This window comes from Thamnophis elegans, chromosome 5, assembly GCF_009769535.1.
Source record: "Thamnophis elegans isolate rThaEle1 chromosome 5, rThaEle1.pri, whole genome shotgun sequence".
Taxonomy (NCBI): Eukaryota; Metazoa; Chordata; class Lepidosauria; order Squamata; family Colubridae; genus Thamnophis; species Thamnophis elegans.
The window spans coordinates 40772715-40874344 of NC_045545.1; the positions used below are offsets into that span (position 1 = coordinate 40772715).

Consider the following 101630-nt stretch of genomic DNA (forward strand, 5'->3'; position numbering starts at 1 on the left):
TGGCTGCCATGCAAGAGTCACACCATCCCTTTCCCTCCCTACACCTATGCAGACACACAGGGATACCCTTTGTGAGACTTTGCCCTCCAGGGGTCTCCTCTGCAGAACATAGGAAGTTTTGTGCTGAGGCAGACCACTGATCCACTGAACTTAACATTGCCTGTCCTGGCTGGCAGCAGCTTCCAGAATTTCAGACAGAAGTCAGATGCCGTGGATTTCTATTTTGGACTGAAGTATAACCATTTTCACACAATTGCTCTTCCCTTGGCTTCGCTCTTCTGTTTTTTTCACAGCATCTTTCCAAAGGGGGATAAATCCTCTTCGCTGCTTCTCTTGGAAAACGTTTCTGGCTCAGTTTCTAGCGCTATCATTAAGTAAAAACTGGCTTGCAGTCCTTAGATTTGGACTTCATTCCTTATCCCCCCCCCCCCATGTTTTTTTTCTTGATTCAGAATTCTTCTGATCTTCTCAGCCCAAAGGTTTGACTTCTGGATAACACCTTTCTAGCAGAGCTGCTAACCTCCTCCGTGTTCTCCTGCTGCTTACCTTTCTGCTCTTCTGCCCTTCTCGTTTTTATCGTTGCTGACTGGAAAAAAATATGTTTTCATTTTGTCTAACCAATTAATGGTGTGGGATCCACTTCTTGATCATAAAGGCTTGATTCTTACTGATGTTTAGACTCCAGCCAGTGTCATTTGGGATCTTTAGGCTTGTATTCATTTCTTATTCGTTTGACTTATTGTTAAAATAGCCCTCAGGCAGCATATATGGTGCTTCCTATTACCTCTTTCCTCCATAACAGCAACCCTGTCAGGTGGGTTGGCTAAATAAGAGTGACTACTCCAAAGCCTTGTGGATGAGCCTCTGGGACTGATGGTGGACCAAACACAGTCTTCCTGTTCCCAAACCAACAAATAAAGAAATTGGGCCCTGACTAAGCTGGTGTTGACCCCCTCAGCTATTCCAAGGATTCAGTTCTTTGTCAGAGTTTGTGGAGAACGAATTCCAAATACTATAACTCAGGCAGGGCATATAATATACCGTATTTTTCAGAGTATAAGACAAAACTTTTTCCCTCAAAAAAGAGGATGAAAATATGGGTGCGTCTTATACACTGAATACTGCATTTTTGGCCTACTGAAACCCTTCCCCCTTTGCAAAAATGGAGGTGCAGAGGGTTTGGGAGGCTTGCAAAGTGCTCCTGAGGGCTGGGGAGGGCCGTTTTTGCCCCCCCCCAGTCCCCAGGAGCACTCTACAAGCCTCCCAAAGACTCTGCATGCCCCGCTTTTTTTGCAAAAAACAGCCCATTTTTTGCTCATTTTTGGCTCCTCACCAGCCCCCAGGAGCACTCTACCAGACTACCAAACTCTGCATGCCCTCCATATTTTTTTTTGCAAAAAACGAGGCATGCAGAGGGTTTGAAGAGGGTTACCTCTTCAAAATCATGGTGCATCTTATACTCCGGTGCGTCTTACAATCTGAAAAATACAGTACATGGCCACATTTTATGCTCAGGGCTTGCCCCAGCTCGTAATTGTTAGGGGGTAAATCTTATTTAGAATGTATTAGTATGTTTGTACCCTTGGTCTATGGTAGGAATGCCTGTCAGTCCTGACTACTGTAACTTGGATCCAATATATGAAGCAGCATTTGGAGGTGAGCTAGTCAAAAATGAAAATCCTCATCCAGAAGCCAATGTAAAAAATTGTTCAGCCATGATTAGCTGCATTTAGTGTTTTGATATAGAACATAGAATAATAGAGTTGGAAGGGACGTCAGAGATCTAGTTCAACCCCCTGCTTGAGCAGGAGAACCTCACAAATGGTTGTCCAGTCTCTTTACTGTTTATATCAGTGCTTTAAAGCTAATTTGTGTTCTTTATTTGCCAGTTACACATGTGCAACAAAACATTTCTCTGAAATGTTCCTATTAGAAAGATTGCTGCAGGGTTCTTACCAGAAACAATATATTGTACGATAAACTTTATGTTTACTCTTAGTGGTGTGCTATATTAGTTTAATAGCAGTTTATCTAATATATGGAGTTGGTATGGGCTAATTAATGGGAAATATATATTTAATCATGATGCTGCAAATCAATGGTAGCAATCAAGAAGGCATACTTCTAGATGCTTGATTTGGCTGAAGAGCAGCAGATGAGGGCTACCTTGGATAGAAGTGTACAGTCAGCTGACAGTGCTAAACCAGGGGCTAAATAAATTACACAGACATTCTAGGAGAGGAGGCAAAGTTGATGCTTCTGATGAAAAATATTTAAATGATGTCTGATTAATTTTGGTGAAAATGTCACTGATAAAGTTATGTTCAAAAAATAAACTTAAGGCACATTCACCAAACACATATCTTCAGAGCTGACATCCATTTCTGGCAGCAGGAAGAGCCTAGGAATATTGATGCCTGCTGTTACCCCTGTGAGGTAGTACAAGAAGCACAACCAGGAGTAGTAACTTTAGCTTTATTGTTAAGCTACATAAACAGAATCTTGGAGGACTGAAAATATTCCTCCCCTCCTTTCCTTTTACTCTGACAAATAAGGGAGGGTCACTTTTGAAACTTTTCCCATCCCCCTTTTGTGAAAGAAGACATCTTTTGTGTGTCCTGTCTTTAGCTCTCCTTCCTCCTTCCCAAGATCATACAATTATACCTGCTTTGCCTGGATACCACTTTAGAAAATTTCAGCAAGCGCTCTGAGTTAACCAACATTTACGGTAAATGGACTGTAGTGCCTCCAAGAGAGAGTATGCCCCGGTTTCTTTCAACCATGGACTGTTGAATAAGGTGCAACTGTCATGATAAATCAGAGTTAGGTGACTCTAGACCCACCCTGGTGTTTGCATCAGGCTACCAGATCCCAGTGGAAAAATTTCAGACAACCCAAAGATATTGCTCTGCAACAAGCAATGATTGTCTGGAAGATCACAGACCAAGGCTATGAAACAAGTTCTGAGTGGACTTACATTTGGCTCTCCTCTTCTTCTTTGGTGCTGGATTCAGTATTACTCTGTCTTGCCCCACAGTGTGCCCCACACACACAACACATAACACACCTTTTACTGACTTGAATATCAATTCTCTTTCCTACCCCAGCCTGGACTCTGATGTGTCACAGACGCTTAATCCAGTCTGTAAACAAGGTTGGCCAGCACCTCATTAAACCTTCACAAGGTCTCTCTTCTAAAGTTTGTCTGCCTTGCTTTCCTTTTACCCCCTTGTTAAGTTTCAACTGGCAGGCAGTCCCCTTACAAAGTTGGGTGTCTTTCATACAACAAGGCATCAGATCCCATACAAATTACTTTGGAGTTAAAGCAACAAAAAAACCAGGAACATGTTGCTTGGTAGGAGACAAGGCCTGGCTAGTCCTCAAGACAAATATGTGGAAAACTTGCTCATCTGTAAGTTTGCTGTGTGCCTGGGGAGGGGGCATTGCAAGAGCAGTTCTGTTTTCTTTCGCTCAACTGTTGTCAAGGCCTTCAACTGTTGTTTTAGCAGCCTGAGGCTTTAGAGCCCAAGAAAAACTGAAGCATTGGACAAAATCTAGGCTGTTTTTAAAAGAGGCAAAGTAAGCCAAAAGATAGAGTTTTAAGTATGCTATGACAGCAAACATAATCTATATTATTATTATTATTTTTTGTAAATGTGTTTTTATTTTGCATTTTCATTTTCGTACAGTCACATATATACTGTGCAGAACCGGGGCCATATAACATTAAACAATAAACACAGCCATTCCTCTTGTCAATAATACCCCCCAAAATAGAAACCCAATGTACCTCTTCGACCCTCCATACACCCTTTCTTTCGCCCCCCTCCAACTTTCCATCTTCCCTCCATCATTCCCCTCTACCCTACTTCCCCTCCCCCTCTACCACTCCTCTCTCCCGATACACTCCCTCCCTTCCTTCTCACAATCTATATTATGTCAACAATTAGCGTACAGGAAGGTAATTTTGAGAAAAGTGTTGTCATCCGCCCATTCTTAAAATGGCCAGCCACCTGGCCCTGTTATTGCTTCTACTCTTTATCTCTTTTGCACTTCTGACTTGGCAGCAAGGAGTACTCTTAAACAAGAGTATTGTGGTGTGTTATCTGAACCTGTTCAGTTCAGATTATTTAAACAAGCCATGACTTAGCATGGTGTATGTCCCAGGCTATAATTTGGGAGGTTGACTAACCAAGGTCACTCTGGTATAACCATATGCTACAGAGAGTTGCCAGATAGAACTTTGCTTCCTGCATGTATTGAAATCTTCTCTTGAATCAGAAAATGATGCTCTACAGTAAACAGAGAACTAAAGAGCCTCTTGATGCAGGTAAAGAACAAGAGTGCAAAAGTTGGCTTGTAACTCAACATTAAGAAAACTAAGATCATAGCATCCGGCCCTCTCAATTCCTGGCAAATAGATGGGGGGGGGGGGAAATGGAGGTAGTGACATATTTTATTTTCCTGGACTCCAGGATCACCACAGATTGGGGCTGCAGCCAAGAAATTAAAAGACACTTGCTCCTGAGAAGAAAAGCTATGGCAAATCTAGACAGCATACTAAGAAGCAGAGACATCACCCTGCCAACGAAAGTGTGTATAGTCAAGGCTATGGTTTTCCCAGTTGCAATGTATGGCTGTGAAAGTTGGACCATGAGAAAGGCTGAGCACCAAAGAATGGAGGCCTTTGAACTATGGTGCTGGAGAAGACTCCAACACTTGGACTGCAAGATGATCAAACCGGTCGGTCCTAGAGGAGATCAACCCTGACTGCTCTTTAGAAGGTCAGATCGTGAAGATGAGGTGACTGGATAGAGTCACCGAAGCAGTAGGCGTGAGCTTAAATGGACTCCAGAGGATGGTAGAGGACAGAAAGGCCTGGAGGAACATTGTCCATGGGGTCGCGATGAGTCGGACACGACTTCACAACTGACAACAACAAATGTTATTTCTTAGGTTAATAGAGAAAAATAGGAATCTTGCGTAGTCCCCACTTTCTCCTGGAATGGGTGTGTGTAATTGGGGGCTTCCACTGACATATGTATTACTGCCATCTGTGTTGGAGACAGCCATTTCCTTCATGCTTCAGGTATATGTATGTACACAAAACAGATTATTCTAACTTGTATGCACAAATGTCTGTGCTGGGAATCTATGTGGGTGAGTTCATTGCTAAAATGGATCTCTCCCTCCCTATTTCCTCCAGGCAAGCCCCAGTTCAATGTCCGGTTGCAAAGAACTGCTCCCTTATTGTTTGTCTCATGCAGATTTTGGGGGTGTGAGGAGGAAGGACGAGATGAGATGTGAAGAGAAGGGACAAGATAAAAAGCTTTGCTCTTGCCTGATCAAGCAGAGGCCACCCAAGTTTCATGGTGTTTGCTTGGATGTTTGACCTCTGCACCTTCACAGGGCACTTTCCTACATTTGCTTCTGTGTTTCTAAATTGCAAACAATTTCCTCCCTTATAAACAGAGCTGGGTGTGAAAAGAACTGCTGGGGTATGTGTCCCTCCTGGATTTGCCTGTCTTTCTGTCTGTCTGCCATTTAAGCAACTGGAACACTTCAGCCTGTTTGGTGAAGCTGGAGCTTTTATTTTGTGTCGCAGCTGATAATTAAATAGTTACTGGGCTTATAAAAGGTATTGCTGCAATTCTTACAGGTGCATGATGTGAGAATTATTTCTGCATATGTCTCAGGGAATGCAAGAAAAAGAACAAATATTTGATGTGCTGAGTAAAAGGGCATTCAGACAAACTTGTTGCCGTTGCTTTCCTTAGAATTAAAATATTTTTCAAATCTTCAGAGAGATGCTGAGCGAGACTGAACTTTATGCGAAATCCAGATGGAATCTGTCAATCTTGTTTGGGGAAAGAGCATCAACAGCTTTTCTTAATCTGAGATAAATTTCAGCTGTGTTGAGATTGCTACTTTTATCATTCCCAACCCCTTGGGAATTGTTGGGAATTTTGAGAACTACAAACCCTATACAACTGCAAGTGCTAGGTGGGGGAACTGTAATAAACATTATTTAATTAAATATTAAGTTTTAAAAAACCTGACACTATCCAATATGACCAATTTCAGTTTCTATGAACTACCCAATGTCCAAGTTACTGGGATGATTCTGAAGACCAATTTTATCTTTTAAAAATTTTGTGATCTTTCCATATAGTGTATATACATTTCCCATGCCTTTAATTGTGCTTTCTTACAAATGTGAAATGAAAATAATTAATGGGGCTATTGGACCTTCTAGTCTCCTCTAGTTTCTGCCTAGTCCAGTGATGACTAACCTTTTTCCCATCGCGTGCCAAATGCGGAGGGAGCGCAGGGGGTATGTGCGTGATCCGCGCCTGCATGCATGCGCAAACCCCATCTCCCCCCCACACTTTTGGCCCACAACTGACCCATTTTTTGTCCTCCCCAGGCTCCAGAGGCTTTCTAGGAGCCTGGGGAGGGAGAAAACAGTCTCCCCTGCCCCTCTGGAGGGCAAAAAACGGCCCTACGGGCAACTTGGTAGTCCGTTCCTGAACTTCCAGTTTGTGTGTTGGGTTGTTTTTCGCCCTCTGGAGGCTTCAGGGAAGCTTACAGAGGGCAAAAAATGGCTGAAAAAGAAGGCCAAAGTCAGCTGGCTAGCCTGCACATGCATGCTGTAGCTGATAGGGCAACGCCTTGTGCGCCCTAACAAATGATTCTGTGTGCCACAGGTGGCACGCATGCATAGGTTTGCCATCACGGGCCTCGTCTGTACAATTGGGCAGAGTTGGTGTGCTCCAAATCCTCTCCGTTAAACACTATCATCTGACAGGACCCAGGAAAAATACCTTCGATCACAGCACCAACTTCTGGAACACTCCCCCGCAAAAGATATATCTGGTCCCCACTCTGCCTGGATTTTAAACCATGGGTTAAAGTGAGTTCTGTCTTTTGTGTGTTAATGATTCAAATGGTTGTTTTTCTTCTGGATTTTTAAGTGTATTTTAGCATTAATTATAATGTGTGCTGCTCAGACTCATCATAAAGTTGGGCAATCTTATAAATTTAATGAAGCAAATAAATCACAGGTCTGCGACTAAAAAGCTGTTTGATTATTTTCATCTAATTTCCATGTATTTTGGTGTGCTGAAAACAAATAAAATATTGAAAAAACTCCTAGATGTCATGATTTGCCACAACATGCAAAATTGTCTTCAAATTTATCAATTTTTTAAAATTTTTGGTATTTTTTTATATTATGGGGTTTTAACCAAATTTAAAGTCCAAATTACTATTAATTAATTCACATAAGTGCATTTAAGATATAAAATGCCAAAAAAAAAAACCCTTAAAGGATTTGTCCGAGTTATGTAAAAAAATATAGCACTGTAAATCTGATGGTCAGCAATATATACATAAGCTAAGCAAGTTTTAAGTCTGTGCTTCTAATGGTAGAAGAGGTTAATCTTTCCTGAAGAATCCAGTGGGAGGGAGACACAGGGCAGATAGTAGCATCTCTGGTCAGTGCAGGGGGCGTGGCCAGCACTGTGACGTCTCGTGTACAGACATAGAGCTGCTCTCTCTTGCATGCCACACTTGTGCACGAATCATCATCAGGTTCTTGGTTCTAGGCTGTTCATACTTTTTCATCGCAATTCATGTTAGCTCGTCATTCTTCAACCGTAAAGTTATGGCTCTGCGAAAGTGTATTAATTCACCAGACAGTTTCTGTTTCATCTGTGGTGAATATACAGTGTTGAAGCAACAGCAGAATATTACAGAATTTGTGAAAAAAGTATACTTTGCATACTTTGGACTAAAAATCAAGATAAAGTTTGGGCGCCTCATAAAGTGTGCAAATGGTGTGTTGAGGACCTCCCAAACTGGTTCAAGCGTAAGAAAAAATCTTTCCGTTATGGGATTCCTATGGTATGGTGAGAGCAAAAGAACCATAGTGATGACTGTTACTTTTGTTCATGCGATGTGAAAGGGTTTAATTCCAAATGGAAGCATTCCATTTCATACCCCAATCTTCACTCAGCAATTTGTCCCATCCCCCATGGCACAGATATACCAGTACCCAAGCCCCCTGCTACCTTGGAAGAGATACCTAGCTCCGATGAATGTGAAGTCATACCTGAACCAGATGACGACTCAAGTTCTGACTTTGAAGATGATACAAGACCAAAATTGTTTTCTCAGGGGGAGATGAATGATTTGGTAAGAGACTTGAATCTTCCCAAAGATGCCACTGAGTTACTCGGATCAAGGCTGAAAATCAGGCATTTATTGTTGCTAGGAGTGTCATCTTCATGGTTCAGACATCGTGAAAAGGAGTTTGTTCCTTACTTCGCCCAGGAAGACAAGTTGGTTTATTGCATCAATGTCAAAGGTCTGATGGGTCAATTTAAAATCCAATATGATTCAGAGCAATGGCATCTTTTCATAGATTCTTCAAAAAGAAGTCTCAAAGCAGTTTTACTCCACAACGGTTTTTACACTTCCATACCTATAGGTCATTCCGTACACTTGAAGGAAACCTACGAGAACTTGGAATTGATTCTTTGTAAACTTAAATATGAAGACCATGGTTGGCAAGTGTGTGGGAACTTGAAGGTCTTGTGCATGCTGCTTGGGCAACAAGCTGGGTATACCAAATACCCTTGCTTTCTGTGTCTATGGGACAGTCGAGACCGACAAAATCACTGGACCAAGAAGAGTTGGCAGCTGAGGGTGCTAACAGTCGGTGAAAAAAATGTCATCCGAGAAACTTTGGTACCTTCACATAAAGTTCTTCTACCACCTCTCCACATAAAATTGGGATTGATGAAGCAATTCGTAAAATCACTTCCAAGAGATGGAGAATGCTTCAAATACTTGGTCACCAAGTTTCCATGCCTGTCGGAGGCAAAATTGAAGGAAGGTGTGATCGTCTGACCAGACATTAGAAGGCTTATAGTTGATCAAGAGTTTGTCAATACCATGACAGATCCTCAAAAAGAAGGATGGATTGCATTTAAAGAAGTCGTACTTAAATTTTTAGGCAATAACAAAGATCCTCACTACAAAAAAATAATCGGAAGAATGCTGAAAGCATTTCAAGCTTTAGCTTGCCTGATGAGTTTGAAAGTGCATTTCCTCCAGTCCTACCTTGACTACTTTCCTGAAAATTTGGGAGCTGTGAGTGAGGAACAAGGTGAACAATTCCACCAAGACATTAAAGAGATGGAAAGGAGATACCAGGGAAAATGGAGCATTACAATGATGGCAGGCTACTGTTGGATGCTTCAGAGAGACATTCCAGATGCTACTCACAAGCGTAAATGCACCAAGAGGAGCCTCACAAGGAGGAAGAATTGGGTTTAGTGTGTGTAAGTGAGCTCATTTCAGTTCAAAAAAGGATTTTCATGAAAATATTGTAATAAAACTTTAATTTTATAAGTCTATTTCCATTTATTTTGAGGTATTGCCTTATTTAACATAGTTACCTGAATTGTCAGGAAATGTGATGTCCTATGACAAAATGGAGGTCATTTTCGGATTCAGCGCACCAAAAAAATAAAGATTACGTGGAATAACCAAAACAGCTCTCGAAAAAAATTTTTGCAGACCTATGGGGTGCCCTTTGTGTGTCTAAGAAATCATCAGGTATACAGATTCATACCATTTTCCTTTTAAGATATTATTGCTATTCTTGTATATCAGAGGTTAAAGAAAATCAACTAACTGATCCCAAGACGAATTGCAGTGCAGAACTGCAAAGTTTCTAATTCATTAATGTTCAATAATAGCAAAGTAAAATATTCTTTCCTAAATTAGATTGCTGAAATGAAGAAAATTTAAGATGATCTCTAAAACAATGTTTTTGAAGGAAAGGAGAACCATCTCAATTATGATACCAAAAACTGATTTTTGATTGAGTGAGCTCTGTGCATAAGCTCTTCCTTAAACAACTGATTTCCTATCTGCATAGAGTTACCATTTTGGATAGACCTCCAGATAGTTGATTCGGAACAAAATATATCCTGGAAGCTCAACGTATCTGTTTCTTTGCATTCATTTTTTAAAAAATCTTTCATCAGCTTTCTTGTTTTTTGGACACAGAAGCAAAAGCAATCCCTTGAGTTCTGATAGTATATTTCAGACTTAGTAGTATGAATAATCGCCTGTTACAGGACAAAATAAATTCCACAAGAATGTATGTGTTTACTTTGTGCATAGGCATGTCATGCTTTAGGCATTTCATAACATGCATAACCTCCAGAATTTTGCTTAGCATTTAGGCAAATTGGAACTGAAGCAGATTTTCATGTTGACCAAATTGAACTTACAAAGGACATTGAGATTAGATTCCTCAAAAGAACAAGAATCACTAGACGACATTAACTGACTACATGAATATTTTCACCCCATAGGATATTATGAATATTCCTGATTTCCAATAGATCCAACTGCCTCCAATATTTGATAGAACTAATGTGGATCCTTTGATCAGGGATATCTGCTTGCAATCCCCAATTAGGTTTCCTTAGTTGTGAATCTTGCAATGGCAGTGTAAATTGGAAACAAATGGTTCAGCATGAAGAGTTGCAAAGAGAGAATGTGTCAGAAGTGCACTTTCTCCTTCTCCCATTCCCCCCCCCCTCTTCTATTACTGTCAGTACAGCAAAAATGACTAAGGAGCTTCCCTGTTCTGTTCTTCTCTGCTCCCTGCATCTTCAACCAGCCTCCCCTTCCCAGCCCCCCCCCAAAATAAAAGCGCCTGAAGAAGACAAAAGACCCTGTTTTGGCCATGCCACCTGCTATCCCCTATCTTACAATACCGCCTTAAAAAAACGGGACAAACAAAAGGCCTTAAAATCTTAAAGGAGACCATTCATTAGGGTGACAAAAGGGAAAAGAAATACATTATCATAATTAATCCTGCGGCTGGCGGTGGGTGGCGAGGCCCTCTGTCTCCAAAGGTGGCAGTGATGGTTGTGACATCAGGTCCAGTCTAAAACACTGGGTAGGCAGTTGGTGTGTGAGAGACAAACTGTAAGAGTTGAGTGCAGAATTGTCTTCTCTTTGCCTGCTCCCCACCCCATGTTACCCCACTGATACGCACTGGTTCTTGTGCAAATTAGCTCACCAACATGCATAGGTTCTGTTCCCCAGTCCATCCTCCTCCCTCTCCTGTGCGTGGCTATGAATGCTATTAGATCTAGGCTGTAAAAAACAAGATGACTATTAGATGGCAGGAAAGAGTGTTTTAGACAATCTCTTTGCTGCATTTCATGGTTGTCCAGTGTTTTGCAGTTCAAATCTACTTAGCCCCATGCAAGCTCCATTGTAACCCTTGAGCCAATGAAAATTAGATATTAGAAATGGTGAAAATAAATTAGATAAGTCTCTGTATTAGTCTCATATAGAAACTCAAGTCAACTGCAACGCTGTACTAGCCAAACTTGTTAGATTTGTCTGAGCCTTTATTTTTCTCTTCACACTGAAGCATGTAGCAGAGTTTCTGATTCTATAAAGTAAAGAGAGTGCATTCCCTCCTAAGATCTATTCATCTTTTAATTGCTATATTTTTGTAAATATTACATTGGATGATATACACATCCTTTTTAGAAACAGATGCTTGTTTCTCTCTTTGGATAAGACAAAAATGGTTCCACCACAAAATCGCGGAGGACAAAATCGCACTCGACGAAAGCGCGCATTTGACGTCATCACAGCGCGATGAAAACATCGCGCTGTGATCGAAAAATGTAAAAATAAAGCTAAAACCTTACCCTAACCCCCCCAAACCTAACCCTTAACCTAACCCTAAATCTAACCCTAAACCTAACCGTTAACGTAACGCTAAACCTAACGCTAACCCTTAACCTAACGCTAAACCTAACGCTAACGCTCTAAACCTGACCCTAACCCTTAACCTAACCCTAACCCTAACCCTAACCCTTACCTTTATGTGAATCGGCTTGCTTTAATTTTAATTTTATTTCAATTTTTAATTTTTTTCGTCGCGCTGTGATGACGTCACATGCGCGCTTTCGTCGAGCGCGATTTTGTCCTCCGCGCTTTTGACAGGTCACGGACAAAAATAGCTTATGCTGGCTTATGTTGCTATTGTGTTTCATTGCAGCTTTTACAATTGTTGACTATATACTCCTATAGCGTAAGAGCATATTTATTTGTTTGTTTGTTTGTTTATTTATTTATTTATTTGCAGGATATACAGGATATGACCTATCTCTGTGATGGTAAATCTATGCCATGTGTGTCAGAGGTGGTACACAGGGCCCTTTTTGTGGGCATGCATGTGGCAGCCAGCTGCTCTTCCGTGTTCCATCATGCGCATGCATGCACCATTGCATGTGTGCAATAGAACCTGGAAGAGCAGCTGGCTGCCATGCGCATGCACACCAGCCAGCTGCTCCCTTCTGGGTTCCGGCAGTCTGGTGCATGCACTCCAGTTTTGGCACTCGGTGCCGAAAAGGTTAACCATCACTGTCCTATCTCATATAATGACACTGGGTAGCTCAGTATACTTGTATACAAGTAGCAATGCACAATCCACTAGTGTTTACTCAGAAAGAAATAATATCAATATCAAAGATACCCCATTCTATAACCCTGCTGCTTTTCAGTCAATAACATTTTGCTGTAGGTAGAAGACTGCAAATGCGCATAGACACAGCACATTAACATACCTGCAGGTTCAAAGCTGGGATGTTTTCAAAAGTAAATGTATTTTTATTTTAATATTAAGGAGTAAATGAGTCATACTTCTGAACTGCATGTTGATTAATCAGCTGATTATTTATCAAAATAACAAAACTCCATACAGGTGAAATACTGGGAAAAAATGTAAAAACTTGAGAAAAGTGCTATCTATTGAGCTTAAAAAGAACAGGTAGTCTGAAAGATGGAATGCAGATTTTGAATAAGCATTCTAGGTTAGGCACCATGCTAGAAGCCAGGGGACTGTGAGTTCTAGTCTCTCCTTAGATGAAAGCCAACTGGCTGATCTTGGGCCAGGCACTCATCCTCAGCACATCCCACCTCACAGTATTGTTGCTGTGGGGAAAATAGGAGGAGGAAGGAGCATTAAATATGTTCACGACCTTGAAATATTTATAAAAATAATAAAGGTGGGATTAAAAAAAATTAAGGCACCTCCAGGGGAACTGAGAATGATTCTTGTCCGAAACCCTCAAAGGATACGGCCAGTCAGTAGAAAGAACAGTTGGTCATCCTTCTAATTGCTGGATTTAACAATTTGGGTACACACAAGATAATCCTGTACAGTAGATGAGGCCATGATTTTCTTGTATTATTCTGGAGGGATTAAATCTGCATTATGTTTTCTTTTATAGTTTTTCTATCTTCCCTGCCTTAAAATGAAATAATGACACCACACTTCAGTAATTGTGATTGGAAGAGGCTCTGGAGCATGCAGAAATTGGATTTGGGGGTGCACAATGCCCCAGAACTGAAGACCATCTACCCTAGAGGTAAACAATTCCAGCAGGCTAAATAAACCAGTGATTTCAATTAGTGCAAACTTATTTTGTTTTTAATTTTGAGTATCAGAAGCCCAAATATGGATGGGTGGAGGCAAATGGCATCACCTGCATCTTGACATTATCGCATAAAGAACAAATTATATCATTTGTATTTAATTACATATTTTGTATCATCATATATGTACTATCACCATGGCTACTACTGGTTGCTTATGAGCCCACTCAATTTGGTCAAACCGCAGACTGTTTAATACACAAAATCCATTCTGTTGAAAGTGCTTAGGGCAAGCTTGTTTGATGTCTAATTACCTAATGAACATCAGAGATGATGTTGAAATTCAGTATCTGCCTGCATGCAGTCATCTATAGTAGACTTTAAAAAAAGAGTTTTAATATCCATTTCTTTTTACCGTAACAAGGGTAGATGAAGCTGAAAGATAAAGAGTTTGTTATTCAAGGAGAAAGCACCATTCTGCTACAACTCCATTGTTATCAATCACAGGATAAACTCACTTTCTAATGTATTGTTCTTTTTTTATAAGTAAAGATTTTAAAATACGCATATAAACTTATAAAAGGAGTATTAGTAACAGGCAATCAGATAACTCTCAGCATTAATCAACTACAGCTACGTATATGATTTCTTAAGACTGTCAACATTATCAATGTTTTGTCACAGGTATCAATAGCTACTTAATAAAGCAGTATAATTTATTCTGAATACTATATAAGGGTATAAAAGAGATGTTCTTGGGCAGTTTCTTCTTATTGTTGTCCACTAGGGGGGTTCTCCTTTCTTTCTTCTTTAAAGTTGTGGCTCCATCTCAATGACCAAGTGAGTTATTGAAGATGCTGAGCTGAGCTCTCTGAAACAATTATATGAATTGGCCAAAAAAGAAGTAAAAATTCACATTTGCTCTATATGGATGATTAAAATTATTTGGAAAAACAAATGTGAGACAAAATTTAAATCATTACAAATTAAAGATGAAAACTCTTTAATTTCACAACTTCATAGTTTCAATTGGGAAACTGTCACCATCCTAGACCAAACCAAGTTCAAGACTACTAGGGAATTTATAGAAGCCTGGCATTCTGACAAATTAGTCATCAATAGCACAAACAATATCTATATACAAAGCAAAAGAGACAAGAAGCCAAAAAGGGAACAAAAAGACCAAAACAGCTACCCACCAGCAATCAGCACCCAGATGACCATAGATTAACTCCAAGATTAAATTCAAACCAACAATCAAATAAATAATACACCAATCAAGGAATTGCCAAACAAACCAACAGTAAACAATCCAACCAAAGAACCTCTAAGACCACTGCTTACCAATACTAAGAGGACAAGCCACTAGAATATAAATGGAAAGCAAGCCCCATTCCTTACTAGTACCTACCTAGTTTGGTATAAAACATCTGCAAGAGAAAACAACCAAGCCCAGGGAGCACCAAAGATCTCTCATTTCAACCCTGAACTACAAATATTCTCCTTTATTTAACCATAGATAGGTTTTAGCAAAATTCAAATAAAATGACAGCAATCCATATCAGTTCAACATATCTCCTCTATTAGTAACAACACTATTAGTCAGAATGTGCTTTTGTTATCTACCTTGCAGCTAACACCAACAATATAATTTGTATCATTACATATTTGTCTTCATCAGACGACAAAAATATATTTTGTCTTCTAAACTACACTGATTCAGTTGGATTAACAAGGGCGTAATGAATCTAGCTCTAGGTTCCTTCTAAAGTTTGCAATGTAATAAGTAATAGGTCAAATCTTCTAAGAGCATAAATGACAAGTAGTTGGAAAACTGTTGTATCTTCCATCCAAATGGTTGGTGCTTTGTTTGAAAGTGAAGTTCTATGTAGATTTGTCTCAGGGAATGGGATGTAAATAGTATGGCATTCCTTGTCCTTCTTTAAGAAATGGATACTAGTTAGCTAATTTAAGCTTATATACCTACTGTCTACCTTGTTTAAAATCTTTAAGAAAACAAGTATTCCCTCAGTAGTTTATGATAATTTACATCACTTAGAAGTTCATGATCTAGCAAGAATTGGGAAAGTAGTTTTAGACACAAATTTATCCATATGGTACTGTTAAATTTTTTCATGGAAGCAGTGTTTTGCCAAATAAGTTTCAGGTATGAGAACCAGTCTCTTGTAATATAAGTATTGTTTTTGTTACCTTTATATTTATTGATGAAAAGGTCACTTATAATATCAACATGGCTGCTAGTATACATGGGATAAGACTAAGACTGGTCTTACAAATTTATTCTGGACCACTTCTAATCTTCTAATTCAGCAAGAGGGGGGGGAGGGAGGGAGGGAGGGAGAGAGAGAGAGAGAAAGAGAATGGGAAGATGTGTTTACTATCACCTCAACACCCATAAAGGAAATTTGCTGTGCTGGAGGACTGAGAGAAAACTAAATTTGGTCTGTGAAATCTGCTTCCCCAGAAGAGAAACCAAAGCTAAAATGTAAATGATGAGAGAAAAGAATCCTGCCCATAAATTAGACTTTATGTGCTGTTTGTGGAGAGAAACACAGCCTTTTCTGTACAAATCCAGAGTAATGAATGTTGCAGTATTAGTACTGAAACCTTTCTTTGAATAAACTGGTCTTCAAGTGTAGAATAATCATCAGCAAATTGTAATCCCAGTCTGGGATATGCCCTAAATGGGGAAAACTGGTTTTAAAAAAACCTAGATAGTTTCTTCAGGTGTGACCTCTTTTAGTTGAACACCTATGCTGAATGGACAGTATAGTAGATGGAAATGAAAGTTTATTTCTGCAAAAATATTGTTTGTGGGGCCCATAATCTTCTTTTAGAAGGTGACAAAAACAGTGAGTCTGTGGCACCTTAAAGACCAACAAACATACTACAGCATAAGCAATCCATTTTACAGGTGATGAAGTATTATCCCGAGAAACAAAGATATTGAATTGGAGATTTTCTTTTGGACTTTTACCAAAAAAAGTTTCAAATAGCCAATAAATAGGAGTGAGAAACTATAGCTTTCCAGATGTTCCTGGATTATAACTTTTGATAGACAGACCCAGCCAGTGAGGTATCCTGGGAATTGTAGTTCAACATGTTTGGAAGGCCTCAAATTCTGCACCTGAATAGCTGATAGTACTTCAAGGTGGGGAAAACCTAGGGCCCTTATACTGTTCCTAGGAGCAGATCAAGCTGGTAGTTGAGCACCGAGGAAGTTTAAATCAGCATGGAGTGGGGGTTGTCACTGCAGCTGCTGCAGCACACTCAAACAGACAGAGTGTGTGGGATGTTAGGCAGAGAACTTGTTCTCATTAGCTGGACTCTTTTAACTACGTCAGTATCCCTTTGCCTAATAGGAAAAGGTCGGACACAATAATTTACTAATAGAGACCAGTACAGTCTGGAATCTTAAAATCACATTAGTTCTGCTGACTTTCTAATGCCTTAGAACCCTCTTTCCCAAGCCAATGTTCTTCAAATGTATCGGACTAAACATCTCAATAATCCCAGTTACTGCAAAGTTGAAAGAGAATGACAGGAACTGGAGTCTAGGTACCTGGAAGGCATTATATTGGGAAAAGCTGTTTCAGTGCTTGATTGTAGTAAAACAGTGTTCTCAATCTTAGCAATTTATAGATATGTGGACTTCATCTTCCAGGGGTTTCCCAGTCAGCTGGGAAATCCTGGGAGTTGAAGTCCACATGTCTTAAAGTTGCTAAGGCTGAACAATTACTATGTAATAGAGAAAATAATGGGCTGGGCAATGTATCTGGATTGGGACCCTTTTGCCCTCTAACTTTTCCCCCTCTCTACAGGCCTAAGCAGATGAGAGCTGCTGGAAATTACAATTCATCAATATTTGGCAGGCTGTGAATTCATCACTGATGATCTATATGAAAAGTGGATTATTGTATTAGAAAAAAACCATTTGTTTTTCTCTCCAGTCTCTTTTTACCCAGCTTCAGCACATTATGCAACTTATTGAGGCAAAAGCTACTTGAAAGGAAGCATAAAGGAGACAATTAGCCCAGGATTAAACTAGATGACCTATTAAATTATTTTTTTCCCAGAAAATGAAAAAAAAAACCTTTTGCTATTAATGGTTACGACATAAACTGTTATTGTGGGAAACTAACAAACAAAAAATACTTAGCTTGTTATACTGAGATATTGTCAATCATACAAGGCAGACCAGACCAGGAAATCAACTCTACAAGTAGGCTATAACTACTTTTATTGATTATAGTAACAGACTCTTCCAAGAGTGATTGTGCTATGCTGCCTCCTCCTTTTGAATGAGTTAGGAAGGTTGAACCACTTTCAAATGTTATCTCATGTTCAGGACTCTTTGTGCCAAGTAATGGTTACTACATATCTCCATTCAGGTAACCTTCCTTACTCTCTACAGATGTAAAGACAGTGAACATTGTTCCCATTCCAAATTTGTTCAGGAAATGGATTTTACTGTAATAAACTGAATTGAATTAATGGATTGATTTTACAGAATTCTGTGTGATTGCTTGTGAAGAACTTTCCTTCTCTCATTTGATCTGTTCACAAAATATTCCACTATACCATTTTCCCACGATCTTCCATATCTGTCCTATTGCCTAATAAGAAAGTGGTGGTGATTCTATCATGATGGATGACCAAACAGAGCTTTCTTTTCCATTAAAGGAAGTTGCTGAAATGTATCTAAATACAAGTCTGTTCTGTTTGGGTTGTCCAAACTGAGCTTTACGTCAAAGAATCATGTGAATATGCTTCAGACTGCTTCACATCTCTTTGAACAAACTAGACCCACCATTTGTGGTCACATAATGGTCTTTTCTGCATGGTGGCCCATTTTCATTCAGCTCAGGGTCTGTAGCTATATAAATGAATCTCTATTAGATACTTGCACAGTTCTTCCTGCTTCCTCACAGAAATATAAACATAATAACTGTCTTGTAGACTGAAAGAAAATGTCCCCTTTAAAGGCCCATTACTTGTTAACTGACTACAGTAGGGAAAGGAGAGATGATGCTTGTTGCAATCTAAACAGCATTGGTAAGTAATCATGCGGCTTATTCATGTGGTTTGTTGTGTGTAAAATGTACATCCTGCTTTTCCTTTAGGAGCTTAAGGCAGTGCACACAGCGCTGTCTCCTTTAGTTTTTCCTTTCCACCACGGGTGTCAAATGTGGTGTCACATTGCGATGTTTTGTGACGTTTTCCCCATTTGTGGAGCGGGGCAGGTCTGGGCCTGGCCTGCGCCTGACACATCCGGCCCACAGGCCGCCAGTTTGACACACCTGCATTTACCCTGTAATATAGGAGGTTCCACAGAGACGATGATGATGATGATAACAATAACAACAACAACAACAATTGGTATTTGTGATGCATTTTTGAATGTTCAGTTGACTGAGTTTCATGTTTAATGAATAAAGTATATAATAACAGCCTTTATTGTCATTGTACATCATGTACACAACGAAATTCGTTTAGTACTGGTGCAATCCATGAGAAAAAATACAAGACAGTACAGAGACTAGTTTATCCAAAATCATCAATAAGTCTCAAGTATGTGAGTGAACTTGAACCCACCCAGGTATCCTGTATTTTAACCCTATACCACACCCCAGGAGAGAATTTTATTCTGTAATTGTCCTGTCTGGGGGAGGGAGGCAGTCCAGAGTATACCATCTTCTACTTGCATCCCTTTTCCAGCAAAAAATAGGTAATGTCTTTTTATCAGTAGTTTAAGACTGTTCATATAGACGTTTCCCCCACCTGGATTTTTTGTTTTACTCACTTGCTTCTGAATTAGCAGGAAGTCTTCTTTTGGTCTTTTATTCTACATCTGATTCATTCATATCCTGTCTTAATATTGGGAAATTATTTTTCTGTAAGTTTCAGTTACTCTTTGTTTGTTTTAGATAGGTTAGCTTGTGGGAGGGTGACAGGGTCACTGCATTAGGCAGCTTGCATTTTGTCAAACTGCTTTGATTTTATAGGAAAATTGTCTGAATGGGGAAGTAAAGGATGACATAAGGCTCCTCCCTGTTTCTTTTTTGACCTGGTTGTGTTTTATCAGTGATGAGAAGGAAGCAGGAGGGCTTCCCTCCTGCTAGAGCCAGTCAAGCAAATAGCCCCATGACTGAAAGAGGAGGAGGAGGAGCAGGGAGAGCTGGTACGCCAAGGCCTCCAAGCAAGTCTTCTCTCTTCAGATGTGCTGAAGAATGTTGCCCCATTCCCATCTTAAAAGAATAAGTCACCTGCCAGTTCAGTCAGTTTTCCTACATGGAATTGGAACAGAATGGGAGGCAGAATTTGGGTATCCCCAGGGCTACTTCTGAATATGGTTTTATGTTGTCTGCCCGTTATGTGGTTTTGCTTGAAGAGCAATATATCTACAACTATAAGCAGGTCTCCTGCTTATCTAGAGGCATCAGTCTAGACCAGGGGTCAGCAAACCACGGCTCTAGAGCTGCATGTGGCTCTTTCATCCCTCTGCTGCGGCTCCCTGTCACTCAAAATATGTATCACAATTGCCAATGTGCAACACCCGCCAGCATGTGATTTATTGAGCTTTTCAACCCCGGTAGGCCAACCATGGATAAATCCAAGAAAAGAAAAGTTTCAGAAGAAAACAGAATGTTTAATTCAACTACATATAGTAGTTTTGTGGCCGCTCAGGAAATAGTCAGGCATGGAAAGGGTTTTGTGGCTCCCAGTGTTTTCTTTTCTGTGAGAAACAGGTCCAAATGGCTCTTTGAATGTATAAGATTGCTGACCCCTGACCTAGACAATTTGAAGCCTGGCTTTTCTCTCCTCTGACTACCATCAGATTTTATTTCCATTTTGTAGATTTCACTTCCATTGGAGGATTGGTCAAAATTAGTGGTCAGAAATCCTTGGCCTGTGAAGACGGGATATTTCTTCACATTTCCAGAACGGAGTCATTTTCCTTACTCAATACACCAGAAACTTGGTCATTGGCATACCGTTTGATTTTGGAAAGATCAACATTTGCAGGAAAGAGACAAAAGTAATAAGATAGTTGTTGAATGCATTTGGTTAATGTGTCTGTATTTTCCCTTTAAAAAATTAGGGATAACGATCTCATACATGCAGAATGACTTTAGGTTCTAAGGGACAGATGAGGGACTCAACTTCCTTTGGAAATTTCATATCCATCCCTGTTGCCTCACTACTTCTCTGGGCCCATAGGATTTAGAGAAAAGAGTTTTCTCTGTAGGGAAATAACAGTACTCTATACATGATTAAATCTTTCCTTTTGCTTATGATACTGCATAACTCCTGATGTAAGCACAGGACATTTTGCGCTGTATTTTGTCACTTAAATCATTCCTTCCAGTCACCACTCTATTCTTTCTCTTGTATGTCCTGTTGGCATTAATTCCAATTTGGATCCACCTATTACTTTTCCTGAAATCCATCAATCAAGTTCCCCTTTCCTAAAACTAAAAGTTTTATTCCTTTATTTTTTTTTCTTTCCTGCTCCAGAGTTCCTCGCCTCCCCCCTCCCCCCCCCGCAAGTTTGCAGCTGTCTCGATGTATCCAAACGTCCGCTTGCAATTACAAATAAAGGAGCTCGTTTGGATTGGGGTGGGGTGGGGGGAGCCGGGAAGGGACAACGGGCAGTATTTGAAAATCTGTGGAGCAGAATTCCTGTGTGGAAGGCAAGGTTCCCTCCCTCCTCCCTCCCTCCCCCTGCCCTCATTGATTTGAGGCGGGGAGGAGGGAGGCGGGGGAGGCGCTGCCTGGGTGGTCTCTTCTCTCTCCACTTTGGTGAGCTGTTGCTTAGCAGCTAATAATAGGAGATGTTTGCGGAGTAATTTGCCTCTTCCTCGGCCAATGGGAACTGGAGCACTTTCCCATCAAACCAAACCTTCCTCCCCCCTTTCCTCTTTTCAGGATCTCGAAGGAGGCTGTTTGTTCCAAATGTTGGTGGGACGGGTTCCGAGGCGCACAGCACCGCCGGGCACCCGAGCGACTCTCCTCTCGCTCCCGGAGGCTGTGTGAGTGCTTTGCTCCCCCGTCTCCCGCCGCGCGTTGAAGGGCCACGCTGGGCGGCGCCGAGGGCGTCTGGGGTGCGCCCGCATGGCCCCGGATTCGCCCCCATAATGTTCGCATGGGATCCCCGCAGAAGCCATTCTGAAGCCTCGGACCCCGCACTTTTCTCTCGTGGATTACCGCTCTTGGGAAGCCGCCGGAGCTCCCTCGCTTCTCGTCCTCGTTCGACCCCGAACCATGGCTTCGGGTCAGCCTGTCCCCGGGAGCTGGGGCTTCTTTGGAGAGCTCCCGTCGTCTTACGCGGCCGCTGCCAACTCCGATCTCCTTCGGAGACCCAGCTATTGCCACGCAGCCTTTGCCCTCAAGCAAATCTCCAAGGTAAGGAAGCGGGACGGCGGCGCTTTTCCCACGGATGGGGAGGAGACGAGTGGGTAAAACTTTGGGGGTTCCTTCTCTTTAGGAGCAGTTTTGCAAAGGGGTGAAGGCGAAAGCAGCCCTCTTGGACGCGGGCGTGGGGGCTGCGTGATGGTAGATCCTCGAGGAGTCCCCCGGCTTGTTTTGGGGTGGGAGATGAAAGGAGGGGGCCGGTTATCCAGAGACAGTCTGCTCTGGGGTCTCAGAAACTTGTTTATGGGAAGAGAGGAGACGAAGCAGAGTCTTCCTAGGGGGGGGGGACTGTTCCTAAATGGGGAGCCAGGAAAGGCCTACTCCCGAAAATATGCCTGAGAGGATGGGAAGGGGATAGGAACAGGAGGACCCGCCGCTTGAGTGTGAGGAGGAGAAGGAGGATGGATTTTGCCTAGTCATGTGGAAAGAGAAGTCTATCGTGGTCAGACCTTCAGAATGAAACCACGGGGAGGACCAAGGGAGCTAACTGAGAGAAGACACATTGGAAGAGGCTGAGGGAATGAGGTAAGACAAAAAGATGCAGCTGATAAATGGGGAGAAAAAGCTTACACCTCTTTTTCTCCCCTCTTTCCCTGGAAAGTATCTGGGAGTTAAGTTGACCAGATTCTTGACATTCTAGCTGCAATGAGGCTACAGACACCAAACAAGGAGCTTCAGTTAAGAGCTGTGTTCAGGAGAAAGAGAAGGTGAGATTCCTTCTCTAAGCCATTATCTGGGTGAGACAACCCCACCAAGTCTTAACTGTAAACTTTACAGTGACTTCTCTCTCTCTCTCTCTCTCTCTTTTTTTTTTGCATAGTAGCTACCCAAAGTATAAGTGTAGATGGACCCGTATCTAGAAGCATCAGTCACTAGTGCAGCAGCCTTTCTAAAACTTTGCATCCTTCAGGTGTGTTAGACTATAAAGCCATCACTTTCAACCAACACAACCTTAAATACAGTGTGTGAAGGTTATGGAGTACAGTCCAACGCATCTGGAACTGCACAAGGCAAAGGAAGGCTGAACAAACTCAAACTCATATCTTCAAACTAGAAGGGAAGAATCAGTTACTAGCAAATAGATTCAATTGAGGCCCTAGCAGATGACTATAGGGAAACACCTATGGCCCCAAATCTGTGAGTAAGATTTCACAGGAATGCTTTACTTAAAGCTAGTAAATCTTCCTGAACCCCAGTGCTAGCTAATCCTCAAACAGGATGTTCCATGTAAGGAAATCATTTTGGCTAACTTTCAGTTTTTCTCCCCAGGGTAAAGCTGTTGGCCAGAAAGCCCCACTGTGGCTGCGGGCCCAGTTCCAGGCTCTGTTGTTTACGCTGGGCTGCTGGATCCAGCATCATTGTGGCAAAGTGCTTTTTGTGGGGCTGCTGGTCTTTGGGGCACTGGCAGTAGGGCTGCGAGTAGCCTCCATCGAAACTGACATTGAACAGCTCTGGGTAGAAGGTAAGTTTCTTCCTGGTTGATGTGACTGCTAGGAGGACTACATGTAGCATGGAGTGTGTTAGGGGTGAGATAAAAGTTGTCTAACACATTGGAAGAAAATTTAGTTTTGCTACCAGACAGCTCATATATATTTGAGCACAAAAATGAAAAGGAATTGTGTCCTGGTGTAATATGTATGTAAACTAGTAAAAACATTGCATCAATATTTTTTACTTTTATATAGAACAAAATAATTTTAGGACATTTCTTTGCATTACAACAGATAAACATTGATAGCAGATGTTGTAAAAGTATGGAATACAGGCTTTCTGTGTTTTATGGCAGTTATGTAGGCAACTTCAAAGTAAAAAAATAAATATGGGTTTTACTTCACTATTGTTTGTTTTGTCACTTAAGACTGTTCCAGAGATTGTGTGGATAAAAGGTATCCAGAAGGTATCTGTTTTGAAGGTTTTAGTAACGAGATGCAACATATTAGGAACAGTTTCTGAAGTTTTGGGAAACCACAGATTTTGATGTTTACTTGTTTACTTATTTATTTATTACATTTTACTTTCTCTTTGAGAAACTTCCAAGTTGCTAGTCTGGCATATGAAGTATTATGCAGAGGCACACCTATATAGTTTAAGCAAAAGAGTTTTAGTTACCCATCAGGCCATTTTCTGATAAGAATGAAATTGTGGTTATTCTCTAGATTGACCTTGTGCCTAGGCCAGGAAATTTCTCTTTAATCTCAGGTTTGTTCAGAAACATTTAAATTAATCTGTTTTGTTTTTTTAAAAAAAACCTATGACTTAAAGCCACAAGTTTTAGGAAGCATATCTTACCCACAATCCATAAATTTATTAACTTTTTTTTTTTTAAAGAGACAGTTTGACTCCTGTGCCAGATTTGTTCATAGGATAGTATGTTTGTGTATAAACTTTTCATTGCTGTTCTGCATTTGTGTTCCTGTGCACATTGTCTCATTGTAAGTGTGTGCAATCCAGATTTCTGTCAGTGAAAATGCATTCTTCCACATATATGTATAGAGGATTGTGTGTTGTTGGTATGATTTATTTGGTTAGGGATTTTCTTTCTTTCACTGTGATATGTATTTGTGTTGGGGGGACACTAAAGGAGAATCATTGTACACATGTTGTGCACTGACAATAAAGGTTGAATTGAATGGAATTGAAATTCAAGTATAATTAGACCGATTGTCTCCCCTCATGGTTTTTCTTGCCACCAATTCCTGATGGGTTCATTACATTATTGATATTCAAACACTGAATTATCTTTTGAGGGTGATACTGAAGGAGTGAATAATTGCAGCCTGCAACCAAGGTGTCAGTTGCATTTTGGTTTGGATCCCACTCTCTGGCAACTGAAAATGAATTCAGGTTAAATGCAGTCAGCCCAAAACAATGGCATCATCCAGGAATACATCTTAATTTGATTTAAAAAATGATGTTTTAGGAAGTCCAGCATGCTAACTCTTTTAAAATTGCTGCTATTTCATCCTGTTCTTTCCCTTCCATCCACTCCCTTGCAATCTTCTCCCTTCCAACTCCAGGTTGTGCTGAATTTTCACACCCTGGGACTTATTTATTTATTTATACTTTTTTTTGCAAGCAGCCTGGGAGCTTTCCAAGAGCAGATGTTTCTCTGTGATGACTGTCAGCGATCTTTGGCGTTCCACACCTCCTCCCCCTGCACAACCCAAACTCCATGTGTGGTCCTAAACTACTCTTGGATTTTGTTCAACAATAAAGGCAACTTTACTCTTCCACCCTCCCACTCCCTTTTAAATAAAACCACTCTCACATGAATGCCAGTAAAGTTTACCCACCTGTTTCACACTCTGAAAGGGGATTGGAAAGAAAAGAAAATATCTCAACCTTAGCCTTTTCCCCTCCCCTATTTCTTGCCTCTGTGTGATAGTCTCATGGCAAAAGGAGATCCATCAAAAATCTGCAGCTGTTTAAACATTTAAAGATGGGAAATACCCTTTTTTAGTAATCAACACATCTTAGTCCAAATCAAGAACCTCCCCTGAGAACCTAACCTACAGAATTAGGTTTGTTCTTACTGTTTGGCCATTGACAGTTTGCTCAGTTTTTATGATAGGATTCTTCTTTGGTGCTTGTCCCAATGTTGAGTTGCTGCTTGCAGGATCTAGGGCTCAGCTTTGAGTGCTGCTAAGAAGAGAACCTATGCACAGTCTTAAAAGAAATTCTCACTGATGCCATTTTGAATAGATACTTCTCAACACCATAGGTGTTGACAAATGTCAACAAATGATTGTGCTTGTACTTCAGTGAAATGCAATGTTTATCAGTTGACTAGCATTTGCCACCCACTGTTTTGAGGTATATTGTTGTGAATAGCTATGTGCTAGGAAATTTGGATACAAAAAGTTGGCATACGGATGGAAGTAAGAGAAGATTTCACCTATATATCTCCTTTCCTGCTGTTCCTCCATCTTCTATTCTATAAATATGGTTATAAATCCTTTTGGTAGTTAAAACACAGTTTTTTCCCCTTGGAAATAAGTACTCATGTGAAAGTGCTGCATTGAATTCTGCATTCTTTTCTGTAGTTATTGTGGGTCTCTTAGCATAAGTTGGTTATCAACATACTGATTTCTAAATTTTCCAATGTTACCTCCAAGCTGATTATTTATAGTGCTGTGCACAGAATACAAAGCAGTATTTGGGTTCATGACTGAATTTGACATATGCTTCATCCTTTGTCATCATTGGTTTGGTTTGAGAAAAGCCCTAAATAGGCATATCTTGGACAGTGAGAGGAAAACTTTTTCTGCATTTCAGAGATTGGCAAGGCTGAAACCAAAAATAGATAGACCAGAGTTGAAAGTGGGTGTGTTCCTCTTTCCCCCCCTTTTTTTTTTTTGCAACTCTCTTTTCCCAATTTCTTGTCTTATCCGCCTCTTCTTTCCTCATATAGATGTAATTCTTAAGGGAAGAATAAATAATTCATGCCAGACATCAGAACTAGTTGCTGTCTGGTGGTGATCGTGTTTTCTTTTCTGATTTTGGGTTTTTCCCTCAGTCTTTTTCTCTTCCCTAAACCTCCAGATTGAACTCTGGGCTCATCCACATATTGAAAGTAGCCTGTGGATCTCACAGCACAGATTGTTAGCCCTGATCTAGGGAGAGGCTTCTTTTATCCTACTGTAGTATAATTCTTTTTGCCGGTTCATATCAATGGCAACTTCTCAGAATTTATTTCATCAGTACGTACAGGTAGTTCTCGACTTATGATACAATTGCACTCAAAATTTCTGTTGCTAAGTGAGACCTTTGCTAAGTGAGGTTTGCCCCATTTTACAATCTTTCTTGCCACAGTTATGAAGTGAATCACTGCAGTTGTTCAATTAGTAAAACAGTTGTTAAGTGAATCTTCCTTCCCCATTGACTTTGCTTGTCTTAAGGTTATAAAAGGTAACCCCAGGACACGACAACTATTATGAGTCAGCTGCCAAATGTCTGAATTTTGATCATGTGACCATGGGGATGCTACAGTGGTCATAAGTGTGAAAAATGGTCATAAGTCACCATTTCCAGTGCTATTTGAATGGTCACTAAGTGAATTGTTGTAGGTTGAGGATTACCTGTATATTACAATGGATATGGGAATCATCCTTCAAATGTAACTTCTGCCCAAAACATTGGTTCTGAAAGCACAAAATGTTCAGTCCATCGCATGGGGTGTCAAACTGGCAGCCTACGGGCTGGATGTGTCACGTGCAGGCCACGCTCACCCCAGCTCCACAAATGAGAAAAACGTCATGGGACAGCAATATGACGCAGCAAGTTTGACACCCGTGGTCTATAGTGTCTATGAGAATGATGGCAGAGACTAAATAAAGAACTATAAAGAATATAGCTCTTGTAGCAATCAACATCACATCTGATGTTCTTCTAGTCATCAAAATAATCATGGCTGTCTCCTGTTTTTGCATACTGTTCCTCTTTAGATTCCTTCCACCTAATTATTCAATATGCAATGTTGTTATAAATTACCCTTCCTTAGTGTGTTACTATTCAGAGTGCAACTCCTGTCATTCTTAACCATGATTCCTAACACACAAGAAGAATAACAGATTGGAAAAGATTTGGTGTAGATACAAGTGTAGATAAGACCTGCCATCTCCACCTTTTGGTTTGTATAGTGTAGATATGATTTTCCTAACCTAAAAGCACTAAGGCCCTCATCTTGAGGGCATTATTTCTTTATTTCAGAACTGAATGATATGAAGGGATAACAATTGATTGGGAATGGTAGCAGGAAAACATCTATTTAAAACATTTCTGCAAGCCATGTCTTTTGGTCTGTAAGAATGTTTGAGACAAAGCAACTACCAAATTAAATTAATGTTCTTGAACTATGAATGGTTTAAAAGATTTTGAGGTTGTTAAATTTTTTGTGGTTTATTCTGGAAAAAGATCAAACCATTATTTGTTTTTAATAAAATAACTTTTTCTAGTGCTGATATCTTAAATGACTCAAAGGCAGAAGGCATTAATGATATCCTGGGTGGACTTTTTCCATGGAGCTAAGGATACACCAAGTTCATACTTCTTTTAGGTGGACATTTTTCTCCTCAAGTATTGAGCACAAATGATTTTGACCAATTTTATGCACTGAAATGTGATTTTAGTAGTGAAAGGTCAAGCTTTTTCCTCATAGCTTAGGAGGTTGAGCTTTTTTCCTCAACTCAATTTTTACTGAAAAGTCATTTTTGGACACATTAGGATGTGTTTTTTATGCATTAAAAACCCTCAGAATATTTTCCAAAGAACTACTGACAATTAAGATACTGTAAAAATATTCCATGAGCAACATTTAGGACTGGCATCTTATAATTAGAAATGTGATAAAACAATAGTATTGACATTTGCAAATATTCTGGAGTAAGAAACATGAGTTTATATCTATCCCACAAACTAGCATTTTAAATTTGAATCTTTCTTTTTTCAATCTCTTGCATCTTTCTATGTATGATTGGTGGGTGGGTGATTATAGCCTGATAATAACATCCAGATTAGAAAGAAAAAACTGGCATGGAATTGAAATCATAAATAATATGCTTTTATTTAATATGAACTGATGAATGAGTTTCCAGAGGCTTTCTCAAGTTTATATACTGTACTCTGTCATATATTACAGGTATTTATTACAGTGAATAATCCTAAATACTTGAACCTGCACACTTTCCTGAAAGCTCATGGCATCCCCCACCCCCCACCCCACCCCCGGGGCCTGGATTTTAGGTTATTTTTTTCTTGTCACATGGTCTAGGCAGCTTTATAAGGCTCCACTAAGAATCAACAGACAGGAATACCATAGTAGTATCTTCACTCACAAGTAAACTAAGGGTTATTTAACATAAATGTAAAAATCCAGGTGATAATCTTTGTCTGGCTTGTATTACTTTAAACTACATGTGGGAGCTTGCAGAAGTGCTCCTCTGTTTTCCAAACACTCTTCTAGATTTTAAAAAAAACTTGCATATCAGAAAGAATGCTCTAAATCATTCTTTTCCTTGAAATGTTCATTTTCTGTTTGTAGGATTTGTTTGTGTGTATGGAAGATTATGTGACTCCTGATCTGTGGCATGAAGGGTATAGTCCTGAAACACATTTACCATCATTTGGTGAGAACTAAGCTTAAAAAGTTGGTTTTTTTTTTTAGCCAATTCCCCATGCTAATTACTGTAGTAGCATTCCAACAGCTAAAATATTTTATTTTCTAGTTAAGACCTATAGAATTTCAGACAGTTCACTAACAATGTTTGGATTAAGCCAAAAAGGAATTTATCTCAGTTTATAAATAATATTTTTTAAATTAGCATCTGTATTTTGGAATTTCAGAGCAAGAAAGGAACCTCTTAATGTTCAGTGTACAAAATACTAAACATGAGTAGTACTGATAGTGATAGTCCTAACCACCAGTTTCATGCTAGAGAAAAACTGATAGTGATGTCAAGGGGATTGGTTGGAAGCCCTTATAGGTTAATATCTTTGATGGCACTTGCCTGTTGGCGTAGTTATATCCATGGTAGACTGCTCAGTAGGGATTAAATCAAAAGCTTGGGGCTTGGAAACAAGCAAGTATTATGGAGGCAAAAGGTCATGGCTGATTTATAGGCCAGGGTGACCTCAAAGAAGGCAGGTTTAATTTTTAACTAGAATGTTTTAGTGTAGCTGGCCGCAGGGCTTTTTTAAAGGTTGCTGCTACTGGATGATTATTCTGGCAGACTAAACGCATTTATCCCACATTCTCCAGTGTGCAAAAGGTAAGAAAAAAATATGGAAGGCTTTTTGCCCATTCTTATTAAGTGGACAAGAATAGAAAAAAAAAGATGAAGAAATGCTAGTTACCCAGAGATCTGGAAAGTGCTATTGAACAAACAGGTGTTTATTGTTCTAAAATGGTGGACAAGATTCTTCTGACCTTGAATATCTTGTTTCCATATCTTGCATATGTCCGGACAGATTAAATGATAGTTGTGTTTCCTGCTCCAGGAGTTACATCAGTGGTGGAGTTTTTTTGTTTTTGTTTTGCTGTGGATCTACCTCTTAAATAGGATCATTCAGTGAAGATTGATTTTCTTTTAATAGTCAAAATCAAATGATTTAATTGACCCAGTAAATTATAGATGAGGTGATAGCATATTTTATCCTGTAGACTGGGATAGAAGAAATCCTAGATTCAGTTCTTGCTTGGAGACATAGAAAGGGGCTAGTAACACAGGAACAAGTTAACTGGTGTGTTTGAATATAGTATCTGACTTGGGACAGAATAAGAGGAAGAAAGATTCTGAGATTTGGATATTCCTGGAATATACAAACTTGAACTGTTAACTCCATTCTTTCCGATCTAACATCTCTTTATGTATGTTCAATGAAGAATGCCTGAACTATTTGAAAGAATTGTGTATATAGAGTGCTGAGACTGAAACAGAAGATACATATTCATTCAGAGAGAACTGATGTTTGATGGAAGCAGATTTAGCCTGATGCCTCTGCATATGGGATGAATGAAGCTATCTTTGAATTAGATCAGACCACAGGATGTTTGTGATTGGAGATGAACCCCATCAAAGTGGGCAATTTGAAGAATGTTAGATGGCCCATCTTATGTTCAATTAGGCTTTTCTACTATAGCCAGTCTTGTGAACAGATAAATAAACTGTGACTGTGGGGTCTGCATACCTCACTCATAAGAGCAAATAAACAAGCCCCCAAGGCAGCTGAATGCAGAGGCCAAGGGGCTTCAATGTATATGTGTAAGTAATATTCTTGGGTGGGCAGCAGAGGTGGGTGGCCTACTGGCTAGCTGAAGGCTCTGAATGACTTTGGTGCTGATAAGAGGGAAGAAGGAAAAATCTGAAAAGGGTAGGAGCCATGGATGAGATGGATGACATAGGCTGAAGTGTACTTTTCATAGTGTTAGGCATTTGTGTTTCATAGATGCAAAGAAATTGGAAACCGAAATTGAGATAACATGATTGACCGCATGAAGTATATATAGATTTTGAATAGCCAACATGAAGTTTATTATTAAACAGCAAACTGAAACATATGCATAAAAAAGCATATCTCAAAATGCTGTGAAGCATCAGGATCCTGCAAATACCAAGGAAATTAGGTAATTCGTGGCAACAGGCTACAAAGAATTATCACATATTCTCAAAATTCTATAGAAAATGCCTTGTTTACAAAAGAAAACCCAGATTGTCAATTATTTTCTTTCTTATATTAAAGAAGTACCGTATATACTCGAGTATAAGCCGAGTTTTTCAGCCCACTTTTTGGGCTGAAAACAGCCGCCTCGGCTTATACTCGAGTCTACAACTGGATCCGGCAGTGCTGTTGCCTGTTGGAGGAGGAGGAGGCGAACCAGCCTGCCATCGCCAGCCACCGCTAGCCCTGCCGCTCTTCCCACCCCCTTCCAAGCCCCACAGTCCAGCGGATGGAGCAGCGAAGCCCCGGGGCTTCGCTGCTGCTCCCCGCATTTTCTGCACGGGGATCCCTTGGAGAGGGGATTCCAGCCTGCCATCGCCAGCCACCACCACTGTTCCCTCTAAGGTGCGCGCGTGCGCGGCCGCGCACATGGAAAGAAATCCCCGCGCAGAAGTTTCTAACTGCCGCACAGAGATTTCTACCAAAGCAAACGTGGGAAGTCCTTTGCAGGCGGCTGGAACTGGCCTCCCGCAAAGGACCTCCCCAGAGGAATCTCATGTCCTGCAGCCCAAACTTTCTCCTCCCAGCAACTTGGCCTGTTGGATACAGTTGTGGCGGGGGAAGAATGGGCTGGGTGGGCTGGCTGGCTGGGGAGGGGGGAGCCCTTTAAAGCCCTGCTGCCGCGTCTCCCCAGCAAGACTTCCTTTCGGCTCGCGGTTTCCCTTGCCTGCCTTAACCAAAGCTTGGCGCCCCGCCTCTGCTTTCGCTCTCCCTCCCTCAGCTGTGCAGCAGCAGCAGCTCTCAGCCTAGGGCGTCACGCAGGCTGTGGAAGGAGGGGGAGGAGGAGGGAACCAAAGAGAGGCTTTTAGGGGCCTGCGCCCCACAGCCAGGACCGTCCTTGCGCCTCAAGCCGCGTTTCTTCGTGCAAAGCCCTTCGGGCGTCAGGCGGAGCTCTCGGGTTGCCCAAACCAGTTCCTCCCAGGTTCAAAACTACGGAGGGAGGAACTGGATTGGGCAACCCACGCTCACACACACACACATACACACATACACACAGAGAGAGATTCGGCTGCGTCCGGCTCATTTGCAAAAAGCCCAGAAAAGGAAGTCGGTCGGGGGCAGAGGAGGGGGGGAGACCCGTCGGAGAAACCGACAGTCCCGAGGCCGAAGGAGGGGGGTTCTTCCCCAGACAGGGCTCCCCAGGAGAGGGCGAGGCACCCCTCCCCCATCTCCCTACTGTCAATGTCGCACAGGAGGGCTGTTTCTATCTCGGTGCTTTCATGGAGAGTCAGCGAGAGATCCAAGCCATCCAGCGAAGGCAGACTGCTGTTTAGTAAGAATGTTTTAAATATTGCATTTCAGCTTATTTGTCATGGATTGGTGATCAACCTACTTGCAAATACAAATTCTTTTTCATATGGCGTGCTGGTGCTCTGCAGATTTTATTTGATTTTAGAAAAAGAAAATAAAGGCTTCTTGGTCCACCTGGACCGGAAAGTCAAAATCCAGAAAATTAACCTTGTTTAGGAAAGTTTTGCACTGATGGAAAAATAGTGTTTTCCAGTGAAAGTTTTTTCCCTACTTTTCCTTGTTTGCTTTTTTGGCCTCTATTCCTTCTCTACTCTCCTCTTTTCTTTCTTCCTTTTTTCTTCCTTTTTTCTTTCCTTCCTTCCTTCCTTCCTTCTTTCTTCCTTTCCTCTTTCTCTCTCTTTCTTTTTTCTGCCTCTTTTTCTTATCCTCCCACCCTCCTCTCCCCTTTCTTTTTCTCTTTCTCCTCTTTCCTTTTTTGTCTCTCCCTCTGTCTCTGTTTCTCTCTCCCTCTCCCTTCTTTCCTTCCTCCCTCCCTTCCTCTCCCCTCTTTGTTTGCTTCTTTAAGTGCTCCAATTGCTAATCTACATCAGTTGGTAATTTATTCATAACTTGCTAAATCACTGCAGACTATTGGATAGTAAGGGGGAAAGTATAGTCCTCAACTTACAACAGTTCACTTAATGACTAAAGCTACATCAGCACTGAAAAAAGTGAATTACAGCTGTTCTTCACACATGATCATTGCAGCATCCCCATGGTCATAGGATCAAAATTTGGATCTTTGGCAACTGCCTCATATTTATGACGGTTGCAGTGTCCTGGGGTCACCTTTTGCAACCATCTGCCAAGGAAAGTCAGTAGGAAAGTCAGACTGACTTAACAACCAGGTTACTGATTCAACCGCAGTGATTCACTTAACTGTAGCAAGAAAGGTTGTAAAATGGGGCAAAACTCACTTAACAAATGTCTCATTTAGCAATAGAAACTTTGTGCTCAATTATGGTTGTAGATTGAGGATTACCTGTATAGGGAGATTTTTTTACTTAATGGATATTTACATGGTAGAATTGAGTTTCAAATAACACTAATTTCGTTGTCTTGGGTGACATCTATGAAAAAAATCCAGGTGCTCAGGTATGAAAATGTGCTGCTCAAACACTATACTTTTCCGCTCACACTGAAAAAAAATTAGAGGGAACATTGGCCACCGCTAGCCCTGCCGCTCTTCCCACCCCCTTCCAAGCCCACTGGGGCTTGGAAGGGGGTGGGAAGAGCGGCAGGGCTAGCGGTGGCTGGCGATGGCAGGCTGGAATCCCCTCTCCAAGGGATCCCCGTGCAGAAAATGCGGGGAGCAGCAGCGAAGCCCCGGGGCTTCGCTGCTCCATCCGCTGGACTGTGGGGCTTGGAAGGGGGTGGGAAGAGCGGCGGGGCTGGCAGTGGCCGGCGATGGCAGGCTGGTTCGCCTCCTCCTCCTCCAACAGCACTGCCGGATATCCGCCCAACGCTGCGGGGGCGCCAGCGGGAGCTTTGGCGGCTTCACCTCAGCCGCAGCGCTGGGCAGCAAATGTGCTGGTGCTGTTGGAGGAGGAGGAGGCGGCGGCAGCAATAGCACCTGAGGACAGGACAAGAAGCAATGGAAACTTGTCAGAAGGAGACTCAAGCTGGAAATAACGAGAAATCTGACAGTAAGAACAATTAAAATCCTAGGAAAATGTCCTTTCATGAAAAATTACTTTTTCAGTTAACTCTGCCTGACATTAGTTGGGTGAACAGAAATATTAGTTGGCCAATTCTAAAAGGGAGCACCAGAAAGAACTTAAAATATTTTTTAAGAGAGCTGGGTTTTTCATTTATATTATATGTATGAACAGAATTAACACAAATTGCAGATACCAATCAAACATAAAGAAAAAAAGGATGAAATAATGCTCATTTTAAAAAACTCAGTGAAAATAAAAACAATATACCAAGAAGGTGGCATACTGGTTGTGATTTGATCTCTTCGGGGGATCCCGGGGATCCCCTATACAAGTATTTTAATATTGCAGACTTGCAGTATTATAAGTCATACTGATATTATAGAACACTTTAATTAAGCGGGTCCCTTGAATAAACATAACTTTGAGTTTCAAATAACACTGATTTTTTATTTTTGAAATTTACCGTAGCTGCTGCATTTCCCACCCTAGGCTTATACTCGAGTCAATAACTTTTCCAGCTTTTGGGGGTAAAATTAGGTGCCTCGGCTTATATTCGGGTCGGCTTATACTCGAGTATATACGGTATCCTTAAATTAGACAACCAATGTATACTTATAGATAGGCCAATCACTCTACTGAAATGATAGCTCGCCCACAACAATAATTACATGAATTTCCTTTTGTGATAATTTAAGAAAATAAGTTACTTCCATAATAATCTTAGCTTGCATTCAATATCAGCTTTTACAGAAAGATCATTTGAGAAATTTAATTTGAAATTCACAAATCCAATTAAAGTACATGCATGGAGAATGAAATAGTTTATTTAATTAATTTACATGATCACCCGTCTCACATATGTGACTCTGGGTCAAACAAAATCAAATTATATTGAACTTTGTAAATAAAAAATAAAGAATAATGTTAAAAATACTAAGGAAGAAAACATTTTCCTTGCTTGCCAATAAGATATTATTTTATATCTGCAGTACAAAGTAATATTAGTGGTATTAATCTCAGAAAACGAATAATGTTGGCAATTAAACGGAGTGTTTAAAGATTTCAGGAAAAGCCAATTTAAAGTTCTCATGCAAAATAATTATTTTTTGCCCATTACTAATAACAGCTCTGACAGTTACTTGAATTGATTCATTCTAGAGAATGAAAGTGTTTTCAGATGCACTCTAAAAACAGAAATATAATGACAAAGAAATTATCCACTATCTTCCAAATCTGTTTTGTTTTCTGCCTTTGCTTTGACATTTGCTCTAAGAAGCATCTTCTAACTGTGATGGCCTGCTTTGAAAGGATCTTTCTTTCCTCAGACTAGCTGAAACTTGCTAGAGTTGCCACTCAGGCTGTTTCAGTTTTCCAAAGAATTGAAAGATTGGGGGAGGAAGAAGCCTTTTGGGGGGAGGCAGCTGAACAAGAGAAAAGAAGTAGGAAGGACAAGTTAAAATAAAAACGGGCTCTCTCTCTCCACCTTGCTCATATGCTTGGAAATGTGGAATCAAAATTTTAAGGGATAGGTGTGAAAAAATGTTTAGCTTTTTTTTAAATGTTATTTTATTGGCAAGGGGCTAACTATAGGACAGAAAATGGAGAGAGCAAAAAGGAGAGAGGAGTGTTATTCTCTGGTTCATCCTCCCCGCTTGGAAAAGTGGTCTGAGTTCAAAAAATTCATTTCTTGCCTGAATGAAGGCAGCAATGTGGAAAAATTTGACCATTCAGAGGGGAATGAATGTATGTTTCAACCCCACATTAAGTCACATTAGCAGGCAGTGGAGTGCTTAATGTGGGCATTTTTCACAGGGCCAACAGAGGAGATGATTAGCATAATTAGTCCAGGCAACTCTATACATATGGAAATGCCAAATGCGTAAATGCCAACACCAGTGGAAATTTATGTCAATGCTGACAAGAGTCTTAGCAGTGAATGGCTCCCAACTGAATCTCTTTTTAGCCCTCTTTCGGGGGTCGGGCCTTCCCCATATCTTTGGCCAAGGCTCCTTCAGGCCATTCCTCTCCCCGCTCGCCCCCTCCACACTGGGAACCTGAGCCCTTTGCATTTCTGGTAAATAAAGACATTAATTTAGGCCTGGAATAAACAAAAGGGCAAGCCGAGCCTGGGGATTGGGGAGTAGGCCTCAAACAGGCCTTTCACTGCTCTTCTTAAAGCCTGATCCCCCGCCTGCTCTGCCAAGCGCTCAGCACCCCTCCCCTTGTTTATTTAGCAAGCAGCCTGGCGTCTCGGTCTTTGTCCCCCATTCGGTTTGTTAGAGAACAAGCACCAGGGGATGCAGCACATCTCCCCCTACCTCAAACTGTTTAGCCCCAAGCGGTTAGCTTAATAGGGTGCCCAGGCACCCTTTCTTCTCTTGATGGAGGCAACCAAGGAACAGGATCCTGTCTGAATGTGTTTTGACAGCAGTAGGCAGCTAGCGACCGGCCGGCCTTTCAGAGCAACCAGGACAGGTAAAAATGGCTCTTTTAGCCTGCCCCCAGCGAGACTTCCTCCTGAGCAGCATGGCTCCTTTCATAGCCGCCTTAATCCAGCTAATCCGCCCCTCAACACTTTGAAGGTGGCCCATGGCATGTGCGTGCTGCTTGCTCTGTGCAGGGGAAGCTGCAAAAAAAACAACAACAAAAAAACAGATTCAGCTGCCATCTCTCTCTCTCTCTTTTCTCTCTCTCTCTCTCTCTCTCTCTCTCTCTCTCTCTCTCTCTCTCTCTCTCTCTCTCTCTCTGTGTGTGTGTGTGTGTGTGTGTTGCCCCTCCACTATCCTTTCTATTTCAGGTCAGCCAAGAAATCATATCCCCACATGGAACTGGAGGGGACACAGCTGTCCCCTTGGTCTCCATTATTGGCTGCATTATTCAGTTAATTGCTGATAGGAGTAATCATGGATTAAACCAAACATAAACTGTCCATGCTGGGGCCTTATTTTCACACTGGCTCAAGTCCAAGTCCATCTAGACTGGTTTTCTACTTCTTATAAGGCAGCTTCTAATTGTTATTGAAGAGTTTCCTAGTACTGTAGTGACCAGATATGGGGTAATTTTGCCTGCATAAAGGCTTCAACCAGACTTAGGCAGTGCAAAATATTATTCAATCCTTTAAGAAACAAGTTGACAAGTTTCATAATAATTAAAGTCTGTAAACCAAAATAAATCTTACAGGATTGGAGTGAAGACAAAATATATAATATTTCCTAAAAATTGTCATTTGACACATTCTTGTATTAGGCAACAAGTTTATACTACATAGCATTGATACCTAATATTAAGACTAATATTTTAGTTTAGTCATATATAAAGCAAAAAAAAAAGATTCATCATGAATACTATTTAATACTATTCATAATATTTAATCCTAAGGCATTTCCTTCAGTTATATTTGTTTTTTATTATTTTTCGTTCTTCCCAGCCCAACCCAACAATAGAAGTACATTATGAAAACGGAGCTTAGGTTTGTGTATGTCTGTCTGTCCATCCACTAGATAACTCTCAAAATGCAACAGAACAAAACCAAATTTGGCAGCAGAAGTCAGCAGAAAAAGATTTAGCTCTATAATGGGCCGCATTTAGTCAGAGGTTGTGAAGGAGAAAAAATCCCCAGGGAGAAGCATTTGGGCAGTAGCTTGGCATATTACTGTATATAGATTCCTCCTTTCCAAACTACAGAGTCCTTCCTCCTTATCATATAACTCAGGATGGAGTATATGTGAAGCAGTGACGTGTGGTGATCTTTATGGCTGGTGAGGCAGCAATTTTCTTAGACTTGTGGACTTCAACTCCCAGAATTCCACAGCCAGGCATGCTCAGTTCCGATTTAAAGCGACAGCATTTTCCCCCCTTGCAAAGTAAGTTTTCCCATTCTTTTTCTTCTCCCTCCCCCTCCTTCCTCCCTCCCTCTCTCCCTCCCTCCCCCTCTCTCAAACAGACACACGCACACAGAGAAGTTGGATCCCTCTCTCACTCACTCACTCTCAAACAAACACAAACACAGAAGTTGGATTGGACATATTTTCCAACAGCTTGAAAGCAGCTCCTCTGCCATACCCCCCACCCTCCCCTGCTGCCTTCCGATCGGAATCTTTGATTGCAGGTGAAGCCACGTTGCCTTTTCAAACTTGTAATCAGTGAAGCTGGGCTTATATACTTTTATCCAGCTGTGTGTGTGTGTGTGTGTGTTTGAAAAGGCAATGTGGTTCTGCATGCAATCAAACTTTTTGAATTCCTCTCCCCTCCCCACACATGCACCTTTTCCAGCTGTTTCAGAGAGCATTTCAACTCTGCTTTTGCCTGCCCTCATGAAAAGAAAAAAAAATGTAAAAAGAGAAAGGCCACAGTTCTGAGTCAGACTGAGCTAGTTGCTCCCAGAGAACTCTAAAAAGCCTCTAAAAATGCCCTCTACAGGAGGCGAGAGAACACGTGCCTCCTTTGCATAAGGAATTTTAACCCTTGCTTAACTCTGCTCAAGTGATCATAAAGCTAGAGTAAAGGAGGCCCATAGTTCTCTTGCCTCCCACTGCAGTTAAGCACTAAGCAGAGTCATCCACTGTGACTCTGTCAGCAACTACCTTAGCCTTTTTCCTTTTAATTATTCTTTTCTTTTCCTCATGACACTGGTGAGGCCCCGCCTCCCCTGCCTCCCCTGACTACACGTCCCTGATGTGAAGCAACCTTCATTGTGCACACTTGCACATCATAACACAGGCAAATGCACACAGTGGCAATACATATATAAGCCTCCTTCAGTAAACCAAACTATCCATTCATAGAGGAGCACCACATATGGACTTACTCTGTTAAACTGTCGCATCCCACAAAAAGGTGCCACACATATGGACACACCTTATTTAATATTTGGAAAAAAGCAGATGTATATACTCATGGACAAAATAAGTTGCTACATAAGAGAGAACAAAATACATATGTTTCCTATGCTGCTGGTAAAGGATTTGAAAAGAATTCCAGAAACTATGTTCTGCATGCTTTTCCTATTTTTGTAAATTTAAAACATTCGCTTTATTTCTCTTCTAAATAAGAAGGGAAACCGGTAAGATATGTGCTTTTAAAAATGATCTGTTAGGATCTTGCAATGTATAACAATGAATACAGATGTCAATATTGTAAGTTAGTATGAGACTACTCTCATCACTTTTGGCCTTTAATGCAATATCTTCTCTAGATCCCAGCACAAAACATTTGTGCACAGTTATGATAACATCAAAAACCTTTTCAGATCCCAAAATATTAAACTCCAAAATATGCAATTGAAAAAAATGTACAAGGTTTTTGAATGGTAAAAAGTAAGCAAGCTAGCTAAATCCAGGAATAAAGAGCAAAAAAGAATATGTTGGTTGCAGATACTTGATGACCAAATGTAGGGAAGCCAATTTTAGCCTAAGGAAAAAAAGCAGTATTTCCTGATTTTGCATTTTTCTATGTTTACCCAAGTTAAACTTTCACAAACTTTTAATGAGAGTGCACTTGGGCTTTGGCAAAGCCTTTATAAATATGAAAAATTAATTTACTTTGTCTTCAAAATACAAATTATCTTGTTTACACACTCTGTTTAATATTTTTCTTTTATTTATATTGTGAACTCTTTGTTATTCTGGTAAGTTATTTATTTAAAACATTTATATAGCAGCCCATCATGTAACAAACTCTGGGTGGCTCACAACCAAAAAAAATAAAACACCATTCTTTACAATTAAAAATATTATAGTAAAGCCATAAGACTGGCACCATAGCTGAATTATTCCATACAGCTCACAACAAGTTCATCTCAACTATTGCAGCATTTGAAGGAAAAATCCATGTCTTGAGTGCTTTTTGGAAAGTTAAAAGGGTGGGGACCTGCCAAACATCAGTGGGAAAGGTGTTCCATAGATAAGGTGACCAGATTTTCAGAGTGGTAAAGAGGGACACCATTGACGGGGGGGGGGGGGGGCTTGATTAAAATGATTTTATGGGGCAACAAAAATTTTAATACAACGCAAACATAGTATTGTAATATATTTTTAATTTCAACATAACTACAATTTACAAATATAATACATTTATTTACATTTATATTTATTAAATATATTTACAAAAATTATGTACAATATTATTTTATTCTTTGGCATATTTCTCACTTGAGTGAATTTTTTTTAGTAGCTTGCTGTTGTTGTTTAAAAGGTCATGAAATTTTTCACAAGAATTTGTTAAATTATATTTCACACATAAAATGGCTTTCAAAGTCTCAACACTTAATTGTGATTTTTCTGATGTCCACACTTTATTTACCGTGGAAAAAACACGTTCAGACGCAGCAGACTATTTAAAAAAAGATTCTATCCAAAATACAAAATACCAGCTGCAGTTATTCACTTAAGAACTGTGGCAAGAAAGGTGGTATAATGGGCTTAGTGACCAAAGTTACAATGGCAATGAAAAAAGTGACTGATGATCATTTTTCACACTTAGCGACTGTTTTCACACTTAGCGATCGTTGCAGCATCCTCATGGTCACGCGATCAAAATTTTGATGTTTGGCAACGAATGAAAAATGGTCATCAGTCACTGATCAGTCAGTTCAATTTATTTTGGATAGAATCTTTTTTTAAATAGTCTAAGACAATTTAAAAAAAGAATCCACACAGAATAAAACTATTTTAAAAAATCCTATGCACAATAAATAAAATATTATTTTGAAATACATTAAAAAAATAAAAGAAAAAAACCCGGCTCACTCACCAGCAGGCAGAATTAGCAGAACTCCGATGCGATGAATCCTCGCAGCATGGATGGAAGCAACAGGGAGCAGGCAGGCCTAGCTTTCCCCCCTGCCCCCCTCTCTACACCTGCTTAGTGACCCTAGCCTTGTAGTCCCTCCACAGTCCAGTGCCTTACCTGTTCCTGCTGCCTCTCTGCCTGCCTGCTCCCTGTTGCTTCCATTCATGCTGCGAGGATCCATCGCATCGGAGTTCTTCTGATTCTGCTTGTTGGTGAGTGAGCTGGGTTTTTTTTCTTTTATTTTTTTAATCAGCAGAACTCCGATATGATAGATCCTCGCAGCAATGGATGGAAGCAACAAGGAGCAGGCAGGCAGAGAGGCAGCAGCTGTAGGAACAGGTAAGACACTGGACTGGATTGTGGAGGGACAACAAGGCTAGGGTCACTAAGCAGGTGTGGAGAGGGGGGCGGGGGGGAAGGCTAGGCCGTGGCAGCTACTGCCAGCCAGCCCGCAGCCTTGCTAGGCTAGGGAAGGCCTTCCCTTGGGAAGGCTAGGCCGCAGGAGCTACTGCCAGCCTGCGGCCTTGCTAGGGAAGGCCTTCGCAAGTGAAGGCCTTCCCTTGCGAAGGCTAGGCTGCCGCCGCCCACCCGAAGCCTCCTGAGTCCCACTGCCGGAGTTGCTTACCTGAAACAGCAGAAGGTGAAGGCAAAATGGAAGACTCGAGCAGCATGAAACTTTTAAACTTAAACTTTTCTGCCCCCAGCCCGCTCACTGATTGGCTGGAGTCTGGACTCCAGCCAATCAGTGAGCGGCAGGCTGGGCTGCCTTGGTGCGAATGGGCGGGGGAGTGAGAGAGTGAGCTGCAACGCGGCAAAAATGGGGGAGCGAGTGAGGGAGCGAGAAGGCGCCAAAATTAAAAATGAAAAATGGGGACATTTTGATAATGATGCGGGACCCGGGACAAATTGTAGAAAATCATGACTGTCCTGCCAAAATCGGGACATCTGGTCACCTTATTCATAGACCAAGGATTGCCATGGAAAAGCCATGTTTCCTAGGTCCCATAAGATGGCATCATTTTAGGAGTGGACTAGGAACATGTGCATGTGATAGGAGCATGTAGTAGAACAGGCAGATGTCCTTGGAGAGAGACCGTCCCATAAAGATCATGTCTTAGAATAAGGTGACCAGACATCCCGATTTCAGCGGGACAGTCACGATTTCTAACAATTTGTCCCGTGTCCCGGGACGTTTTAAAAAAGTCCCGATTTTCTGGCTTCATGTTGAAAGCCCAGTGGATTTACTTAAGAAATCCTAACCAGGGCAAGACAAAAGACACCCTGTCTAATCCCTCTCTCTGTCTCAGTACTTTCATTGAAAATAAAACGTTAAAGCAAGAAAATGGACACCCCCCCCCCGCCCTTTTACCTACTTTTATAAGAAAAAATGACCCAGCACCATAGAGCTCCAGGAAATACTTGGCTAGAGAAGTAAGGACTGTTTCTTCCTGGATTTTCCGGAGGGGCACGGAGGTTGGAGGTCTGCTCGTGTGGAAAAAATGGTGGCAAAGTTTCTTTGAAAAATATTTCCCTGGAACTAATTTCACCATTTTAATTTGCTCAGTTCTTTGTATTAACATCTATATCATTCTGGATTGACTTGGAGTGCTCACTTGTGCCTGCTGGTAAGTGAGCTGGGTTTTTTTCTTTTATTTTTTAATGTATTTAAAAATAATATTTTATTTATTGTGCATAGGATTTTTTAAAATAGTTTTATTCTGTGTGGATTCTTTTTTTAAATTGTCTTAGACTATTTAAAAAAAGATTCTATCCAAAATAAATTGAAGTGAAACCATTTTTAAAAATTCTATGCACAATACTTTGAAATATATTGTGCATAGAATTTTTAAAAATAATTTTACTTCAATTTATTCTGTGTGGAATAGTTTGAAATGTTTTACTTCAATTTATTCTGTGTGGATTCTTTTTTTAAATTGTATTAGACTATTTAGATTTAGATTTAGATTGTTTATTTGTATGCCGCCCTTTTCCCTGGGGGGACTCAGGGCGGCTCACAATCAAAAGGAAGGGGGGGACAGACTTTTACATATGAGACAGTACATGATTAAAACGCAACATTCATACCATTCGGGCGGGTTACAATCTTTAGCCCCAGGCCTGACGGGATAGCCAGATTCTAAGGGCTGTGCGGAAGGTCTGGAGGGTGGTGAGGGTACGAAGCTCCACGGGGAGATCGTTCCATTGGGTCGGGGCTACCACCGAGAAGGCTCTCCTCCACGTGGTGGCCAGTCGGCATTGGCCAGCGGATGGAACTCGGAGGAGGCCTAAACGATGAGATCTAATGGGTTGTGTGGAGGTGATCGGCAGTAGGCGGTCTCTCAAGTACCCAGATCCACTACCATGAAGGGCTTTATAGGTGGCAAGTAGCACCTTGAAGCGTATCCGGAGATCGACAGGTAGCCAGCGCAGCTCGTGGAGGATAGGTGTTTCGTGGGTGAAGCGAGGTGCACCCACAATCGCTCGCGCGGCTGCATTCTGGACTAGCTGAAGTCGCCGAATACTCCTCAAGGGCAGCCCCATGTAGAGCACATTGCAGTACTCCAGCCTATAGGTCACAAGGGCCCGAGTGACTGTTGTGAGAGCCTCCCGGTTCAGGTAGGGGCGCAACTGGTGCACCAGGCGAACCTGGGCAAATGCCCCCCTGGTCACAGCTGACAAATGGTGTTCGAAAGTCAGCTGTGGGTCCAGGAGGACTCCCAAGTTGCGGACCCTGTCTGAGGGGTATAATGTTTGAGCCCCCAGCCTGAGAGATGGAATATTTGCCAAATTGGCGGGAGGGAAACACAACAGCCACTCGGTCTTATCCGGGTTGAGCACGAGTTTGTTAGCCCTCATCCATTCCCTAACAGCTTCAAGTCCCTGGTTCATCACGTCCACCGCTTCATTGAGTTGGCACGGGGCGGACAGATACAGCTGGGTATCGTCCGCATACTGGTGGTATTTTATCCCGTGCCGCCGAATGATCTCGCCCAGCGGTTTCATGTAGATGTTGAAAAGTAGGGGAGACAGGACCGAACCCTGCGGCACCCCATATGTTAGGGGCCTAGGGTTCGATCTCTGCCCCCCAACTAACACCGACTGCGACCTGTCCGAGAGGTAAGAGGAGAACCACTGCAAAACAGTGCCTCCCACCCCCACCTCTCGCAGTCATCGCATTTAAAAAAGATTCTATCCAAAATACAAAATACCAGCTGCAGTCATTCACTTAACAACTGTGGCAAGAAAGGTGGTATAGTGACCAAAGTTACAATGGCATTGAAAAAAGTGACTGATGACCATTTTTCACACTTAGCGACCATTTTCACACTTAGCGACTGTTGCAGCATCCTCATGGTCACGTGATCAAAATTTTGATGTTTGGCAACATTTACAATTTATATTTGTAAATTGTAGTTATGTTGAAATAAAAAAATTACAATACTATTTTTGCATTGTATGAAAATTTTTGTTGCTCTGTATAAAATTTTTAATCAAGCCCCCCCCCCCCCCGGTCAAATCTGGTCACCTTAGGCTAGCACTATGATAGAAATGATAATTTTAATCAATCAAGTGACAGTTCGTAGAGATTTAGCTAGAACAAATCTATTTCAATAAAATTATAAGGATTTTCTCTGACTTTTATGGAGATATGGTATGCTTGAGTTAATACCACTTATCAATCAAATGGAATTAGATGCGCTTTACAAGTGCTTTAATTTTGTGCTTGTTTATGGTTTGTGTTATGTTTGATGGCTGCAATACCTAGAATGCTAAAAGGTTTTGTGTCCAAGGAAAATTTTTGATTTCTTTTCCACTAAATCAATGTCTTCTGAAAGCTTCATCTGGATATATTTTCCTTTAAATAGGAAAATTTCAACAAGCGGCAGTAGGGATCAGTGCTCTAGACGATTCTGGACAAAAGGAGTAGTTTCCTCAAGATTCATACAAATATAATGTACATACAAATATAGGCAATCTCACAGAATATAGGCATTTTAGGCAACTGGCAACTGGTAACTCCAAATATTTTGTGACTGAATCTTTCCCATTCTGTTGCTGAATATAATTGGACAGTATTGCTTTAGCAGAATTAAGAATTTAAAGTAGAAATGCTTTTCTCTTTAGTACACCTTTTGTTTTAAGCTCTGTATGAATGATGCCAGTATTAGGAGTGCTATATTTTTCCATAAAGTTTTAGTTGCCTTGAGAAAATCCTGACTTTTCACTGAAAAGTACATCAAATGCTTTAAAATGTAGCTGGTTTCTCCCACTTCTCTGGAACATCTATTCATGGAGTGTGTCTAAGCAAAAATATTTGTGCACGCATAGATTTATGTATAATTTTCTTGGCGGTTTTATAGAAGTGATTTTCCAAGCAACGCTGGGATTCCCAGTGGTCCTCAATCTAAGTACTAAGCAAGTCTGACCATCCATAATTTTTTAAATCAATCAATATCAATTAGGTGCTACTAGGCAAACAATTAAACCTAGCTTTTGTAGTCAATTAGTAGTTCAGTGTACTGTGCCATGTGAAACTAGGATATAGAGTAGTTGATTAAACAGTTGCATTAACCATTGATAAAAATGATGTGTACCATATTCACAGCCATGGGATAATGATCACCGCTAAGCAATTCTCCTCCAGCCCATTCCATGAAGCAATTCTAAATTACATAATCTTAATAGTTGTCAAAATGCTTACTGGGACTTCATAAATGCAATCTTCTTATTTTGAATATGTTTTACAGTGGTTTCTTAGTACTCAGCGACTTTGAAACTCATTGAATTGAATACTCAATGGATTTTGACATGAAAATGTTGTCCTGGTACTCATTGTTTGGTATTCAATGCACAAACTAGAATTTTTTGATGCTGGCTGCCGTGATTCACTACATTATTCCTTATGGGGAAAATTTGTTTGGTACTCATCATTTTTAATAGTCATCACAGCTCTTAGAACCAATTAATGATGAGTACCAAGGTACCACTGTAAATGTAATGGGTTTTTAAAAAATATATTCTTGTTCTAACCCATTTAGACTTTTGTAATTCAGTAAGAAAACCCTGTAATGGATAGTAAAGAGGAAGTCTATATGCAATTCCTGGCATTGGATCAATGCGTTCATTATGTTCTATTAAGCATTCTACTTGCTGTGCACTGTACTAGCTGAATCTTCTAAACTGATATTGAGGTACTTCCTGGTTGAGCACATGACAACAAACTAATATATTGAGCATCAGTGAACAGGGTTAAAGATTTTCTGTTAAGGAACAGATGTTCTGCTGTTTCACTCAAAGCCGGAGATACTTTTTAGTCACTGAGGCTATCTGAGACTTTATGGACAAAGATATCAAATTGTGAACCTGTTTAATCTAAAACTGGCAAATTGTCTAGTTCACAAACTCAATAACATCTCAACCTAAGAATCCCATTTTATCAGAATTCAGTTTCATCATAAATTCAACTCTATGGCAGGGGTGTCAAACTTGCGGCCTCATGTGACGTATCACGATTTCCCCCCCTTCGCTAAACCAGGCACGGCCATGGCCAGCACATGACACATCCGACCCAACAGGCAATGAGTTTGACCCCTGCTGTATGGCATATCTCCAAAGCCTCAATAGATGTTAAAATACTACAAAGCATATCAAATCCCATCTCCAGATAATAGACCACTGTGTAGGAATTGAATCATGTTAACAAGGTACATTCACTTCCCCAGTTGAGACAGCACTATAGTTGAGAGCATTAAGAGCTTTTGTTTTTTATTACTTACAGGAATGCTTTATCCAAATCTGGAAAAATAGCCCATGCATTTTGGAATGATAATTTAAACTGAATATTTTCTAAATATGTTCAGTTTTTTAATCATATTAACGCACTTTGTTGGTTAAATCTGTCTATTTTGAATGTGATTTAATTCACACATTTTACTAAACTATAATGTAATTTGTTTAGTTTTGGCTTAAGATGCGTTAATCCAACCACTTGTGACTTATTAAGAAAAAACATGGTTTTAATAACCCAGGGCTTAGTACAACATGTGAACAAGATCTTTTTTTTTCTCAGCTAAACTTCCTCAAACTTGTGTTAGTTCAAGCACTACTCACTTCAAGAACAGTTCAGAGTGTTTCTTTCTATCTATTCCAGACATGCTAGCTTTGAAAATTGTTCCTCCCAACTCAATGAGTTCACTCAGCTGCTGGGATCTGATCACTGAAGCCTTTCTTCTGGCAAATGCTGTGAACTGAAAGATCCCAGCTGGAACTTGAGCACAAAGCAGTAAGAGTTATCTTCAACTTTTAGACCAGTGTTTTTCAACCACTGTGCCGCGGCACACTAGTGGGCCGTGACATAGTGTAAGGTGTGCCGTGGGAGAATTACTTTATATATAGTCAATATAGGCACAGAGTTAATTTTTTTTAACATTTTCTAATGGTGTGCCTCGTGATTTTTTTCATGAAAAAAGTATGCCTTTGCACAAAAAAGGTTGAAAAACACTGTTTTAGATTTGGGCTTATTCATTTGAAAATGTGGCATTATAGAAGGATAAATATGAATGTATTCTATTGACTCAAAACAGCTCTGAACATCCCTAAGATCCAGATAAGAAACATATTTTCCACATTGCTATATATTAATATAATACTATTTCCTTTAAATTAGTATTATTTACTGAACTGGAAAATTGTGGAATATAGTATACCGTATACAATATACCACTTTTAGTGTTTAACAGTTCATAAAATTTTGAAAGGCAAATTACAAATGTCATGAATAAGTAGCATATTTTCAGGATACAAATATGTGCAGGAGGAAAAGCAGAGCAAATGTAATCAAATCAGTTGCCACAAATAGGAACTTTAGGTTCCAATATCTTCATTTTGATTATTGAGACTGCCTTTATACAAAACTTGTAGTAATCTTGTATTCTGCTGCTAAAGCAGCAGGAATATATGATCATCACAATAGTGATATACTGTAGTACCAGCATGAGATGATTGCCTAAGACACAGTATGTTCAGATGTTGTGGGGAATTGCCAGGCTTTTCAATATAAAATTATGACATTCCACTTCATTTACAGTAATCCAAGAAGCTCATATCTCAAGTAACTACTGTTACTACTGTTTTGTGGCTCAGGTCTGGGAGTCAACCAGGTAGCTCTGAAATGAAGTAGCTGGAAAATGGGATCAGAAACAGCTAAGGGGATTGTACTATATGTTGTGGATGTGTATTCCTGGTTATCTATTGCTTGTATTTATCCATGTTACATCTTCGTTTTGCAATCAAGCTAAATGATTGTACAAATAATGGAAAATTAAAATTTAATCATACCAATTACTTTTTCTGTAAGATTTTGTGAGTCTAAAGGACAACATTCTCATATTAATGCCCAAAGCAATTGGATGAGCAAAATAAGGATTTTGTCTACATTCTCTACTCTCTCAGAGAAATCCTTGAATGCTTTGTATAAGTGAGAATGCTGGCTTCCCTAGGAATGATAGACTATTTGCTACTAGTTCTCAGCATTTATTTCAGTTTTCATCTTGTAGAATATACCCTAATTTTATATAATATAAACCAAGTCAACCTATTTTATAGATATTAGAAGTAAATTATTCTTGCTTCATGCAATTTACCAGACTGTCATTATAAGAGTGTCTTCTTCAGGACTGAGAATATCACAGATTTCACACTTGGGAATTAATAATGCTTTCAGGTTAGCTTAAAAATGCAGTCTCATTGAGGGCAGTTTAGTGCTTTGGATCATATCTTGAAGCTTTTATTTGCTCAATTTCTTATTCCAACAGGTAGTGCTTTCTACCAGATTTAGGAATGACTCTGTATCAACTTCTACAGTATCTTAGGAACCAAATTTAGAAACTTTCTAAGCAATATATGAATTTTAAAATATTTTTATAAAACTTTAAAAAGAAATAAGACACATTAAAGATGGGGGGGGGAAATCCAGTAATAATATAGTAATAGTAATATAAGATTTTTCAACTGTTCTACATATACTGTATATTCATGGCATATTAAGCAGTTAAAGTTATTTAAACACAGAAAATGTCACACGTTATTTAAATGAACAAGCCTTATTTGTATTTTATAAATAGTGCATTTTGGACAGATTTTGTAAGTTAGCCCTTGGTTCAAAAATTGTTTCTCTATGATGCACTGTTTTGTCCAGTTAAACAGCATAACTACAAGAGTTTTAGTGGTATATTAGACATCCTGTACCCATTGGGTTATTGTTTCAGAGACATTTCCTTACCTAAACAGAGAAATAAATGACCTTGGGTGGGCAAAAAAGCAGTGGGAGTGACTTCTGACTTCCTGCCAGCTTCCCCATTGAGTTTCCTTGCACTTTTAAATTAGAAGATGTGCTGCTGATTTTTTTCCTTTCTCAGGAAATGCAGCAATTTTTCCAATGCTAAAATTACAATATTTGAAAAGATTAAGATACGTTTCCTATCTTCCAAATCTGTTGCCTGGGAACCATAAGCATATATTAGTGCTTATCACATGTTAACAGTCCCACCTTCGTTTTTAGTAATAGCTTTTCTTTCTAGATTAAAATGTTAGTCTTTGGGACATTCTAAACATATTTTTCTGGGTTAGTACATATTTGTAAGCATGAGATTTCCCCTCACCACTTCTGGGCTCCCCAACAATCCACAAATGGAAAATAAAACATTTTCTGTGTCTTTGAGTAGAACATTAGTTTGTTCATACCATCTAAAGATCAGAACCCAAAGTGACTTGCAAGAGTTCATTTCTCCAGGAACTCAACTGTCCTGCGTTTTCTTATGGTGCATCTCCTTCCTGCCTGCTGGTGCACAGGAAAAGTGGAGCAGGAGCTAAGAGAGCTCTGATAATTTAACCAAAAACTAGGTTGTGTGGAACAATATTCTAGCTTACGCATTGAGTATCAAGCAAACTATGATTACCAGACAAAATTTTCACATCAAAATGCATTGAGTTCCAAATTCAATGAGTTTTAAAGCAATTGAGTACCAAGGTACAACTGTATGAATAAATATCTAGATGAGGACTATGTTATGGAAAAGGATTTAAATCTTGGGCCTCTGCTGTAGTTCTAAATTACTGTAAATTACACTAGGTCTTCCCTATTTGGGCACTAAAAATCCAATAGCTATTATATACCAGCAGATTTTCTTATATCTTTGCTGCTATGTAATTGTAATCTGGAGTTTTGGAATCTAGATATGGTCATTATACTTATACACAAATATTTCACATGTGTTCTTGGAGAAGAGTTGCCAATTGATTATATTCATTGTTTAGATATAACATTTATATTTTGTCTGTATGCCAAAAATGTGCTCATGGAGGCTTAGCACTAATAAAATGCAAATAAACAGAATTACAACTGAAAAATAAAACAATTCAAACAAAAGGAAATAACAGCAGCCCTAATTAAAACAAACTTCAACAAAGCAATCAATTTAATTGCCAAATGTCTACCTGAATGTCTCTGCTTGCTTGTAAAAGAGTAACAGAGATACTCTTCTAACTACTTCATTTGATCCTGGGCTCTAAGACTCCTTGTTTTAGTACTCAATAGCAAAAAATGTTTGCAAGGCTACAGTATTCCCTGTACTTCTCTTTAGTTTCCCTTGCCAGGCGGACCAATAACTATAAAACCCTAACATATCTTCTTTAACTTGGACTCTTATAAGTGGTTTGGAAACAAAACAGGAGGGCCTATTAGGGGCACTCATTTGGGTGGCCCACCCAGGAAAGAGGAGGTGTCCAGCAATTTATTCAAGAACCTATAATTATAGGGATAATTGTGAAGTTTCACTGCCAGAGAAGTGGGTATGCTATATCCAAGAAGAAAGATAGGAGAAAGATAGTGTTAACTGAAACACTGCTTTTGTCAACAACAGGTAATTGAACTCATCTACAACTCAGGTATACAACTGTCCATTTCTCAACAGAGTTTGGCTTGCTGTGGTTTTTCAAGGATAAAAAAATAATGTATGATCTAACAATATTGTACTCTGTAGGCTTATAGATAGCAAGCAAGATTTCAAAACAGATTCTTGCACTAAGTCTGTAAAAGTAAATTATCTAGGTACAAATCCTGTGGGATGTAATGCACAGTTGGGATCCAGGATGTCTGTCGTTTACAGGCGTAATATTTGTGTGTCCCTGCTTCTTTTGTATGAGGAAACTAAAATTTTGAGAGGCTGTGGGAATGAGTTATGGTATCTCTTCTGTGTGTACGTGTGCAATGTATGGAAGAGGAATGAGAGATAATCCAATCTAATAATCAGCAGAAATACAATTGAGGTTTGATCATGAGGGAAGAGAATCTTTTGCATGAAAAAGGAGAGGGCTTCCTTTGTTAATTGGAATAAAAAAGAATTTCCATAGGGCTTCTCATTAACATGCTCACTGTTGCTACCTCATTGGATCTTAGAACCTCCTCGCCCAATTTTGCATCAAACAAAGTAATTCTCTCAGCATTAGGGGAGGTGAACAGGAGCAGATGTGGAAGGGGGGGTTGTATAATGACTGACAGTTCCTAGTTTAACTCCCTTTCTGTCAGAGAGGAGAGTGCCCCATATAAGCATACTTGGCAGCTTCTCTGTTTGCCTTGTCTTTTCATGCTGCTCCCTGGTTAATTAAGGTGTTGGAATTTGAGGCTTCCTCAATCCACTTTGAAGCTTCAGATACTCCTGTTCCAAATTAAGTTTAATTATAAGAAGAGCTTCCCTCTTTTTCCTCTTCATAATGTTTGCAGATACTCTACATTTTCTACTACAAAGGATGTAATGAAGAAACAAATGCCCCTGTGTCTCTTAAACCACCATTACTCACCTAAGACAGAGCACAAACAAGGCTAGTTCAGTTCAGGAGTTTTTCTGCAGTGCAGATAATGAGAAGGGCAAAGTTAAGCCAGGTTTTTGTGCCAAAGGGGGGGATTTGTGTGCATGCCAATCTCTCTCCATGCTTATTTTTGCCCTGGCCATTGTACAACATAAAACCATATCCAGGCAGTTGTTAATGAGACTCTATACTTAAAGCCCATCAAGATGGACTTTTTAAATTTTGGGATCCATCTTTGCCTGCGGCTTTAAAGTTTGGACTGAACATATTCTCCACCCTTCCTCAGATTCTGGTTTTGCATGTGTGGTTTTTCTCTTGGGTGGCCTAGTCAAGATCAGCATAGCACAGCATGACTCCTGGTGTTTTGCCTCCCAAACAGCCTGGAATGGTTTGGATTCTGAGCCTGATGCTTCCCCTCCAGCTCAGAAGGATGTAGTGTGTCTGTCCCCTCCCTATGTTCCTTGGCATGGCCTCCTCCCTTACTGGCATCCTAGGAGGTTTTTTTTGAGAGAATTCAGCTAATGCAAACTTCAGTATTAGAATTGAAAAGTCAGAAAATAGTAGCTCTTCAGCAATGAAATTATCATAAAAACATAGGCGATCCTTATTGGAAGATAATAATCCTTGTTAAAGAATCCTCTTAACATTAGATCAACATTAGCCCAAATTAATTATCAAATTATGGTTTTTGTTAATGTCCTCATTTTCAGTTAAGTCTAAAAATGTTTTTAAAAGTTATGCCAAAGTTAAATGCCCTGATAATTAAAACTTGAGTGGTCAAAAATCTATCCTGTAAATGATATAGATATTTAGGTAGCAACTTGATTATTAGTAAGGACTTTCTAGTGGAAGATTTAAGACTTTTGCTGTGACCACAGCTCTACCACAAGGGACACTTGCATCGTAATTTCTATTTTGATTTTTTCACAATATGGTTTTCATACTCAGTAATGAACCCTAACAATTGTAGCTAGTGGAGATGCATAATATTTCTCTATTACTCATCTTTTTGAATAAATTAACTTTAATTAGAAAATTGCTTTATCAGTGACATTCTGTTAACAGATTTTGTAGCATTTTAACTATGTGTGTTGTGTTTTCTAACAGTCTAGAAAACAGAGCACATGAAAATGGGACAATATGATTCAGAGTAGAATTCAGCCTTGGAAATTCTGTGCCTTGAGCTCTGTTTGTCTACATAAAATAAAATAGAAATTATGCCCTTACAATATGGCACAAGTTGGTCAAAACATACTTGTTTTATAGATTTAAATGGTTTGGGATTGGTTTAACAGTAGGACTATTCTCCAAAAAACATAGAAATTGTATCATTTTTGTGGAGGTGCTTTGAATTGGAGGTCAGTCCCTTTAAAATAAAGTGGATTTACAAAAGGAATATAACATTGCTTGTAGCCTAAAGTAACTGATTTTATAGCAAAGTGAAGAAATATAGTTTTATAACTATAAGTAGCAGCTTAAAATAATATCTTCAAAATAGGGATTCTGGGAAGAATATGAGGGAGCTGCATTTTAATGAGAGGATGCAACAGTCAGTTGAATAGTCCTGAAAGAGTGCTTTACCTGTCCATTTTCATTTTTACACCAAGTATCATGCAGCCACGGAGGATACATGCCTGTGCCAGGTGCACTCTCAGTTTGTGCAGGATGACAATAAGACCAGTGACTTGGACATTTCTCAGCCTGAATTCACCGTCCTTCCAAAATGTGTTCTAGAATCACCTGTGATATTCATGAGTTTCTATGATAAATTGGCAAGATGTTTTAGCAGACATCCTCTCTCCCCACCCCCTCATTAAGATGCAATGCAGCAAATCTTGACCCTAGCGGTGGGGTAAGGAGAGCAGTGTTGGTTCTATACTGAGTCATGATGTTTGTCTTGAGATGAAGTACCTGGTTGTACATGTGTTACTTACTTCATTGGAGAAATCAACATTGTTATGGAAATATCTAGAAGAGGGCCAGCAATGTTGATATTGGTAGGCAACAGAAGTGGTATTGCTCTGTTCCCCAGTAAGTGATCGATATGAGTAGAGGCAGAGTCAAAGGGGAATGAATTGCCCAAGGACACGTAGCTGAAATCACCAGCTACAAATCTCAAGAAGGTATTTAAAAGAATGTTAAGGCTCAGGGAGCCAGAGGATTGACTACAGAGAGAGCAATGGAGGGTTGCAACTTCTCAAGTCTTGGGCTATAACTCATTGTCCTAATTAGCTGGAAAACTATAAGGGATGCTATCACCCTTCTGGAATGTGTGGGATGTATTGTCAGGAGTATTAAGAATGGGAAAGAAAGCAGGAAGTTTTGGGAGGCAAGTCACTTCCACTTTCATCTTTTAAAAAAATCTTAACCTCCACAACTCTTCAAATCTGGTGGCAAAGTGGGATTGGCAGCACAATTTCAGACAGTTTGGGAGGGGAAGTGTTTTAAAATTACAACCTAGAGCTGTTTAACTTCTGCTCTCACAGTTATTTCTGAGAGAGCAAAGATGCATCATTGAAAGCTGTCTATTTTTAAATAAATAAAATATTGGAATGGCACAGTTTTGGGTACCTAGGCAGGTGTCCGAAATGGGCTGCCTATACTAACTTTTAGGTACCTTGACATAAGAACATCTAAGAGGCTACTTAGTTGTGAAGTTGATGGACAAAAAAAGGAGTCATCTTGTAGGTCACCTTTAAAGTTTCCTACAGTTCCAAGGTACCTCTCTTGGTACAAAGAAGTATTGCACTTTACTGTATAAATACTCTTATTTCTTATATCATTTCTGTGAATTCTGAAACACTAGTACAATGTACAATAGTCAATTTTCTATGTCACAAAATTAATGACTACATTGTGTTCAGCATTAGTACTATTTCTTGCTACTCTACAAGGTAAACGAGATTAAGAAATAGAGTCCATGGAACTCTTTATTTATATTGTCTATAGTAATATAATTGTGCAAGTCTGATTGTGCTTCCCCTCTTTCTTCTTTTTGATTTTGTGTGCTGGGAGGAGGGTCTATCTGAGGTGTTTTTGACTCAAGCAATGTTTTTATTTTTGTTACTTTGGTAATGGAACTTGATGGAACTGTCCATCACATTCATCCTTTTTACTGTCTACTTGTCTTACCACACTTTTATGCTTTTATTTAAAACACAACACAAAACATCACAACCACTAAATCTGAAATATATTGTGGAAGATCTGTAAGTGGCAAGTGCTTCTTACCTAAGGTGACCAGACGTCCCGCTTTTGGCGGGACAGTCACGCTTTTGAACAATTTGTCCCGCATCCCGCGGCTTTTTTAAAAAGTCCCGATTTTTAGATGGGCTTTGCAATACTTGCAATGAGGGTTTTTACCCAGGGGCGCATCCAGCTTTTCCAAACGCTCCCAGCTGTTTCACCTGCAGCGGCCAGGCTGCGGCTGCTCCATCCCTGGAGGGGGACGCAGATGGGGGGGCAGCGGCTGAGTGCTCTCGGCCCCAGTGCGATGCCCCTCCCAGCTCGGCCCCGCGCTTTGCACGTACACACCTGAAGTGGAGGTCCCCACGGAAGGTAGGGCGTTGCAGCCCGCCATGGCAATTGCAACCAGCCCGCCGGCTTCCCCGGGCAGCATGGCCGCCCTGCTCCCCACTGCCCTGCTTCAAACGGCTTCAATCGGAGCGGCTCTGCCCTGCCTTCTGACAAAGAGGCAGCCGGCGCCCAGGAACTTTGCTTCGGAAGGAAGTGGGGCCGGCAGAGCAGGTGGGCCATGCCCGGGGAAGGAGCTGAGCCCGGGGTCACAGCCTGCGGGGCTTTTACAAGATGAGGACAATAAAAGGTGCCCTTCTCTTCCCTTCCTCCCTTTCCCCTTCCTCCCTTTTGCCTCCCTCCCCTCTTTCCTTCCCTCCCGTCTTTCCTTCCTTTCTTCCTTCCTTTTTCTCCCTCCCTTCCTCCTTCTCTCCTTCCTTCCTTCCTTCCTTCCTTCTCCTCCCTCCTCCCCTCCCTGCTTTCCTCCTTCTTTCCTTCCCTATCTACCTTCCCTTCCTTCCTTCCTTCCTTCTCCTCCCCTCCCTCCAGCCCAGAGGAGAAGCAGCTGCTTCTGGAACTTCTTGAGGAGTTTCCTTGCCTGCTTTTCTCCTTCTCAAATGCCTTCCAATGACTGGCCAAGCTCTCCTCCCTGGAGTCTCTTTCTTCTGCCTGGGAATGGAATGGGGTGTGTGTGTTATTGATTAAAACTTTTGCCATCCGGTGCTGCGGCTGAGGTGAAGCTGCCAAGCTCCTGCCGGCACCCCCGCCTGTGACAGCGGCGCCTCCCCCTTCACTCAGAGCATCTCAGCTGGGCACCGCATTACCCCTGCTCCCTCCTCCTCCGCCGTGCTTTTGTGGAGCCATGAGGCCGTGGGAGCCAGTAGGAAGGCGGTGGAGGGGGCGGGAGCAGAAAAAAAAGACCCCATGGTTTCTCAAAAGCACGGCGGAGGAGGAGGAGGTGGCGGCAGGGGTAATACGGTGCCCAGCTCAGGTGCTCCGAGCGGAGGGGAAGGGGGGCGGCACTGCCGCTGCCATGGGCAGGGTCGCCAGCGGGAGCTTTGGCAGCTTCACCTCAGCCGCAGCGCCGGGCGGCAAAATTTTTAATCAAGAACACACCGTTCCCCCCCCCCCCTGTCAATTGTGTCCCACTTAACCAGTTTTAAAATCTGGTCACTATATTCTTACCCATTCCTAGGTCCAGCCCACAGAAATTGCTACTTCGTTATTATGCTTTTGTCCAAAGTTTTCGTTAGAAGGAAGATGCTCCACAATGCAGGAAGTCAATTTGGCAGGTGAATTTTAGTGGAAAACTAATTGGAAAGGAAAGAAGCAGTTAATAACTATTGAAACTACATTTGTCAAATTTAGAAATGTAAAAGGCTGGGTGCTATTTAGTATTATGCATATCTTAATTTGTGTGTTTTATGCAGTTTTAATTAATTGCAGTTAAAAGTAATTCCAATCCTTTAATTTGGATAGCTGGAAAACATTAGGACTGTGAGTTACTGAGTCTTCACAGATAAAGCATCACTGAGGCAACTCCATCATAATGTAAGTATCTGCTGTTCTTTGGCAGATGAAAAGCTGGAGTGGTGGTAGCCAACAGAAGGTCCCATTTCAGGGCAGGAGGGAATCAGAACCAGTTTTGGATCTGCTTGATCCATCTGTTTCCATTCTTGCAGCCTCCTGCCCTGGAGCTGGTGTATTTATTTTTCTTCCTCGTCCATTGCTTTCAAAGAAGAATGAGAATTGAGCACATATCTTTCAGGATTCAACAGAACTAACATTTGTTTCTGTCTAGCTCCATTTATAGCACTTTTTAATGTTACTGCTTCAACTCTCCAAGTTCTCAAAGCATTCTGAAGTCATTTGTGCAGTTTGTGTTATTCCTGCTGACTTCAAAATGTTACAATCAGGCAAGGAACACAGTGAATCTTTCCAGCTGGCCAACAGGCAAGTGTAAAGATTTTCAGTCAATCAGTAGCCCCATCTGAGCTATAGCAATTCCTATATTAATGAACATATCCTTATATTTTGTAAAAAAAAAAAAAAAAGAGGAAAAACAATTGTTTTCTCCTCATTTTCAGTACATGTTATGTGTTTGTCTGTTTTTGAAAGTACATAAATCTGTGTTGTTGTCATTACACCAAAGCAGCCGACTATCAGATCAGATTTTCTTTATATAAATTCTAGTTAAAACCCAAGTCTTTCCCAAATGCGGCAATCATGGATGTAGGTTGCAATGACCAGCCTTTGGGTTGGAGAGATGAGAGACAGCTAGCTTGAGCCCAAAGACTGGTAAAAGTGTAATATGGGAAAATTTTAGGGAAAACATTTTGCTTATCTGCAGGATTTCTTTTAAGAGAGATTATGAAATTGATTTAAACTGATCTGAAGCATTTCAGATAGTTAGTTGATAAACTTTGCTTATGTAAGGAGGGGAAAACAACCAAGATAACTTTTTATGAAAGTTGTAAAACTGCCTAGAAGGATTTAGATTTCATTGGTAAAACTGTGGAATCTACTTGGCAATTCAGCAGGCTGAGATTAGTGATCCTAGTAATCAGCTAGATCCAGTTTTGGATCTGCTTGATCCATCTGTTTCCATTCTTGCCGCCTCCTACCCTGGAACTGGTGTATTTATTTTTCTTCCTTGTCCATTTCTTTCAAAGAAGAATTAGAATTCAGCACATCTTTTATATCTTTCAGGATTCAACAGAACTAACATTTATTTCTGTGTGGCTCCATTTATAGCACTACAGAATCTACTTGGCAGTTCAGCGGGCTGAGATTAGTGATCCTAGTAATCAGCTAGGATATCCAATAAGAATGACATTGTGATAGTGGTGGGATTCAATCGGTGTAACAACCAGTTTGCTGATCGTGCATACCTGTACTCCGCGTGCGCACAGTGGGTTTGAAAACAGTTCTAAAACTTACCTTCTACTGCAGCCCCAGTGAGTAAAACAGCTGAGATGCGGCAATCCGCTCTGCTGCGCCTATTGGCAGGAATTCCAACAAAGGAAATATAGGACAAACTAGCGCAGGGGTGGGTGGATGGGGTCAACTGATTGCCGGAACTACCAGTTCGCCAGAACCAGTCCGAACCAGCTGAATCCCACCCCTGCATTGTGGGGATACAACATGCTATCTTGGTGCAGATGCTTTCTGTAGCTGGCTCAAGTCTTTTACAATGACATATATTAGAATGTTGAATCTGCATTTTAAGTCTGAGCATGAGAAAAATGCATTACTGAACTATTCATCTTGAATCTGTAAGAAATACAGGTAATCTTTGATTTATTACCACAATCACAAGCAGAATTTCCACTGTTAGGCAAGACAGTGAATTGAGCCCAATTTTACAAACTTTTTTGTCATGGTTGTTAAGTGAATCACTGCAGTTTTTAAGTAAATCATATCTTTAAATGAATCCGGCTTCTCCCATTGACATTGCTTGTTAGAAGCCAGCTGGGAAGGTCACTGGTGATCACATGACACTGGGATGCTGCAACCATGGTAAATACATGCTGGTTGCAAAGCACCAAATTTTGATCATATGACTGTGGGGAACCTGCTACAGTCATAAGTGCAAAGGCCAGTCATAAGTCACCTTTTCAGGGCTATGTTAGCTTCAGAAGGTCACAAACCAAATAGTTACATGCTGAGGATTACTTTTAAAATTAAGAAGAAGTATGTAAAACTTCAACTGAATTGCATTTGATATGAACATATCCCCAATTTTAATATCTTGATTGATGATAATGTGAAAGCTGATTTAACAGTGGCAGAGATAAGAGAAAGGTATATTAATTACATTCTTTTTTCTCCCTCTCCCTCTCCAGAGGGCAGTCGTGTCAGCCAAGAGCTCCGATACACAAGAGAAAAGCTTGGTGAAGAATCTCTCTACACATCCCAGATGCTAATACAAACTCCCAAACAGGAAGGAGAAAACATCCTAACTCCAGATGCCTTGGAAATGCATCTTGAAGCTGCTTTGGCTGCTAGTAAAGTGCAAGTCTTACTATTTGGAAAGTAAGTCTGACATGGAGCAACTGTATTACACTAATAATAAGATCTGTTGGAGTATTTTCACTCATTTATTAGATTAGAAGCCCCTCTCCTCTGTAATTGTACTTGCAGATTTCTGGTTTTCCATCGCAGGAAATCAGCAGTTTTACTGTTTGTTTGGGTAGCACCATCCCTTTCCTCTTAGCAATTCTGCTGGAGATGCCTGGTTTCCTCCTGCTAATTTTGAGTTGCAGGGAAAAAAGAAGCCATGAGATTTTCCTCCTTTTTCCAGCATTCTACTAGATATAGAATCAACTGTTTTATTGCCTGCTGATTAGATGACTTGCTAATTAACTTACCAGCAAGACAATCAGAATATCTGTTATCATCCCTTAGTAGCAAATCAATTGGCGGATGGCAATAATTGCAGATTTCTACCTGCTAATGGCAACTGGGAAAGTAGTTTGGCTTTTCCATCGCTCTCTGAACTGCATTCTCTGTGGTAATGGAGCCATAAGCAATCTTGGTCTGCAGAATTACCTATCATTGGATTAAACCAAGATCTAGTTAATTTAGTATTCTGTTGTAGTCACTTACTAACTATATGCTACCGCAAAATCATAAATAGGGCATACAAATCATGGCCCTCTGTCCAAGATCTGATGTTCAGAAATTTATTGTCTTGAAATATATTGAAGTCTCATTTAAATATCTTCATATAAATCTTGCATTAGTTAGGACAAGTCTCTCCCAGAACTCCGGATTTCCTGATGTTTGCTATTTCTGCTCTTACTCTTAGATCATGGGATCTCAACAAAATATGCTACAAATCAGGCGTCCCAATAATTGAGAATGGAATGATTGCACGGGTGAGTATATGAGGGAATATATGCCTCTACAACAAGAGCTGATAACCCATGTGTGCATTTGGTTCCTCAGGCTCCAATCTGAGGCCTCTAGAATATCCCAACATCAAGATGTCTATTTTTATTGATGCTCTTTAAAAAATAAAATAAAGCTAAAATATGCATGGAAATGCTTCACTAGAACTCTACAAGCAAAACAAATCCATGAACACTGTTACCCATCTTCGTTACTCAAGGCCAACTACTTTCAGTTTCACAGACGTGAGGGGTCTAAATCAGTGTTTCTCAAGCTGGGCAACTTGAAGATGGGTTAACGTCAACTCCCAGCATTCCCCAGACAGCATAGGCTGGCTGGAGGAATGCTGGGAGTTGAAGTCTACCCATCTTCAAGTTGCCCAGCTTGAGAATCACTGATCAAAAACATATATGTATGCAGCTGCCAAGCAGAAAAACAACAACAACCCATTTGTCCCATTATTGCATAGTACGTATAGAAAGGAGGTGAAACCAGGGGAAGATATTTTTGTTGAATAGTGTAATTTCTTGGAGGATTACTGGTTTTACTGGAGAGTGGAGTAGATGCTAGAGGGGATCTTGCTATGTGGGGGATAGGTGGAAACTTTTTAAAATGCCATCACAAAAGAGCAGCTTTCCAAGTCATCCTTTTGGATTCAGAGATCTGTTTTTTTTTTAAGTTACTGGACTTCTTATTCTAATAACATTCACTTATCTCTGTTCAAGATATCGGCTACTTGTTAATGTTTATCTCCATTCCATTCTGTGGAGTAAGAAAATTTATTTTGTTGTTCTTTGTTTTCAGCAGTGCCTGATCTTTGCTAATAAGGATTTTATATTCCTTAGGCTTGGATTGTAAGAAACTGTAGTGTTTGACCCTTTGTACAATGTCACCAACTTACTGTCACATTAGTCAGGATGCTATCCTTAGAGTGAAGACTTCCCATTGACTAGCCAATGCTAGGACGTGGCTTTCAATATCTTACAGAGTAAGGTGTTGTTTAGATTGTAGACTTTGTATTTAAGATGGTACTCCTTGGTTCCCAGGGCAAATTTCTATTTTAAAAAATCAGTATAGGTTTTTAGATTTTAGTAATAGTAGGGAAAGGATTGCAGAATAAGTAGTCAGATATGCAGTAAAATGAAGAAAATGTTAACAGATTAAAATAGAGGAAAGAATCCCCATCATGTAGAACTGGCTGCATGAATTTATATTTATGTATCATGATTATTCTTCCTTTTATTGTCAGATGATTGAAAAGCTCTTCCCCTGTGTTGTTGTGACTCCACTGGATTGTTTCTGGGATGGTGCCAAACTACAAGGAGGGTCTGCTTATCTACCGTAAGTATCTGCTTTTTTTTTTTTTTGCTATGTCATTCTATCCCATCCTCCTGTAGTCATATGATGGGACCCAAATTATGAGAAAGATGTAGTTCATTAAGTACTGAATATTATGATGAGTTTCCCTCCCCCTGCCCATACTTTCATTACTCCGATGAAAAGATGTGATGTGATTGGCCATTGTTGCTTTATTTTTTCATAAGATAATAATTGAGCTATGCAAAGCAATAATACTTATCCTCCTTAGATTCCCATTTCTCATTTATCACATTAAATGCTTCTATTTAATATTCACTAAAAGTATTTTCTTTCAAAGAATCCCTCAGCTAATAAACTAGCTGGGTACCCCAACGAACTTAATTTGGTTACTTAATTGATCCTTTCTGCATTTCTTCAATGCATTGAATAGAGTGAAGCCAAAATGATAGGATTTATACCACTTGCTAAATATGAAGCCAACTCTTCCATCTTAATTGACAAGGCTAAGAAGTTTGAAAAAACCCAGTTTTTGCAAAGGAAAAAGAAAGAGAGGATTGCTGCTGATATTATTCATAATACAGTATTATGAAACATTTTCCCTAAACACTTAAAGCACTGAGCTAACATAATCACAATAATGATGATAACCAACTTATATGATCAGAGTTTCATAGAGGAAATAGCTATGCAATCTACTTCCACATTATCATTGTGAAGATTAGTGAAGGAGCAGGCTCTCTGCATACCATTTTCCTGTTATACTCACTTCCCTTAGTCTCCTCCCTTTCTTGCTATCTTCCTCTGCTAAACAGTGAGCTGGTACTGTCTGTACTTTAATATTAAAGAGTATATTATTGAAAGTTAATTAGGAAATGGAGACCTCCCTGGTGGTTCATGAATAGAACAAATTTAAATATAGAATTTTCAGTTCTTAGTTTACTGTATTACAGGATTCTATTTGCTAAGTAATGCCCAATAAGGATGGACAGCGTCCCTGATCTGAGATCACTGATTTAAAAGGGGAAGGGTTCATTGAATATTTATGATAAAGAATGGTCATAGGCCAGTGATAGCTAACCTTTTTGGTTGGAGTGCCCAAAGTGTGCATGCCCAAACCCCCAAAATGCAATGTGTGCACACACACACACCACATGCGCCCCACGCATGTGCGGCAGAGACCCGAAGACCAGCTGGCCAGCAGGAGGAGTGCAAGCATGCACGTGGAGCTGAACTGGGGCAACAGTTCATATGCCATCAGAGAGGGCGCTTCATGCCACCTCTGGCACGTGTGCCATAGGTTCGTCATCACGGCCATAGACTAAAATTTGGAGGCTAGGATATTGGGAGCTCTCGCCCAGACACATAAAGAGGGCATTGCAAAGGTTTACACTTAAATTAAAGTGTACTATTCAGGCACAACATTTGAACTCAATTATCCTGGACACCTTAGGGGAAAAGGCTGGATTAGTTTGGCAGATTGTAGAACAGAGTCTAACTGATGATATTGAAAAGGGGATCTTTTAAATTTTTTCCTTTGAAAACATTTTGTCCTTTACTGATTTCCTGCACAGATAACCATAAGGTCCTTGTCTGATAATAGTTTTCTTCCTTAGCTTGCTTGACAATTTTGATAAGGCTCCCTTTGCATCTGGTGCCTTCAAGATATTTAGGTACCTACATGACAGAATGTATTCAAGATCACTTCTTATATAAGGAAGCAGTGGTCATTCTGAGTGATCTCAGAGCATACATATCAGGAGTAAAGCTTTTCAGTATTCTCTCTCTTGAAGAATGATGAGACACCAAGGGCATAGGCAGAAATGTTTTGTCATATTACTCTGGACAGGGGAAGAGGTCTCTCCTACCCTGATGGTATTACTATTTACCTTCTTTTTGTATGAAACAAAACATGAAAAGGAAATATAGCTTGCCTTTTTCACCTGCTTTCAATGCAAGAAGATAGAAATCTATGAGTGACAGCACAGAAATGTTATGTCAAATATTTTGAGAACATGACTAAGGTCCCAAGGTCTGCTCTCTGTTCCCATTCCAAATCAAAGGGGGCTGGGGTTGCCACTTGCTGTCATCCGTCCCCTGCCCAAATTTTCTGGGCTCAGTTGCCTTGTTTTATTACTTCTGCTGCCTTATAATTATGTTTCTATTAAGGTGTACAAAATGGGAGATGAAGGAGGGGGAGAGTGAAGTTGTGGAGACCGCCCTCTAGAGGGGAGGGGGAAGGGGTGGGAGGGCCAGGGACAATTGCTGGCATTCTTTCTGTTTACAAGTGTGTTTGTCTGTAAGGGGCCCTGGAAACTTATGCTTTGTCAGCAAATGGCAACACCACATATTCTCATGCTAATGACACTTTGAAAGCTCCAAGTTGCCCAACAAATGGAATAGTAGCTTTATTCAGTCTGCTGCTGAGTGGAAGAGGACAGTGAGAGTGAGTAAAGGAGGAGAAAACAGATTTCTAAAACAAAAACATAAAGAGGGAGGGATTACAGCATCCAACTGCCAGAAGGCTTATGGGGAGGAACAGTGCTTTCCCTTTGAACTCAGTAGCAGCACAAATCCAAGGTAAGCAGAACAGGACCTGATTTCATTGCAGTGGATGTAGATGATATGATTATTGGCTCTTTTGGGTCAACAAGATGAGATTTATTCTTCGCCTCTAGGAATGTAGCGGGATTTCTTTCAAGATGGTTACCATGCTTCGGATTTTGAGGAACCATCTTATTACAATATCCTTAACTTTCCTTTTTTGTTTTTTAAAAAGTAGATTTTCATAAGTATTACACTTCTTGTATAACAAGGACAATTGACCAGGTTGTTTAATTCTTTTCAGTCACTACAATGGATAGGACTAAACGCAAAGCCTTTGCTCCCTTGTTTTTGCACCTGTCTTTTGGTTTCCAAATTTACCTTTCTTATATTCTTACTCTTTAAATATTTTACACACACACACACACACACACACACACACAAGTTTTTCTTCTGAATGTCTGAAATGGGGGAGCTTTTACTCCAGCTTCCGCTTCAGTTCAGTTGAGGGTCTCTGTCTCTGTCTCCGCCCCCCTGTCCTTTTAACGCAAAGGGAGTGAAAATTTGGAGAACAAAAGGCAGCAATCTATGGAAAAACAAAAGTGCTGGGCTTGGCTCAGTGAAGCAAGAAACAGCAGATAAAAGAAGCTCTCTTTAGGAGCAGGAGCTGGGCTGTTTGGAATGTGGGAATCAAGCAAGAAGGAAACTTCTTGGGATCTGAGATTTCATGAGTGAGTGGAGGGTGATCTTGCCAAAACCATGACAAGATTTACTCTGCCTGAGTTATCATCATTTCCCCATCTTTGAGTTTAGTATTTATCTATTACTATTAAAAATAATTCAAGACATTCTTCATTATTCTTGTTGAAGATCTCAGAAAACACCAATTGGGTTTATTAAACATTGATTAGTAATCAATGTTTATTAATATTATTGTCACTTTTACTTTTGATTCTCAAAGTTAAATTATATAGTTAGATAGTAACCTTAAGCAGGGAAAACACTAAAGAATTCACTATAGATTTAGGGAGATAAAATCACTTTTTAAAGGAGGCTCTGAAGAGAGATCATGTTTATTTTGAAGAAACTGACAGAAGGAAGAACTGGCTTTTTTTTTGCAGAATTTGGCTAGCAGACAAGACAATCTGGCTTGGAGAATCTGCATAAGCCTTCCCTTACCTGGAGTCTTTCAGATATGCCACACTGATTAAGCATTCTGAAAACTGCAGTCACAATTCATCTGGCAGATACCACATTGTGGAAGGTTAACATACATGAAGTTGCCAGCTTTGCATGAGAAAGAAACGAACTCTAACATCTTTCAGCTGGGCAGCTGTTAAATAAGAACATATTTTGCTATTACAGTGCCAAAATGTTAAAATACGTATATATAGGTAGTCCTCGACTCACAACAGTTCATTTAGTGACTTGTTCAAGTTACAACAGCACTGACAAAAGTGAATTATGACCATTTTTCCACACTTACAAACTGTTATCAAAATTCAGACGCTTGGTAACTGACTCATATTTATGACTGTTGCCATGTCCTGGGGTCAAGCAATCCCCTTTGTGACCTTCTGACAAGCAAAATCAATGGGGAAGCCAGATTCACTTCAACTGTGGCAAGAAAAGTTGTAAAATGGGGCAAGACTCACTTAGCAACATAAAGTTTGGGCTCAGTTGTCATATACAGGATTATACACATATATAGGACTGCCTGTATATGTTTTTATATATACAAACGTGTGTTTGTGTGTGTGTGTGTGTGTGTGTGTGTTGCAAGATTTCAGAATCTTGCAAGTCCGAAAGTACAATTTTCCCCTTCCCTTTTCACCCCAAGAAATTAGAGAGGGTGTTCTGAGATTCTTGTCCAACGCAATAGCCAGCTGCAGACTGTGCTGCCTCTTATCTGATCTGACTGTTTCCTAAGCAGTATTTCTTGGCCCAGTCTGCCAAGGTCAGTCCCACATACCATTACACTATTATAGACCCAGAAATTCAATAGCTATTTGTTTCCAAGCTTCGTGTGCAGGACTACTTCTACTGGAAAAGAGATGTATGAAAAAAATGTATACTTAAAAAAAAAGATGATCAAAGGTTGTTGTTGCTGTACCACCTCTCATTGCTTTTCAATAGTTTTAGCTGTTGCCCCATAGCAGAAATTGGACAAGAGTTGATAAGGATACCTGTAATGGATGGGCCAGTCTTCCTAACCTGGTGCTGTTTAGATGTAGTGGGATTTCAACTCTCTTTTGCGCATGTGCGAGACTTGCGCATGTGCGAGACCAGAAGATGGCGCCCAGGCGTTTTGCTCCAGTCTGACGAGGCGAGCAAACGCTGAAAACAACCTAAAAAACTGAACAAATTGGTGCCCGAAGACGGTCCTGGGGATGTCCGGAATTCAGAGGACCCGAGGAGCCCAGACCTTTGCGGGGGTCGCCGCTTTTGGGTGACCCCGGACGGCACAACTTCGGAGGTCTGTGTGCGAGCTGCCCGTGTCATTCGGCAGTGGGGGGGGCGGCGCCGCGTCGGCGTTTTTCGGCCTAGACGATTCCATCCTGCTTACCGAGCCGCCTACTTGGGGTCTTGTGAGACTGTTATCACCCCGGAGGGAGAGAGAATCTACTGAACCAGCCCAGACCTCTGCGAGGACCGCCGTTTCTGGGCGCCCCAGGATTGTACAACTTTGGGGGTTTGTGTGCCGCGAGCTGCCTGTACTATCTGGCGGTGGAAGAGGCGGCACCACACTGGCTGCAACAGTGGTGTTCTTTGGTGTTGTTGCCCGGCTTATTGAACCGCCTCACTGGGGCTCTGTAATACCATCATTATTCCGGAGGGAGAAGGAACGAATCGGAGCAGTGTGGGGACTGAGTAGGCTGGAAGGGTGATTGTACCCGACGCTGTACCGGCCCCTCCGGATGGCCCCTTCTTCCATCCAGCCTCATTCCCCCCCCCCAGCATTCCCTCCCTCCTCCTTCGTCCCTGCTCAGTCAGGTGGCCTCCTGGACGCAGTTTACCTCTTACCCCCCCTTGTTGTAGTGAGGCTCTTCCTTGTATTCTCCACTTACCATCTGACGCCCTTTTATTGTGGCATTCCAATTTCTGACCACCTTTGGTTGGGGTTTTTGGACATTCAGACCTGCTAGCTCAGTTCCATCTGTCTCTAGACCTGCTGGCTCAGTTCCATTTGGCTCCAGACCTGTTAGCTCAGTTACACCTGGCTTTGAATACTATCAACAATATTACCTGCCACTACCCTTGGGGCTTTATTTGGAACAACACCTGTAGAAGAAAGCCCCCTGCCTTTCTCAACTGTTCCGGACCCTTTGGACTTATTCGAACCAGTAGAAGAGGGGGACACGAACTACGCCCCTGTATACCTTCTTTGGACTATAACTGGACGCTAATTACTGTAATTATTTTAACCATCCTGATCACTGAGAGCCATTTGGCTCTGCCTGGACTCGCACCCTAACAACTGCGCAAGTTATCTTTTTTTCTTCCTTTTTCTACTCCTTTTTTTTCTTACTTTGTATGGGATATGCTAGGGGTATGTGTGTAATTGAATGAATGATCCCACTTTTATCACTATTATTGTTGTAATTTCTGTGTTTTTAATTGCCACGTGGGGATTGTCTGACTGAGTGAATGAGTATGTATGTTTCGGAGGACCTGCCGAGGAACGCGGGGGGCACTGAGGTGGTTGGGGGGACCAGGGACACGGGAGAGGGCCGGAGCATTACGGTTGTAACAGGGAGGGGCAGATATGGCGGGGACTTTAGGGCTGGCCATTACCGGGGAAGGAGGGTTCGCTACGTTACAGAGATCCCTCCTTCCGGCCCTATGAGTCCCACTCCGAGGCCAGATAGCGCGAGTAATCAGGACCCTGGTCTCAGGCTGTTGTCGCTAAATGCCAGGTCTGTTGTTCACAAGGCTCCCCTCGTTCGGGACTTAATTTTAGACGAGAGGGCAGACCTGGCATGTATTACTGAAACCTGGCTGGGCCCGGAGGAAGGAGTCCCCCTCGTAGAGATGTGCCCAGAAGGATTTCAGGTGCTGCATCAGCCGAGAGCCCAGGGAAGGGGTGGGGGTGTGGCTATCGTTATCCGGGAGTCGTTAGTACCTCGTAGGATCCCTGCTCCGGAGCTTGTCGGGTGTGAGTCTCTGCTGGTAAAGTTGGACCTCAAGGGTCAAGTGGGTTTGCTGTTAACGTACCTGCCTCCCAACAGCGTTGCAGCAGCCCTCCCCTCGCTCCTCGAGTCGGTAGCCGAGCTAGCAATTGAGTTCCCCAGACTTATGGTCTTGGGGGACTTCAATTTGCCTTCGCTCGGTGAACACTCTGATGGGGCGCAGGAGTTCATGGCTTCCATGATGGCCATGGGCTTGACCCAGGTAATCCGGGGCCCAACCCACTCAGCGGGTCACATGCTCGACCTCGTATTTCTCTCGGAGCAGTGGACTTGTGATCTTGGTCTGAGGGGTAATGAGATCATACCCCTGTCGTGGTCAGACCACTGCCTACTGAGGCTCGACTTTCGGAGACCAAACCCCCACTGTAGGGAGTGGTTCCGCCCCAGGCGACTTATGGAGCCATTGAGGTTCCAGACGGAGCTTGGGGTTATTCCTGATACTCTCGCCCACGGTCCGGTGGAGACTCTGGTAGCTGCCTGGCATTCGGCAGCATCAGAGACCCTTGACCGGATCGCGCCACTACGGCCCCTCCGAGGCGGCGGATCCCGGAGGCCTCCTTGGTTCACCGAGGAGCTCCGGGAGATGAAGCGCCGGAGGAGACGCCTAGAGCACCTATGGAGGTTCGATAAATCCGAATCGAACCGAGCACTCCTAACAACCAGCACCAAGGAGTACATCAGGGCACTTAGGGCAGCAAAAAGATCTCATATTGCCACCTTGGTTGCGTCCGCTGAGTCCCGCCCAGCCGCCCTGTTTAGGATAACCCGCTCCCTCCTAAATAGGAGGGATACGGGGGAACCCTTGCAGGGTAGAGCTGAGGATTATGCCCAATTCTTAGCGGACAAAATTGCTCGGTTTCGATCGGATTTGGACTCCATCCCTGCAGTTCCAGCCGAGGCACAAGAGGATGAATTGATAGACCACCTCTGGGTTGAGTTTCAGGATGTTGCCCCTGGGGATGTGGACAAGGCCATGAGAGCTGTGAGTGCCTCCACCTGTGTACTGGACCCGTGTCCCTCATGGCTGGTTGCCAACAGCAGTGAGGTGACACGAGGCTGGATCCAGGCGGTTGTTACCGCCTCTCTTCGGGAAGGGCACTTCCCCGCCGCACTTAAAGCGGCGGTGGTGAGACCCCTCCTGAAGAAGCCATCTTTGGATCCAGCTGTCCTTAACAATTACCGTCCAGTCTCCAACCTCCCCTTTGTGGGGAAGGTTGTCGAGAAGGTGGTGGCCTTCCAGCTTCAACGGTCCTTGGAGGAAGCAAGTTATCTTGACCCCTTCCAGTCGGGCTTCAGACCCGGTTACAGCACAGAAACCGCTTTGGTCGCATTGACTGATGATCTCTGGAGAGCCAGAGACGGAGGCCATGCCTCCATCCTAGTTCTCCTTGACCTCTCGGCGGCTTTCGATACCATCGACCATGGTATCCTTCTGCGACGACTGCGGGAGGTGGGGGTGGGAGGCACTGTTTTGCAGTGGTTCTCCTCCTACCTCTCGGACAGGTCGCAGTCGGTGTTAGTGGGGGGGCAGAGATCGACCCCTAGGCCCCTAACATATGGGGTGCCGCAGGGTTCGGTCTTATCCCCCCTACTATTTAACATCTACATGAAACCGCTGGGTGAGATCATTCGGAGGCACGGGATAAGATACCATCAATACGCGGACAATACTCAGTTGTATCTGTCCGCCCCGTGCCAACTCAATGAAGCGGTGGACGTGATGAACCGGGGTCTTGAGGCCGTTATGGACTGGATGAGGGCTAACAAGCTTGTACTCAACCCGGAGAAGACCGAGTGGCTGTTGTGTTTCCCTCCCAATAATTCGATCAGTGTTCCATCGCTCAGGCTGGGGGGTCAAATTTTATACCCCTCAGAGAGGGTTCGCAACTTGGGAGTCCTCCTGGACCCACAGCTGACTTTCGACCACCATCTGACGGCTGTGACCAGGGGGGCATTTGCCCAGGTTCGCCTAGTACGCCAGTTGCGACCCTACCTGAACCAGAAGGCCCTCACAACAGTCACTCGGGCCCTTGTGACCTCTAGGCTGGAATACTGCAATGTGCTCTACATGGGGCTGCCCTTGAAGAGCATCCGGCGACTTCAGCTAGTCCAGAACGCGGCCGCGCGAGCGATTGTGGGTGCACCTTGGTTCGCCCACATAACACCTATCCTCCGCGAGCTGCGCTGGCTACCTGTTGATCTCCGGGTGCGCTTCAAGGTGCTACTTGTCACTCATAAAGCCCTCCATGGTAGTGGATCTGCGTACTTGAGAGACCACCTCCTGCCAATTACCTCCTTGCGACCAATTAGATCGCATAGATTAGGCCTCCTCCGAGTTCCATCTGCCAGTCAGTGTCGACTGGCAACCACACGGAGGAGAGCCTTTTCAGTAGTAGCTCCGACCCTTTGGAACGATCTCCCCGTGGAGATTCGTACCCTCACCACCGTCCAGACCTTCCGCACAGCCCTTAAGACCTGGCTAGCCCGTCAGGCCTGGGGATAAAGATAATCTATCCCCACCCGAATGATGAATGAATGTTGTTTACTATTTTACTTTTATGTATTGTTTTGCGTTTATTGTCTTGTACCCTCCCTTCCTTATTTTATGTAAGCCGCCCTGAGTCCCCTCAGGGAAAAGGGCGGCCTATAAATACTAATAAAATCACTAAAATAAAATCTTTTTCTATCCAACAGTTATTATTTGGTAAATTCCAGAAGCTATTATCCAGGACACCAATTTATGGAAGGTTCCACTTAGAATAATCAGTACATCAGCAGAATTGTGTAACTAACATCTTCCATCTTGGCCTAGAGAAGATCAGGGACCCATTCAGATCACACCTCAGTATTTGTCTGAATTCTGATGTAGAAGGGAACAAGCAATAGATCTGTTTATGTCTGCTGGTGCCCCCAGTAGTGGGCACTACTAAAAAAATGTGGATAATTATGCTGGGTATATAGAGGCCAATGTATGGTTATCCATACTTATTGCAGTTTCTATATACAGATACATTTGATGAACATATACATTTCTCCTATGCAGAATTCTTCTCTTTCCTCTCCATTCCTGTTGAAAATTGCTTTTTCCTTTCAAATAAGCGTAATTTCTTCATGTTCTCATCCTTGTGCATTTTCTGGTCCTGCCAGAGAAGCACTATCCAATTACAGTATTTTTTGGACTATAAGGCGCTCTTTCCCCCATCTCCCCAAAAGTGGGTGTAAATGTCTGTGCGTCTTATACAATGAATGTCAAACTATTCTCCAAGGATAGAACTGAGGATAGAACATGAAGCAATGGGTGGAGACTAATCAAGGAGAGAAGCAACTTAGAACTGAGGAGAAATTTCCTGACAGTTAGAACAATTAATCAGTGGAACAACTTGCCTCCAGAAGTTGTGAATGCCCCAACACTGGAAGTCTTTAAGAAGATGTTGGATAGCCATTTGTCTGAAACAGTATAGGGTTTCCTACCTAGGCAGGGGATTGGACTAGAAGACCTCCAAGGTCCCTTCCAACTCTGCTATTGTATTGTATTAATGTTGCCAAAGCCCCACCCAAATGATGGCCCCCCACTCTTCAGTCTCTTCCTCCAAGCAATTTGCCTCTTTACAGTAAGTACCCTGGTTAGCTTCAGCACAGCCTGATTTAGCAAGAGCAGGTGATTGGGGGTTGGAACAACCTCCCGGAATACTGATTATCAGCTGTTCCAGGCTGTGTGGATCACCATCACCCATTGCCACTCATTGCAGCTGCTGCCTATCGCTGCCTCCATGCAACCCATTTTTGGCTTCCATGTATCCCTTTTTCTGTGTGTTCTGTTTGGTGGCGATAGGCAGCAGCAGCAGCAGCAGCAGCAATTCCTGCTGCCTGGAACAAGGCAAAAATGGGACGTGCAGAGTCCAAAAATGGGGTGCAGAGGCTAAAAATGGAATGCACGGAGGCTGAAAATGGGGGGTCTGGAGGCAGTGATAGATGGCAGCGATCCCCACAGCTTGGAATAGCTGATCAGCAGTATTCTGGGAGGCCGATCCAACTGCCAATCAGCTGCTCATGCTAAATCAGGCTGTGCAGAAACTGACCAGTCTGTTTGCTGTTTGTTGCAAGGAGGCAAATTGCTGGGAGGCAGAGACAGATTTTTTTTTCCTTGTTTTCTTCCCCAAAAGCTAGGTGCATCTTATAGTGCAAAAAATATGGTACTTCAGAATTGGCTCTCCAAGCCACATGCAAAAGGAAAGCAGCATGCCTGATCCTGTTAACGTATGGGGACAAAGGGAATGACAGCCTGTTCAAACCCTGCACAAATCCCTCCTATTCCTAAATAAGTCTTTTGCAGCCAGTCAAGGCAATTATGTTCTCCTCTACAGCTTCCTCTTAGCTGAACTCTCTTTGGAATAATAGCTGGCTTACTGGACTGCTTTTGCTGTCCTTACAACAACAACAACAAAAAATCAAAACACTCCAATAATTCGATTTTAAAATGCATTTTTTTCTTTATGACAAAAGATTAAAAATGTTCCTTAAAATCCAACCATGCAATTAAAATCAGCAATTTTGGAGCAAATTCAGTAGCAACTCTCATAAGACAGTTAGAGGCAAACTACTTAAAAGTTAACCCTGTAACATTTTTATGACTTTTTCACTGCAGGAAAAGAATAAATAGAAGGAATGAAAAAAGATTTGCAGCCCAATGTTATAGTGTGAAATGCTTCTCATTCAAAATTCCAATAACTCCACTCAATCTTTAGTCCCCTTCCCAGTTCTGGGTATTTTTTTAATCCCAACAGTTAATTAGTACTCCAGGTTTTGATCACACGCATCCTCGGTGGACCTTTATTGTTTTTCTGTTTGTTTTTCAAAACTCTTTTTTTCAGTTCTAAAAACTTTCAGATTCCTAAAGTAAAATTTTCCCACATGAGCAGGAGAAATGATTCATTACTATACCTTTAAGCATCCCTTTTTGGATATCTAGAACCAGCCAGAGTAGAGATGGCTCTGAGTGTTGGTGGGATTTAAAAGATGGACATGAGTATAAGCGGTATTGCTACTTTAAGCGATATCAGTATGTAGGGCCAATTGATATGTTTTGAATTCTATTAATCTACAGCATTTTGCCTCTACAGGGGCCGGCGCGATATTCAGTGGACCAACTTAGATCCTATTCAGTTGATGGAGGAACTGGGTCAATTTGCCTCACTGGAAGGATTCAAGGAGATGTTGGATAAGGCAGAGGTTGGCCAGGCCTATATGGAGCGGCCTTGCCTTGATCCTTTTGACCCTGAGTGCCCTTCTAGTGCTCCCAACAGCCAAAGCCAGAAGGTGAGTTTCCTCCAATTTTTGGTGCATTTATGAGAATAAGAGCCAACCTGATTTCCCCCCACCCCACCCCAAAATTTAAGTTTAAAGTAATTTGCTAAAAGAGGAGAGGGAGTTGGGTTTTGGAAGAGGGATATTTAATCCATTACAGGAGAATATTTGTTGCTCAGGGTTGAAATGAGTGGTCCTTGATGCTCTCTGACATTGGTTGTTTTCTTGCAGTCATTTCGTTACTCAAACTAGTGCTAGTAAGGAGTAGGGTTTGCTCTCCATTTATATTCTACTGCTTGCCCTCTCAGTGTTTGTGGAAGTAGATCTTGGAGGTTCTTCTGTTGGGCTGTTTACTGTTAGCTTGTATGGCAGTTCTTTGAGTGGGGTATTGCTTACTTCTTGATTGTTGGTCTATTTAATCCATTTTCCTATGTTGTTTTCCTCAATCTAAATTGATTTTCCTCATGAGAAGCTGCTGTTCAGATGATAGTTATTGTGGAGAAATCTATTTTAAAAGTGGCACCTAAATTCAGTCAGGGTGATATTTCTGTATTTTGACAATATATAAAGATATTTTTAAACATTTATCAAATATTGATTTTTATTCTGTGTTTCTCCATTTTCAGTAATAATTTCTATTATGAATTTTTAAGTTTTTTTGGCTTTTGTAATATATTATTAGCATTTTCTGATATTTAGTGTTGTGTATTAAGTGCAAGACTATGTCAAAAGCATTCAATATAGAATCCAGAATTGTATCAAATTGGGCTAGATAAGCCAATGTTTTAATGTGCAATAATCAGCTTCTATTACCGCTTTTTAAATCTGACTCTCCCACAGTCCTAATATTCTTATACATGCAGCTAATCTTGGAAAGTCATTGCCATTATTTTTATTGCGATTTCAGCAAATAGTTTACTGTTCCAAGTATTATTTTGCTTATTTTCTATTATTACTGCGTTTGACAAGATACAGCAAGATATTAACAATGCTGAATTTCTATAATGATCCAATTAGTAATTTAAAAAAAGAAAATAAAGGGTGGTTCATTATAATATTACAGACGATAAAGAATATAGACTATGGAAAGGATGCAAAAGTTGCCATTAGTGCAGAGAATTTAGAAATTTGGCCTTCTATAAATTAGTAGCAAGAAGTTGAACATTGGCACTCTTTTGATAAATAAAGGAAAAATGAATAAGAATAATCAACTGATTAAAATAAATTTTCCGAATAAAAGTTTAGGTCCCCCCCCCCCCTTATCATTCATAGCTATTTGCTACAAGATAACTATATCTCTGAAAATGACAGAGATTGGCTTTAAGGAGAGATGGTTCTCTTGGTTGAATGGAGAAGAGAATGAAGGAGACGAACTTCATTGTCATATGCATATACGTTCGTATGAAACCATATGGTAGTTTCCTGAAGGCCAGAGACGTGTTTTCAGGCTTTGTGTGGCCAAACATACTCAACTAACTGTGGGGTCCCCCATTTCATTAGCTTTGCCCTCCTTATTCAGGGTATGAGGACGCCAAATAAAAGAAGCGGAATGCATGGCCCCGTGCCAAAGCTGGACTGATAGTGCTGATTCAGGCAGGCGTAGTGCAAGTGCTGACCAGCAGGTGGTCAGGGTTGGAATGTGTCCCAGAACAGATGGCAGCATGGCAGCGCTTGGGAAACAGAGGAGGAGGGAGCAGCCTGTGACATGCACACAGAGACTGGGAACCATATGACGGAGGACCGGCTCAGGGAGTGGGAGGGTGGGATTGCAGCCATAATTCCACATTTTCTGGCTTGAAAACCAGACTGTTATCATTATGGCAATCCAGTTTCCCCCTTTTTTTCCACCACAGAAAAAGGAAAGATACAGTATGCCTTTGGGTCTGAAAGAAATATCCAAAGTGCCAGGGGTCAAGCATCTGTGGCCGTGTGTATGCGTGCACAAACACAGAGAGAAACAGGATTTTATATTTAGAATGATTTCTGACCAAATACAATCAGCATGTGTTTGCTCATTTTTCACAGTCCTAGAAAACCAGAATGATTCTGTACAGTAGAATGATTCATGTTGATCACTGGAACTTTTTATATTTCTGTGTGTGTGTGTGTGTGCGCGCGCACACACACACACACACACACATATATATATATATATTCGTCGAAACGTTGCCAAGACATCTCCAATTCTACGCGGGAGAAAACCCGAACAACTAGAGACCTACATACCAACACCCGCGAAAACCTCAGGTCTCTAGTTGTTCGGGTTTTCTCCCGCGTAGAATTGGAGATGTCTTGGCAACGTTTCGACGAAGTCACATTCGTCATCTTCAGGCTGCTTCAGACTACTTCAGGCTTCGTGTTTCCAGGAGTAGTGGTATATGTAGTAGTGGTATATAGAGTATATATATGTGTGTGTTTTTTTTTAATTTGTGCTGATAAATAAATAAAGGGAGACTATATACTCTTGTGACGAGCCGATTGACAGATGATGGAAGCAGTTAGCTTCCTCCCATAATTGGGGCTTACCAGGGGTTGTAAAAATGTAATAGATACCTTTCACCCTGGCTTTGCTGATAACGGATTAGAGCCTGTGGCCTAATGGCTAAGAAGTCTGCCTAGTATGTAATATAGCCCAGGTTCAAAGCCCAGTAAGGGTATGGCTAGCTGATGAGAGCTAAATAGCTTGAAATAGATCTATACTAGTCTCCCTTTATTTATTTATCAGCACAAATAAAATAAAACACACACACACACACACACACACATATATATATATATTCCAATGCTCATTTACTTGGTTTTGTTTGTTCATCCAGGCAGGCGCTCTGTTGTTTTCATAGCTGATGTATGGAAAACTTCCAAACAGATGGAATAGATAGCGATACATTAAAGTATGAACAGTGTGGTTTTAGAAGGTTTTTTTGGTAAACAGGTTCAAATCCCCACTCATCCAAAAGGTTAATGGAATGACACTGGAACAGACAGCCCTAGACTTTCAGTAAGCTAATTAGCCTAATTTATCGTTAGGAAACACATTAGTACTTAATATATAAAACTGCAATGCTTTTGCTCTCTCATAAGCCCAACTTGATATTTCTTCTTCTAGGTTTTGCTGCCTCTCATACTTTCTTGGTTTATTTTGGATCTGATATTTGCCAAAGAGCAGCATTTACCCTTGTTTGCCATAGTTAACCAGTTTGTGCACATTTGTAGTAAATAATCAGTCTTAAACAAAGCAAGGTTCCTTGGGGATTCAATGATTGTAGTTTCTTAGCTTTCAAGAGCTAAAACAGGCTATAGGGAGTTATTGCTTACTATGGAAAACCTTTTGATTGCATACTCACTTTGCGTTCTCTTCTTTTTGCTCCTGCCAGAAACCACACATCCCTTCCGAACTCACAGGTGGCTGCCATGGCTTCTCCCGGAAATACATGCATTGGCAAGAGGAACTCATCTTGGGGGGTACAGTAAAAGATCCTCAAGGAAAACTGCAAAAGTAAGTTGGATTGTGAGTCCCTCTGTATATTAGGAAAAGGTTTCTGTTTTGGAATATACATGGAAACTAAGGGATTCTGCCTGCAGATCACGTGACTTCTTTTTGCACCGAGGAAAATTAAAGATGATGGTCAGTGCGATCCAGTACATTTGTTTTTCATCTCAAAAAGAAGGATATGCCGCTGGGAAATGAGTGGACTTCACTCTTCCTCCTCTACACTTTGGAATGGTGCTATACTGGCCCCTGAGCCAGCATGTAACTTGATGCTTCTGAGGCTTCAATTTCTGTGAGTGATGAGTGCAAGTCTATGGCCTGACCCTGGGAACAACTGGCAAGCATTTCTCGGCCATGGGATTTACGTTGATCCTGAAGCCTGGGCTGCTGTTATCCCTTCCTTCCGGAAGCTACTGCTCACCCCAACCCCTTCCACTTAATGTGGATGCTATCTTAAAACTAAAACACCTGTTTTTACTACTCTGAACAGCAGATTCTAGAGGGAGCTCAAACGTAGGCAAATTTGAGTTTCTCAACAGAATCTGACTTTCAAAATTGTTCCCCATACCAAGATCACTTTGGAAATTTGGTCCTCTGCCAATCTCTTTGTCATCCTTTGTACAATGCTGGGTCCATAGCCATTTATTGGCCAGATTACTGCTACTTAAGTATAGAAGGACACATTCCACATCCTGGTGCGATCAGAATCATTACTGAATTTTCTCATACATTATGCATATGTAGAAAGAAATTATTATGGATGCATCTGTCCCTGAACTCTTTCATGTCGGGGAAGGTAAAGGGTTGTAGGCAAATGGTGAAAGATAAAGATTGCTGATGAGAAGAGCAATAGCTGTTTTCATTTCAAAAATAATAAATGCAACAAAGCAACTAAAAAATCTAAAAGCATGCTAGCTTTTTTTTCAAAGGTTGAGATGCAAGTACAAGATATTATAGAAAGTAAACCTTCGTGTCTTTCAGTACATGAAGGCTTGTGTTTTTGGATGGGTTGAACAACCACACGGTGAACAATATGAGCAATCATGTTCACAAGCACAAATCATAGGCCTACAGAATCTGCCATCACAGGCCATTCGGAAAGGCTGATGGTTTCACTTTCATTTTGCTTGGAGCAGTAGCCAACCTGGAGGACATTACAGCATCATTCCTTCTGCATTAAGTTTAGATGTGTACATGAAGCATTTGCTTGGGCTGAAGGAAATGCTGAAAATAAACTTCTGAAAGAGCTGATGGTGGTGAAAGCAAAGTAGAAGTCAGAGCAGGGGTGAAATGCTCTGAAGTCTGCTACCGGTTTGCTTCGCGCGCATGCGCACTGCTGGTTGTCGCACAGCTGATCGTCAGAATTACTGGTTCACCCGAATGGGTAGGATTTTTAAAAATTCTGATGATCGACTGTGTGACAATCAGCTGTGCCGTGTGATTAGAAATTGCGTGGCACAGCTGATTGTTGGAGTTACCAGTTTACTCGAACCGGTAATATTTTTTTACTACCAGTTCGGGTGAACTGGTCCGAACCGGTAGCATTCCATCCCTGAATCAGAGCTCCTGTTTTCTTACCTCAGACTAGGTAGAATGCTTTGGCTGCAGAGTTTGGGCAGAAGAAGGGGGTCTCTAAGCCTCTAAGCTTCTCTTTCTCCAGAGCTGAAGCCCTGCAAAGCATGTTCCTGCTGATGAGCCCAAGACAACTTTATGAGCACTACAGGGATGACTATGAGATACATGATATCAGCTGGAGCGAGGAGAAGGCTGCCGCTGTGCTGGAGGCTTGGCAGCGGGAATTCGTTGAGGTGAGGTGCCAATAGGTCTATTCTGGCAGGGGCACTAATGTGCTGCCCGATGTGGGCTGCCTATGGAATGAGAGTTGAAAAGCAGCAAGCAGAACAAGGCAAAGCTATGTTCAATATTTTCTTATAAATATAAATTATTTCTGACTGCTTGTGCTTGACTGCTTGTAAATACTGCTAAGTGGACTTCTTTTTTTAACAAGAAACCACCACCCATGACCAATTATTGCCCAGGCTAAGATTTGAATATAGGATATATTGTATGGCAACATACAAGTTGAAGTGTGCTTAAAGATCTCTTTGAGATCTTATGACCTTTTATCTAGTGATACAAAATGCTCGGCCAAATTGAGACCATACAGAAAGTATCAGCAAGGGATTTATTGCACTTGAGTGGATTCTAGGACTTAATTGCATGCCAAGTAAGAGGATGATTGAGGCAGATTTTTTTTTTCTGGAAATGTTTCCGTTTTTGTGCAAGACAATTAGTTAATTGAGCACTACCATGTTTCCCCGAAAATAAGACAGGGTCTTATTTTCTTTTGACCCCCAAAAGAAGCACTTGGACTTATTTTCGGGGAGGTCTTATTATTTTTGAGGTGCTGGAGGTGGTGAGCGTGGTCACCTTATGGCTGCTGCTGTGTTGCAATATTTTCGGGGAGGGCTTATTTTCAATGCAGGGCTTATTTTAGTGCATGCACTCAAAAGCCCAATTGGGGAGGTCTTATTTTTGGGGAAACAGAGTAGGTTGTTTGTGAGCATATGCTTTCCCTAGGAGCATGCTAGGCATATCTGTGAGAAAGATTGCTTTATTCTACGAATGTCGGCAAAAGGTTTAGGTTTAGGTTTAGTTTTATTCGATTTATATGCCGCCCTTCTCCCAAGGACTCAGGGCGGTGTACAACATTAAAAGAAACATATAATACAAAAGTTAAGAAGAAATTAAATAGGATATCCCAAACCCAATTAAAATTGACAAAAACCATACAAATGTTTTCTTAGAAGTTTTTCTTGCAACGTCTTACCAATTTTTTCTCATTCCAGGTGGCCCAGGAATCTCTGCCTTCAAATTATTCTCAGAACATTCATGCCTTCTCTACCACCACACTCAGTGATATGATGAAGTCCTTTTCAGATGTGAGTGCCATCCGTGTGGCTGGTGGTTATCTGCTAATGGTGCGTAGCAGCTTCTTTCCATCTTTCCCACCTTATTTATTTCACTCTAATTATGGACAATGAATACTTTTCCCATTCCTACTCTTACAATTTCCATTTTCATCTCTTTGCAGCTAGCGTATGCTTGCGTCACCCTGTTGCGCTGGGACTGCTCCAAATCGCAGGGTGCTGTGGGCCTGGCTGGTGTTCTCCTAGTTGCCCTTTCAGTAGCAGCTGGACTTGGACTTTGCTCCTTGCTTGGAATTTCATTCAATGCAGCCACCACTCAGGTATGTGACCCCCATTTGAGAGGTCCAGATTTCCTGATTTTTAAAAAGAAATCTGTGACCTTTCCTTCTACAATGTTTCTTTTCTTCCTATTCTGAAACATTAGTTACACCGGCTTAAGGTTGACTCGGCCTTCTGCGGTCGGTAAAATGAGAACCCAGATTGTTGGGGGCTGTGTGCTGACGTTGTCAACCACTTAGAGAAGGATGTAAAGCACTGTGAAGCGGTATATAAGTCTAAGTGCTATTGCTATTCAGCCTGTTAAGATTTTTCAACATTAAGCATTGAGGTGGATTTAGCTGATTATCCTAGCACGGCATTATGAATATGTTGCGTTGTAGAGAATATTTCAAACTTGGTGTTACTCTTGGGGCTCCAAAATTATTCCCGTGCTGCTTTCAGCTCCCAAAAGCCTAAAACCTACTACTTTCACATTCAAAGGTGCATCAGAAAATGTAGAGCTAGGGCTAAGCATTGGTGTTCCTTTGATTATGGTGAAATCTTTTACATCCCATTTAGAAATATGCCTAAGAAACCTCTGTTCTAATCTTCAAGGCAAGGAGAGAAATATATTGGTATCTTTTAATGCCTAAGCCCAAAAGCTCAACATAGCATTTATCAAGATTCCCAGCCATTCCATTCCTTCCAGCCATTCCCTTTCCTGCATAGACTAAGATCTATGTCTAATTTTGCAAAACTTGGATAGGTTCTGATCGTGTCCCTTTTGTTACACTTCCATCCTGACCTGTACAGGTGCTGCCCTTCCTGGCACTCGGCATTGGCGTGGATGACATGTTCTTGCTAGCACATGCCTTCACGGAGACTAGTCAGCATGTCCCTGTCAAGGTGAGTATATCTGTCTAGATTTTGGGATCCTGTGTACTGCCAGTTGTAACATCAGGCTTTATTGTCCATCCATTCTGAGTTTGTGTTGCTCATTTTCACATTTCTTATCCAGGAACGGACTGGTGAATGCCTACGGCGTAGTGGCACCAGTGTGGCACTCACATCTGTCAATAATATGATTGCCTTCTTCATGGCTGCCCTTGTGCCTATCCCTGCATTGCGTGCCTTCTCTCTACAGGTAAGCTCCTCTGCTAACAGCTTTTATACAATATGCTTATAGAATCATAGTATCCTAAAGTTGGAAAGGATCTTAGAAGTCACCTACAAGTGAAATCCCCTGCTGCTTTTCCCTGATTTTACATAAGAGCCAAATCTTTATTCTGCCTCTAGATGCTATTGCTAATGGCAGCAGTTTTCCATAAGAATGGAACTACAATGGAGAGTAGAATATCTCCTTCCATTTCATAGTGTGCCCCTCAGACTGCCTATTTGTGAAGAAAACTCTTACACAGATGAGCAAATAAGATGCATAAAAGTGTAATTGTCCTTTAGCGTTTCTGGCCTCTTCTAGAAAGCAGAACGATCCATTTACTTAAAGGGAACTAGTGGTAGAAGAATCAATTTTCATATTTAAAAAAGATTGCATCATTCAAGATCTTGGAATCTTCAATGAGAACTTTGCTTTTTTAAAAGAAAAATCTGCTTGTTTATTGCAGGCTGCAGTAGTGGTGGTTTTTAACTTTGCCATGGTGCTCTTCATTTTTCCTGCCATTCTGAGTCTGGATCTTCACAGGCGTGAAAACAAGAGGCTTGATATTCTCTGCTGCTTCTACAGGTACTGTCTTAGGAGTGGGATGAAGACAAGTATCTTTTGGAGTAACACTTTTTCTGACAAACCGGGCTTTTAAGAGAGGAGAATAATTTGAAAAAGCATTTAGATACAGCAAAAAAAATCAAAGGTCTAAAAAAAATGTCAAAGCCACCAAAAATCAGATATTAGTTTTATTCCTGTCTTAAAAACAAAGGTTTAAAAATTGACATGCAGGATCTAAAACTATTGGCAGAGGGCTACCCTTCCTCTTCATTCCACAGTCTGAAAATTATGTCTGGTCATAAGTAGGAAATGTATCTTTACAGCATGAAAATCTAGAATTGTGTACCTGCCTTTTCTGTTACAGTTTTCAATGACTTCTTCCTCCCACAGCCTCTGTTCTGCTCGTGTCATCCAGATCCAACCACAAGAATATGCTGATGTGAATGACAACCACACTGCACCGACTTATCCCCATGGCCATCCAGCCCTGGCGACCAGCACACACATCACTACCACTGTGCAGGCCTTCACTCAGTGTGACTCCTCTGGGAGACATGTAGTCACTATTTTACCACCCACACAGCATGTGTTTACCAATCCCTCCACTCTCCTTCCTGCCAATCCTCTGGGCTCGCAAATCTTCACTCCTGCCAGTTCCACTCGAGATCTTCTGGCACAGCTAGATGAAAGCAAAGGAGCCCAAGAATGTGTGCCCTTGCCGATTTGCCGATGGAACCTTTCCAGCTTTGCTCGTGACAGATATGCACCCATCCTGCTGCAGAGCCAAACTAAGGTAGGCAACACAGAGTCATTCCCAAGAGGGTTTTTTTGGGGGGGTGGGTGGGGTATCTTGATCTGTATAGATCATCCTGGACTATCATCCTGGATACAAATGTGCTATTTGAGGAGTAAAGCCAGTTGGAAACTAAATTTCTTTGACTATCTCAACCAAATGAGAGTTGTGTTCCTTTGCAAACAATGTATTCACTGTATGCTTCTAACGAACTCTTGAGTTGGTTGTACCTTGCCAAGTCAGCCCACAAGAGGGAAATATTTTTTTCATAGCAGATATGGATCCTTTGTGCATCTAGTCAGTTCAAAATGAGAACTGAGCAAAATAAGATAAAATAGCTGGGTTTGAAAGGCAACTCACGTCACCCTCATTCAGGCATTAGGATCTCCCACCAGAGGATTAAGAATAGCCAGCCTGCAGGCTCTTCTAGCTCCCTTCCTGGAACGTTAAGAAAAATAGTTCAAGCTGTAAAAAGAAGCACATTGCAGATGTTTCATCTGGCGCATCCACAGCCATTCTCTGTACTGAAGGAGATGCTACAATGACTTTATTTCATCTCACACATAGAAAAAGTACTTGGAGTTGAATGAACTGGGGAGCAATGGCTTCCTCCATTTTATCATCCTTAGATTGCCTTTGGGCAGCATAAGATGCAAAACCTTGTCTGTCTGCTTTATTCTGCATTGAGAATGGATTGCACCTGGGGCAAAGCTTCCAGGAAGCATCATTTGGCCTATAATCCAACCCTGGATATAAAATTTCCAGAGAACCAAACGGGCCAAATCTCATGATAAATAAAAGAGTAAAAGATGGATTATACAAAAGGGGATATTGTTTGTTCACACCCGTCTTGACACTTTCCCCCCTTGCTTTTTCAGGGAATTGTGGTAGCTCTATTCCTAGCCCTGCTGGGCCTCAGCCTCTATGGTACAACCAAGGTGCATGATGGACTCTATCTGACGGATATTGTACCACGAGGTACAAAGGAGCATGCCTTCATTTCAGCTCAATTCAAGTATTTCTCCTTTTACAACATGTTTGTGGTAACGAATGGAGGCTTTGATTACCCAAACTCACAGGAAGCTCTTTACAGCCTACACAAGACCTTTGCTGCCATTCAGTATGTAGTACGTGAGGAGAACCGCCAGTTGCCAAAGATGTGGCTGCACTACTTCCGAGATTGGCTACAAGGTGAATTAATCTCTCTTTAGCAACTCTCTTTTCTTAGACTTCAATCTCTTGAGCGGATTTTATGGAGCGAGTTTCAACTTGTTGCTCCTGAGGAAGTGAACAAGGCTATGGGAGTGGTGAGTGCCTCCACCTGTGTACTGGACCCGTGCCCCTCCTGGCTGGTCTCGACCAGCAGGGAGGTGACACGTGGCTGGATCCAGAGGATAGTTAACACCTCTATCTGGGAGAGATCCTTCCCGCTCCTCCTAAAGGATGCGATGGTGAGACCCCTCCTGAAGAAGCCTTTTCTGGACCCAGCCATTTTAAGTAACTATCGTCCAGTCTCCAACCTCCCCTTTGTAGGGAAGGTTGTTGAGAAAGTGGTGGCCTTTCAACTCCGGCGGTCCTTGGATGAAACCGATTATCTGGATTCCTTTCAGTCCAGTTTCAGGCCTCGTTACAGCATGGAAACTGCTTTGGTCGCACTGATCGATGATCTCTGGCGAGCCAGGGATAGGGGTCACTCCTCTATCCTAGTGCTCCTTGACCTCTCAGCGGCCTTCGATACCATTGACCATGGTATCCTTCTGCGACAGTTACGGGAGGTGGGAGTGGGAGGCACCGTTCTTCGGTGGTTCTCCTCCTACCTCTCGGACAGGTCGCAGTCAGTGTTGGTCGGAGGGCAGAAGTCGACCCCTAGGCCCCTCAATTATGGGGTGCCACAGGGTTCGGTCCTGTCCCCCCTCCTATTTAACATCTACATGAAGCCACTGGATGAGATCATATGACGGCACGGGATTAAATACCACCAATATGCGGACGACACACAACTGTATCTGTCCGCCACCGTGCCAACTCAGTGAAGCGGTAGAAGTGATGTGCCAGTGCTTGGAGGCTGTTAGGGTCTGGATGGGAACGAACAAGCTGGCACTCAATCCCGACAAGACTGAGTGGCTATTGATGCTCCCTCCCAAAGATGGTCCAGCTATTCCATCTCTGAGCCTGGGGGGTGAAATTATATGCCCCTCAGAGAGGGTTTGCAATTTGGGAGTCCTCCTGGATCCGCAGCTGACGTTAGAACATCACTTGTCGGCTGTGGCCAGGGGGACCTTTGCCCAGGTTCGCCTGGTGCACCAATTGCGACCCTACCTGGACCGGGAGGCCCTTCGGATAGTCACTCACGCCCTTGTCACCTCAAGACTGGATTACTGTAATGCGCTCTACATGGGGCTGCCCTTGAAGAGTGTTCGAAGACTTCAGTTAGTCCAGAACGCAGCCGCACAAGCGATTGTGGGTGCACCTAGGTACACCCACGTTACACCTATCCTCCACGAGCTGCACTGGCTGCCCATTGGTCTCCGGACATGCTTCAAGGTGCTAGTCGTTACTTTTAAAGCCCTACGTGGCATCGGACCTGGCTACCTGAGAGACCGCCTCTTGCCAATCACCTCCCAAAGACCAATTAGAGTGCACAGACTAGGCCTCCTCCGGATTCCATCTGCCGGCCAATGTCGGCTGGCGACTCCCCGGGGGAGGGCCTTCTCTGTTGCAGCTCTGGCCCTTTGGAACGATCTCCCCGTTGAGATCCAGACCCTTACTACCCTTTCGGCCTTCCGTAAAGCAACTAAGACCTAGCTGTTCCGGCAGGCCTGGGGCTGTTGAATTATCCAGCCCCACTTTAAGTTATGAATGTTGCTGTAATTTTAAATTGTTGTATTGTTTTATGTATTCCCCCTCCCTTTTTTATTGTAAGCCACCCGGAGTCTTCCGAGAGTGGGCGGCATACAAAACTAATAAACTATAAAATAAAAAAAACTATAACTCTATCTCTAAAGCCCTCAAAAGGGATGTTTCCCAGTTCTCGTTGCAGGATGCTTTGAGTGTAAACTGACCGGTATTTTAGGGGGAAACAGGATTTGGTACTTTGTTTAACAAGATGTGTCCAGGGAAGAAAAGTTCAAATCTCTATTTCAAAACTGCACTCAGGATAAGATGTATTCTAGGCTACCAGAAACCCTAATAGATCTATCTGTAGACATTTTAACCCCAGCAACATTTCCATCAGAGCTGTGTTTCATATAGGAATTGGTGGTTTGTATTTTGCACAGAGGTAAATGTAGGCTGGCAGTGTTTATTTGTACACAGAAGTAATGTGTATGCATGTCCAGCTGCCCATATAGGACATACACAACCACAGAGGATTTCCTACCATCTAGAACTGAAACTGTGTTCTTATAAGTTAATGTTAGTATTGTTGTATGCAGAAACTGGAGGCCAGGGAATACATGCTGGAATATTTTCTTGAAAGATAGAAAAATAGTGTCTTCCTTCTTCTTTCTCCCACTGTTAAAACATCTGTTGATGCAGATATTAGTCATATTGTGCTGTTCTTATTTGTCAGCAAATTGTTGGGTAATGATCATATATTCCTATATACCTTAACTGTATTAAACACCTTGTGTGTAAGAGTTCAAAGTCAGTTTCTCTGCACTGCGTAAATCCTTTCCTGTGTAACCTGGCCAAAATTATTTTGATAAAGCATAAGAGCAATGGTACGATGAGGGGAGGTGCTAAATATGGACTCTTAGAGAACTCTCATTTAATTTTACACTCTCTGAATTCCAGATCTTCAGGCAGCCTTCAATCAAGACTGGGAAGCCGGGCACATCACCAGGGAAAATTATCGGAATGGTTCGGAAGATGGTGTTCTTGCTTATAAACTCCTTATCCAGACGGGCAACAAGAAAGAGCCTTTCAATTTAAACCAAGTAAGCATTAAGACTAACTCAGTAGTTAGTAGGGAGAAGAAAGTGGATAGATGAACCGTAATAATGAATAATATAGTAAGCGCAAGAAGAGAATTTCTGCAAAATATATATAGGGAAAGGAGTGTTTCCCTGCTGGAATTATGTGAAGGGTGTTTCTTGGAAATAAAGGTTGGAAGGGACACGGATGATCTGCATTCTTTTGGAGATTTGAATTTTATCCTGCTCAATTCCCTAATTTTTCCATCTGCCCCACAGCTGACAACTCGCCGTCTCGTCGATGAAAATGGGATCATTCCCCCTGATATCTTTTACATCTGCTTGACAGTGTGGGTCAGCAATGACCCCCTTGGTTTTGCTGCCTCCCAGGCCAACTTCTATCCGCCACCCCCGGAATGGATCCATGATAAATATGATGCTACCGGTGAAAATCTTCGAAGTGAGTATTTATGAAAGCTCCATTTCCATTCAGCCTTGTACCACATTTCAATGTTTCAACCCAAGTCCCATTCTGTCATACCATAGAGCTATATAAATGGAATCATCTGCCTAGCTTCATGATTTGGTGGGCCTTAGGCAGAGGGGGACAATTAATCTTGGGGCCCAGAAGCAAGAGTGGGCCAGGAGGTCACTTTCCCTAATGGTTGCCTCTGCTTCCTCTAGTCCCAGCTGCACAGCCTCTGGAGTTTGCTCAGTTCCCCTTCTACCTCAATGGCCTTCAACACACATCAGACTTCGTGGCAGCTATCCAGAGTGTGCGTGCCATCTGTGATGAAATGGCCCAGACACATGGAGTATTTAGTTACCCCAGTGGTTATCCATTCCTCTTCTGGGAGCAGTACATTGGCCTGCGCCACTGGCTTCTGCAAGCCATCAGCATTGTGCTGGCCTGCACATTTCTGGTGTGCACCCTGCTGCTACTCAATCCTTGGACTGCCAGTATCATTGTAAGTATTTTCATTTATGGCTATGTGGGAAGAACAGAGATTTTGAATTGCCATATTCAAACATTATCTGCTGTAGCATATATATGTATGGTTGTCAAATTGGCATTGCAAAATCCATATCGTTGATAGCTCTTGTAAATCAAGGGTCAAGGTTAAAAACAGGTTTAGATTAAACTATGTGAAGCTTCCTGAGATTAGGGGACTTCTACTATTTCCATGGGATGCAGTGGCTCAGTGGCTAAGACGCTGAAGTTGTTGATCAGACAGATTGGCAGTTTGGCGGTTCGAAACCCTAACACTGCGTAACGGAGTGAGCTCCTGTTACTTATCCCAGCTTCTGCCAACCTAGCAGTTTGAAAGCACATAAAAAATGCAAGTAGAAAAATAGGGATCACTTTGGTGGGAAGGTAACAGCGTTCCATGCGCCTTTGGCATTTAGTCATGCCAGTCACATGACCACAGAGACGTCTTCTGACAGCGCTGGCTTTTTGGCTTTGAAAGAGAGATGAGCACCACCCCCTAGAGTCGGGAACGACTAGCACATATGTGCGAGGGGAACCTTTACCTTTACTATTCCCATGATTCCCCTTCTGTGCCCTACTGCTCTTCCCCTTAAACCTGTTTTTTTCTCATCTATACAATATTCTAAAATGCTTTAATTTTTATCACAATTTATTCATTCATTCATTTATTGAATTTCTATGCTGCCCAATCCCAAGGGACTCCGGGAGGCTTACAGAAATGAAAAAAAAAAATTAAAAGAATTTTTAAAAACAATGGGACACAACAAAGTTAAAAAAGGAACACAACAAACACCCAATCGAAAGGGGGATGGACCTCAATCAAGGGGTCAACAGCCCCAGGCCTGCCGGAAAAGCCAGGTTTTAATGGCTTTGTGAAAGGCCATGAGAGTGGGCAGGGCCCGGATCTGGGGGGTGAAATTCTATGCCCCTCAGACAGGGTTCGCAATTTGGGAGTCCTCCTGGATCCACAGCTGACCTTAGAACATCATCTGTCGGCTGTGACCAGAGGGGCATTTGCCCAGGTTCGCCTGGTGCACCAATTACGTCCCTACCTGAACCGGGAGGCACTCGCAACAGTCACTCATGCCCTTGTGACCTCAAGACTGGACTACTGCAATGCGCTCTGCATGGGGCAGCCCTTGAAGAGCATTCGGAGACTTCAGTTCGTCCAGAATGCAGCCGCGCGAGCGATTGTGGGTGCACCCTGGTACACCCACGTTACACCTATCCTCCGTGAGCTGCACTGGTTACCGATTGGTCTCCGGATACACTTCAAGGTGCTAGTCGTCACTTATAAAGCCCTTCATGGTATTGGACCTGGGTACTTGAGAGACCGCCTGCTGCCAATTACCTCCCAAAGGCCCATTAGATCCCACAGATTAGGCCTTCTCCGGGTTCCATCTACTGGCCAATGTCATCTGGCTACTACCCGGGGGAGGGCCTTCTCTGTGGCTGCTCCGGCCCTTTGGAACGAACTCCCTGCAGAGATTCGGACCCTCACCTCTCTCCAGGCTTTCCGCAAAGCCGTTAAAACCTGGCTGTGCCGGCAGGCCTGGGGTTGATGAGTTCCCTTCCCCTCTCGAACCGTGTGACTGTTGATTGTCTTTTAAATTCCCTTGTACCTTCTTTGTTGTATTTCCTTCCTCCCCCCCCCCCTTGGGTTTGTGAGCCGCCCTGAGTCCCTCAGGGAATAGGGCAGCATATAAATAAAATAAACCTTCAACCTTCATCTCTGGGGGCAGCTCATTCCATAGGGCTGGAGCGGCAACAGAGAAGGCCCTACTCCTAGGCGTCGCCAGCCGGCATTGTCCCGCTGAAGGCACCCGGAGAAGGTCCATCCTGTGCGATCTTATTGGTCTAAGGGAGAAGACGGTTTGCAGGTATCCGGGTCCTAGGCCATGTAGGGCTTTAAAGGTGATGACCAGCACCTTGAATCATGCTCGGAGACAATGGGCAGCCAGTGCAGCTCACGGAGGATAGGTGTGATATGGGTGTACCTTGGCACACCCAGTATTGATCACGCGGCTGCATTCTGGACTAATTGCAGTCTCCGAACACTTTTCAGGGGCAGCCCCAAGTAGAGCGCATTACAGTAATCCAGTCTTGAGATGACAAGGGCATGAGTGACTGTCTGAAGTGCCTCCTGGTCCAAATAGGGCTGCAACTGGTGCACCAGGCGAACCTGGGCAAAGGCCCCCCTGGTCACAGCCGACAGGTGGCATTCCAAAGTCAGTTGCAGCTCCAGGAGGACTCCCAAGTTGCGAACCCTCTCTGAGAGGGGCAATTTTTCTCCTCCCAGGGTTAAGGACGGACTGGATGGACTGTCCTTAGGGGGCAACATCCACAGCCATTTGGTCTTGTCAGAATTGAGTGCGAGTTTGTTCACTCCCATCCAGACCCTAACAGCTTCCAGGCAATGGCACATCGCTTCCACCGCTTCACTGAGATGGCACGGGGCGGACAGATACAATTGAGTATCGTCCGCATACTGGTGGTATTTAATCCCGTGCCGGCGGATGATCTCGCCCAGTGGCTTCATGTAGATGTTAAATAGGAGGGGGGACAGGACCGACCCCTGCAGCACCCCATAATTGAGGGGCCTAGGAGTCGACCTCTGTCCTCCGACCAACACAGACTGCGACCTGTCGGAGAGGTAAGAGGAGAATCACCATAAAACGGTGCCTCCCACTCCCACCTCTTCCAGCCGTCGCAGAAGGATACCATGGTCGATGGTATTGAAGGCCGCTGAGAGGTCAAGGAGTACAAGGACAGAGGAATGCCCTCTGTCCCTGGCCCGCCAGAGATCATCGGTCAGTGCGACCAAAGCGGTTTCGGTGGAGTAACCAGGCCTGAAACCAGACTGAAAAGGGTCTAGATAATCTGCTTCATCCAAGGTCCATCGGAGTTGGAGGGCCACCACCTTCTCAACAACCTTCCCTAAGAAAGGGAGGTTGGAGACTGGACGATAGTTTTAAAAAATAGCTGGATCCAGAGAAGGCTTCTTGAGGAGGGGTCTCACCACCGCCTCCTTAAAAGGCCGTGGAAAGGATCCCTCCAACAAGGAGGCGTTTGTGATTCTCTGGAGCCAGCCTCGTGTTACCTCCCTGCTGGTCTAAACCAGCCAGGAGGGGCACGGATCCAGTAAACAGGTGGAGGCACTCATCGCTCCCATGGCCTTGTCCACTTCATCAGGGGTGACAAGCTGGAACTCATTCCAGAAATTCTGAGCAAGACCCTCCCTCAGCATCTCTGCTGGTTCTGTCCAAATGGAGTCCAGGTCTGTCCGAATCTGAGCGATTTTGTCTGACAGAAACTGAGCAAACTCCTCAGCTCGACCCTGCAAGACATCCCCCGTTTCCACCCCATTCAGGAGGGAACGGGTTATCCTAAACAGGGCGGCTGGGCGAGATTCTGCGGACGCAATGAGAGTGGAAAAATGTGCACATTTTGCCGCCTGTATCGCCACTAGGTAAGTCCTAATAAAGGCTCTTAATAGTGATTGATCAGATTCAGAGTCACTAGCCCTCCAACGTCACTCTAGGCGTCTCTTTTGGCGCGTCATCTCCTGGAGTTCCTCGGTAAACCAAGGTGCCCTCCTGGATCCACTGCCGCGGAGAGGCCGCAAAGGCACAATCCATCCAGGGCCCCAGTCGCCCCTGTATTCCAAGCGGCGACTAGGGACTCTGCTGGATTGTGGGCAAGAGAGTCAGGTATCTCCCCAAGCTCCTTCTGAAATCCCAACGGGTCCATCAGGTGTCTGGGGCGGAACCACTTAATCTGTTCCACCTCCCTGCGGTGGGGGAGTAGCTTCCAAAAATCAAGCCTCAACAGGAAGTGATCCAACCATGACAAGGGAGAGATGTCTATTTCCCTTAACTCGAGATCACGTCTCCACTGCCCCGAGAGAAACACTAGGTCGAGCGTGTGTCCCGCTCTATGGGTCGGACCCTGAATTACTTGGGTCAAGTCCCTGGCTGTCATGGAAGCCATGAACTCCTGGGCCCCATCAGAGCGTTCGCCTAAGGACGGCAGATTAAAGTCCCCCAGTACTAACAGTCTGGGGAACTCAACAAAATATTATTGTAAACAATAACAATTCTTCACATACTCAATTTTTTTAATAATCCTGAAAATATGTTGTTGTAGTTTGCATAATTATTTTGGTTGCAAAATAAATAATTTTTTGGTTGTTCACATTGTACACACACACATACACACACGCACAAACGCACACAAACACACACACACTTTTATTGCCAGCTATCATGTGAAATTTGGATCAGCCTCTATCTTTGCAACAAACAGCAAATTTATTTCTGTCATCAATTTTCTCTCTATAATTCTGAAAGGTTTAAGTTAACATGTAGTTTATCTACAACTGATGATATGCTGATCCACTTTAATAGAAGTTTGCAAGTTAATTTTCTTTCTTTAAAAGTATAGATAGCTGCTACAGACAATTCCTCCTATATTCAGAATATGCGTTTAAACCTCTAGCAGCTCCCAATTTTTTGCAAGAACCATTATTCATGCATAATAGATTGTTGCTTTGTGTTCATAAGTCTTCTGTTTTCCCATTCTGTTTGCTTGTTTTAAATGCTGTACTCATGGTTATTTCTCTTATATCTAGGTATTTGTTTTGGCAATGATGACAGTTGAGCTTTTTGGCATCATGGGCTTGATGGGCATCAAACTGAGTGCAATCCCTGTTGTCATCCTAATTGCTTCTGTAGGCATTGGCGTGGAATTTACTGTACATGTAGCTCTGGTAAGTATAATGTCCCATAAGAACATTTGCGTTGCTATAAGACTTAATGGCTTGTGATGATGTAACATGCTTAACTATACTAGTGGCTCATTTGCAAAGCACGATAAACTTTATTAGCTTTAAGCTTAGCATGCTTTTAAACTGGTTGCAGCTGGGCAAAGCTAACCTATTAGTTAGATTATGCATTAACAGGGTAACCAAGCTAAAGTATTTTAGTATCATTAAACTTTGCGGATACACACTTTAAAAAAATATTTATTTAGATCCAGACTGAAAAGGATAGGACCAATGAACTACCATCATAGTTTAGAATGGATTTGTACTCTCTTTAAAATTAATATGGATGGTTAGCATAGAATGTAATCTACTCTAATATATGTTGTATGACTCGCTATCTTTCTGGATTATTTTATATTAGAAGGTACTTTCCTTTTGAAAGAAATAGAGCAAGAGCTATCATTTCCAGGTGAGGCTTTCTGCCCTCCTGTCTATGATGCCTGACTCTATGCACAAGAACTGATCCAGTGATCCAGCCTATTAGATCCCCTCAGCATCTCTGTAGTTAGTAGCCTCTAAGAATGGCTGCAAGATATCCTTTTTAGGTACGTGTCTGACTTTTAATCTATTTTCAGGGGTTTCTCACCGCCATTGGCAGCCGGAACCTGCGCTCCACTGTGGCTTTAGAGCACATGTTTGCTCCTGTAATGGATGGTGCCGTTTCCACTCTGCTTGGTGTACTTATGTTGGCAGGCTCCGAATTTGATTTCATTCTGAGGTATAGTTCTTTCTTTTCCATTTATTAAATACATGTATGTGTATATTAGATTGATTCTCTGGATATATTCAAACAAAATGGCAAATGTCCTATGATCAGCCTCAAAGCCTTACACCTTTGATAGATTTCTGATGTATGTCACCAACAGCTTGAAACTGCTGATCCATTTCTTAGGGTATAAGTAAGAGAAGGCGGGGTTTTTTTCCTGATGGATAGTGGGGAATTTCAATCATGTGTTCCAGTTGAATAACTCCAAGGAGTTAACTAACCAAAGAGATTAGTGATTCAGGTAGATTCCCTGATTCACCAGAGTATAGGAAGGAGTTGTTGATGCAGTGCAATTAAACTTGCAAGAGTATGCTACTATAGCCACTCTCAATAAAAGCATAGCCTTCCCATGGAGTTGATTAACTTGTCTGGTCTACCTAGTGAGTGTTACAACTATGATACCTTCTGGATAAATGACTTTGTGCACCCCTGGCTAAGTTCATACATTGCACTAATCAATTATGTGATTTGTTTGCTTATGGTTTAGCATGACTTGTGAACCTTACATATTGTGTTTTAGCTCCAGAATGGAGAAGAAAAGTAGGAATAATTACTGAATCTAGCAATGAAGGTTTTATTATGAGCAGATTAACCAAATATGCACCAATTAACTAATTCCCATCTTCCATCCCAGATATTTCTTTGCCGTGCTTACTATCCTGACTATTCTGGGACTACTTAATGGCCTGGTACTATTGCCTGTACTACTTTCTATTATTGGACCACCTGCCGAGGTAAGTGATCTTCTGGTCCCAAATAGCTTCTTCCAAGATACATTAAAAAAACCTTAATACATCAAAAAGAACAAAGGATTCTGAATCCTATTGGCAGATTTTGTTAAGAGACTGTCCAGGTACTACGGGAAATCATTATCAATAAGTAAATTAGACATCAAGGTTTTATTTGGTTTACCATCAATACCGTTCAGGGTTTGCTGTATAATTATGAAAGTTTTAATATTAAGTGAAATTAATATCAAATATAGTCAGGCACATACTTTGAACTTTAAGGAAGCAAAACATAAGTTCTGAACAATAATAAGTAGAGAGTCCATGGACAAAAAATTAGTAACGTGACAAAGAAGTCAAAAGGTAGGTAGGAATTTCTAGACTGAGATAGTAAAACATATTATAAACACTTATAATGGGGAGAAGGTATATGAAGGGACCTAAGCTGCCAACGAAAAACTTCAGGAAAGATCTGAAAATGAGGCAGGTCACATGTAGGAGATAAAAAGAGATAGCTTGAATCAATCTATCTATCTATCTATCTATCTATCTATCTATCTATCTATCTATCTATCTATCTATCTATCTATCTATCTATCTATCTGAACTAAAGCTATACAGATAGTTCTTGACATAACAACCATTTGTTTAATGATGGTTCAAAGTTACAACAGCCTTAGAAAAAGTGACATATGAGCCCTTCTCAAAGTTATAACTCCATCCAATCTACCATTCCCGTAGTCACCTGGTTGCATTTTGGCCAATCAACAGCCAGCATGCCTTTACGACCATTACAGCATCGTGTAGTCACTTGATTGCAATTTGTGACATTCTCAGCTGGCTTCCAACAAGCAAAATCAATTGAAGAAGCTGGATTTGTTTTAACTATTAACAATTATTCACTTAGAGACCATGTGATTCACTTAGCAACCATAATAAAAAAATGGTTGTAAAATCAAGTCTGGTCCTTTGATGACTCGCTTAATAACCACATCACTTAGCAATCAAAAATCCCAGTCCTAATTGTGGTCATAATTGAGGACTATCTGTAGTATCTTAAAACTAAAGAATGATATTTGAGGGATGTTAAGAACTCTAACAATAAAAACTCCATTTTCTGACCCAGTAATGGCTTCTTCAAATAGATTTTTCAAAATAAAAGGAAGGTGGGAAAACTTGCTCATAAAGGTAACAGAGCAATAGATAAGTAAAAAATCAGTCTTTTCAGAGAAGAGGAATATATATTTCATTGTTTGCCCTCCATGCTTTGATTTCAACAAAGTGGTTGATTAAATTTTGGATTGTACCATTTGAAGCTTAATTTCTCCTCAAGAAGTCTAAAACAGGAAAAAAAAGAAGGAATTGCTATGTTATATTTTTCATTGTCAGAATTCACCATGAATTGAATTATGGCCACCTTATTTTAAGAAAAGTTGCAAATTTGGAACCACTGCAGACGGCTGCAAAAGTTAACCCAGATCTCAAAATTAAATCTTTTAAGGAAGGGATAAAGGAACTGGCAATCTTTAGCCTTAACACGTAGATTACGTGAGTCATAGATATAATTACACTTTAAAGTACCTGTTGACTGGAAACTGTTCTCTGCTGCCCACAGAATAATGATGTAGAGTAAAGTTGAATCTTAAAAAATAATAATTTAGAGAAAGAGCAATTCTACAGTAGAATCAATCCCCGAAAGAGAAGGCAAGCTTTCCTTCCTGAATATGTTCACGCAGAAGTTTGATATGGATGCTTTAATCTGGATTCCTGCACCAATCAGGCAATTGGACTCCTTCCAAGTTTCTGATTCCTTGAGAAAACAATATAATGGGATTTAGATGTTCTGATCTGCCCTATTTCACTGTAGGGGTCTTATATCATTTTCTTATCGGAAGTGCCAACTTACATGAATAAAATTAAGAGCAATATATATCAGCTGTGATTTACTACTTACAGATAACTAGAGTTGTCTTTTCAGTTGTGCTCTTCAGATATAAGAACTTTTAAGCAATCCTGGGAATGACTCAACTGAGCTGGTTGCTTAGAGGGTCACATTTGAAAGCACAACAGCTGAAGAACTTTTGGTAGTTCCCTTATTCTGTACACATCTCTTTCTTTTCATCGTACAGGTCACACCAGCAGATAATGGCAGCCACTTGCCGACACCGTCACCTGTCCCACCGCCTATCAACCATCACAGCTTCTACATTCGCCAAAATGGAAATGCTTTTGGTGACTCCTCAGACTCAGAATACTATTCAGAGACAGTTAGTGCATCAGAGACTGGTGAAGATGACCGCAGCACATATATCATCTCCCCAGCTCAATCACAGATCTTGGTCAAGGCCAGCAAAAGTCCTAATTTTCCCCAAATCACTGTAAGTATCAATCAAGGCCCAAAACAACTAATTTGGTTTTTATGGCTAGACGGTGTTATTTCATAGAAAGAGAAGAACAAAGACTCCTAGACTGCGGCTCCAATAAGAGCATATTTTCCTTCATTCATTGGAGGAGGGACAAAATCAAAACTCAGGTTGTTGATTTTTTTGGTTTCTAATATCTTAGGATAGGGATCCCCAACGGCCCGGTAGTGGGCCGTGGTCTATTTGCCACAGGGCCCTGAATGGCGGGCCAGCCAGCGCAGGTGCATGTGCCACTTGCCTTGCACAAGCGGCAGGTTGGTATGTGTGCATGTCCGTGTACATGCGCATCAGTCTATTGCTCATGCAAGTTGAGTTGTGCATGCATGCCGGCTGCTACTCATGCGGCCTGGTTCTCCTCTTTCCCCCACCTCCCCAAAAGCTACAAAAGTTAGGGATTGCTGCTTCAGGAAGTTTTAGCCCTTATATTTCTATGTGAAGTGGAGAAGAGCCAACAGAAAATATTATATTTAATTCAGGATTGAACTGTTCAGTTGTTGGTACTCTCTGAACTTGGTTGTTTTCTTGTAGACATTTAATTACCAGGTAAAATCATTAGTGCAAGGGAGACTAAAGTTTGCTGGCTGTTTATGTATAGTCATTTGCCCTGCCAATATTTGCTTTCTCCTTGATTTTTTTGATTAGGGTATCATTTTCTCCTTGAGGGTTTATCTGGTGCAGTTTTCTGCTTATCTGGATATTGGGAGGAGGGGGAGGGGGAGATGTAAATTGGGCTGTTTATTTTCTTCCTTGTTTTCTCATTGCATCCTTTAAATGACATGCAAACAGTATTTATTTCTATGTATCTACTGATGGCTGATTTATTTGAATGCCAAATTTCCAGAAATTCTCTACCGTTTTTAGATTTGGATTGATCTAAAACGTTAACAGTTTCTCAGTTGAAACTGGTTGAGTGTATCCATGTATTAAGATTTCATTTTGTCTACTGACATCCAATTGGTGTAGGTAGATATGGTCGGCCAGTCTTTTATTTGTCTGTCCTACACAATGACAGTTACAGTCTTTACATTATATATTGGTGATGATACCTGTTTTTTTTAACTCTCTGGTTACTGAGTTTTTTGATTTGCTTAAAATGTTTTAGAAGGATGTTGTTGGCTTGCATGCTGCAGTGATGCTGAATAGTTATGAAAGTCTGTTGGTTGTCTTGGATATGTTTTTGATATACAGTAGTATTGTCCTTTTTGTAGGTTATAATGGTTGTTTCCTGGTGGATTATAGAGTTCAGGGACGTGCAGTCACTAGAGGCAGGGGAGGCGTGGCCTCACCAGTCATGAGGAAAAGGAAAGAATTTTAAAGATTTTTTAAAAAATAATTAAAGCCAAGGTAGTTGCTACCAGATTCACAGTGACATGGAACAGTGCTTTGTGTTAACCATAGGAGGAGGCCAGAGTGGTTTAGTGGTTTTATTCAACTTGTATGCCGCCCTATTCCCGAGGGACTCAGGGCGGCTAACAAAACTGGAAGGGAAGGAAACAATACAAAAGGAACAGAAAAACAAAAACAAACAACAATACAGAACCAATTTAAAAGGTCTCAACAAGCACACCAGTTCGAGTGGGGATGGAACTCAGCAGCCCCAGGCCTGCTGGAACAGCCAGGTCTTAACGGCTTTACGGAAAGCCTGAAGGGTGGTGAGGGTCCGAATCTCCACGGGGAGATCGTTCCAAAGGGCCGGAGCAGCCACAGAGAAGGCCCTCCTCCGGGTAGTTGACAGCCGGCATTGGCCGGCAGATGGAATTCGGAGGAGGCCTAGTCTGTGGGATCTAATGGGTCTTTGGGAGGTAATCGGCAGGAGGCGGTCTCTCAAGTACCCGGGTCCAATACCATTTAGGGCTTTATAAGTGACGACTAGCACCTTGAAGCGTATCCAGAGACCAATAGGCAGCCAGTGCAGCTCGCGGGCTGTTCCTTTCTATACCTAACAGTAATCTTTTCTCTCCTGTGCAGGTAGTAAAAAGCTACAAGACAAGCCTAGAATCACCTTTATCATTGTGCAGCCCAGAATGGACCCAATCCAGAACTCCTGGTGGCCATTTGCCAGCAGCTGTCACAGAAATCAAAAGTTGTTTGCAGCAGCAAGAACAACCCAACCACAGACTAGGGTCTCAATTGGCTCAGTCTACTCCCAATCCCCTTCAGACTAACCCCATTACTCACAGCACCAAAATACCACCTTCAGGACACAGTGGCACTTTCACTACAGTTACAGCTACTGCCTCGGTGATGTTGGCCTTGCACCCACCTTTGCCTGGATCTTGCCGGGGCTATACACATGAGGGCTTTGAATCTGATGATAACTCTGAAAAACCTGGCCCCAAACCATCTGACAGTTTGGAACTACAGGATCTAAAGCAGAATCATTAGCCATCCACTTTGCCAAGCCACGTCACTGGCTCTAGAACTCCTGCCTCAGGGCTGGCCGGCATGCCCAGTGAGCACAGGGGCCAGAAACATCCCACATCACAGATTGTGAAGTTCGCTGTATTTATGGAAACTCTTGCATTGCATCTAACCAACTGCAGGCATAATCAGTACTGCTGAGAACAAAGAGACCAGATTATTTTCAGTATCCATATTGCAAAAAAGCTGATAAGAGAATATTTCTGCATTCCCAGGTGTATCTGGCACCAAAAAGTATTCTGATTTCTTGGGTGTCAGGGCGTAAATTTTGTGCCCTTAGTTTGGGCCAGTGACCCATTTAATATCAGGCCTACTTGAATCTAAAAAAATGAAAGTGACCATTCTCCACAAGCTATGTGAACCATCTCATACCCTCCGTGGAGAAAAGAGGACTCAACTATATGTGGGGAACTCTCCCACATTGTGCTGCTATTCTTTTATTTTTATTAATATTATTTTAATTATTATTATTTTAAACTGTATAAAAAGAGTCACCAACCCTCCCCCTTATAATTATAATAATTATTTTTATTATTTTCACGGCTCTCTCAGTAAACATGTGGCAATTTCCCTTTAAGGGGAAACACCAAGGTGAAGTTGTAATAGGGAGAGCACCCCTGTTGTAATGTGGACTGAAAGGAGAATGCAATGGTGGGGGCGCGATGTGTCTTAAGGTTCTATGCAAAATGTGTGGGACAGGCTGTCTTCTGCTCTGGTTCCCACCAGTAGTACTGCCTATCCCAGCATCTGCGATGTCGCTGTCCTGGATCCTACTCCTACCCCTCTTCCTTATATTGTATACACTTTCTCTTACTTTGCTTGCCTCTTATATCAACTGAAAATGTTCATGAGCCCGAGGTGGCGCAGTGGTTAGAGTGCAGTACTGCAGGCTATTCAGCTGACTGCCAGCTGCAGTTTGGCAGTTCAAATCTCACCGGCTCAAGGTTGACTCAGCCTTCCATCCTTCCGAGGTGGGTAAAATGAAGACCCAGATTGTTGGGGGGAATATGCTGACTCTATAAACCGCTTAGAGAGGGATGTAAAAGCGCTATGAAGCAGTATATAAGTCTAAGTGCTATTGCTATTCATCACACAAATTCCTCCTAAGCAATTTCTGATTAGTGTTTAAATGTTCTGCTTCATGACTAATAGAAATAAGGGTCTGTTTAAGAGAGAGTTTTTGAAATTTCTTCCACCCAGAAAAAAGCATTGTCATATCTTCAAACATCAAAGACAGATAGAGTTATCTGTCTACTTGACACAATGCCAGGATACAGAATGCTTACATAGTACATTGATTATAAAGCTTGTGTTGCACATAAGGATTGAAGGTATCTAGAAAAAAAAATACTCAGAGAAAAAGTATCTCCACATGATAAATTCAGTTGCGTACTGCCCTGAATGAAAGAGTGTTTGTTATGACATAAAATAACTCACTCAACATTATTGGGGCGATGCCGTGCATATCATTGAGATCTTTTTACCGATAATATTTTTCCACTGCTGAGATGATTGACTTCCTGAACTTTATGGTTATAGTAAAATACTCAAGCCACACTTTGTAGCCAAGTGTGGCTGATGCATTTTTTTCCCTTTACCAGAGGAAATTTTTATGTAAAAGAAACTTTATGTGTGAAACTACCCTTTGATTTTATTTTGAGAGATTTTGAGCTGACAGAAACCTCTCCCATTCAGTAAGATTTTGGTGCAATTGTCAAAGCAGAAATGTTTGATGTCCTGCCTAAAAAAATTAATCTTGTGGTTGCAGTTTCTGTTCTTGAATTCTCCTCCTTCTTCAGCTTCGTTAGTAGAAAATTAAAAATGAACTATCATTTTGCAACAGGGTGCTTCTAAAGGAGAAGCCCCAATTCCAATATATATGCTTGGTTTCTGCATAACCAGTCAATATTGCTTTATAAAACAGTTTGGTTTTCCATTTTATTTCAGAATGTCAGCCTTTATTCTCCATGAACTTTAAAGTGATGGTTTCTGGCCAGGTCTAATCTGGGTACCACAAGAGAATGACTGACACCATATATGTTAAAACACAAATCTTCCTGGCGTTAGAACAGCTTTTATTTATTTATTTATTTATTCCTTTTTTTCCTGTCCTTTTCCAAAGGAGAAAAGATGGCAGCTGAAGCAATATTATTTTTGGGCTAGGTCTATTTACATGAGGTTACCAACTTCCTTATGTCAAGCTATTCCCTATTTAAGCTAGCATCAAATCAAATGATATATTTCCTTAATGTACTATTCTTTCATCCGCTGGATATTAAGCCTGCCAAACATGGCAATTTTCCACAAAGAATAAAAAAGCAAGGCATATAGATTTAGATGATTTAATTGGTCAATCCAACAGACCGGAGATCAATGCCCTCAATGTTGATCAATGCAATCAACTCAATGCCCTCTGGATATTTTGCAGTTCAACTTCCATTAGTCCTAGCATAGCTACTGGCAAGAAATTGTAGGAGTCGTAGTCCAAAATATCAAGAAAGCATTAGGTTGTCTACCCACACAGGTTGCAAGAAATTAGAAGTTGAAGCTGCAACTGGGAAAGCTTTTAAGTGAAGGATTTTTGACCTTGAAATCGAAACAATCTAATGTTATATACATACATGCAAACACTTCCAGCTTTCTTACAAAAAAGACAAAATTATTCAAAACAAAATTATGTGCCTGTTAAGGCAGGTAAATTGTTTTAACTAATCCTGATTATCAATTTGGGGATTTCAGAAGGCAGGAAGTCCACCCTTATAAACTTCTAGGCATGATGTTTGCTCAACATTTAGACACTAATAATTTACCATTTTAGCCATGGTATTAATATGTTCAATAAGTTAACTTTTTAAAGTATTGTCAGT

The 101630-nt window shown here is 41.6% G+C and overlaps 1 protein-coding gene across 1 annotated transcript; it reads left to right on the forward strand.

Moving 5' to 3' along the window:
• Positions 1 to 21354: 21354 nt before the first annotated feature.
• On the forward strand, positions 21355 to 99675 carry PTCH2 (patched 2). Its single transcript, XM_032219108.1, has 23 exons — positions 21355 to 21912; positions 23191 to 23383; positions 59102 to 59291; positions 60067 to 60136; positions 61399 to 61490; positions 73321 to 73516; positions 76879 to 77000; positions 78655 to 78802; positions 79844 to 79975; positions 80089 to 80244; positions 80996 to 81088; positions 81201 to 81326; positions 81805 to 81923; positions 82293 to 82695; positions 83574 to 83886; positions 86491 to 86633; positions 86889 to 87069; positions 87294 to 87577; positions 92231 to 92368; positions 93001 to 93143; positions 93826 to 93925; positions 96049 to 96297; positions 98311 to 99675. The coding sequence occupies exons 1-23, from the start codon at positions 21772 to 21774 to the stop codon at positions 98725 to 98727; spliced, it is 4149 nt and encodes a 1382-aa protein (XP_032074999.1). The 5' UTR covers positions 21355 to 21771; the 3' UTR covers positions 98728 to 99675.
• Positions 99676 to 101630: the final 1955 nt, after the last annotated feature.

Coding starts and splice junctions, on each gene's coding strand:
- PTCH2 (XM_032219108.1), top strand. CDS start 21,772: ATGGCTTCGGGTCAGCCTGTCCCCGGGAGCTGGGGCTTCTTTGGAGAG. Junction 83,887..86,490: donor CTTCCGAGATTGGCTACAAG/GTGAATTAATCT, acceptor TCTGAATTCCAG/ATCTTCAGGCAGCCTTCAAT. Junction 93,144..93,825: donor GAATTTGATTTCATTCTGAG/GTATAGTTCTTT, acceptor CTTCCATCCCAG/ATATTTCTTTGCCGTGCTTA.